This window comes from Bos taurus, chromosome 3 (genome assembly GCF_002263795.3).
Source record: "Bos taurus isolate L1 Dominette 01449 registration number 42190680 breed Hereford chromosome 3, ARS-UCD2.0, whole genome shotgun sequence".
In the NCBI taxonomy this organism is placed as follows: Eukaryota; Metazoa; Chordata; class Mammalia; order Artiodactyla; family Bovidae; genus Bos; species Bos taurus.
In genome coordinates this window covers 6542961-6664856 of record NC_037330.1, presented here as the reverse complement: position 1 = coordinate 6664856, position 121896 = coordinate 6542961, and the positions used below count along the sequence as shown (strand labels likewise).

The 121896-nt window shown below is 40.7% G+C and overlaps 2 protein-coding genes and 1 long non-coding RNA gene across 8 annotated transcripts; 1 reads left to right on the top strand and 2 right to left on the bottom strand.

The window, feature by feature from the left end:
- Positions 1-368: 368 nt before the first annotated feature.
- Positions 369-30213, top strand: HSD17B7 (hydroxysteroid 17-beta dehydrogenase 7). Of its 4 annotated transcripts, NM_001083375.1 has the most exons (9): positions 392-439; positions 2489-2692; positions 3869-3961; positions 7657-7771; positions 13539-13733; positions 17353-17457; positions 18192-18248; positions 23615-23713; positions 28894-30213. In NM_001083375.1, the coding sequence occupies exons 1-9, from the start codon at positions 405-407 to the stop codon at positions 28993-28995; spliced, it is 1005 nt and encodes a 334-aa protein (NP_001076844.1). In that variant the 5' UTR covers positions 392-404; the 3' UTR covers positions 28996-30213. The 4 variants fall into 4 exon arrangements, 3 of the variants coding, with proteins under 3 accessions (XP_059738400.1, XP_015316754.1, NP_001076844.1); XR_009493214.1 differs by lacking the exons at positions 18192-18248; positions 23615-23713; positions 28894-30213 and adding an exon at positions 15497-16000 and having other exon boundaries at positions 369-439; positions 17353-17440; XM_059882417.1 differs by lacking the exons at positions 7657-7771; positions 17353-17457; positions 18192-18248; positions 23615-23713; positions 28894-30213 and having other exon boundaries at positions 369-439; positions 13539-13644.
- LOC101907096 (uncharacterized) lies at positions 18037-71098 on the bottom strand. Of its 2 annotated transcripts, XR_009493822.1 has the most exons (4): positions 71020-71098; positions 62694-62850; positions 61915-62002; positions 18037-18660 (listed from the first exon to the last, which is right to left on the bottom strand). It is a non-coding gene; the product is annotated as an uncharacterized lncRNA (long non-coding RNA). The 2 variants fall into 2 exon arrangements; XR_001495588.3 differs by lacking the exon at positions 71020-71098 and having other exon boundaries at positions 62694-68729.
- Positions 71099-88388: 17290 nt separating this feature from the next.
- On the bottom strand, positions 88389-97238 carry CCDC190 (coiled-coil domain containing 190). 2 transcript variants are annotated; one of them, XM_005203550.5, is made up of 4 exons: positions 97078-97238; positions 95099-95297; positions 90204-90330; positions 88389-89701 (listed from the first exon to the last, which is right to left on the bottom strand). In XM_005203550.5, exons 2-4 carry the CDS (start codon positions 95292-95294, stop codon positions 89122-89124), a joined length of 903 nt encoding a protein of 300 aa, XP_005203607.1. In that variant the 5' UTR covers positions 95295-95297; positions 97078-97238; the 3' UTR covers positions 88389-89121. The 2 variants fall into 2 exon arrangements, with proteins under 2 accessions (XP_005203607.1, NP_001069930.2); NM_001076462.2 differs by having other exon boundaries at positions 90204-90327; positions 97078-97218.
- Between the last annotated feature and the right edge of the window lie 24658 nt (positions 97239-121896).

Below are 121896 nucleotides of genomic sequence, written 5' to 3'. Positions count from 1 at the left end.
GGGTATTCACCCTTCGTGAGCCGCGACTCCTCTACCAGCGCGCACCGCTAGGAGATCGCCCCAACCACTACAAAAGCCGGACGTCAGCGGGGCGGACCCGGGGCGGGACACCTTCCGAGGCCCAGGAGCAGGGACAGCTCGGATTGGCTCGGGCCTTGCGCGACAACGCGGCTCCGCCCCTCGGCCTATCTCACTCCATCCGGGCTCCTGAGCCGCGAGCGGCTGGCAGGCAGCGATGGAAGAGCCGCCCAGCGAGAAATCCGTGATGAAAAAGGGAGGCGGGGCCCCGCCGGGCCCTGATTGACGGCCCGGGGGCGTGGCCGAGGCGGGGCTATGGGTCCAAGTACGGGTGAGAAGCCTTGCTGGGCCCTTCTTTGGGGCGCCTGGTCATAGGGTGCGCAAGCATGCGGAAAGTGGTTTTGATCACCGGGGCGAGCAGGTGAGACCTCCTTCAAGATAGTGGAGGCGGCGGGGCTGGGGTCCAAGGGAGCAGGAAGTAACGAGCCAGGTGGACCAGCCACCGATCGACCGCAGGAGCTCCTGTAGCTGACCCTGCCTCGGTGGGGACAGGGCCGAGATCCTGTCCGGCTTTTCCCTGGGTTCCCCTGTGCGCGAAGGTACCAGGCCTGTCGGCGTCGTGAGCAGCACAGTAACGTGCTTTCAATTAAACATGACAGGGAAAAAAAAAAGTAGAGCGTCACTAAGAGATGTGTCTCAGTGACGATCCTGTCGGTATGCAGAGAAAGGGCTCTACCAACTCAGACCTCGCCCCCTTTCCTCTTTTGACTCTCTCATCACTGGTACATTAGACCAGATCACCATACATTTTGTACTCTCCCGGTTTTTTTCTGTGCTAGACTTCCGCCCCTAGAAAAATTTAAGCGTCCAAGAATGTTAGAATACGGGGGGCAAATATCTCACGTAACACAGTGCTAGACACCTAGTGTAAGTACTCTTCAGAGACTCAGAGAAAAGTAACTTTTTTCTGTTAAGGCGTGGAAGGAGTGCAAGTAACCATACTGCCGATGAGTAATTTACTCCGGGGGTTGGGTATTTGGATTCAGCCTCTGTTTTACTTTTCGTTTGTAGTTCAGTGAACAGTGTGTGGAGGATGAAACTAACCAAATCAGTTTTCTAATTGAGGCGTTTGGGGGTCGGGGCGGGGGCGGTGCGCGGGTGGATTAAGACTGAGGTTATGTTAAACGACATTTAAAATTAGTTCAGCTTTCAGTTATTTAGGCATGTCCTTGTTAACTAAGACAAACCTGGCAGGTGTCCTGTAATGGGCAGAATTTTAGTATACCCTCACCTGAATAACTTTAACAGCCAGTGTGGTGCTTTCTATGTTGATATGCTTAAATATCAGCATGCTTAATATTGCAAACATGCAAATATCAAATATGCTTAAATAAATCAAGCTTGATTTTGTGTTTGTTTCTTTTACAAATATTGTGATATGTGCAATTGTATATTTATAGTAAAGGCCTATTCTCAAGTGGGGATGAATAAACAAAACTATGGTTTATTCATGGTGCTAGACTCTTTGCCTGGAATCAGCTTTCAAGTCTTGGAAAAAGCCCACTTACCTAGGGTTTCACTGTTATCAGCCAACCTGATCCGACCTTTCTCCCCATCTACTGTGTGGTTTCACAATGCTCTTTCTGAAGGAGGTCATTGACACATGTACTCATCCCTAGGTGGGGAAGATCCCCTGGAGGAGGAAATGGCAACCCTCTCCAGTATTCTTGCCTGGAAAATTCCATGGACAGAGGAGCCTAGTGGGCAACAATCCATAGGGTCGCCAAGAGTCAGACACGACTGAGTGACTAAGCATGCAGCATGCATTCATGCCCACATCTCTTTCCTTGTAGCCATCTTATATTTCCTTTTCCTATCTTCTACTTAATCATCTTCCTGTTGGTTATTCAGTCCTAATAGTTGAGAGGGACTTGTCTCTTTTGCCATTTGCTTATACCTTACCCTAAAAGAGTCACCCATTACTTAAATTAGGAATTTCTGGTGCTGTTGATAATGGCCATGATATCAACTGATAGAAGAGCCCTTGCCCTTGAGAAACCTAGACAGTAGAGTAAAACATGCACACTGCTAACTGCTGAGATGCTCTTTTTAGCACTTGCTGGTGATGTATTGAATCACTTTCATGAGTGTCATGATCAGCATAAAATGAAAACCACTGACAGGATAAACTCTGTCTTAAATGCTAAAGGGCAATTCTGATTTGCAGTCATTCGGGTCATTGAGCTTTTGCAAAATGAAAGAACCACAAGCTGGACAACATCCTGAGCCAGTGACTATGAGAGTTGGAGGGTTCCCCACTTCTTTACATAGTTTTGGAGTGCTTTCTGTCTACCTGGGCTCCTGTCTGGGGCTCAAGTTGACAAAATCAGTCTTCTGAGCCAGAGAGAAGTTGCTTCTATTTGGCACCATCTCATTTAATGCATATTCGATATCTGAATTGTCCTCTCAGTGGCGTGGGCCTAGCCCTCTGCAGGCGGTTGCTGGAAGAAGATGATGCACTTCACCTGTGCTTGGCGTGCAGGAACATGAGCAAAGCAGAAGCTGTCCGCACCTCTCTACTGGCCTCCCACCCTGCTGCTGAGGTCTCCATCGTGCAGGTGGATGTCAGCAGCCTGCCGTCGGTGTTCCAGGCCACCAAGGAGCTCAAGCAAAGGTCTGCGTCTTATTGATGGCTTTTTTCTCATGTGATTGTGCAGTGCAACAGCTAATAGAATAAGAAGGGATGGGAAAATCTATAAAAGAAACAGGTGCAGTGTAAAAAGAAGTTACACTGAGGAAATCTGCAGAGTGACATATTATGCCTCAGTATACCATATTTTCATTCTTAATCACAATCATGACCATTCCATGAAGATTAATTTATGAGCATTTTTTGACATGCAGTCAGTTGTAGTCTTAGGTTAGTGTAACTCCTTTGATGTTTAAATACATTTTTTGCATCTTTGCTTTACATAATAAAATTCCATTAAGTATGTGAGGCAGGTGTTGACAAGTGAAGAAATTTCCCCAGGCCACTCACTAAAAATTTGTTCATATTGACTAATTGGCAGACAATAAACATTTGATAAATGTTTAGTATCTGAAGGGCTAGAGTCCTTAGATATGTAAGTTCTCAAAAAATGTACAATAAATTGCATATAGCTACACAGTGCATTTTTCTGGAGAGACAGGGCATGTTTTTTTCTTCTAAGAGGAATGAATAATAATTAGTTTAATTAATAAACTATTAATTACATTTTTGTAATTCAGGCCCTTAATAAGCAAGAGCTTCTTTATTTCCATGGACAGTAAAATGAACTTCAGTATATATAAGGAAAGCCTTCTTGGTAAAAGAATTGGCTGAAGAATAATATATTGTATTTCGTTTATGCTCGATAGCCATTTGCATTACTGTGTTCCCTGCTCTAATGGATATCTTGGTGTTCAGATTCCAGCATTGATGGATCAGATTATACAAATTTTACTTGTCAAAAAGGAAAGATGTGAATTTTTTTTTTCTAAAAAAGCAAAAACCTTTCTAAGACCAGAGGGAGTGTGGGTTTAATAGAGTTGCTGTGGTACCTTATTGGGAGGACTAAGCTGGAAGGAGTATTGATCAGAGAATATTTGATTTCAAGACCCAGTACAGCTCTCCAAATTCTGTTTGAAGCCACCATCAAAAAAAGAATACTCAAATATTTACTGGGCTAATTAAAAATGTTGAGAAGGTAGTACTGATGCCTTAGCTTGCTACAGCCATCTTTTTGTACTTTCTGTCCTTCGTGGACCTTCTGTATTCTAACTGCTCTAAGAGACAGCTAACAATCTTCTTTCTTGATTTTACTTGCAGGTTTCAGAGATTAGACTATGTATATCTAAATGCTGGGATCATGCCTAATCCACAGCTAAATATCAAAGCACTTTTCCGTGGTCTCTTTTCAAGGTAATTTCTATCTTCTAGATTAACTGATTGGAAGGAAGGTGTTTATTTATATATTTTTGCCTAGCTTTGCTGTCAGTCCATAAGTTGAGGGGGTGAGGGGGTGTGGAGAAGAATGAAGATAGAAAGTACATGTTGCAGCCATGTGGTGAAACGTGCTTTCGTCTTTGTGAGCAAAGTCATGATTCTGTGTTCTTGGTCCCCAGATATTCCAAGAATGTTACATGTTTTGGCAGGTCAGTTTTGGTCTGCCTCACTGTGTCCATTAGAACATTTCAGAACTAGGCAGAGTTGTCAGTGAGACTCTAATATCCAGGAAGGCAACTTGAGAAGCATTTCTCAGCCATGTGTCAGGCACTCTGACTAGTAGGCTGAGGAAATGTACAGGGCTAAATACCTTCCTGGGAGATTCTCAACACACATTCAGTCCAGTTCAGTCGCTCAGTCGTGTCCGACTCTTTGCGACCCCATGAATCACAGCACGCCAGGCCTCCCTGTCCATCACCAACTCCCGGAGTTCACTCAGACTCACACCAGTGATGCCATCCAGCCATCTCATCCTCTGTCGTCCCCTTCTCCTCCTGCCCCCAATCCCTCCCAGCATCAGAGTCTTTTCCAATGAGTCAACTCTTTGCGTGAGGTGGCCAAAGTACTGGAGTTTCAGCTTTAGCATCATTCCTTCCAAAGAAATCCCAGGGCTGATCTCCTTCAGAATGGACTGGTTGGATCTCCTTGCAGTCCAAGGGACTCTCAAGAGTCTTCTCCAACACCACAGTTCAAAAGCATCAATTCTTCGGTGCTCAGCTTTCTTCACAGTCCAACTTTCACATCCATACGTGACTACTGGGAAAACCATAGCCTTGACTAGACAGACCTTTGTTGGCAAACTAATGTCTCTGCTTTTCAATATGCTATCTAGGTTGGTCATAACTTTCCTTCCAAGGAGTAAGCGTCTTTTAATTTCATGGCTGCAGTCATCATCTGCAGTGATTTTGGAGCCCCAAAAAATAAAGTCTGACACTGTTTCCACTGTCTCCCCATCTATTTGCCATGAAGTAATGGGACCAGATGCCATGATCTTCGTTTTCTGAATGTTGAGCTTTAAGCCAACTTTTTCACTCTCCACTTTCATTTTCATCAAGAGGCTTTTTAGTTCCTCTTCACTTTCTGCCATAAGGGTGGTGTCATCTGCATATCCGAGGTTATTAATATTTCTCCTGGCAATCTTGATTCCAGCTTGTGTTTCTTCCAGCCCAGCGTTTCTCATGATGTACTCTGTATATAAGTTAAATGAGCAGGGTGACAATATACAGCCTTGACGTACTCCTTTTCCTATTTGGAACCAGTCTGTTCCACGTCCAGTTCTAACTGTTGCTTCCTGACCTGCATATAGGTTTCTCAAGAGGCAGGTCAGGTGCTCTGGTATTCCCATCTCTTTCAGAATTTTCCACAGTTTATTGTGATCCACACAGTCAATACACATTAGTGGCTTCCAAAAATGTTTAACTACAACCTACAGTACTACTACTATTAGTAGTAGTACAGTAAGAAATAAATCTTTTTTGTGACCCAGTGTACTTATTCATGGATTTCCCAGGTGGCACAGTGGTAAAGAACCTGCCTTCCAGGCGACGTGGGTTCGATCCCTGGGTCAGGGAGTCCCTGGAGAAGGAAATGGCAACCAATCCATTCCCGTATTCTTGCCTGGAAAATTCAATGGACAGAGGAACCTGGCATGCTATAATCCACGGGGTGGCAAAGAGCCAGACACAACTGAGCAACTGAGCACATCCATACTTATTCATAAATAGATGTTACTCTTACTTCATGCTACTTCCTATACTGCTACTTTTGTTTTACTTTTCTGCCATTCAACACACACACACTCCTACACACAAAATCACATGCTGGTCTTGACCTATTACATTGATCTCACAGCAAATCACTGTCTTCCTGTATTCAATGCCTCAGGAATTCCCTATGATAAAAAAGCCTGCTTCACTTTGTTACTTTGTTCAGCAGTTAGACATCAGTGTGCAGGGGAAGACTTTTTCTTCTTGGCATGACTCTTATTCCCCCAGGGCAGTTGATTTGTATTAGGTTGGTGCAAAAGTATTGTGGTTTTGCATGGTTGAAATTTGCTATCTGATATTGGAATACATTCTTAAATAAATGTGGTTATGTTATACATTGTTTTAATGCACATTTCTCACTTTGTTTTTTGCTAATGACTTATTACTTCCTATGTATTTTATATTTTTTTTAGACTAGGAAATGATGTTAGACAAAAAGAAAATTCAAGTGATTTTCCTATTTGAGTTCAAAATTGTTCATAAGGCAGTGGAGACAACTTAGACCAACAACACATTTGGCCCAGGAACTGCTAACAAACATACAGTGCAGTGCTTGTTTGAGAAGTTTTGCAAAGAAGACGAGATCCTTGAAGATGGGGAACTCAGTGGCCAATGGTCAGATGACAGTGACCAACTGAGAACAATCACTGAAGCTGATCCTCTTACAACTGCATGAGAAGTTGCTGAAGAACTCAGTGTTGACCATTCTATGGTAGTTTGGCATTTGAAGCAGATCGGAAAGGTGAAAAAGCTTGATAAGTGGGAGCCTCATGAGCTGACTGCAAATAAAAAAAATCGTCATTTTGAAGTGTCATCTTCTCTTATTCTATGCAAAAACAATGAACCACTTCTCAGTCAGATTGTAATGTGCACTAAAAAGTGAACTGTGTATGACAACTGACAACAACCAGCTCGAAGTGTTTGGACCAAGAAGAAGTAACTGGTGACAACCAGCTCAGTGTTTGGACCAAGAAGAAGCTCCAAAGCACTCCCTAAGCCAAACTTGCACCCCAAAAAGTGTCGTGGTCACTGTTTGGTGGTGTGCTGCCATTCTGATCCACTACAGCTTTCTGAGTCCTGGCGAAACCATTACATCTGAGAAGTAGGTTCACCAAATCAATGAGATGCATCGAAAACTGCAATGCCTGTAACTGCTTTAGTCAAGAGAGGGAGCCCAGTTCTTCTCCACGACCACACATTGCACATCCAGTGCTTCAAAAGTTGAATGAATCGGGCTATATAAAGTTTTGCCTTATCCACCATATTCACCTGATCTCTTGCCATCTGACTATGATTTCTTCAAGCATCTTGACAACTTGTTGCAGAGAAAATGCTTCCACAACCTGCAGGAAGCAGAAAAATGCCTTCCAAGAGTTTGTGGAATCCTGAAGCATGTATTTTTATGCTACAGGAATAAACAAACTTACTTCTCATTGGCAAAAATGTGTTGATTGTAATGGTTCCTATTTTGGTTAATAAAGCTGTGTTTGAGCCTAATTATAATGATTTAAAATTCACAGTCTGAAACCACAATTACTTTTTCACCAACCTAATAGCTTGATTTGGAATGAAGGGAAGAGAGTTTTTGCAGCAGGGTTTTGAGAGGCTCAGGTTCCTGTTGGTTGTATGGACTATAAGTATATAGGTTGAACTGGGTGCAAGAAAGCATTTTTGCATTTGATTTAGTGCCCAAAATAACCCGCTCTGAGAAATAAGTATTTCTGTTCCTGTTATTACAGAAGCAAGGAGAAGTTGGGGGGTCAGGGAAGGCAGGAGGGGTATCTCTTTACTATCTTCAGTTAAAGAAGCTTTAAAATGTCATACCATTGTCTTCTGCTGTTTCAGAAAAGTGATTCATATGTTCTCCACAGCTGAAGGACTGCTGACCCAGAATGACAAGATAACCCCTGATGGGCTCCAGGAGGTGTTTGAAACCAATGTCTTTGGCCACTTTATCCTGGTAAAAAGGTTTTAGGCTTCGTAAGCAACACTTAGTGCTGCGATCCTAAACACGTGTGCAGATATGTCCAGTGCTGTGTTGTTAAGCTCATTAGTTTATGGATGGCATTGCATCTTTGAGTGTTTAAATGGGGTGATGACTCTTTGAAAACATTGCTTCCCTGAAGCAGCCTGCTGGTGTATTTTTTCCTTTGGACATCAACTTCAGAGAGCGGAAAGTAAAATATGAACACACAAGCGCTTTTAGAAACAATGAACAGAACTGAGGAAGTGCACAAGTCCTGTTCTACATGGTCTTTGAAACTGGGCTTGTCATTAGATAGGATGGGGTAACAGACAAGACACTATTAGATGGTACTTTAATCTTTTACTGTCTTGATGTGATTTCTTAAGCCTCCAAACTGATGTGTTACAATTCCAGGCATGCATATAAAGCTAAGCAAGGGATGTGCAAATTGCCTAAGTTGTTCTGTGTTCTTGCCTCACATTTAGTCTCATAAGACAGCTTTACTACCTAGATTAAGTAATGCCCAGCTCTGTTGCCAGTTGCTTTTAATTCTTTGGTATTAGAAGAACTCTTTCTGATGCATAGAATTTGTATCTCTGACACTTTTAGATTTATGATCATTTTTTTTTCACCTTAAATATAATTTCCCTCATAATTGGACCTTCTTGAGGGCTAGCTGTAAATATAAATATAATAACTTAAGATGTACATAAACATTGGAATATTGTGAAACCACTAAAAGAAAAGATCTTTTGCACTTAGATGGGATAGCCATTAGTATTTTATTATTGAGAAGAAACAGCTGGTTGTGCTATGTATAGTGTGGCCTCATTTGTATAAACAAATACACAAATGATACAAATGAAATTGGGAACCCCTTTGAACTGGGGTACCAGAATATCAGAAGTGAGTGTGAGATTCATGTACATTCTAGATCCTTTAGCACTTAAAAAACAATGTGGTATTGCTTTTTCAATGATAAAAGTTAAAATATAGTCAGGATAGGATTGAATTCATATTTGATCATGTTTTATAACTCTTCAGAGATTCATCTAATGTATCTTATGTTTTTATAATCCTCTCATTCTTTGCCCTCTTTTTGAGTTATTAAATTAGTTGGCAATGATAGAGGGTAAGTTAATGTTAGTATTAATAGTCTGTCAACTTTTTGATGAATCTACTGTTTAAAACATCAAGTTGTTAAGGAAATCTAGTATTTTGGGGTAATCCAGTTTGGGGGAATGGCAGAGGAGAGTTGTGACCAAAGGCACAATTATCACAGGTATCCTGGTGACAGGACTTAACATTGTGTATCCTTATGTAGGTAGGCCTAACAGCAGGGGTTTGGGGATTGATTTATCAAATAAAATAACAGGAAGGCTTATGATGCCTTCTACTCTCTCCAAATCACTTTTAGGAATCTTACCACTTTGTGGAACACAAACTTGGATTCTAGGTCCAGGTATAAATGTGTTATGTGAATGGTTCCATCCCCAGTTTGATTATAAATGATCAAAATTTTGTTAGATCATTAGAAGAAGACTAGAGATAGTTAGAAGACTAGAGATAATTTCTGTAAAGTTCCAGGTACAGTGCAGTATACATTGTGGAACCAGATAACTGAGTTAATCTCATGTTCATGGATTCTCTCGATTTGATGTAAATATTCATTGCAGATCTGCAAGCATTCCTAGATATTTCTTTAATAAAATTCTAATTTTAGGATAGCTCTAGATTTACAGAATTATTGCAGAGAGATTTTCTGCATACTCTAGGCCTAGTTTCCTCTATTATTATTATCTTTTGGCTGCATCATGCTGCGTGTGAGATTTTAGTTCCCCCACCTGGGCTTGAGCCTGCACCCCCTTGCGTTAGAAGCTTGGAGTATTAACCACTGGACCACCAGGGAAGTCCCAGTTTCCTCTACTATTAACATCCTACATAGTTTGGTAGATTGTCACAGTTAGTGAACCAATGTTGATATATTTCTATTAACGAAACTCCATACTTTATTCAGATTTCTTCAATTTTGTGTGATATCCTTTTTCAGTTCTAGCATCCCATTTAGTAGTTAAATCTCACATTACATTTAGAAGTCAAATCTCCTTAAGCTCTTCTTGGTCGTGATAATTTCTCACACTTTCCTTGTTTTTGATGACCCTGGCAGTTTGGGGATTACTGCTCAGGTGTTCTGTACCTGGTTCCTTATTGGGATGTGTCTGTTTTCCTCATGACTAGATTTGAGAAAATGTGTTTTTGAAAGGAAGGCCACAGAGATAGAGTGCCAGTGTCGTCACGTCCTGTCAGTGTGTCTTATCAGTGTTGACGTTCTCTTTGACCCGCTGACCTGAAGTAGTAGTTGTCAGGTTTTTCCTTTGTCAAGTTGCTTCTTTCTCCCGTAGTAGTCTTGTGGAAGAGAGTTACTTTGTGCAGCCCACACTTGGTGGTGCTTGGCCTTCTTAACCATGGAGTAGCTATTTGAATTATTTGGAGTTTTTCTGCAAGGGAGATATGTCTGTTCTCCTCCACTTAATTCTTTATTCAGCCACTTATTTATTGGCCTATTATTCCTTAGTAAAGCTGAATAAAGGCATTTGTGACATCCATGCAGATTCATGGATATGCATTTTCTCCTTTGAATTATAAACATTATTTTCTTACTCGAATGATTTTAGCTTGGGCCATTGGACCTCTTTCAGTTGGAACTTTTATATCTTTTTCAAAAACTTTTATGGAAGTATAGTTGATTTACAATGTTTTGTTAATTTCAGGGGTACAGAAAAATGATTAAGTTATATATACGTGCATATGTATATCTATATACATACATATCTTCTTTTTCAGATTGTTTTCCTGTGTAGGTTATTACAAAATATTGAGTATACTTCTCTGTGCTATACAGTCCTTGTTGGTTATCTTATTTTATATATAGTAGTAGGTCCCGCCCACCTTTACCCTTGGGTAACTGCAAATTTGTTTTCTATGTCTGTGAGTCTACTTCTATTTTGTAAGTAAATCCTTTTGTGTCACTTTTTTCTAGATTTCACATATAAGTGATATCATGTATTTGTGTTTCTCTGACTTCACTTAGTATGATAATCTCTAGGTTCATCCACGTTGCTGCAGATGGCGTTATTTTGTTCATTTTATGGCTGAGTGATATGTGTTCTTGTGTGTATGCACGCACCACATCTTTATCCATTCATCTATCGGTGGGCATTTAGGTGGTTTCCATGTCTTGGCTATTGGAAATGGTGCAGCAATGTGCATCATGGTGAACGTGTCTTTTTGAAGTATGTTTTGATAGCTCTGTTTTTAATAGAGCTCTGTCATACTGTTCTCCATAGTGTCTGTACCAATTTATATTCCCATCAGCAGTTTAAGAGGTTTCCTTTTTCTCTGTACCCATTCCAGCATTTGTTATTTGTAGACTGGTGTGAGGTGATACCTCATTGTATTAATAGTTTTGATTAGCATTTCTCTAATAATGACTGATGTTAAAAATCTTTTCATGTGCCTTTTGGCCATGTGTGTATCTTCTTTGGAGAAATGTCTAGATCGTCTACCCATATTTTGATGGGGTTGTTTGTTTTTGGATATTGAGCTGAATAAGCTGTTTGTGTATTTTGGAATTAATCCCTTATGGGTTGCATTGTTTGTAAGTATTTTCTCCCATTCTGTAGGTTGTATTTTTTTATATTTATTTTTTCAATTTATTGTTTTACTTATAGTTTCCTTTGCTGTGCAGATGCTTTTAAGTTTAACTAGATCCCATTTGTTTAGCTTTGTTTTTATTTTCATTACTCTAGGAGGCATATCCAAAAAGATATTGTTGTGATTTATGTCAAAGAGTGTTCTGCCTACGTTTTCCTACAGGAGTTTTATAGTATCTGGTCTTACATTTAGATCTTTCATCCATTTTGAGTTTATTTTTGAATGTGGTATTAGAGGATGTTTTCATTTCATTCACTTGCATGTAGCTGTCCAGTCTTCCCCATGCCAGCTATTGAAGAGACCTTTTCATGCTATGTGCTTCCCTCCCTTGTAGATCATTTGACCGTAGGTGCGTGGGTTTACTTCTAGGCTTTCTATCCTGTGGCACTTCTATATCTTTGACATAGCCTCATCACTGTGGCTTTCGGGTTTTGTTTTGTGCATGTCCTTCCTGACACCACATGATGCTTAAGACTCACGTTATATATTTCCTATCCCAGTCTCAGAATCAGACATTTCTCTGAGGAGATCTGTTTCCTTTTATTGGAGGATGGTATTAGAAACCAAGATCTGGTGCTCCTTGCTGTTGAGATAGCATGTGCTTGTAGGCCCTCTCAGCTCACAGAGCAAGGACATATCTTGGTTTTGTTCAGTCTCCCAGTCATGTCTGACTCTCTGTGGCCCCATGGAACTGTAGCACACCAGGCCTCCCTGTCCCTCACCATCTCCCAAAGCTTGCCCAAGTTCATGTCCATTTTATCTGTGATGCCATCCAGCCATCTCATCCTCTGATGCCCTCTTCTCTTTCTGCCCTCCATCTTTGCCAGCATTAGGGACTATTCCAGTGAGTTGGCTGTTTACATCAGAGGACAAAAATGCTGGAGCTTCAGCTTCAGCATCAGTCCTTCCAATGAATATTCAGGGTTGACTTTCCTTAGGATTGGACTAGTATAATCTTCTTGCCGTCCAAGGGATTCTCAGGAGTCTTCTCCAGCACCACAGTTTGAAGGCATCAATTCTTTGGCATTCTGCGTTCTTTATGGTCCAGTTCTCACAACCATATGTGACTACTGGGAAGACCATCACCTTGACTACACAGACCTTTTTGGCGAGTAATGTCTCTGCTTTTCAATGTACTGTCTAGCTTTGTCATAGCTTTCCTGCCAAGAAGCAACCGTCTTCTGATTTCATGGTTGCAGTCACCTTCCACAGTGATTTTAGAGCCCAGGAAGAGGATATCTGTCACCGCTTCCACCATTTCCCCTTCAGTTTGCCATGAAGTAATGGGGCTGGATGCCATGATCTTAGTGTTTTTAATATTGAGTTTTAAGCCGGCTCTTTCACTCTCCTCCTTCACCCTCATCAAGAGTCTCTTTAGTTCTGCTTTGCTTTCTGCCATTAGAGTGGTATCATCCGCATATCTGAAGTTGTTGCTGTTTCTCCCTCCTATCTTGATTCCAGCTTGTAACTCATCCAGCCTGACATTTCTCATGATATGCCCAGCACATACGTTAAACAAACAGGGTGACAGCAGACAGCCCTGTCGTACTCCTTTCTCAAACTTGAACTAATCGGTTGTTCCATACAGGGTTCTAACTGTTGCTTCTTGACCCACATACAGATTTCTCAGGAGATAGGTAAGATGGTCTGGTGTTCCCTTCTCTTTAAGAGCTTTCCACAGTTTGTTATGATTCTCACAGTCAAAGGCTATAACGTAATTGACGAAACAGATGTAGATGTTTTTCTGGAATTCAAGGAAATATCTATGTGCATGCTAACCCATTTATATATAAATATCTATAAATATTTTGTATGTAACATCTGAATCTTTATTAAGCTAAACATGAGTTCACACTGATGTCTCTGACTCTAATCCCTTACCACATGGATCAGTCTAAACTCCTTCTCTTGCTTACTTGTGGCCCACTCTACCAATGACACACCTGTTCAATTCTAGTGTACATTTATATTGGTTTCAAAATTGTTATCTTGTAATCCCTTAGTATATTTTGATACTTTTTTTTTGTTTCTTTTATTCCTCATTCAGATTCAGGAACTAGAATCTCTCCTGTGTCACAGTGAGAGTCCATCTCAGCTCATTTGGACATCATCTCGCAATGCAAAGAAATCTAATTTCAGCTTTGAGGATGTCCAGCACAGCAAAGGCCAGGAGCCCTACAGCTCTTCCAAATACGCGATTGACCTTCTGAGTGTGGCTTTGAACAGACACTTCAACCATCAGGTAGCCTGTCTCAGCAATATGGAGATGGCAGGGCAGTGTTTGCTGAACCAGCACTGATTGCTTAGTAAAATGGCTGGCTCCCTATTGTAGTGTGAAGATGAAATATTGTTTCTTGAGCAGGATTGCTGTGAGGACAAGGTAAGACATGACAAAGAGTGGCAGTTGATGTATAGGAAGTTTTAGAGCAGAGATAATGAGCTCCAGACTTGTAGGTATATGGGGGTTCATTTACCAGTCTGTAGCTCCTCTGGAGCTATAATTTATATAACAGAATGACACTACTAACGATATCAGTAGCTCCTGTTAAGCATTTGCCGTGTGTGTCACTTAATACCTTTCCCGTCACAGTGAGGTGGGTCTGAGTATTCCTATTTTCATACGAGGACACTAAAGTTTGGAGTCCTTATTAAAGTCATTTACCCAGAAGTCACACAGTCAGTAAAGGGTAGAGCTCAGAGCTGAGCTCAAGGCTGTCTAACTTCAAGCTTGGACTTTTCCCATCAAGCCGTGCTGCCTCCAGTGTTATATCCAGTGTTACAGGACAGCTGGCAGTTAGAAAGCCCTTGGAGAGTGAGGATCTCTGGTGAGGCTGCAGAGGTTTGTCTTTTGAGGACTGGATTTAGAGAGCAACCCTTGTCAGACATGCTGGCTTCTGTGGCCTCTGTGGTCTGGAACTTAGTGCTTTTTTGTATGTTTCTCTTGCCCAGGTCCAAAATTTTAACTGGAAATCTCCAGTCTCTCCTGTGGGCATTTTCCTTTGCTTGCTTTGACTGTGTTTTTTGAATATGGAACTGGGGAGAAATTTAACTCTGACAATATTTACAAAAGCTGACCATTTTTAGGGTACTGACCCAGGCTGAAAATTGAGGAGGAAGGAGAAATAAAAGGCAGTGCAGAAACTATTTGCCCTTAAGGGGCTGTTTTTGATCATCCATTAGATACAGCAGTCTAAACCTTATGTAATGGTTTAGATCTGGTTGATTCTGGAATGGAGACCTTCATCAGCTGGAATTCTCACTTCTGAGAACTGGCTCTTAGGATTAAACCTCTTAGTGAAGAGGATGGTATAAAAGTAGAAGCTATGAGCACATTCTCTAGAACTGCTTTTGAATTCTGGCTCTGTCACCTCGGACAGATTATTTAATGTCTTTGCACTTCCAGTTTCCTCATCTGAGAAACAGGGTTAATAATAGTGTTTGCCTCATAGATTTGCTGGGAGGATTGAGTGATTGGAGTGGTATGAAGCATTGACAACAATGCTTTGTGTTAGAATGTGCCTGTGTATGTGTATGTATCTGTACATATGTGTACTATGTGCATGCATACATGCATGAGTATGCCTAGCCATGTGCACATGTGTGGGTTTTGTATGTTTGTGAACATGTGTATGAAGGTGACTATGTGTGGTTATGTGCTCATGGCTGTAGGTGTCTGGTCATGTGGTCTGCATCTGTTCATGTGTGTGCTTATGTGTTTGTTTGTTGGCTGTTGTTATTATTGTTATTATTCAGGCTCAGTGTGTTGGTCCACATGTGAGCCTCCTCCTGAGATTTCTTGGGATGTTTAAAAACTGTCACAACTGCTTGTCCTCTGGAAACTCCCTTTTAGGGATAAGGTCAGAGTGGATTTAGCTTCTTTTTTCATAAAAAGCTCTGAAATTTTGCTTGTCTCAATTGTCAAGTTTTGGGATTTCATCTTTAAAGAAAAAAAAAAAATTAGCTAATGCTGCCAGCTCCTTTAAAATCTGTGTGATTGGTTTGTAGCTCATGATCGTTCTACCTTGGCTTTTATGAAGAAAGAAGTAGCTAAGAAAGAACTACCTCCCTTTGAAGACTTGTATGACTGGAAATGTTGGATCCCTACAGGCTGCCTGGGAGAAGGCAATGGCGCCCCACTCCAGTACTTTTGCCTAGAAAATCCCATGGACGCAGGAGCCTGGTAGGCTGCGGTCCATGGGGTCGCGAAGAGTCGGACACGACTGAGCGACTTCACTTTCACTTTTCACTTTCATGCATTGGAGAAGGAAATGGCAACCCACTCCAGTGTTCTTGCCTGGAGAATCCCAGGTACGGGGAGCCTGGTGGGCTGCCGTCTATGGGGTCGCACAGAGTTGGACACGACTGAAGCGACTCAGCATCAGCAGCATAGGCTGCCTGATAGACTTTACCTGTCCATGAATGACTCCTCCTGTCACACAGCCTTGAGAAATACTCAGGGTCGTCACGCTCATTCCTTCAGATGAAATGTGTGAAGGGACTTCAGTTTAGGTAAGATGGCCTCCTTGCTTGTTTCTTTTGTTGCTCAATGTCAGAAAGTCGTGTGTGTTGAAAGCCCTGGATTTTAGTTCACAGATGTCTTCATTTAGGGCTGAATAGGTCCTAACTGTCCCTGGCTAGTTCCCAGATTAAGAAATTCTCCTTAGCTATCTTTGGGGCAAAATATTTGGGAAGAATTTTTGGTCTGTAAAGTTCCTGACTTTTTTCAGAGGACTGCTGGTCAATCAAGGGGATTCTCAGGTCTAAATTATCCACATCAGGCACCACCAGGCCCTGCAGCAGTGAATAAAGGAAGCCAGCCTTCTAGCTTCTGATACTCAGGGTGCTTTCTGTCCCCTGAACTGACTGTGGTATCCTGGTACTTTCTATTTTTGTTTAAAAGGAAAAAAAAAGTTAAAAGTAATAAAAATATGAATTAAAGTGAAAGTGAAAGTAAAAGTCAGTCGTGTCCAACTGACTTCATGTTTGCGACTCCATGGACTATACAGTCCATGGCATCCTCCAGGCTGAAATCCTGGAGTGGGTAGCCTTTCCCTTCTCCAGGGGATCTTCCCAACCCAGGGATAGAACCCAGGTCTCCCACATTGCAGGCAGATTCTTTACCAGCTGAGCCAGAAGGGAAGCCCATGAATTAAAATAGTCAATATCAAAATAAGGTGAAATGTGGTGAAAATTAAACCAAGTAAACTAGTAAAACAAATCCCAGTGTTCTAAGGATTACTACAGACCTTTCTATTATTAATATGTGCCATGTGTTAACTGGGGCTCTTTTTATAAAACAGGTCTTTCTAAAATGATGAGTGCAGGGCTAAGAACCTGATTTAGAGATCCTCAGTTAGAGGAGGTCTTTGTGGAATCATACCCACCTCTCCAGTGCCTCGAGCTAGAGCCCTAGGCCTTGTGTTCCTGCAGGAAACAGAGACACACTTGAGGTTTAGCTGTCTGTATTTACTAGAGTAGAAACTTCTTTCAGGCAAAGACTTTCTTTGTATGGCTCTCTTATCTCTCACTGCTCATTTTGATTGGTCAACTGATCTTCAGTTAAGCCATGGAAAACACAGATAACCAGTCCTGCTTTTCTCATCCAGCTTCAAGCTTGGTTACTCTTTGTTCTCTGAGTTACTTGAGAATAAAAGACATTATCAAGTGCCTCTCATAGTGAGTTTTCAGTACGTGATTCTTAAATTAAAATGGTCTACCCAGCTACAAGGACAGCTTAGAGCATCAAGCCTTGGCGCCCTGGCTTCCTGGCTCATTTGTGTTTCTCCTTTATTAACTGACATAGAGGCAGGCTCAATGTGTATTGAATTAAAATGAACTGCTACCCCTCTCTGTGCCCCCAGGGTCTGTATTCCAGTGTAGTGTGCCCAGGTACGATGCTGACCAATTTGACATATGGAATTCTACCTCCCTTTGTGTGGATGTTAATCATGCCAATCATATGGCTGGTAAGTGATACATGCTTCTTCTCTTGATTTACTTAAGCTGTTCAAGTTGGAACCAAAAAGATGTGATTAAGGGTTGGGAAGTGCTTTAAGTAATTGAACTTGAAGGTGGCAGAATTCCATTTCACTCAAAAGTTTTGATGTTACCACGTAATCTCTGCTTCATACTGCCTGATACTCCCACTGTACCTCCATCTTAGTGAGCACTGTTTGTTAAGGGAATGTTTCTTTGATCACGCACCATATAGCCCAGGAGTTCTATGATTATATAATTTTGAGAAACCTGTGTTAAGTGATATCAAACTGGATTTCTCTGAGCTTTTAATATAGTCACTTGCATTAAAATTTCCCAAGGAGGGTATGATTGTGCATTGTATGATCACAGTGTCATGTTTTTGCTTGTTTGTTTTGTTTGTATTTTGAGCATCCCTCCAGCACTCATTAGAAAATGCTGCTTTCAGGAAATGTCCTTCCCTTGTAGAGCTCAGGAAGAAGTATCCTATTTATGGCAGGCATGGGAAAAAGATGAGAAGGACATATGCCTTCATGTTAAAAGTGGTTGACTTGGAGTAATGGGGATTAAATGATGGAAATTATTTCTTGTTTCAATTTATTTTCTGAAACTGAAAAAATACTCTATAATAAGAAATGCAGTGTGTCTTTTTTTAACATTTAAATGGATAATGCTTTTGTGACTCTAGACCACCACAGAATGACTACTGTTTTCTTTTTCTCAGTTACGCTTTTTTGCAAACGCTTTCACGTTGACACCTCACAATGGAACAGAAGCACTGGTATGTTACTAGAGTTTTAACATGTTGTATTCACTTCACAGATGTAGACTGTAAGTTCACTGGATTAGAAACAATCTTAACAGAAAAGATGAGAACAGACTCTGTATAAGCAAGGTCCTGTTTAGGACTAAGGTGAATCATAAGGTGAAATGCTGGTCGTTAGGAGTGAACTTTGAAAGTTCAGTATGTTTTCTGGCACTGAGTACCATGGTTCTGGGCTCAGTGCTTCTGTAGAAGCAAGAGACATGAGCAGCCAGAGGAGAGCGGAGCATGGAGTACTGTCGGGGCAGGCAAAGCAAGATGTTGGCTGGGCAGTCAGTGTGAGATTTCCCATGGCGAAGGTGTGTTTCATGGGTCAAGAATAGAGGCGACAAAGCCCAACTCCATTTCCCGATATGAAGATTCTCTTTTCCTGTATGAATAATAGAGAATTGAGTTATTAGCTTGATTAGAAAACCAGTTTGTTTCCTTAAGTCACTCATGCAGATGGACTGCATGTGTTTCTTCATCAATGGCAGACATTACTAATGGATCATAATACTCTGTTCTATTGTACATAAATGATGTCTCTGAATATTTTTCAACTGAAGGCCCCAAAGACATTCCCTACCAGTGGATGAGAATTGTCATACAAGATGAAATGTATTTGTCCTCTGTGCTTTATACCATCTGGTTGAAATTCCACTGTATTAAAAGTCAGTTCTGTGTGTGTGTTTCCCTCACTCCACTTAGCTCCTTCAGGATTTTTGCTTTGTATTTTGGAAACCTGAGAGCCTATCACTATTACTTATTTCTTAATATATTTGTCCAGCCATTTAGAATAATGAATGATCATTTAGGGGTTACTCCTTCCATACATTTACGACACTGAAAGGCAAATCTAGAGGTCAAGTATATATTGTGTCAGAGGAGTAGGAATAGTTAAAATTCAGAATCTCCAGTTGCTAAGGAGCTTAGAGTCATGTTTAAAAAAAAGAGTGAATTGAGAAAATAGACCAGAAAATAAGACATTCTATCATCTAGTGGCAAGTACTCTAGGAATGATCAGAAAGGAGGATCACCATGGGGCTGGACCAGTTGGAGCAGGCTCTACTTACTGAGTCAGGCTTATTTGGGCTCTGAAGAATAGGTTGAATTTAATAAGATGAGCGGCATGCTCCCAGAGTCATGTTCAAAAAGTTTGTGACCTGGTGTAATTTCCTTCAGCGTGGATGAGTAGGATGTCATTACCACTTAGTGATGATTGTATATGCTGCAGATACAGACGAGGGTTTGAGCACATCACATGTGTAGCAAGAATCTCTTCAACCTTTGGTTGAATAAATTTTATCTCCTTAAATGGGCTGAGCTTGAGTGGCCTAGAATACAGTAGTTAGGAATGTGGACTGTAGAATTATAGTAATTCTGTTCAAATTCCAGTTCTCCTGTTTCTGACTGTGAACTCTTGGGCACATTTTTTACTTGCCTAAGCCTTTTATTATTAGCTGTAAAATAGGAATTACAGGAGTAAATGAGAGAAGGCTTATTGTAAAGGATTTTGTGTATTTCAGCATGTAAGATTTTAAAGAAAACGATCTTAATGAAAATAATGTAGTGTTGGCATGTGAACTGACAGCTCAATGGAATAAAATAGAAAGTTTAGGATAGGCCCAAAGCATATAGGTGTTTGATATATTATAATGATGCAGAAAATCAGTGAGGATAAAGATGGTTTATTCAACAAATGCTGCCAAAAAATAGAATAGGATCTTTTCTACATACTTTATAGTCAAATAAAATTCTAGGTAAACTATAAGATTTATGTATAAAAGTAAGAATGTATAGTTACTTGGAAAAAATATGGGGACATTTTAAAATAATTTAAGAGTGCAGAGGCTTAACTATTCCCAGGAACTCTAGAAAACTGAAAAATTTGATTAAATAAATTAAAAAAAAATACATGACTAAAATTCTCACTATATAGATACTCAAAAGATTTGCCACAAAATGGAAGAAAAATACCTGCTACCCATAACATAGATAAAGGTTAAATTTTCTTTTCTTTTTATGCATTGGTCATTCCCATAAAATGCTTGGCTCACATTATAAAATCCTGTTAAAAACAAAACAGTACAAAAAAGTTTTTGGAGTTTAACTAAAGCATTAGAACTTGATAAGCATATAGCTGATTAACTTCTCACTTCATTGTACAGCAGAAACTAACACACTATTTTAAAGCCATTATGTTTCAATAAAAAATACAATAAAATATGGGAAAAAAAAGATTTTGAGGCCTCGTGTAAGCAAAGAACAAAATCTGTGGCCCTCTTTCACCTACGCTTACAAAGCACTTGCTTTTTAAAAAGTTTTTTTTATTGAAGGATAATTGCTTTACAGAATTTTGTTGTTTTTTGTCAAGCATGAATCAGCAATAGGTATACATATATCCCCTCCCTTTTGAACCTGCCTCCCATCTTCCTCCCCATCCCACCCCTCTAGGTTGATACAGAGCCCCTGTTTGAGTTTCCTGAGCCATACAGCAAATCCCCATTGGCTATCTATTTTACATATGGTAATATAAGTTTCCATGTAACTCTTTCCATACATCAAACCCTCTCCTTCCCTCTGTGTCCATAAATCTATTCTCTATGTCTGTTTCTTTATTGCTGCCCTGTAAATAAATTCTTCAGAACCATTTTTCTAGATTCTGTATATGTGCATTAGAATATGATATTTATCTTTCTCTTTCTGACTCACTTCAGTGTGTATAATAGTTTCTAGGTTCATCCACCTCATCAGAACTGACTCAAATGCATTCCTTTTTATGTCTGAGTAATATTCCATGTGTATATGTACTACAGCTTCTTTATCCATTCATTTGTTGATGAGCAGCTAGGTTGCTTCCATGTTCTAGCTATTGCAAATAGTGCTGCAGTGAACAATGGGATACATGTGTCTTTTTCCTCCTCAGGGTTTCCTCAGGGTAAATGCTGAGGAGTGGGATTGCTGAGTCATATGGTGGTTTTATTCTTAGTTTTTTAAGGAACCTCCATACCGATCAATTTACATTCTCACCAACAGTGCAAGAGCATTCCCTTTTCTCCACACCCTCTCCAACATTTATTGTCTGTAGACTTTTTTGATGATGGCCATTCTAGCTGGTGAAAATCATAAGATACTGATGAAAGAAATCAAAAATGACATAAACAGATGAAGAGATATTCCATGTTCCTGGGTAGGAAGAAGCAATATTGTGAAAATGACTATACTACCAAATGCGACCTACAGATTCAATGTGATCCCTATCAAATTACCAATGGCATTTTTCACAGAACTAGAACAAAAAATTTCACAACTCATATGGAAACACAGAAGACCCTGAATAGCCAAAGCAGTCTTGAGAAAGAAAAATGGAGCTGGAGGAATCAACCTTCCTGACTTCATATTATACTACAAAGCTACAGTCATCAAGACAGTATGGTACTGGCACAAAAACAGAAATATAGACCAACGGAACAAGATAGAAAGCCCAGAAATAAACCCAGTGGGTACCTTATTTTTGACAAAGGAGGCAAGAATATACAAGAGGGCAAAGACAGCCTCTTCAGTACATGGTGCTGGGAAGACTGGACAGCTACATGTCAAAGAATGAAATTAGAACACTTCCTAACACCATACACAAAGATAATCTCAAAATGGATTAAAGACCTAAATGTAGGACCAGAAACTATAAAACCCATAGAGGAAAACAGGCAGAACACTCGATGACATAAATCAAAGCAAGATCCTCTATGACCTGCCTCCTAGAGTAATGGAAATAAAAACAAAAGCAAACAAGTGGGACCTGATTAAACTTAAAAGCTTTTGCACAGCAAAGGAAACTGTAAGCAAGGTGAAAATACACCCCTCAGAGTGGGAGAAAATAATAGCAAATGAAACAACTGGCAAAGGGTTAATTTCCAAAATATACAAGCAGCTCATACAACTCAATACTAGGAAAACAATCAAAAAGTGGGAAAAAGACCTAAATAGACATTTCTCCAAAGGAGACATACAGATGGCTAACAAACACATGAAAAGATGCTCAACATCGCTCATTATCAGAGAAATGCAAATCAAAACTACAATTTTGATTAACTGGAAATTATTTACCAAATTTTACTAAAATTTACTAAATTTACTAGTAATTTACTAAAATTACTAAATTTTCTTAATTGTTAAAGGAATGTCAACAAATCAAGGAAAACAACCTATTGGAACAATGGGCAGAGGACATGAACAGAGTTTTGAAACTTGTAATCATATGAAGAAATGCCTAATCTTATATGAAGAGAAATGCAAATTAAAACTATAATGAAAAACTTTCACCTCTGATTAGCAAAGATTAGAAAGTTTAATATATTGATGCTATATTGGCAGGGGCGTAGGGAAATGAGCACTCTGCCACACTGCTGGAGAGAGTAGACTGATACAGCCTCTGTCAAGGGCTCTTTGGCAATATTATGCAATATGATAAATACACATACCTTTAAACCTAGCAATGCCATCTTTGGTATTAAATAAGATAAATATCTTATCTTAGATAAGATAAATAAGATATCTTCAAACTTACATAGAATAATTTAGTCATCATTCATCACAGTGATGTTTGTAATAGCAAAACCTGGCAAAAACCTCTGTATCAGTTGGAAACTTTATGTAAATTATGGCACATCCATAGCAGGTTGCGACTTTGAAAGAGACTGAAATTTTCACGTACTGGTTTGAAAGTATCTACAAGGCCTGTTGTTCAAGTGAAAAATGTAAAGCGTGGAATAGTGTATATTTTGCTTCCATTTGCCTAAGAGAAATGGATGTATTTGTTTTTTTAACCAAATACATTTTCTTTGGAAGAATATACAGAATACTAACAGAATACTAACATGAGTGCTTGCTTCCAGAGAGAACTGGGTGGCTAGAAAACTGAAAGGGAGGAAGAGTTTTGACTACCATGTACATCTTTTGATTGTTGTACATGTACATAGTCATCTATTAATAAAACTAAATATTACATCAGTGACCTGTACTTTGCTGTGGTGTCAGCTGAGTATCCTCTCGGAGTGAGCTCCAGTTCACATGTCCTGAGCTTTAATTTGAAGATTAAGGGAAAAGTCAGTTAAATATGGGAACTTTATAAAAATTTTCAAAGGATACTATTAAGCGGGCTGTTCTACTTTCTTCCTATAAATTATAGTTGTGGTTCATGCCAGCATCACAATTAGCTGATGCTATTCAGGAGGGTTGTCAGAATTTGTTTGGGGCTCTCTGAAGTGCTGATTAAAAATCCCCTCCAGCCTCACTCACTTTGGGCAGAAGAGAAGAGTCATTGACACCCTCTTCCTTTCCAGGTCTGGCTTTTCCACCAAAAGCCCGAGTCTCTCAATCCTCTGGTGAAATATCTGAGTGCCACCACTGGCTTTGGAAGCAATTATGTGACGTCCAAAAAGGTGACTCTCTTTGCTTTGTTTCATTGAAGAGGTTGATGGTGGGCTGGTCCCTGGGTTCCCAACTATGCTGCCAGCTGTCCAGCTTCTGTTCTGTGGGTCTCCCCTCTCTGCCATCACACTGGCCTATTTTCATTTCTTTCTGCTTTTTCCTGCCTTTCAGCTTGACACACCTTTTCTACACCTCAACTGCTCTTATCTGTCTTTTTTCTGATTCATTACTACGATTTACTCTTAAGATCTCAGCTTTTATGTGACCTTTTACATCGAGTCAGGTGCTTCCATGCTAGATTTTTTTGACCTCCTATGCAGGTCAGGAAGCAAGTTAGAACTGGACATGGAACAACAGACTGGTTCCAAATAGGAAAAGGAGTACGTCAAGGCTGCATATTGTCACCCTGCTTATTTAACTTATATGCAGAGTACATCATGAGAAATGCTGGGCTGGAAGAAGCACAAGCTGGAATCAAGACTGCAGGGAGAAATATCAATAACCTCAGATACGCAGATGACACCACCCTTATGGCAGAAAGTGAAGAGGAACTAAAAAGCCTCTTGATGAAAGTGAAAGAGGAAAATGAAAAGGTTGGCTTAAAGCTCAACATTCAGAAAACTAAGATCATGGCATCCGGTCCCATCACTTCATGGGAAATAGATGGGGAAACAGTGGAGACAGTGTCAGACTTTATTTTTTGGGGCTCCAAAATCACTGTAGATGGTGATTGCAGCCATGAAATTAAAAGATGCTTACTCTTTGGAAGGAAAGTTTTGACCGACCTAGATAGCATATAAAAAGGCAGAGACATTACTTTGCCAACAAAGGTCCATCTAGTCAAGGCTGTGGTTTTTCCAGCAGTCATGTATGAATGTGAGAGTTGGACTGTGAAGAAAGCCGAGCGCCGAAGAATTGATGCTTTTGAATTGTGGTGTTGGAGAAGACTCTTGAGAGTCCCTTGGACTGCAAGGAGATCCAGCCAGTCCATTCTGAAGGAGATCAGCCCTGGGATTTCTTTGGAAGGAATGATGCTAAAGCTGAAACTCCAGTACTTTGGCCACCTCATGCCAAGAGTTGACTCATTGGAAAAGACTGATGCCAGGAGGGATTGGGGGCAGGAGGAGAAGGGGACGCCAGAGGATGAGATGGCTGGATGGCATCACCGAATTGATGAGTTTGAGTGAGCTCCTGGAGTTGGTGATGGACAGGGAAGCCTGGTGTGCTATGATTCATGGAGTCGCAAAGAGTCGGACACTACTGAGTGACTGAACTGAACTGAACTGAATGCCAGTTCTGGGTAGAACTCATACAGCAGTGGGCTCTTTGCTCCAAGGGTAACCTCTGTGAAGAGGGGGATCACACCCGCCTTCCTTGCAAGTTCCCTTGCACATGGCACGCACTCAAGAAATGTGATACAAGTTGAATGAAATATAAAGCATCTTACTAAGTGAAGTTAGCTTCCCTTTGTGTTCCACTTACGACAATTATTAGCTTTAATAGTTCGGTATTTGAAGAGGCAGGGGACCTAGTTTGGAAAAATAGGTGCTGTGTTTTGTAGACCCTGTTATCCAAAATGAAATTAAACATATTTACATAGTAGAAAATGAAAAAAATTATTGTGACCCCATAAGGATCAATTTTGTTATATTTTTGTCATGAGTAAGGTTTATTTCAGCCTCCCATTTTTCGCTGCCTAGCTTATTGTGAGGAGGCAATGGCATAAAATAAAATTCAGTTCAGTTCAGTCACTCAGTCATGTCCAGCTCTTTGCAACCCCATGGACTGCAGTATGCCAGGCTTCCCTGTCCATCATCAACTTCCAGAGCTTACTCAAACTCATGTCCATTGAGTTGGTGATGCTATCCAACCATCTCATCCTCTGTCATTCCCTTCTCCTCCTGCCTTCAATCATTCTCAGCATCAGAATCTTTTCAAATGTGTCAGTTCTTCACATCAGGTGGTCAAAGTATCGGAATTTCAGCTTTAGAATCAGTCTTTCCAATGAATATTCAGCACTGATTTCCTTTAGGATGGATGGTTTGATCTCCTTGCAGTCCAAGGGACTCTCAAGAGTCTTCTCCAATACCACAGTTCAAAGGCATCAGTTCTTTGGTGCTCAGCTTTCTTTATAGTCCAACTCTCACATCCATACATGACTATTGGAAAAACCAAAGCTTTGACTAGATGGACCTTTGTTGGCAAAGTAATGTCTCTGCTTTTTAATATGCTGTCTATGTTGGTCATACCTTTTCTTTCAAGGAGCAAGTGTCTTTTAATTTCATGGCTGCAATCACCATCTGCAGTGATTTTGGAACCCAAGAAAATAAAGTCTGTCACTGTTTCCATTGTTTCTCCATCTATTTGACACAAAGTGATGGGACCAGATGCCATGATCTAATTTTCTCAATGTTGAGTTTTTTTAATATAAATTTATTTATTTTAATTGGAGGCTAATTACTTTACAATATTGTATTTGTTTTGCCATACATCAACATGAATCCACCACGGGTATACATGTGTTCCCCATCCTGAACCCCCTTCCCACCTCCCTCCCCATACCATCCTTCTGAGCCGTCTCAGCGCACCAGTCCCAAGCATTCAGTATTGTGCATCGAACCTGGACTGGCGATTCATTTCATACATGATATTATACATGTTTCAATGCCATTCTCCCAAATCATCCCACTCTCTCCCTCTCCCACAGAGTCCAAAAGACTGTTCTATACATCTGTGTCTCTTTTGCTCTCTCACATACAGGGTTATCGTTACCATCCTTCTAAATTCCATATATACGTGTTAGTATACTGTATTGGTGTTTTTCTTTCTGGCTTACTTCCAATGTTGAGTTTTAAGCCAACTTTTTCACTCCTCTTTCACTTTCATCAAGAGGCTTTTTAGTTCTTCTTCGCTTTCTGCCATAAGGGTGGTATCATCTGCATATCTGAGGTTACTTATATTTCTCCTGGCAATTTTGATTCCGGTTTGTGCTTCATCCAGTCCAGCATTTCTCATGATGTACTCTGCATATAAGTTAAATAAGCATGGTGACAATATACAGCCTTGATATACTCCTTTTTCTATTTGGAACCAATCTATTGTTCCATGTCCAGTTCCAACTGTTGCTTCTTGACCTGCATACAGATTTCTCAGGAGGCAGGTCAGGTTGTCTGGTATTTCCATCTCTTTAAGAATTTTCCACAGTTTGTTGTGATCCACACAGTCAAAGCCTTTGTTTGGCATAGTCAATAAAGCAGAAATAGATGTTTTTCTGGAACTCACTTGCTTTTTCGATGATCCAGTGGATGTTGACAATTTGATCTCTGCTTCCTCTGCCTTTTCTAAAACCAGCTTGAACATCTGAAAATTCACATTTCACACACTGTTGAAACCTGGCTTGGAGAATTTTGAGCATTACTTTGCTAGTGTGTAAGATGAGTGCAATTGTGCGCAATTTGAACATTCTTTGGCATTGCCTTTCTTTGGGATTGGGATGAAAACTGACCTTTTCCAGTCCTGTGGCCACAGTTGAGTTTTCCAAATTTGCTGGAAAATTGGATTGAAGCAAATAAGTTAGCTAAGGCAGAGTCATAATTGACAGTGACCTTGTCTATATGTCAGTAGCTTGAGTTCTAAAGGGAACCATGCTCTCCACTTCCCATAGTGTATGTTTACTGAAAATGAACCTAAGAACCTCCAGTGTTTTCCAAACTATATTCTGTGAGATACTAGTTCCTTAAGATTTGCAAAAAGCAATTTGTCATCCGAGTAAGTCTGAGAAATGCTTCATATTATATCCCCCCTCTTTCAGAGACCCACACTATGCACATTATGCTAGCAAAGGCTTTGAGAAGTTGATGCAGTTAGGAAATATGCCTGACATGTTTCATCCTGCTGTTTCTAAGTTGCTCTTGACTGTATGATGTTTTCGTTTCCTTTTAAAATTTAAGAATGCATAACAACATCCCAAGAAATTCTTTGGGAACTCTGTGCTATGTGCTGTGTTGCTTCAGTCATGTCCAACTCTTTGAGACCCCATGGACTGTAGCCTGCCAGGCTCCTCTGCCCATGGGATTCTCCAGGCAGGAATACTGGAGTGGGTTGCCATTTCCTTTTCCAGGGGATCTTCCTGACCCAGGGATCGAACCAGCGTCTCTTGCGTCTTCTGCATTGGCAGGCATGTTCTTTACCACTAGTACCACCTGGGAAGCCGTCTTGGGAACTCAATTGTAAACAAATAAGCTTACTTCAGGTCCTCAGAATTTGTTTGAATTTATATCTATTGATGTCAAAGGAATGGCTGATTTACCAAGGGGATAAAATGTTTAATTCCATAAACCAAAGGACTGTATTAGCATTTCTTGGAAATGCATCGCAGACTGTTTTTAACCTTCGATTAATTTTAGTAAGTCAGCTTTCTGCTGTTTAAAGACTGGGTTGAATTAAAGAGAGCTGTAATTCCTCTTCCAGTTACAACATGAAAAAAATGCTAACATGATTGAATATAAATTTTTTCCAAAAGGTTTTAAAGTTTTCTTTAATTTGTAGCCTTTTAGCTTTGGGGGCTGAAAGTTTGCTTTGTATACAATGTGTCAGTTAAAATTAATTTTCTACATAAAACAGAAGAATGTAAAGTAAAGTGGATAAAACAAGATAAAAGCTAATATTTCTTGCATGTAAAGCAGTTTGGAGAATGGCAGCTTTGGGCTGGCCTGGCAGCTTGGCAGATTGTCAGGTATCCAGGTTCCCTCTGCCATCCCTGAGGTATGGTCCTCATCCTTATGGTTCAGGAGAGCAGTGTGAAGAAGGGAGAAAGAAAGGGGTGCCTCATTACCTTTAAAGAGAGTCCTGGGTAGTACCGCACACTTCCACTTATATCTCATTGGCCAGAATTTAGTCCATGGTACCATTAGCTTCAGTGAAGGCTGGAGACTTAGTCTTTCATCTGCAGGGCAGTGAGTTCAGCTAAGATCAGAGCTCTTGTATTGAAGAAGTTACTTACTAGGAGGTAAGTATCAGTTGTACTTAAAGACAAAATGTTGAGATTCCTAACATTCCCCACATGGCTTCCACCACAGCTTTCCTACTGGGCCTTTTTTGGATTCTCTTACCTGTTATTTAAATGGAATCCTTTTATTCAAATACTGTTTATTTTTCCTTTCTAGTCACGCCTATCTCGCTTCTTTTCCAGATGGACCTAGATGAAGACACTGCTGAAAAATTTTACCAAAAGCTACTGAAACTTGAAAAGGAGATTAGGGTCACCATTCAAAAAACCAATAACCAGAACTGAAAATGATGCTCTCTGAAACATACTGTGCCTTTTGTGGGTTCTGGAGTGTGTGGGTTTCTCCTGAGTTGGACCATGTGCATTTGTGGTAAAAAGTGATTTCTGCTGGTCTCTTCATTGCAGAATCACCTCTACGATTATGTTTGTGTGTGCATGTGAGAAAAGAATGTCTGTTATTTTATCAGTCTTTAAGAATGATGTCACATCAGAGTCGAGCTAGAGTCACCCAACTGAGTACCTGTTTGCTCTGCTAACAAGAGCACAAGCTCTATTTCATGGGATGAGGTATTGACTTGAATAATTATGACACAGACACATACTGATTCTCCTTTGCACCTGCCCCAGAAGGAGGACGTACTACTCATTCTCTGAGTAGCAGTCTTAGCCTTGTTCTTCACAGGTAGTTTTCCTAGGTCTTGTACCTTATTTCTTCCTCCACATGCCGCATTTAAAAATCCTAATACAGATGCCCATGTAATTAATCATCATAGTAACAAAAGTATATGTATTTGGGCCACTTGAATTATTTTCCCTGTATTTTCAAAGTATCTTTTATTGATATTGAGATAGTCCATGTTAATAGTGGGCCTGACCGTCACCACAGTTTACAAATTTATTACTGACCAACTTGTTTTCATGACATATTTTAGCAGATGTAATCCTGCACCAAAAATGATTTACTCAAATTGTTTCAATGAATTTACTCAGATTTTTCAATTGAATAATTACTGGTGGAATGTCTCTTAGTATTAGTAGTTGTCGAAAGTGGTTAGGACTAGTTTGCATGATGTCAAGACAAAATGCTAAAATGCCTAGGTGTTTCAACCAACATCTGGAATATTAGAGTAATATTTTTAACGAGTTAATATGAAAAATTACATGTAAATATAATGTCTATATGTTTTAAAGTGTGGAATTTTGGTTATTCTTTCTCTAAGTTTGTTGCTAAAGATATTTTTAATAACTTTAAACATATATGAAGATGAGAGCTGACCACTCTCCATTCTCTTTGAAAAAGAAGGGTGAAGTTAGAGAGCTGAAAGCACAGAGCTGGTTTTCATTCTTCTGTTTACTCACTGTTAATTGGGAAGAAGTACTTTACTGTGGATCTCAAGCTTTTTGTCTGTGAAGTGGAATCTTCCTGTATTCTCTGTTCATGGATATGAAGTGAGAATGAAATGCAGTAATATATGTGAATGAATAAAGAGCATTTTTTGAGAACAATGACTACACAATATTTTTTAGAGATTAATAAGCCAGGGTGTCATGATTGAAATATTACTATGTGAGGCACTGAGTGAGCACATGCCATCTGACTGAGAGTGGTCTCTGTTTCTGGAATTTTTTTAAAAAAATTAAAGTATAGTTGATTTACAGTGTTTCCAGGTGTACAGCAAAGTGATTCAGTTATATTCAGTTTTTCAGATTCTTTTCCACCATAGATAGTTACAAGTTACTGAATATAGTTCCCTGTACTATATAGTAGATCCTTGTTTTATTTATTTGTAGTTTGTATCTGTTACTCTCAAACTGCTCATTTAAATCCGCCTCCCCCACTATCCCCTTACTTAACCCTGTTTGTTTTCTATCTCTGTGAATCTATTTATATGTTTTAAATAAGTTCATTGCATCAAATTGTTAGATTACACATATAAGTGCTATCATGCGATATTTGTCTTTCTCTCTCTGACTTATTTCACTCATGACAATCTCTAGCTCCATCCATGTTGCTGCAAATGGCATTATTTCATTCTTTTTAATGGCTGAGTAGTAGTCAGCTGAGCTCAGGAGTAGCTGAGCATTTTTATATACCACATCTTTATCCATTCACCTGTCAGGGGACGTTGGGTGCCTTTGATGTCTTGGCTAATGGTGCTGCTGTGAGTATAGGGGTGCATGTATCTTTTCCAGTTAGTTCTCATCCTCCAGATATATGCCTAGGAGTGGGATTGCTGGTGTTGTGTTTAGTCTCTCAGTCATGTCCAACTCTTTGCAACCCTGTGGACTGGACCCACCAGCTCCTCTGTGGGGTTTTTCAGGTGAGAATATTGGAGTTGGTTGCCGTTCCCTCCTCCAGGGGATCTTTCAAACCCAGAAATCAAACCATGTCTCCTGCATTGCAGGTGGATTCTGTACCCACTGAGCTATCAGGGAAGCCTAGGATTGCTGGATCATATGGTAACTATTTTTAGTTTTTTAAGTAACCTGCATACTCTTCTCCATAGTGGCTGTCCCTGTTTACATTCCCACTAATAGCATAGGAGGATTCCATTTTTTCCACACCTTCTCCAGGATTTACTATTTGTACAATTTTTGAAGATGGCTACTCTGACTGCTGTGAGGTTATACTTCAGTGTAGTTTTGATTTGCCAACAAAGGTCCGTCTAGTCAAGGCTATGGTTTTTCCTGTGGTCGTGTATGGATGTGAGAGTTGGACTGTGAAGAAGGCTGAGCGCCAAAGAATTGATGCTTTTGAACTGTGGTGTTGGAGAAGACTCTTGAGAGTCCCTTGGACTGCAAGGAGATCAGCCCTGGGATTTCTTTGGAAGGAATGATGCTAAAGCTGAAACTCCAGTACTTTGGCCACCTCATGCGAAGAGTTGACTCATTGGAAAAGACTCTGATGCTGGGAGGAATTGGGAGCAGGAGGAGAAGGGGACGGCAGAGGATGAGATGGCTGGATGGCATCACTGACTCAATGGATGTGAGTCTGAGTGAACTCCGGGAGTTGGTGATGGACAGGGAGGCCTGGCATGCTGCGATTCATGGGGTGGCAAAGAGTCGGACACGACTGAGCAACTGAACTGAACTGAATAAGTAGCCATGTTGAGTTTTTTTTTTTTCATATTTATTTTGGCCATCAATATGTCTTCTTTGGAGAAATGCCTATTTGGGTTTTCTGTCCATTTTTTGATTGGGGTGTTTGATTTTGTTTTACTATTGAACTGTATAAGCTATTTGTATATATTGGAAATTAACCCCTTGTCAATCACGATTTTTAAATATTTTCTATAGGGTGGTTCATGGTTTCCTTTGCTTTTAAGCTTTTAGGTTTTAAGTTTAATTAGGCCAAACTTCTTTATTTTTGCATTGATTTATTTCCTTTACTTTAGGGCTTCCCTCATGACTCAGATGGTAAAGAATCTGTCTACAGTGTGCAGGAGACCTGGGTTCAATCCCTGGGTCAGGTAGATTTCCTGGAGTATTAAATGGCTACCCATTCCAGTACTCTGGCCTGGAGAACTCCATGAACTTAAGAGCCTGGAGGACTACAGTCAAAAGTGAAAGTGAAATTCACTCAGTCATGTCTGACTCTTTGCGACCCCGTTGATGTGGAATTCTCCAGGCCAGAATACTGGAATGGGTAGCCTTTCCCTTCTCCAGGGGATCCTCCCAACCCAGGGATCGAACCCAGGTCTCCCGCATTACAGGTGGATTCTTTACCAGCTGAGCCACCACAGTCAATGGGATCTCAAAGAATCAGCCATAACTGAGCTACTAACACTTTCAGGAGATGGATCCAAAAAAAAAAAAAATGTTGCTGTGTTCTGCCTATGCTTTCCTCTGGGAGTTTTATAGTATCCAGTCTTACATTTAGGTCTTTAATCCATTTGAGACTTTTTTTTTTTGTATAGGGCATTATAATTTCATTATTTTACATATAGCTGTCCAGGTTTTACAGCAATAGTTATTGAAGAAACTGTCTTTTCTCCATTATATAGTCTATCCTCCTTTGTCATAGATTAATTGACCATAAGCATGTGGGCTTATTTCTGGGCTTTCTATCCTCTTCCTTGAGCTAAATGTCTGCTTTTGTGCCAGTAACATACTGTTTTGATGACTGTAGCTTTGAAATTTAGTTTGAGGTCAGGAAACATGATTTATCCAGCTCTGCTCTTCTTTCTTAAACTTGTTTTGACTAGTCAGGCCTTTAGTGTTTCCACACAAATTAAATTTTTTGTTGTTGCTGTTCTATGAAAACACTGTTGATAATTTGATGGATGTTGCATTGAATCTGTAGATTGCCTTGAGAGGTATGGTCATTTTAACAATATTGATTCCTCAATCCAAGAACATGGTATATCTTTCCATCTCTCTCAATTTCTTTCATTAGCATCTTAGAGTTTTTGAAGTACAGGTTTTTTGCCCCTTGGGGTAGGATTATTCCCAGGCATTTTATTCTTTTGATACAATGGTAAATGGGATTTTTTTCCCTTAATTACTGTTTCTGATAATTCATTGGTAGTGTATACCAATGCAACAGATTTCTGTGTATTAACTTTGTATCCTGCAACTTTAACATTGTTTGTATTGAGTTGTAGTAGTTCTCTCACAGCATCTTTAGGATTTTCTATGTGTGGTATCATGTCATTGGCAAATACTTCCAAAGCTATTTTGAATAAAAGTGGTGAGAGTCAGCATACTTGTCTTATTCCTGATTTTAGAGGGAATGCATTCACTTTTGAACATTAGTTAGCCATGGGTTTGTCATATATGGCCTTTACTATGTTGAAGTATGTTTCTTTTATGCTCACTTCCTGGAGATTTCTTATTCAAAGTGGATGTTTCATTTTGTCAAAAACTTTTTATACATCCATTGAGATAATTATATGGTTTTTATTCAGTTTATTAATATGGTATATCATATTAATAATGTTGATTGACTTACAGATATTGAAAAATCCTTGCATCCCTGGGATAAATCCCAGTTGAGTGTGGTATATGATCCTTTTAATGTGTTGTTGAATTGAGTTCATTTATATTTTGTTTAGGATTTTTACATTTATGTTCTTCAGTGATATTGGTCTGTGATTTTCTGTTTTGTGATATTTTTATCTGGTCTTGTCATCAGGGTGATGGTGGCCTCATAGAATGAGTTTGGAAGTGTTTCCCTGCAATTTTCTGGAATAATTTCAGAGGGACAGGAGCTAACCTCTTCTCTAAATAACTGGAAGAATTCACTTGTGACACTGTCTGGTCTTAGGCTTTTGTTTGTTGGGAGTTTAATTACTGATTCAGTTTCATTACCGGTAGTTAATCTCTTCATATTTTCTATTTCTTCCTGGTTGAGTCTTGGGAGAGTATACCTTTTGAAGACTGTCCATTTCTTCTAGGCTGTACATTTATTGGCATATAGTTGCTTATAGTAAGCTCTTATGGCCAATTGTATTCTGTGTTGTTGATTGTAATGTCTCCTTTTTAATTCCAGTTTTATTGATTTGGGCCTTCTCTTTTTCTCTTGAAGACTCTGGATAACAGTTTATCAGTTTTGCCTTTTCAAAGAACCAGCTTTTAGTTTCACTCGTTGTTAACTATTGCTTTTTAGTCTCTATTTCATATATTTCTGCTCTGATCTTTATGATTTTTTTCCTTCTACTTACTTTGGGTTTTACTTATTATTCTTTCTCTGGTTGCTTTAGGTGTAAGATTAGGTTGTTTGAGATTTTTCTTATTTCTTGAGGCAAGATTATCTCACTGTAAACTTCCTCCTAAAACTTCTTTTGCTGCATGCCATAGGTTTTGGATTGTACTATTTTCATTTATCTCTAAGTATTTTTGATTTCCTGTTTGATTTCTTCAGTGACCTATTGGTTGTTTGGTAGCACATTGTTAAGCCACCATGTGGTCTGGGTTTTTTTGTAGGTTTTTTTTTTCCTCTTGTTGTTCATTTCTAGCATCATAGTGTTGTGGTTAGAAAAAATGCTTGATATTTCAATTGTTTTAAAATTTACCAAGGATTGCTTTGTGGCCTAGTGTGATCTATGCTGGAGAAAGTGCCATGTGCACTTGAAAAGAAAGTGTATTCTGCTGCTTTCTGTTGGAATGCTCTATAAATATCAATTAAGTTCTTTGGCCTAATATATCATTTAAGGCCTATATTTCTTTATTGATTTTCTGTCTGGATGGTCTGTCTATTGATGCAAGTGACATGTTAAAGGCCCCTATTTTGTCTTACTGTAAATTTCTCTTTTCATATATAATATTTGATTTATATATTAAGGTGCATTACCACTGAACAGAAAAAGAATGAAAAGAAATGAGAACAGTTTAAGAGCCTTCTGAAACAACATCAAGTGCATTAATATTCACATTAGAGAGTCCTAGAAGGACCTATATATATACACACACATATATATATGTGTATATATATATAAATAAAAAGAAACCTATATGTAAATATATATATTTTTTACAGAATTCGCCTGTAATGCAGGAGACCTAGATTCTATCCCTGGGTTGGAAAGATCCCCTGGAGAAGGGAAAGGCTACCCACTCCAGTATTCTGGCCTGGAGAATTCCATGGACTGTATAGTCCATGGGGTTGCAAGAATCGGACACAACTGAGTGATTTTCACTTTTTTATGTGAGGGAGTGTGTGTATATGTGTGTGTGTATGTGTGTGTGTGTATGATGCATCAGTTCAGTTCAGTTGCTCAGTCGTGTCCGACTCTTTGTGACCCCATGAATCGCAGCATGCCAGGCCTCCCTGTCCACCACCAACTTCCGGAGTTCACTCAAACTCAGATCCATCAAGTCAGTGATGCCATCCAGCCATCTCATCCTCTGTCGTCCCCTTCTCCTCCTGCCCCAAATCCGTCCCAGCATCAGAGTCTTTTCCACTGAGTCAACTCTTTGTATGAGGTGGCCAAAGTACTGGAGTTTCAGCCTTAACATCATTCCTTCCAAAGCACACCCAGGACTGATCTCCTTCAGAATGGACTGGTTGGATCTCCTTGCAGTCCAAGGGACTCTCAAGAGTCTTCTCCAACACCGCAGTTCAAAAGCATCAATTCTTTGGCACTCAGCCTTCTTCACAGTCCAACTCTCACATCCATGCATGACGACTGGAAAAACCATAGCCTTGACTAGACAGACCTTTGTTGGCAAAGTAATGTCTCTGCTTTTGAATATGCTAATATGCTGCATATATATTTATAATTGTTATGTCTTCTTGGATTGATCCCTTGATGATTATGTAATGTCCATCTATGTCTAACAATCTTCATGTTAAAATCTATTTTGTCTGATATGAGTATTGCTACTCCAGCTTTCCTTTGATTTACATTTGCATGGAATAGCTTTTCCCATCCCATCACTTTGAGTCTCTAGATTTGAAGTGAGTCTCTTGTAGGCAGTATATCTACGATCTTGGTTTTGTATGCATTCAGCCAGTTTGTGTCTTTTTGGAACATTTAGTCTATTTACATTTAAGGTGATTATCAATATCAATGTTCTTATTTCCATTTTGTTCATTGGTTTGGGTTTGTTTTGTAGATCTTTTTTCCTTTTGTGTTTGTATTATATTTAGATTCGTTTTTTTGACTTGTATATATATTATAGATTTTAGGTTTCTAGTTATGAGGAGGTTTTAGTTAGCAGTTTCTCTCTATATGATTGTTTAAGTTGCTGATATGTTAATTTCAAAGGCATTTTAAATACCTTGCATTTGTATTCTCCTTCCCTCATGATTACTGTTTTTGATATATATTTACACCTGATTTTTGCTGTGGGCTCTTTAGCCTTTACACAGCCTGTCTCCTAATGGGTGGGACTGTGTCCCTGCCCATTTAAGTTCTTTTGTCTGAGGTGTCCCAGCACTGGAATCTACAGGCTATTGGATGGGGGCCAGCTCTTGGCATTAATGGTCCAAGATGCCAGGATTGTTAATGTGGCTGCATGGTCCTCAGTATGGCTTCCACCAGTGTCTTTTCCTAGGGTGAACTGCAGCTGCCCCCTGCCTCACCAGAACTCTCCAAGACCAGCAGGCAAGTCTGGCTCAGGCTCCTATTAAGTTACTGCTTTTGTCCTAGGCCCCAGTGTACACTGGATTTTGTGTGTGCCCTCTAAAAGTGATGTGTGTATTTCCCCCAGTCCCATGGGGCTTCTGCAGTTAAACCCTGGTGGCCTACAAAGCCAAATGCTCTGGGAGCTCATCTTGCCAGTGCCAGAATCCTGGGCTGGAGAGCCTGACATGGGTCTCAGAACTCTTACTCCTGTGGGAGAACCTCTGCAATATAATCCTCCAACTTGTGGGTCATCCACCCAGGTGTCACATGTGATTTCAATATATTGTAAATCCACCTCTGCTACCTCTCTCATTGTGATTCCTTCTCTGTGTCTTTAATTGCAGAAGACCATTTCTGGTAGGTCCTATCTTTGTCACTGATGGTTGTTCTGCTGATAGTTGTAATTTTGGTGTGCTCATGAGAGGAGGTGAGCTCAGGGTCTTTTCTATTGTGCCATCGTGGCCACTTTTCCTACTCTGTTTTCTAAATTGTTGAGTCATCACACTGGAGCAACATCAGGCTAAGTGGGAGGGTTTGGAGGGAGGAGCATGGCTCTGGGACTAGGCAGACATTGAGTCAAACTCATGACTTTGGGTAAGTTGCTTCAATTTATACCTCAATTTAATTTTAAGAAATATTGATGCTTACCTTGCAGAATTGTGAGATTATATCCTAATATATGTGTGCACACATCATAATGTATGTGCTATCAATATGACCTATTATTTAATTCTGTTCCACACTAAGTACCCAAAAGGAGATTTTAAACATGAACTAAATTCTGATTTCAAGTCATTTATGATATGTCAGTAGGTTAGTTCTACATATTTTGAGTCATTTCATCCAATTTCCCTAAAATGGAAAACAAATCATAGTCCCTTTAGACATTAACTATCTGATGTACTTACTGCATTTTTAATGGTAATGTTGCTATAGAGAAATAAAATATACAATTTCCATACCAACAGAGGTATAAAGAAAAAAGAATACCCAAGCCATCCGAAAATATAATAAATTAGAAAGGGGAAGAAGCTGATTATGGTACTAAGAAAAAATAGATGAATGAAAATCCCCAAATTAGGTTTAATATATTCTCAAATGCTCTCAAAAATCTAATGATACAGGATTTCTATTCCTTAGTAAATATCTAAAAAATAAACCCGTAACACTAATTCAAAAAGATACATTCACCCCTCATGTTCATAGCTGCATTATTTACAGCTGCCAAAATACTGAAGTAACCTAAGTGTCCATCAATAGATGAATGGATAAAGAAGATGTGGTTATATATACAATGGAATACTATTGTCTTCAAAAAATGAAATTCTGTCTCTGTAACAACATGGATGGACTCTGAGGGTATTTTGCTAAGTCATAAAGACAAATACTATATGATATCACTATTATGTGGACTCAAAATAAATAGTGACTATACTGAAAGAGGCTCACAGATAGAGAACAAGCTAGAGGTTACCAATCAGGAGAAACAATGGTAGGGTCAGGGGATTAAGAGAGTCAATTTACTATGTATAAAATAAGGTACAGGACAATATCACAATATTTAATAATAGCTATAAATAAAAGCTATAAAATAAAACCTCTAAAGGTTATGAATCACTATGTTGTGCACCAGAAACAATACTATACATCTATAACCTCAACTTTAAAAAAAAAAGAATATTAAAAAAATGCATATGTTCAGATAGATCAAGATTAATACAAATGGAATAAATAAGCTAGTTAAATAAGCAATTACTAGAGCTGGTTAAATATTTTTTTAACATGGCCAACTACTATAACATGATGATTTATGTAAAGGTCAAAAGTAAAAGGATGAGAAAATATATGCTTGGCAAATATTAATAAAAGTTAATAAGCTTGTTTAGTTATGTTAATACCAGATAAAATACAAAAGCATTTTTAAGGACTAAATGACAAGGTTAAAACACTGTGAGGGTATTATTTAATGTGTATATTTAATGCTTAAAATATAAAAAGCAGTTTACAGAATTATAAATTTCATGGAGAAATTGATAAATTCCACAAGTTTAATAGATAATTTTAATAGATATCACTTATTGCTTTATTAATCATGCAAAAAATAGTACATATATGGAGGATAAGAATAGTTAATAAGCTTGATCTGATGAATATGTATCTATAACTCACTAGTTGGATAACCACATATATTCAAATTCATATATAACAATTCATGAACTTATAGAAAACTAGACCTCAAAGTAAGTCTCAACAAGTATTAAAGAATGTGTATTATTCAAACGATGGCCATAGATCATTTACAAGAAGGTAACCAAAACAAAGGGGAAAAAAACCTAACAAACCTCTTTTAGCACTTTTAAACTCCTTGGTCAGGGAATATTGAAAATTAGAAAATATTTGCAACTAAATGACAAATTTCTACATATTAATGAATGAAACTCACTTACTGCCCTGTGGACGCTGTGTGTGTAAGATATCATAACACTATAAAACTCCTAGAAGAGAATGTAGACAAAACAGTTTCTGACATAAATCGTAGCAGTTATTTTCTTCAGCTCATCTCCCAAAGTAGTGGAAAGCAAAAATTGACACATGGGACTTGTAAGACATAACCTTTTGCACAAAAAAGGAAACCGTAAGAAAATATTTGTAAATGATGCATCTGACAAGGGCTTAATTTCCAAAATATAAAAAGCTCAGACAACTCAGTTACAACAAGAAAAAGCAAACAACCTAATTTTAAAAAAAAAAAGGGAAGAAGACCTAAGTAGATATTTCTCCAAAGAAAACATACAGATGATGAATTTGTTGTTTAGTTGCTCAGTCCTGTCCAACTCCTTGAGACCCCATGGACTGTAGCCTGCCAGGTTCCTCTATCCATGGGATTTTCCAGGCAAGAATACTGGAGTGGGTTGCAATTTCCTTCTCCAGGGGATCTTCCAGACCCAGGGATCAAACCTTCATCTCTTGTATTGGCAGGCAGGTTCTTTACCACTGAACCACTAGGGAAGAATAGGCACGTGAAAAGATGATCAACATTGGTAATTATTATAGAAATGAAAATAAAAACTACAATGATGTACCAATTCCCACTAGTCAGAATGTGTGCTTAGTTATGTCCGACTCTGCGACCCCATGGACTATAGCCCACCAGGCTCTTCTCTCCATGGGGATTCTCCAGGCAAGAACACTGGAGTGGGTTGCCATGCCCTCCTCCAGGGGATCTTCCCAACCTAGGGATCAAACCAGGTCCCCTGCATTACAGGCAAATTCTTTACCAGCTGAGCTACCAGGGAAGCCCTAGTCAGAATGGCCATCATTAAAAGTCTACAAACTATAATTGCTGTGGAGGGTATGAAGAAAAGGGAACCCTCCTACACTGTTGGTGAAAATTTATCAATAAACTGGTAAATTTATCAATAAATTGGCAGCCACTATGGAAAACAATATGGAGGTTCCTTAAAGAGCTAACGATAGAATTAGCATATGATTCAGCAAACCCATGCCTGGGTATGTATCTGGAAAAGACAAAAAATCTCATTCAAAAAGATACATGTACCCCAATGTTCACTGCAGTACTATTTACAATAGCCAGGATATGGAAACCACCTAAATGTCCATTGTTAAATGAATGGATAAAGGTACAGTATACACACAAATATACATACAGACATATACACACATGGCATACTATTCACGCATTAAAACAAGAATGAAGTAATGACATTTGCAGTAACATATATGCACCTAGTGGAGAAGGCAATGGCACCCCACTCCAGTACTCTTGCCTGGAAAATCCCATGGATGGAGGAGCCTGGTGGGCTGCAGTCCATGGGGTTGCTACAAGTCGGACACGACTGACCGACTTCACTTTCAATTTTCACTTTCATGCATTGGAGAAGGAAATGGCAACCCACTCCAGTGTTCTTGCCTGGAGAATCCCAGGGACGGAGGAGCCTGGTGGGCTGCCATCTATGGGGTCGCACAGAGTTGGACACGACTGAAGCGACTTAGCAGCAGCAGCAGCAGCATATGGACCTAGAGATTATCATATAAGTCAGAAAAAGACAAATATCATATAATATCACTTATATGTGCAATATAAAATATGATACTGAAAGGTTACTGCCATGAGCTGTGAATGGATCTGGGACTCTTGGCCTCCAGAGGAGAGGATTTTGATTGGGACCAGAGATAATGCTTGATCACTCAGACTTGAGTAGTAGTATGCTACACATAAAACTTTTGTGTAGCAAACTTTTACTAAAGTGTAAAGGGATAGAGAAATCTTCTGACATAGACATCAGAAGGGGACAGAAAGAGTGCCCCCTTGCTAGTTTTTAGTAAAGCATTATATACTTGTTAGCAAGCTGCTGCTGCTGCTAAGTCGCTTCAGTCGTGTCTGACTCTGTGCGACCCCATAGACGGCAGCCCACCAGGCTCCCCCATCCCTGGGATTCTCTAGGCAAGAACACTGGAGTGGGTTGCCATTTCCTTCTCCAAAGCGTGAAAGTGAAAACTGAAAGTGAAGTCGCTCCGTCATGTCTGACTAGTAGCGACCCCATGGACTGCAGCCTACCAGGCTCCTCCGTCCATGGGATTCTCCAGGCAAGAATACTGGAGTGGAGTGTCATTGCCTTCTCCATAGCAAGCTGCTAATCATAGATAAAAGAAACCCCTCAAAACTAATCAATGAATATAGTAAAGTTGCAGGATATAAAATCAACACACAGAAATCTCTTGCATTCCTATACACTAATAATGAGAAAATAGAAAGAGAAATTAAGGAAACAATTCCATTCACCATTGCAACGAAAAGAATAAAATACTTAGGAATATATCTACCTAAAGAAACTAAAGACCTATATATAGAAAACTATAAAACACTGGTGAAAGAAATCAAAGAGGACACTAATAGATGGAGAAATATACCATGTTCATGGATTGGAAGAATCAATATAGTGAAAATGAGTATACTACCCAAAGCAATTTATAGATTCAATACAATCCCTATCAAGCTACCAACGGTATTCTTCACAGAGCAAGAACAAATAATTTCACAATTTGTATGGAAATACAAAAAACCTCGAATAGCCAAAGCTATCTTGAGAAAGAAGAATGGAACTGGAGGAATCAACCTGCCTGACTTCAGGCTCTACTACAAAGCCACAGTCATCAAGACAGTATGGTACTGTCACAAAGACAGAAATACAGATCAATGGAACAAAATAGAAAGCCCAGAGATAAATCCACGCACATATGGACACCTTATCTTTGACAAAGGAGGCAAGAATATACAATGGATTAAAGACAATCTCTTTAACAAGTGGTGCTGGGAAATCTGGTCAACCACTTGTAAAAGAATGAAACTAGAACACTTTCTAACACCATACACAAAAATAAACTCAAAATGGATTAAAGATCTAAATGTAAGACCAGAAACTATAAAACTCCTAGAGGAGAACATAGGCAAAACACTCTCCGACATACATCACAGCAGGATCTTCTATGACCCACCTCCCAGAATATTGGAAATAAAAGCAAAAATAAACAAATGGGACCTAATTAAACTTAAAAGCTTCTGCACAACAAAGGAAACTATAAGCAAGGTGAAAAGACAGCCTTCAGAATAGGAGAAAATAATAGCAAAATGAAGCAACAGACAAACAACTAATCTCAAAAATATACAAGCAACTCCTACAGCTCAATTCCAGAAAAATAAAGGACCCAATCAAAAAATGGGCCAAAGAACTAAACAGACATTTCTCCAAAGAAGACATACAGATGGCTAACAAACACATGAAAAGATGCTCAACATCACTCATTATCAGAGAAATGCAAATCAAAACCACTATGAGGTACCGTTTCACACCAGTCAGAATGGTTGCAATCCAAAAGTCTACAGGCAATAAATGTTGGAGAGGGTGTGGAGAAAAGGGAACCCTCTTACACTGTTGGTGGGAATGCAAACTAGTACAGCCACTATGGAGAACAGTGTGGAGATTCCTTAAAAAACTGGAAATAAAACTGCCTTATGACCCAGCAATCCCACTGCTGGGCATACACACTGAGGAAACCAGAAGGGAAAGAGACACGTGTACCCCAATGTTCATCGCAGCACTGTTTATAATAGCCAGGACATGGAAGCAACCTAGATGTCCATCAGCAGATGAATGGATAAGAAAGCAGTGGTACATATACACAATGGAGTATTACGCAGCCATGAAAAAGAATACATTTGAATCAGTTCTAATGAGGTGGATGAAACTGGAGCCTATTATACAGAGTGAAGTAAGCCAGAAAGAAAAACACCAATACAGTATACTAATGCATATATGTGGAATTTAGAAAGATGGTAACAATAACCCTGTATATGAGACAGCAAAAGAGACACTGATGTATAGAACAGTCTTTTGGACTCTGTAGGAAAAGGGTGGGATGATTTGGGAGAATGGCACTGAAATATGTATAATATCATATATGAAACGAGTCGCCAGTCCAGGTTCGATGCACGATACTGGATGCTTGGGGCTGGTGCACTGGGATGACCCGGAGGGATGGTATGGGGAGGGAGGAGGGTTCAGGATGGGGAACACATGTATACCTGTGGCAGATTCATTTTGACATATGGCAAAACCAATACAATATTGTAAAGTTAAATAAAATAAAATTAAAATTAAAAAAAAAAATAAAAAAGAAACCCCTCAAGACTGAGAGTTGCACCAGGCTCCTGTCCTACCACATGCATTCTGAGATAGAATTGGCAGAAGGGGAGTCAACTCTGGCCATAAACAATTGACATGAGTCTTGAAGAAAGGCAGATTTCCAAGCTAATGCATAACTTTATTAACGTAGCTTAAGAACATTTTCCTGAGTAAGATGTATTGTTTGCCGAGCCATTAGCAACTCAAGGTTTGAGAAATAGTTTCAGGTGAACCCAACTGTTTTCATGGCAACACAGGATCAAAGGAGCCTCCTTTAATCCTGTGTAGAGAAGAGAAAAAAACAAACAAACAAAAAAAACAAGAGTCTGGCACTTGCAGCTTATTTCCTCCTCCTGCTTGGGGGACCCTGGCCTCCCTAATCATTAGCTCTCTCAATACAAATGAATTTATTTATGAAACAAACAGCCACACAGACATAGAAGACAAACTTCTGGTTACCAAAGGGAAAGGGCCAGGAAAGGATAAGTTAGGAGATTTGGATTAGCTAATACAAACTGTTACTGTTGTTTATTCATTCAGGGATGTCTGACTCTTTGCAAACCCATGGACTGTAGCCTGCCAGTCTGCTCAGTCCATAGTATTTCTCAGGCAAGAATACTGGAGTGGGTTGTCATTTCCTTTTCCAGGAGATCTTCCCGACCCAGAGATACAAACTACTATGTATGAAATAAACATATAAAAAGGTCCTACTAGATAGCATGGGAAACTATATTCAATACATGGTAATATAATGGAAAAGAATAGAAAAAAGAATGTATATAGTTATATAATTTATATTTAACTGCCTCACTTTGCTATACCTTAGAAACTAACACAGCATTGTAAATCAATTATACTTCAATAAAGTATGAAGGAAATGAGGTCCCGGTTTGCCATTTTTATTTGGAGTTTAAAGAACATTGTGTCCATACAGTATTAAATAAAAAACCTCTTTTTCTAGGAATGTACTATTTACCAGTAACAAACCAGGACTGGATAAACTGTGTTCAGCGGCCTCAGGGTTGCAGTTCCCTAATGTGACAGGTACGTGTTCCTACTTACTGTACCAGCCTAGGGTCCAGATGAGCCTCAGTCTTAACAGGAGATTTTCCCAATCACTGCTCAGGGTGTACCAGATGGCCGAGGAAGTCCTCAGCCCAGAGTGGAAAATCCAGTTAACACAGCATTCTCTTCAAACCCAAATGACTAAGTTCTACACCTTTCACTCCAAAAAGGAAAATCTCCAATTGTGGTATTCTAGAAGGAAGATATACCCTTGTATCACCACACTCAAGGTTTTACCATTTACCAGAGATATCTTACAGATGAGACCAGACCAAGACCAGGACCTCATTTCCTTTACCACAGAACTGAACATGCCATGGGCCAATGATGCCCAGTCAGTGGCCAGCACTCAGGACATTTCCTAAGACAAAAACTCTGGACAGAATCAGAAAGCTGCCACCAGCTGGGGGCTGATGTGTCACATGTGAAGTGCTCCCTTGGGACAGAGGTCCCTTCATGATCACCAAAAATTACTCAACCAAACTCGGGTCCAACCATCTATGTGCAGTAAAGCCAATCTACTGACACCACGTTGTGGTGAAGGACGGTACAACATTTATTGCAGGGCACCAAGCAACTAGAATGGACAACTCATGCTGAAAACATCCAGACTCCCAGAAGGCTTTCAGGAAAGGAGTCTTAAAGGCAGTATGAGGGAGGTGGCTGCAGTGTATACATAATCAGCTTGTGCATAATTCTTGGATTGGTTGGTAAAAAGATGAATTTTCAAGCACCATCAACTTTCTGGTTTCAACTGGTCTAAAGTCACAATTATGTGCCTACAGTCAGCAGTTTTCATCTGGTGGGGCTCTACTTCCCATAAAGCAACTTAGGAATGTATGTCAGGACTTCATGTCTTTGAGGGAACTGGGAGTTCAGTGATTCTGCTATGTGGCTGGTTTATAGTCTAAACTGTTACCAGTTTGCCAGCCTAACAGCTGTCCTTATTTCTACCTTTTCACATTTCCTACTCATTAACTCTTGAGCCAGCCTTTTGAGACTCAGAGGGAGCCCGCGAAACTCAAATCAAAGCCTTTTTCTTCAAAAGACAGGGACACAGAGGCTTATATATGATTTCAAGATGTGGAAGCTCTCTTTTATAAAGGGCTGATGAGGTGGCCAAGTGGTTAAGGTGACACACTGCTAACCCATCGTGCTCTGCACATGCGAGTTTGAATTCCATCCTCATCGAGCTTTCCAGTGGTAGACTGTAACTTTGGGTTTTGCCAGGTGACTCAGTGGTAAAAAATTCACCTGCTAACACAGGAGATAAAGGTTTGACCCCTGGATTGACAAGATCCCATGGAGAAGGAAATGGCAACTCACTCCAGTATTCTTGCCTGGAAAATCCCACGGACAGAGGAACCTGGTGAGCTAGCTACAGTCCATAGAGTCACAAAGATTTGAACACATTTTAGTGACAAAACACAACGTTAACTCACTTTATTTTTGGCCATCTACAACATAGTTCAGTCACATGAAAGGCATCAAAACTAGATTTTAAACTTCAGGGTAGAAATTGATGAGAAAATGTCAAGTGACCAGTCAGAGATGGTGGTGGTGGTTTAGTTGCTAAGTTATGTCCAACTATTGTGACCCCATGGTAGCCCACCAGGCTTCTCTGTCCATGGGATTTCCCAGGCCAGAATACTGGAGTGGGTTGTCATTTCCTTCTCCAGTGGATCTTCCTGACCCAGCAATCGAACCTGTGTCTCTTGTGTCTCCTGCATTGCAGGTGGGCAAGCTCAACCAGTCAGAGATTGCTGGTAGATTATTATTAGAATGGATCAATGATTGTATGTATAGGGATAGAAGTATGATGCCCAGATTGTTCTCCTGGGTGTTCAGACATGAAAATATCTACATAAACAAAAATCAAGATGAAAACATTGTAGTTAATGAAAGCATAGAAATCTGAATAAAACAGTAGTATTATAACAACCATCCTATACATAACAATTTAACAGCTTAAATAAATGACTTCTTTAGATATCTCAATTTCTATTCTTCTGACTTCTCTTTCACTTTCAACAGTTCAGCCAGTTGTTCAAAGGTTGCAGCAGCTTGGAATTAACTTATCTAGTTAAAACGTGCCAAGTCTCTGCAAGTATTAACAACTAGGGGTTTCTTACTTGGTTTGGTTGGAAGTATGATGGGAGGGAGAGAGAACTGACCTTGATCCAAAGCCTTCAGGCCTTCTTGGAGCTCTTGGTTTTTCTCTAGCTGTCATAGTCAGGTTATAAAGAACCTGCATCTATAAGATCAAGACCTTTCCCTTGTCTCCATAGAGATGAGCTCTATATGAAACAGCCATGCACCTAAGCTTCCACTCACTTTCTTTCCTTGGAAAATACCCTTTAATATTGAGCCTATGGGACTGGCCCCAGAATGGGATGATTATTATTTCCAGGAATTTTAGGTCTGTCAAATGCCAGTCTCTCTCATCCTTAAAGGAATTGGAGTAGGAGAAAGTAGGGGCTGAGTTCCATTCAAAAAATCCACATCTGAATTATCCAAAAATTCATATTTCAAACAACTAAACAAATCACTGATTTATTCAAAATAATAACCTTGGGACAACTGGCTAGTACTCTGGAAGAAAAAAGTTGTAGCCTTACTTCATTGCTGTAGCAGGAAGACTTTAAATGTGGGCATGATCTATGCTTATGTGGCAGAGTTGACCTAAAAGGATTATTCTGGATTATTCAAATGAGCCCAATGTAATCACATGAGACTTTAAGAGAACAAGAGAAGCAGCAAGTCATGGAGGTCAAGTCATGGAGGTATGAAGCTGCAGTAGATGCTCTCCTGTGGACTCTGAAGGAGGAAGTTACAATATTGTAGAAAGGGCCACGTGACAAGAGATGATGGGTGGCCTTTAGCAGCCAAGGTTAGCCCCCTACCTGACAACTAGGAATCCGAGACTTTGGATCCACCATGCAAGGAGCTAAATTATGCCAAGGGCCTAAGTGAATTTGGATTTGAATTCTACCCAGAGCCTCCAGAGAAAGACTTATCCAGATAATGTCTCGATTTTAGTCCTGTGATCAAGCAGAGAATCCACTTGAGCTATGCTGGACTTCTGACCTACAAAACTGGGAGATACTGCATTTGTATTGTTTTATATTGTTAATTTTGTGACAGTTTGTTACAAATCATTCCTTACACCAAATCCCAGATGGATCAATGATGAAGAACATAATTACAAAAGAATTAACACTTTCTGTACAATTATCATAAATAAAATCAAAGCACAAACAATTTGGAAAAGTATTTATAACACATATGGAGAGCCAGTGGGGTAACTAACCTAACTGCTAAAGAATGCAGTATGCAAACCAATAGTAAATTTTAAAGATGCTTAATCTCACCTGTATAAATGAACTTGAGCTTTAATTGAAAGAATATGAGTTGTCGTCTTTCACTGATCATATTAGCAAACATAAATAGGTTTTTTTCAGCATGTGAAAGAACAGGTGTTTTCATGTAATATTATCTGTGATATACATTATGTACGCCTTTGAAGAACTGACAATATCTATCAAAATTAAAAATGCACATATCTTTAGCAATTGCACCTTTGAATATTTATCTTAAAGATACAACTCAAAAATATGTACAGAGTTATCCATGCAGGGCCACCATAACTTATCTAAAACCTTAGGGCTGAATGTGCTTCAGAATGTAAAATTGCTTGGGTTTCAGAAATAAATAAGTACACCTGTGGCAGATTCACATAAATGTATGGCAAAACCAATATAATATTGTAAAGTAATTAGCCTCCAATTAAAATAAATTTATATAAAAAAAGAAATAAGTGTACACAATACAAGATTTTTGTAACAACTCTAGTGGGAGCTGAAATATCTACCTGTAATCAAACCTAGTAATGTGTTTGAAAAAGATTATGAAGTCACATTAAGTAGTTTAAAGACTATAGATAGCCTCATGTTAATTTAGCTGCCAAATGAATGTGCTAGGAATTTGAAGACTCAGTAAAAAAACTGAGCTATCTGGGCTTTGGGATTGCAGATAAGGGATTTTAGACAAGAACATTCATTGCAGCATGTTTCTTTCCCTGTAATAGCAAAAGAGAAGAAAAAACTTAAACTCGGCTCAACTTTATTTAGTCTCCAGGGTCCTAGATAATTGTATCACATCCATAAAATGTAGTAAATATTTAATGTAATAAAAGTATTGAAAAGAATGAAGTAAAAAGAATATAAGTAGGTACCGGGGTCCTGCCCCGGTGGATCCAGGGAATTCGAAGGGGAGACGGCTTCGGTGATCAGGATACGATAGAATTAAAGATATAAAGAGTGGTTAAATAAGGATAGCTCAGTGAGAAAATTCAGTGGAGAAAAGAGGCTGAATAACTTGGTTTACGTGGAAAGCCAATAAAATTCCAAGACAAGGAATTTGCATCACCTACGTAGGCCACAGGTGTCCTCCCGTTCTCCAGAAGGAGAGGAGACACTAAGGCCTCCCCAGTCAGATCTTAGAATCCCAGGCAAAATTAGTAGGCTTGATGAGCCTCCACGATCCAGATGGGAATTCAGCCAGAAGGTGATAGAAAGAACATGGGGAGACCAAGCTTTGGTGAACAAGGCCCGCACTTTATTTTCCAAAGTGGTTTTTATACCTTAAGTTGTGCATAGAGGATAATGGGGGAAGGGGTAGAGTCATGCAAGGACAGCAGTCCTTGATCCCTATCGAAGCCAGGCTTTCAAACTTATCATATGCCAAAGTTTAGGTGATTTACATCATCCTCTGGCCAGGAGGCCTGTTAACATTTTATGACCCTTTCTTCAGAAAACTTATTTTTCTCTAAAGGTGATTATTCTAAAGTCAGGCGCCACCCTCCAAAAGTATTAGATAAAGTTGCATTCCTATAGGGCAAAGGTGTGGTGGGCCATAACAAGAAAAGAATTAACTCAAGGGTCCGAGGTTACAAACATTAAAGCTACTACTTACATTCCTATACACCAACTATATTAATCAATACACTCCCAGGGACACAGTAGGTAAGGGATATGGAAACTTAGCAGCAAACATTGGCCCAACAAGTGAAAAACCCTTCACCAATACAATTTCTAATCAATCTTTTAACTGCTCAAAGGAATCTGTATTTAGACAGTTTAGAACATCTCATGCCTCTCACGGTTGGGAGGCTCTGAACAATCACATGTGGCCAGAAGAACCTGTTCAGGCAGGCTAGAGAGCTCCCAAAGGAGTTTGTGAACTAAAACACTCTTGTCATGCCCAGGAACTTTATTAACTGGAGCTGTAAGTTAACTCTTTTTCAGAGAGAGAGATGGTGGTGGGGGACAGCCCCCCATAAAGTCAGAGGTGTAGGTGAGAGCACAAAGCAATAAAGTAGGCAGACTCTGGTTTTGGGGGTAGATGCTCGAGAATTTCCAGGGGGACTCCTGAGGCTCGATCCTGCCTTTGCGTATGCCGAGCCTCCTTCCTCATGACTTTGCCACGAGTGGAGTTCCTCACGCTGGCTCCCGGCAAGTAGGTATTTATGGATTGATGTTATTAAAGTGAATAAAAACAGATGCTGTGAAATATGTATATTTTGCTTTCATTTGCTCACACTCACACACACACACACACACACACACACACACACACACACAATCTCTGGAAGGATCTACAGGAAAGCTGGGTTTTGTGGTAATAACTGACTGTTCTCGGAAGAAGAGTGGTACATAGGATTTTGAATGCATTCCCCTTGTACTGAATTTGTAGTTTATATATTTTGTTTTATTTGCCAGTATGTATGGGCTGGCAGAGAAGGCAATGGCACCCCACTCCAGTACTTTTGCCTGGAAAATCCCATGGACTGAGGAGCCTGGTAGGCTGCAGTCCATGGGGTTGTTAAGAGTTGGACACGACTGAACGACTTCACTTTCACTTTTCACTTTCATGCATTGGAGAAGGAAATGGCAACCCACTCTTACCTGGAGAATCCCAGGGATGGGGGAGCCTGGTGGGCTGCCGTCTATGGGGTCGCACAGAGTCGGACATGACTGAAGTGACTTAGCAGTAGCTGTAGTATGTATGGGATGGAAGAAGCACAAGCTGGAATCAAGATTGCTGGGAGAAATATCAATAACCTCAGATATGCGGATGACACTACCCTTATGGCAGAAAGTGAAGAGGAACTAAAAAGCCTCTTGATGAAAGTGAAAGTGGAGAGTGAAAGTTGGCTTAAAGCTCAACATTCAGAAAACGAAGATCATGGCATCTGGTCCCATCACGTCATGGGAAATAGATGGGGAAACAGTGGAAACAGTGTCAGACTTTATTTTTGGGGGCTCCAAAATCACTGCAGATGGTGACTGCAGCCATGAAATTAAAAGACACTTACTCCTTGGAAGGAAAGTTATGACCAACCTGGATAGCATATTGAAAAGCAGAGACATTACTTTGCCAACAAAGATCCATCTAGTCAAGGATATGGTTTTTCCAGTGGTCATGTATGGATGTGAGAGTTGGACTGTGAAGAAAGCCGAGTGCCAAAGAATTGATGCTTTTGAACTGTGGTGTTGGAGAAGACTCTTGAGAGTCCCTTGGACTGCAAGGAGATCCAACCAGTCCATTCTGAAGGAGATCAGCCCTGGGATTTCTTTGGAAGGAATGATACTGAAGCTGAAACTCCAGTACTTTGGCTACCTCATGGGAAGAGTTGACTCATTGGAAAAGACTCTGATGCTGTGAGGGATTGGGGGCAGGAGGAGAAGGGGACACCAGACGATGAGATGGCTGGATGGCATCACTGGCTCGATGGACGTGAGTCTAGGTGAACTCTGGGAGTTGGTGATGGACAGGGAGGCCTGGTGTGCTGCGATTCATGGGGTCACAAAGAGTCGGACACAACTGAGCGACTGAACTGAACTGATTGTTCCAGAAGAAAAAATCTCTAGGATATTAAATGATTGGTTTATATTTAGTTTTTTCTCCAGGCCTCTACATTGAAGATGTCACTTTCCCTGATGGTGGATATTTGGCCAAATGACCCAGAGAAGCAGATAAAAAGAGAAATCAGCTGAAATGTTTTATGGAGGTTCAATTTTAAATGTAGGCAGTTGAAGTGGATGACCTCTTCCACACCCTAGTAGTACATACAATTCCTTATCAAAATACAGATTTTCTGCTTTTGCCTATAAATAAAGAAATCAAGACAAGTAAAGAGTATTCTCTAAGATGATGTGACTAGGAGTGTAATGGCAACAGAGGGAAAGAAGATGAAGAACTGGAATGTGAACTCAAATGACAGAGTGCCTTGATCTTTATGTTTGAGTTCAGTTCAGTTGCTCAGTCGTGTCCGACTCTTTGAGACTTCATGATTCATAGCACGCCAGGCCTCCCTGTCCATCACCAACTCCCAGAATTTACCCAAATTCATGTCCATCAAGTCCATCAATGGTGATGCCATTCAGCCATCTCATCCTCTGTCGTCCCCTTCTCCTCTGGCCCCCAATCCCTCCCAGCATCAGCATCTTTTCCAATGAGTCAACCTTTTGCATGAGGTGGCCAAAGTATTGGAGTTTCAGCTTCAGCATCAGTCCTTTCAATCAACACCTAGGACTGATCTCCTTTAGGATGGACTGGTTGGATCTCCTTGCAGTCCAAGTGACTCTCAAGAGTCTTCTCCAACACCACAGTTCAAAAGCATCAATTCTTCGGTGCTCAGCTTTCTTCATAGTCCAAGTCTCACATCCATACATGACCACTGGAAAAACCATAGCCTTGACTAGATGGACCTTTGCTGGCAAAGTGATGTCTCTGATTTTTAATATGCTATCTAGGTTGGTGATAACTTTCCTTCCAAGGAGTCAGCGTCTTTTAATTTCATGGCTGCAATCACCATCTGCAGTGATTTTGGAGCCCCCCAAAATAAAGTCTGACACTGTTTCCCCATCTATTTCCCATGAAGTGATGGGACCAGATGGCATGATCTTTATGTTTAAAGTGAACTAAAAGAACAAGTGGAACAATGATTCAACATTAGGGAAAAGCTTTAGAAGTAGGTTCATCCTGTGGTAGAGGATGTGTGTGGAAGTGACAGGGGAGATATGTGGAACCACGTGGAGTCCAGGATGAAAAATGGCAGGTCCTGGGCTCTGCCCTGCCCCACAGCCAGCTGGGGTCTCTCTCCTAGAGCAGTCACTGGGCCAGGGGTTGCATAGTAAGCATGGGGATGAAGTGATGCAACCAACAGCAGGAGAGTAGAGCAGCCTGCAGACCATGTTACCTGCCCTGTAGGTTCAGGTGTGACAAGGACTAAGGGCTGAGCTGTAGGCAGGGCCACTGAGTCAGGGAGAAGAAATAAGTCCTACTTAGTAAACTGTGGTCTGTGGTCCTGCTGCTGGGTGCTCAGTTTTCACAACCACCACACTAATGAGGAAGGTGTTTGTGGCCATTAGGGAGGAGGTGAGCACCTTCTTTGATGCTTTTGAACTGTGGTGTTGGAGAAGACTCTTGAAAGTCCCTTGGACGGCAAGGAGATCCAACCAGTCCATTCTAAAGATCAGTCCTAGGTGTTCTTTGGAAGGACTGAGGCTAAAGCTGAAACTCCAGTACTTTGGCCACCTCATGCGAAGAGTTGACTCATTGGAAAAGACTCTGATTCTGGGAGGGATTGGGGGCAGGAGGAGAAGGGGACGACAGAGGATGAGATGGCTGGATGGCATCACTGACTCACTGGACGTGAGTCTGAGTGAACTCTGGGAGTTGGTGATGGACAGGGAGGCCTCAGATCAGATCAGTCGCTCAGTCGTGTCCGACTCTTTGTGACCCCATGAATCGCAGCACATGGCCTGGTGCACTGCTATTCATGGGGTCGCAAAGAGTTGGACACGACTGAGCGACTGAACTGAACTGAACTGAGCATCTTCTGGACCCCGAAGCGTGCATCAGTGAAGCTGGGGGATCCCGTGCCCAGTGGTTACCTCACCTGGTTGGGCTGAGATCCCACCATGTTCAACTCAGCTTCCCTCACTGTGCCTAGCCCTGGGGAGCTCAAAGAATGTGAATGTGCATCAAACTGAACTCTAGGAACTGGATCCTATCGATAGATCACATAGATCCAAGTGTGATTGGATCCAAGAGCAACCAACTGGCTCTGACTCCACTCAGAGTTGTGGTCCTGATGCATGTAGTCATGGTTTCTAGTCGTTTGATGTATGTAGAGCTTTTCTCCCAAGCATTTGATAAAATTCAATATCCATTCATGATACAAAAAAAAAACAAAACCCAAAAACCTCTTACCAAAGTGGATATAGAGGGAACATATCTCAATATAATAAGCTATTTATGACAAACCCACAGCCAGCATTATACTTGATGGTGAAAAGTTGAAAGCCTTTCCCCTAAAATCTAAAGCACAAGGACACCCACTCCCACCACTTCTATTCAATATAGTTGATAGGGAAAAGGTAAATCTGTCATTATATGCAAACGGCATACCATGTAGAGAACATTCTAAAGACTCCACACAAAACTTACTAGAATTGATAAACATATTCAGCAAGGTAGCAGGATGGTGGGTTAGCTGGTAAAGAATCTGCCTGTAATACAAGAGACCTAGGTTTGATCCCTGGGTTGATCCTCTGGAGCAGGGCATGGCAACCCATTCCAGTATTCTTGCCTGGAGAATTTCATGGAGTATATCCATGGGGTCACAGAGTCGGACAGGAATGAGCGACTTTCAGTGTCACTTTTCAGCAGGATACAAGATTACCATACAGAAATCGGTTGCATTTCTTTATATTAACAATAGAGAGGGAAAGCAAAACGATCCCTTTTAAAATTGTATCAAAAATACTTAGGAATAAACCTGAATATGCAAGTGAAAGACTTATATGCTGCAAACTATAAAATATTAATAGAGGAAATTGAAGATATGTCAAAGAAATAGAAAGATAGCCCGCACTCTTGGACTGGAAGAATATTGTTGAAATGGCCATACTACCCAAAGCAGTCTATAGATTTAATGCAATCCGTACCAAATTACCCATGGTATCTCTCACAGAACAAAAACAAATAATTGTAACATTTATATGGAACTATAGAAGACCCAGAATTGCCAAAGAATTCCTGAGGACAAAGAACAAAGCTGGGAGGTATGACTCTCCCAGATTTCAGACAATATTACAAAGCTACAGTAATCAAAACAGCATGGTATTGTCACAGAAATGGAAAAGAATAGAGAATTCAGAAATGGATCCCAGACACTTATGGTCAATTAATCTTTGACAAAGGAGGCAAGAATATACAATGGAGAAGAGGTGGTTTTTCAACAAGTATTGTTGGGAAAGCAGGACAGCCATAGTAAATCAATGAAGTTAGAATACTCCTTCTTACCATACACAAAAATGAACTCAAAATGGCTTAAAGACTTAATTATAAAATATACGATATCATAAACTCCTAGAAGACAACATAGGCAAAACATTCTGTGACATAAATCACAGTAATGTTTTCTTAGGTCAGTCTCTTAAGGCAATAGAAGTAAAGCAAAAATAGACAAATAGAACCTAATCAAATTTATAAGCTTTTACACAGCAATGGAAACCATAAACAAAGCGTAAAACTGACCTATGGATTGGAAGAAAATATTTGCAAATGATGTGACCAGCAAGGGGTTAATTTCCAAAATATACACACAGCTCATACAACTCAGTAACAACAAAAAAAGCCAAACTAATTTTAAAAATGGGCAGAAGAGCTCAACAGATATTTCTCCAAAGCCATACAGATGGCCAATAGGCACTTGAAAAGATGTTCACTATCACTGATTACTAGAGAAATGTAAATTAAAACTACAATGAAGTATCACCTCACACTGATCAGAATAGCAATCATTAAAACTCTACAGATAAATGCTGGAGAAGGTGTGGAGGAAAGGGAACCCCCACCCCCCACATTGTTGTTGGGAATGTAAATCAGTGCCACCACTATGGAAAACAGTATTTTGTTGTTCAGTTGCCCAGTCATATCCAACTCTTTGTGACCCCTTGGACTGTAGCATGCCAGGTCTCCCTGTCCCTCACCATCTCCTGGAATTTGCCCAAGTTCATATTCATTGCATTGGTGATGCTGTCCAGTCATCCCATCCTCTGACACCCTCTTCTCCTTCTGCCCTCAATCTTTCCCAGCATCAGGGACTTTTCCAATGAGTCATCTGTTTACATCAGATAACCAAAATACTGGAGCTTAATAGGCTTCCCTGGTGGCTGAGATAGTAAATAATCTGTCTGCATGCAAAAGACCCAGGTTCTATCTCCTAGATCCTTTGGAGAAGGGAATGGCAATGCACTCCAGTATGGAAAACAGTATGGAGGTTCCTTAGAAAACTAAATATGGATTTAACATACAATCCAGCAAGCCCACTCCCTGACATAAATCCAGAAAAAATCACTAATTTCAAAAGTTCCATGCGTCCCCATTTTTATAGTTGCACTATTTACAGTAGCCAAGACATTGAAGCAACCTGAATGTCCATTGAAAAATGAACGGATAAAAAAGATGTGGTATATATACACAATATTATTCAGCTCTAAAATATGAAATAATGCATTTGTAGCAACATGGGTAGTCCTAGATATTATATACGAAGTCAGACGCAGAAAGACAAACATCTTATGATATTATTCACGTGTGGAATCTCAGTTCAGTTCAGTTGCTCAGTTGTGTCTGATTCTTTGCCACACCATGGACTGCAGCACACCAGGCCTCCTTGTCCATCAACAACTCCCGGAGTCCACCCAGACCCATGTCTATTGAGTCAGTGATGCCATCCAATCATCACATCCTCTGTTGTCCCCTTCTCCTGCCCTCAATCTTTCCCAGAATCAGGGTCTTTTCCAGTCAGTTCTTCACATCAGGTGGCCCAATTATTGGAGCTTCAGCTTCAACATCAGTCCTTCCAAAGGACATTCAGGACTGATTTCCTTTAGGAAGGACTGATTGGATCTCCTTGCAGTCCAAGAGACTCTCAAGAGTCTTCTCCAACAGCACAGTTCAAAAGCATCAATTACTCGGTGCTCAGCTTTTTTTATAGTACAACTCTCACATCCATACATGACTACCGGAAAAACCATAGGCTTGACTAGAAGGACCTTTGTTGGCAGCTGTCTAGGTTGGTCATAACTTTTCTTCCAAGGTACAAGCGTCTTTTTATTTCATGGCTGCAGTCACCATCTGCAGTGATTTTCGAACCCAAGAAAATAAATTCTGCCACTGTTTCCACTGTTTGTTGTCACAGCAAACACCCTCTTCCAACAACACAAGAGAAGACCATACACATGGACATCACCAGATGGTCAACACTGAAATCAGATTGATTATATTCTTTGCAGCCAAAAATGGAGAAGCTCTATACAGTCAGCAAAAACAAGACCAGGAGCTGACTGTGGCTCAGCTCATGTGGCTCAGCTCATGAACTCCTTATTGCCAAATTCAGATTTAAATTGAATAAAGTAGGGAAAACCACTAGACCATTCAGGTATGACCTAAATCAAATCCCTTATGACTATACAGTGGAAGTAAGAAATAGATACAAGGGACTAGATCTGATAGACAGAGTGCCTGATGAACTATGGACAGAGGTTTGTGACACTGTACAGGAGACAGGGAGCAAGATCATCCCCAAGAAAAAGAAATGCAAAAAAGCAAAAAGGCTGTCTGTGAAAAGAAGAAAAGCCAAAAGCAAAGGAGAAAAGGAAAGATAGATCCATTTGAATGCAGAGTTCCACAGAATAGCAAGTAGAGATAGGAAAGCTTTCCTCAGTGATCAGTGCAAAGAAATAGAGGAAAACAATAGAGTGTGAAAGACTAGAGATCTTGTCAAGAAAACTAGAGATACCAAGGGAATATTTTACGCAAAGATGGGCTCAATAAAGGACAGATATGGTATGGATCTAACAGAAGCAGAAGATATTAAGAAGAGGTGGCAAGAATACATAGAACTATACAAAAAAGATCTTCATGACCCAGATAATCACGATGGTGTGATCATTCACCTAGAGCCAGACATCCTGGAATGTGAAGTCAAGTAGGCCTTAGGAAGCATCGCTACGAACAAAGCTAGTGGAGGTGATGGAATTCCAGTTGAGCTATTTCAAATCCCAAAAGATGATGCTGTGAAAGTGCTGCACTCAATATGCCAGCAAATTGGGAAAACTTAGCAGTGGCCACAGGACTGGAAAAGGTCAGTTTTCATTCCAATCCCAAAGAAAGGCAATGCCAAAGAATGCTCAAACTACCGCACAATTGCACTCATCTCACATGCTAGTAAAGTAATGCTCAAAATTCTCCAAGCCAGGCTTCAACAATATGTGATCTGTGAACTTTCAGATGTTTAAGCTGGTTTTAGAAATGCCAGAGGAACCAGAGATCAAATTGCCAACATCCATTGGATCATCAAAAAAGCAAGAGAGTTCCAGAAAAACATCTATTTCTGCTTTATTGAGTAGGCCAAAGCCTTTGACTGTGTGGATCACAATAAGCTGTGGAAAATTCTGAAAGATATGGGAATAGCAGACCACCTGACCTGCCTCTTGAGAAATTTGTATGCAGGTCAGGAAGCTACAGTTAGAACTGGATATGGAACAACAGACTGGTTCCAAATAGGAAAAGGAGTAGGTCAAGGCTGTATATTGTCACCCTGCTTATTTAACTGATATGTGGAGTACATCATGAGAAACGCTGGGCTGGAAGAAACACAAGCTGGAATAAAGATTGCTGGAAGAAATATCAATAACATCAGATATGCAGATGACACCACCCTTACGGCACAAAGTGAAGAAGAACTAAAGAGCTTCTTAATCAAAGTGAAAGAGGAGAGTGAAAAAGTTGGCTTAAAGCTCAACATTCAGAAACCTAAGATCATAGCATCCAGTCCTATCACTTCATGGGAAATAGATGGAGAAACAGTGGAAACAGTGGAATCTCAAATAGGATACAAATAAACTTATTTACAAGACAGAAACAGACTCTCAAACATAGAAAACCAATTTGTAGTTACCAAAGGGGAAAATGTGGGGATAAACTAGGAATTTGAGATTAACTGTTACATACTGTTGCTGCTGCTAAGTCACTTCAGTCGTATCCAACTCTGTGCGACCCCATAGATGGCCTCCTACCAGGCTCCCCCGTCCCTGGGATTCTCCAGGCAAGAACATTGGAGTGGGTTGCCATTTCCTTCTCCAATGCATGAAAGTGAAAAGTGAAAGTGAAGTCGCTCAGTCATGTCCGACTCTTAGCGACCTCATGGACTGTAGCCCACCAGGCTCCTCCGTCCATGGGATTTTCCAGGCAAGAGTACTGGAGTGGGGTGCCATTGCCTTCTCCGACTGTTACATACTACTATATATAAGATAGACAAACAACAAAGATATACTGTATAGCCCAGGGAACCATATTCAATATCTTGTAATAAATTCTAGTGGGAAAATTTATGTATATAACTAAATCACTTTGCCGTACACCAGAATCTAACATAGTGTTGTAAATCAACTATATTTCAATAAAAAAATGAATGAAGTTCTGATTCATGCTGTTAATGTGGATGAGCCTTGAAAAGGCCACATATTTATGATTCCATTTATATGGAATGCTCCAAATAGGCAAATCTATTGAGACAGAAAGTAGAATACTGGTTTCCAGGGCTTGTTGGGATGGAGGAACAGAAGATGACTGCTAATGGGTATAGGTTTTCAACAAAAATTTTCTAAATTTAAATAGTGACTTTTATGAATACACTAAAAAGCCTTGAATTATACAGTTTAAAAAGGAAAAATTTATGGTACGTGAATTATATCTCAATTAAAAATTTTAAAAAAGAGTGAGACCCTACTCTTTGGTCCTCTTTAAGAACAAACAATTTTGTATAATCCTCCTCCAGAGGTTCTCATGACAGAGATGGATTGAGACGTTTTCTGTGCCACTGTGGTTTTTAACATGGAGCATGCAGCACCCATGTCCATCAGTCCCATCAGCTCAATTCCCACTGTTAGTTTTACCTGGGGCTCCTGTTGGGAATTTGGAATTGGGTGCCTTAAGTCCGAGGGAGCCTCCGGGCTTCTGCACTCATCATCAGCACATTCCTCTTTTTCTACCGTCTGAGAGGCTCCCATCATTCTTCTGTTTTCTTTCTTATGAAGTCTTGGGAATTATTTTTTCCAATGCCCTTCCTCCTCACAGTAAGTACATCATTCCCTCCTCAACAGTGGCTTACCTTTTCATGTAACTTGCCTTCCAGCAACCTAATGCCACCCCCAGGAAAATGGCAATCCCAATGGGTGGTTTGTTGTGTATGGAGATAGCAAGCACATCATCTACCTGGCAACTACGCTGAGGCACACGAGCTTTGGGTCTGCCTAGGAGTTCGCCTGGGCCCACGATTCTTCAGAGCAGGTTTTGGCTGTGTCGTATCCAGCTGGCCCTGATTGCCAGTGGGGGTTCTGTGTGTAGCTGTATCAAGGAGGTTTGCAAGGCTCAGTGTTGGCTGGGCTTCTCCATGTTGAAGACCAGTTCTCACCAGACTTATATTGGAAGATTAGTCAGTGGCAGCTGTGCAGCATGAGCTGCCTTTGACTTTTCTAAATTCAGTATTGAGCTGGCTCACTCAGTCTGACCCAATAATCTCATTAAACTGGGGATCCAGCACCTACTTCCTTGGTGGAGCTCGATGCTTATGGGCTGAAGGCAGAGTAGGCCCTCAGATAAGGACCTTGGCAGGCCTTGTGATCTTTCCAACTAAATAAGTCTGAGGTGGAGAAAGAAGTATGGATTGATAGAATCCAGCTGGCTGGCCACTTACATTTAGCCTTCCTATAGGACAATGGCATCAGGGAGATTGCCCTGTTCCAGGAGTGGCTCCTGGCCCCAATGGGGTGCCCTGTTTGGTCTTATATAGTGATACCAGATCAAGTCTCTGTGCCCCAGGATCTAACAGGATAGTCTCATTGATCCTTACAAGGAGGGTGAGTCGGACCACTTCCTGAGCCCCAGTGTTGGGACTGTGGGCTGTTGTCTATGGGGTCACACAGAGTCGGACATGACTGAAGCAACTTAGCAGCAGCAGCAGCAGGAACTGGAGGTGGTGGAAGGGGTGAATATACTGGCGTAACAGCCAGAGCAGCTGGGACAGCCAGCTCAGCGTTAAGAGTTAAGGTTTGAAGCAACCTGTCTTCACCCTTGTTCCCTTCCTTTTCTTAAGCCCCTGATGTAACAGCACGAATGCTTCCACATAGTGGATTTTTATCAGTCTTATCTGCTTTCATTTTTTTTTTTTTTTTTACAAAATAGCTCTAACTTCAGGATTGTAGAGAGTTGTTCAAAAGCCACCATTCCTCCTAAGTAGAAACTGATTTCCTCTAATCATCTGTCTTGGCATCAACCGTGCTGAATTCCGGGCTGGGCTTTTGGTCCCTTTAGGAACTAAGTGGGACTTTTCTCCCTGGGAAAGTCCCACTCTCAGACAAAAACAATTTTTTTTTTCTGTTCCTTCCATCCATTTGACATCAATAAAAGTTTCAAAAATCACAAAACTGACTTGGCTATAACTGGAGAAATGGTACCAAAACAAAATGAAATGAAATACCCAAAGGATAAAACAGAAAACCGTAAATGAACCCTCAAGTTTGGTCTTGGAGTTTTACATATACCCAAAACTCAGGAGACCACAATGTAATTAACACAGCAACATGGTATATGGGGGTCCCAGAATACCCCTGCCTAAACCCTTTGTGGAGACCAAACACTTTGTTCACCTTCCTCTCAGTCATGTGTTCAAAGCTGGGTCATCAGGGCACTTATCTCAAATGCACCGCAGAGGGATTTCTTTTGGGGTAGTTGAAACCTTCGTTTTTCAAAGACAGAAATGCAAGACAAAACACAAATGGCACGCACAAATGCTAGTGTCCAAAGTAACAAGTTGGGTCACAAATCAGGTAAAAGTACAGCGATTATTTCCTCTCCCAACAGGGAAAGTATTAGTATTAGTTGCTCAGTCGTGTCTGACTTTTTGCGACCCCATGGACTGTAGCCCGCCAGGCTCCTCTGTCCATGGGATTCTCTAGGCAAAAATACTGGAGTGGGTTGCCATTTCCTCCTCCAGGGGACCTTCCCAACTGTACATAAAGGAGACTTCATTAATGTGCATTAGAGGATACCCCAGGTTAACTGTCATAGAAAACTGTCTCTTGAGCCTTAAATTCTATACCAATTCTACACCTCTGGTTGGCTGAGGGTACCTCACTCAAATTCAAAACGAACCGGCTCATTCTAAAGAAAAAAGCCCCAAACAGAGAGAAGTAAAGTTTCTGGCTCTACATACCAGAATGACTTACCCTCTTATATGGAGCTGGTCAACTCCCAAACGTTAATTCTTTGCTCCAGCTCCAAGAGCTGGCGCAGCCAGTGCTGCTTCAGGGAACTCTGAAAGAAAAATCATCAAGAAAGTGGTCCCAACAGCTGCTAGGGCCTTACCTGAAAATTCCCCTATGGGGGCTAGCTAGCCATGAACTGCGATTCCTTTGGCTGACTTCACCAAATTCGTTACAGAGTCCAAGATCATACTGCTCTCTGCTCAACAGGCTAATAAACTGAGAGATGAACTACTGGGGCAAATAAGAGCGATTTTATTTGGAAAACCTGCAGACTGAGAGAATGTTAGTGTCACAAAACTACCTTCCCTTTAAGTTAGAAGTCAGGCTTCATTTGTACTCAAAGGCTAAAGTCCTGGCTCCAGCCAGGAGGGGAATGTGTTAATTTTGTCCTTCCTGCAACCTTTCACAGGTGGGCCTGGCCAGGAGGCTTTCTGTGAGATAAACAAAACTATTTTAGCTTAATGCTCATTACCTGGGAGGCAAGGTTCCCAGAGATGGGCCATTATGTATAATTTAAGTTTATAGGCAACATCCCTTTAGTGATTAACTTGTAATAGAACTCAAAGTTTCTTCCGTACTACAATCTGATGATATTGTATTCAATTCCCTTGGCTATCTTGCTTTGAAATGTGCAATGCTGCTCCCCCCCCCACCCCCCCCACCCCCCGTTGCTGTTGTTGTCATAACCTTGTATGACTTTCTAGCAATAGCTAACAATATTATGTTTATGTTTCACTTACAGTTTTCGGAGGTTAGACTGTGCGTTAAATGCCAGAATCATATTTAATCCTCAGATGAACATGAAAGCATTTTACTCTGACCTCTTTTCAGGATAACTTCTGTATTCTAGACATATTCACTGGAGGGAAAGTCTTCATTTTTCAGCATAGTTTTGTCCTTGATTTATGAAATAGTGGTGATAAATGTGTGGGGATGTTGAAGAGGGTAAAAGAGTAGGAATAAGTATTGCCATAATATCATAAAAGGACAATTTCTATTATGAGAAATGCTGTTAGGAATGGTTGTTTTAATGGGTTTCAAAGTCTCAAGGACACTACAAAAATTGGATTATTTTTCAGGCTGGAATAGGAAATTAGGAATCCCTGGAATGAATTTCATTTTCTCCTTTCTTTATACAAAAAATCTATCAGACAAAAAAATTTGTTACCTCATTTCCCCAAGTGACTTACTATTCCATTTGTTTGCTTTTCTTTGTAGCAGAACTTAGACCTGTCTTTAGTCTCTGTCTCCAGTACCTCACCTCTCTTCCTCTCTTAAATCCACTCCAGGCAGACTTTCACCTTCACCCCTCTACCAAAACAGTTCTTATCACTGACAACCATGATCTTCATGGCTGCTTGTAATGATCCACCTCTTGCTTGACCCAACAGTAGCAGTTTCAACATGGTTGATCATTTCCATCCTTTTGAAACACTTTACCCCACTCCAGTACTCTTGCCTGGAAAATCCCATGGACAGAGGAGCCTGGTAGGCTGTAGTCCATGGGGTCGCTAAGAGTTGGACACGACTGAGCGACTTCACTTTCACTTTTCACTTTCATGCATTGGAGAAGGAAACGGCAACCCACTCCAGTGTTTTTGCCTGGAGAATCCCAGGGATGGAGAGGCTGGTGGGCTGCCGTCTATGGGGTCGCACAGAGTCAGACACAACTGAAGTGACTTAGCAGCAGCAGCAGAAACTACAAACAAACCCTGAGTCCCTGTAGCAGCCCTCCTAAGCCAATGTGAGGACCCACATTGCTCTTCCCACCAAAGATGTAGCAGAGGACTTGATGGTAAGTGGGGAGAAGAGGAGAGACAGTAAAAAAATGAAAGTAAAGAGAAAATCTGGTTTGCAACTTCACCAGATGCTGGGCTTTCTTTCAGCTATCTGGAGCTTAAACTACGGAAGAAATTGCCTGTCATGAAGTTCATTAAAGACATTTGACCATTTTTGGACAAAAGTGCACCTAAACATTTTGTCAGAGGAAAATCCCATGGACGGAGGAGCCTGGTGGGCTGCAGTCCATGGGGTCGCTAAAAGTCGGACACGACTGAGCAACTTCACTTTCACTTTTCACTATCGTGCATTGGAGAAGGAAATGGCACCCACTCCAGTGTTCTTGCCTGGAGAATCCCAGGGACAGGGGAGCCTGGTGGGCTGCCGTCTATGGGGTCGCACAGAGTTGGACACAACTGAAGCGACTTAGCAGCAGCAGCAGCAGCATTCGAAGCATTTCTACTTGCAAATTAGAAAGTTTATGACAGTGGCCAGGCACCTACTGGTCTTTGTTTGAAAGTCCCTCTTTTCCTTCTCTGCTTATGTAAGACCTTTTCACTTCTTTTTCCCTTTAAGTGCTGTGTCCCCTGGTAGGGCCCACATGGGGTCTCATTGATAAGATGGCTCCTTATGTCAGCCTTGCAAAGGAAGAATAAAATCACAGTGATCTGTGAGACAGATCAAATTGCCCAGATGGCATCCTGTTATCTCATTGGTACCTGTCTCCTCAAAGCTGTGAGACCACCAGATTCCAGACCTTCGGCTACGTGACCATCCCTTCAGAGAATTTTTCATTGGTAGGGCATAAGAAGGACTCTGTCAGAAAGGGAGGACGCTGGTTCTCCTTAAGGGCCAGTCACCCTCTCTTTTCCCTCTAATACATTTCCCTTTTCTTGCCTGACTGCCCAGTTAACTTTCTTTTTCTCTGCACTCACCTCACATCCCCATTGTCACACTGGGCTCTGTCTACTGACATATTTGTGGCAGGTGTATCCTGAGCGCACAACTTATAGTCTGGCTGTCTCCAAGTCCCGATCTCTTGCTCTTTCTTTGGGTTTCTCCACCTCAAAAAGGCTGCAGATATTTTTAGCCTGATGCCACTGGGGCCTTTGACTTTGTCTCTCACTCGGGAATTTCTTTAGGTCTGTGTAAGTGTTCCAGTTGGCACAATAGTTAACAATCCGTCTGCCAATGCAGGAGACTCAAAAGACTCAGGTTCGATCCCTGGGTTGGGAAGATGCCCTAGAGTAAGAAATGGCAACCCACTCCAGTATTCTTGCCTGCAAAATTCCATAGACAGAGAAACTTGGCGGGCTACAGTGCATGGGATCTCAAAGAGTTGGACATGGCTGAGCACACCACACACATGTAAATGTCATCCTATGTAGAGTCTCCCCCTTGTCAGAGATTTATGTCAGCTAGAAAATCATCCTTGACGTATACCTGAACTGAAACTGCTCTTAGTACTTTCAGATTCTGGTTTCAGGGAACCCAATGAAAGCCAATACTTGTTCTGCCAAGCAGTTCTCAAACTTTACCCTTTCTCATTGTTTGCATGTTATACGCTCTGAATTACTTATGATAGTAGTGTTATATTTATTTTGAGGTTTTATTGTTCTTAGGCAGCTCTACTGAGCTTTTAACATTTTAGCCCATTTCCTGATTTTGTCCCTTTCCATCACCACTTGTAGAATTAACACTCTTTGTAGGATCTTAGTGCTCTATTTTCTGTTTGCTCTCAGGCCCAGATATTTGTTTTCCTAACATGCTTGTCTAGATTTTATCTCATGATGTTCCTTCCAGTAAGAGATACAAAAGCAGTGAGTACTAGCTCTGCCACAAGCTACTTACCTATTCCAACTAATCTTTCCACCCTCATGTCTCTGAGCTGGGCCTTTCCAGCACCTCACCGGTCCTGGACCAGTCTGTTGGCTTCCTCTTTATTGCATTTCACCCTTTGGGTACTTTCCTAGGCATATTTCTTCAAGGTACACACTGTAAAAATACCCCCACCTACAGTTATTGTCACCTTAAAATTTGCCTATTGCTGCTTTAATTTTTTTATGCCTATCTTCCTTTCAGATCTATCTCCATACTATGTATTACTAATTATCTAGCACAGCTACTCCACAGTCTTTAAGGTTTCGTTCTCCTAAAAGCATGCACAATAGACTGTAGCTTGAAGGGAGGTTGGGTGGTGGTGCTGTCATTTTCATTTCAGTTTTTCTCTCTTCCTCGGTCAGTTTTTTATTTTACAATCATGCCCTGTGCAAACTGTGCTGGTGCTGGGCAAGATCAGAGTATGTTATCTATTCTCTGTTTTGGAGGGGATCTGGACTATTACTTAAGCCACAATTGCCCAGAGGGGTTTGAGATTCAGTGGTCTATAAGGGGGGGGGGATACTTTTTTTTTTTTTAACAATCTTGTATTAGTTTCTGCTATACAACAACATGAATCAGCTTTCAGTTCAGTTCAGTTCAGTCACTCAGTCAAGTCCTACTCTGCAACTCCATGGACTGCAGCATGTCAGACTTCCCTGTCCGTCACCAGCTCCAGGAGCTTACTCAAATTTATGTCCATAGAGTCGGTGATGCCATCCAGCCATCTCATCCTCTGTCATCCCCTTCTTCTCCTGCCTTCAATCTTTCCCAGCATCAAGGTCTTTTCCAATGAGTCAGTTCTTTGCATCAGGTGGCCAAAATATTGGCCAAAATATTGCTGGCAAAGTAATGTCTGCTTTTTAATATGCTGTCTAGGTTGGTCATACCATTTCTTTCAAGGAGTCATCATCTTTTAATTTCATGGCTGCAGTCACCATCTGCAGTGATTTTGGAGCCCCCCCAAATAAAATCTCTCACTGTTTCCATTGTTTCCCCATCTATTTGCCATGAAGTGATGGGACAAGATGCCATGATCTTAGTTTTCTGAATGTTGAACTTTAAGCCAGTTTTTTCACTCTCCTCTTTCACTTTCATCAAGAGGCTCTTTAGTTCTTCTTTACTTTCTGCCATAAGGGTGGTGCCATCTACATATCTGAGGTTACTGATATTTCTCCCAGCAATCTTGATTCCAGCTGTGCTTCATCCAGCCTGGCGTTTCTTATAATGTACTCTGCATATAAGTTAAATAATCAGGGTGACAATATACAGCCTTGATGTACTCCCTTCCCTATTTGGAACCAGTCTGTTGTTCCATTTCTAAGGGTTCAGTTCTAACGGTTGCTTCTTGACCTGCTTACAGGTTTATGTATACATATATCCCATCCCTCTTGAGTCTCCCTCCCTCCCCTCTGGGTCATCACAGAGCACCGAGCTAAGCTCCCTGTGCTTTCCAGCAGCTTCCCACTAGTGATCCATTTTACACATGGGAGGGTATATATGTCAATGCTCCTCTCTCAGTTTGTCTCATCCTCCCCTTCCCCCTCTGGGCCCACATGTAAAGTGAGAGTAAGTTAATGATAGAATATGCCTTTCTGAAGAGTCTGTTGGCTTTCTTGATGAGGAAGGACCTGGGAAAGAACTAAACTAGAGAATTTCTTTTTTTAAAAAACTGAATTCTAGTTGACATACAATATTATAATTCCTTCTGAAGAATTATGCTATTGCTAGTTGTCAGGCTTCCTAGGGAGTCACAGATTTTAAAAGTTCACATACCTCTTACCGAAAATCTCAAGATCATCTGCCTTTTTTCTTGAATTAAACCCATGGTGGGTTTGAAACCACTAGGCTGTGACTTCTTGGCTACTCTTTTCTTGTCTAATATTAATTCATATGTTAGAGTCTCTGAGTTTTAGCTCATAAAGTTCCTCAACTAAGCATACAATGTTAGTTCTAAAAATAAGATAGAAACACAGCTCTCTCAGCTCTCCTTGGGATAGGACTCATTACTCTTTGTGGGGAAAGTTCTGGGTCAATATGTAAAATGCTTAGAATGGGATATAGTAGCTACTTCTGTATTAGATCACATCAGTCACTCAGTCGTGTCCGACTCTTTGCGACCCCATGAATCGCAGCATGCCAGGCCTCCCTGTCCATCACCAACTCCTGCAGTTCACTGAGACTCACATCCATCGAGTCAATGATGCCATCCAGCCATCTCATCCTCTGTCGTCTTTTTCTCCTCTTGCCCCCAATCCCTCCCAGCATCAGAGTCTTTTCCAATGAGTCAACTCTTCACATGAGGTGGCCAAAGTACTGGAGTTTCAGCTTTAGCATCATTCCTTCCAAAGAAATCCCAGGGCTGATCTCCTTCAGAAAGGACTGGTTGGATCTCCTTGCAGTCCAAGGGACTCTCAAGAATCTTCTCCAACACCACAGTTCAAAAGCATCAAGTCTTTGGCGCTCAGCCTTCTTCATAGTCCAACTCTCACATCCATACATGACCACAGGAAAAACCATAGCCTTGACTAAACGGACCTTTTTTGGCAAAGTAAGGTCTCTGCCTTTGAATATGCTATCTAGGTGGTCATTTCTTTCCAAGGAGTAAGCATCTTTTAAATTCATGTCTGCAGTCACCATCTGTAGTGATTTTGGAGCCCAGAAAAATAAAGTCTGACACTGTTTCCACTGTTTCCCCATCTATTTCCCATGAAGTGACGGGACCGGATGCCGTGATCTTCGTTTTCTGAATGTTGAGCTTTAAGCCAACTTTTTCACTCTCCACTTTCACTTTCATCAAGAGGCTTTTGAGTTCCTCTTCACTTTCTGCCATAAGGGTGGTGTCATCTGCATATCTGAGGTTATTGATATTTCTCCCGGCAATCTTGATTCCAGCTTGTGTTTCTTCCAGTCCAGTGTTTCTCATGATGTACTCTGCATATAAGTTAAATAAGCAGTGTGACAATATACAGCCTTGACGTACTCCTTTTCCTATTTGGAACCAGTCTGTTGTTCCATGTCCAGTTCTAACTGTTGCTTCCTGACCTGCATACAGATTTCTCAAGAGGCAAATCAGGTGGTCTGGTATTCCCATCTCTTTCAGAATTTTCCACAGTTTATTGTGATCCACACAGTCAAAGGCTTTGGCATAGTCAATAAAGCAGAAATAGATGTTTTTCTGGAACTCTCTTGCTTTTTCCATGATCCAGCAGATGTTGGCAATTTGATCTCTGGTTCCTCTGCCTTTTCTAAAACCAGCTTGAACATCAGGAAGTTCATGGTTCACATATTGCTGAAGCCTGGCTTGGAGAATTTTGAGCATTACTTTACTAGCATGTGAGATGAGTGCAATTGTGCAGTAGTTTGAGCATTCTTTGACATTGCCTTTCTTTGGGATTGGAATGAAAACTGACCTTTTCCAGTCCTGTGGCCACTGCTGAGTTTTCCAAATTTGCTGGCATATTGAGTTTAGCACTTTCACAGCCTCATCTTTCAGGATTTGAAATAGCTCAACTGGAATTCCATTACCTCCACTAGCTTTGTTTGTAGTGGTGCTTTCTAAGGCCCACTTGACTTCACATTCCAGGATGTCTGGCTCTAGGTCAGTGATCACACCATCGTGATTATCTGGGTCATGAAGATCTTTTTTGTATAGTTCTTCTGTGTATTCTTGCCATCTCTTCTTAATATCTTCTGCTTCTGTTAGGTCCATACCATTCTGTCCTTTATGGAGCCCATCTTTGCATGAAATGTTCCTTTGGTATCTCTGATTTTCTTGAAGAGATCCCTAGTCTTTCCCATTCTGTTGTTTTCCTCTATTTCTTGCACTGATCACTGAAGAAGGCTTTCTTATCTCTTCTTGCTATTCTTTGGAACTCTGCATTCAGATGTTTATATCTTTCCTTTTCTCCTTTGCTTTTTGCTTCTCTTCTTTTCACAGCTATTTGTAAGGCCTCCTCAGACAGCCATTTTGCTTTTTTGCATTTCTTTTCCATGGGGATGGTCTTGATGCCTGTCTCCTGTACAATGTCATGAACCTCATTCCATAGTTCATCAGGCACTCTATCAGATCTAGGCCCTTAAATCTATTTCTCACTTCCACTGTATAATCATAAGGGATTTGATTTAGGTCATACCTGAATGGTCTAGTGGTTTTCCCTACTTTCTTCAATTTAAGTCTGAATTTGGCAATGAGGAGTTCATGGTCTGAGCCACAGTCAGCTCCCAGTCTTGTTTTTGCTAACTGTATAGAGCTTCTCCATCTTTGACTACAAAGAATATAATCAATCTGATTTCGGTGTTGACCATCTGGTGATGTCCATGTATAGAGTCTTCTCTTGTGTTGTTGGTAGAGGGTGTTTATTATGACCAGTGCATTTTCTTGGCAAAACTCTATTAGTCTTTGCCCCTGCTTCATTCTGTATTCCAAGGCCAAATTTGCATGTTACTCCAGGTGTTTCTTGACTTCCTACTTTTGCATTCCAGTCCTCTATAATGAAAAGGACATCTTTTTTGGGTGTTAGTTCTAAAAGGTCTTTTAGGTCTTCATAGAACCGTTCAACTTCAGCTTCTTCAGTGTTACTGGTTGGGGCATAGACTTGGATTACTGTGATATTGAATGGTTTGCCTTGGAAACGAACAGAGATCATTCTGTCATTGTTGAGATTGCATCCAAGTACTGCATTTTGGACTCTTTTGTTGACCATGATGGCCACTCCATTTCTTCTGAGGGATTCCTGCCTGCAGTAGTAAATATATTGGTCATCTGAGTTAAATTCACCCATTCCAGTCCATTTCAGTTTGCTGATTCCTAGAATGTTGACATTCGCTCTTGCCATCTCTTGTTTGACCACTTCCAATTTGCCTTGATTAATGGACCTGACATTCCAGGTTCCTATGCAATATTGTTCTTTACACCATCAGACCTTGCTTCTATCACCAGTCACATCCACAGCTGGGTATTCTTTTTGCTTTGGCTCCATCTCTTCATTCTTTCTGGAGTTATTTCTCCACTGATCTCCAGTAGCATATTGGGCACCTACTGACCTGGGGAGTTCCTCCTTCAGTATCCTATCATTTTGCCTATTCATACTGTTCATGGTGTTCTCAAGGCAAGAATACTGAAGTGGTTTGCCATTCCCTTCTCCAGTGGACCACATTCTGTCAGATCTCTCCACCATGATCCGCCCATCTTGGGTTGCCCCACGGGCATGGCTTAGTTTCATTGAGTTAGACAAGGCTGTGGTCCTAGTGTGATTAGATTGACTAGTTTTCTGTGAGTGTGGTTTCAGTGTGTTTGCCTTCTGATGCCCTCTTGCAACACCTACCATCTTACTTGGGTTTCTCTTACCTTGGGCGTGGGGTATCTCTTCACAGCTGCTCCAACAAAGCGCAGCCATTGGTCCTTACCTTCGATGAGGGGTATCTCCTCACCGCCGCCCTTCCTGACCTTCAACGTGGGACAGCTCCTCTAGGCCCTCCTGCACCTGCACAAAAATTAAAAATAAATAAATAGTGAGTTGCCCAGAGGCTGTGATATTGAGTCTAAGGCTATTCACCTGACTTTCTCTGGTGGATATTATGAGCTTCTTACTTAACCACATAAGAAATTCAATAGAAGATCTGCTTTAGGGGCGAGCTGACTTCTATACTGCCGACCTGGGGGGAAGGCCTGCATAGATGTTTTTTATTTGGGACAAAAGCTGAACATGGACCATCTTACTCACATTGGCATTTTCTATTCCTCATTTAAATTGATAAAAATTAGATTAAGTTTAAAATAATTTGTTATTAAAAATAATTATTATACCTGAAAATTATAAACATATCACTATAAGAATTATATCACATTAATTATATAACAGTGATATATAATTGCTAAAACTATTATTAAATTAAAATATGATAATCTAAATAATTAAGATTACAAATAATAGGTTCAGTTCAGTTCAGTTCAGTTGCTCAGTCATATCCGACTCTTTGTGACCCCATGATTCATAGCATGCCAGGCCTCCCTGTCCATCACCAACTCCTGGAGTTTACCCAAACTCATGTCCATTGAGTTGGTGATGCCATCCAGTCATCTCATCCTCTGTTGTCCCCTTCTCCTCCTGCCTCCAATGCCTCCCAGCATCAGGGTCTTTTCCAATGAGTCAACTCCTCACATGAGGTGGCCAAAGTATTGGAGTTTCAGCTTCAGCATCAGTCCTTTCAATCAACACCTAGGACTGATCTCCTTTAGGATGGACTGGCTGGATCTCCTTGCAGTCCAAGGGACTCTCAAGAGTCTTCTCCAACACCACAGTTCAAAAGCATCAATTCTTTGGTGCTCAGCTTTCTTTGTAGTCCAACTCTCACATCCATACATGACTACTGGAAAAATCATAGCCTTGACTAGACGGACATTTGTTGGCAAAGTGATGTCTCTGCTTTTTAATATGCTATCTAGGTTGGTCATAACTTTCCTTCCAAGGAGTCAACATCTTTTAATTTCATGGCTGCAGTCACCATCTGCAGTGATTTTGGAGCCCCCCCCCCCCCCCCCAATAAAGTCTGACACTGTTTCCAATGTTTCCTCATCTGTTTCCCATGAAGTGATGGGACCAGGTGCCATGATCTTCGTTTTCTGAATATTGAGTTTTAAGCCAACTTTTTCACTCCCCTCTTTCACTTTCATCAAGAGGCTTTTTAGTTCCTCTTTACTTTCTGCCATAAGGGTGGTGTCATCTGCGTATCTGAGGTTATTGATATTTCTCCCAGCAATCTTGATTCCAGCTTGTGCTTCTTCCAGTCCAGCGTTTCTCATGATGTACTCTGCATATAAGTTAAATAAGCAGGGTGATAATATACAGCCTTCACGTACTCCTTTTCCTATTTGGAACCAGTCTGTTGTTCCATGTCCAGTTCTAACTGTTGCTTCCTGACCTGCATACAGATTTCTCAAGAGGCGGTTCAGGTGGTCTGGTATTCCCATCTCTTTCAGAATTTTCCACAGCTTATTGTTATCGACACAGGCAAAGGCTTTGGCATAGTCAATAAAGCAGAAATAGATGTTTTTCTGGAACTCTCTTGTTTTTTCCACGAGCCAGTGGATGTTGGCAATTTGATCTCTGGTTCCTCTGCCTTTTCTAAAACCAGCTTGAATATCTGGAAGTTCACGGTTCATGTATTGCTGAAGTCTGGCTTGGAGAATTTTGAACATTACTTTACTAGTGTGTGAGATGAGTGCAATTGTGCAGTAGTTTGAGAATTCTTTGGCATTGCCTTTCTTTGGGATTGGAATGAAAACTGACCTTTTCCAGTCCTGTGGCCACTGCTGAGTTTTCCAAATTTGCTGGCATATTGAGTGCAGCACTTTCACAGCATCATCTTTTAGGATTTGAAATAGCTCAACTGGAATTCCATCACCTCCACTAGCTTTGCTCAGCGGCTGTGATGGACCGTGCAGAAGCGCGGCAGCTGTGACGGACTGTGCAGAAGTGCGGCCTAGAGGAGCTATCCCATGCTCAAGGTCAGCAGTGGTGGCCGAGAGGCGCTACCCCATGCCTGAGGTTGGGGCGGAGGCCGAGAGGAGCAACCCCACGTCCAAGGAGTGGCAGCTGCATGGGCGCAGGAGGCCCGAGAGGAGCTACTCCATGTTCAAGGTCAGGAGGGGCCACCTCATCCAAGGTAAGGAGCAGCAGCTGTGCTTTGCTGGAGCAGCCGTGAAGAGATACCCCACGTCCAATGTAAGAGAAACCCAAATAAGATGGTAGGTGTTGCAAGAGGACATCAGAAGGCAGACACAGTGAAACCATAATCACAAAATCTAGCCAACCTGATCACACGGATCACAGCCTTGTCTAACTCAATGAAACTGAGCCATGCTGTATGGGGCCATCCAAGACAGACGGGTCATGGTGGAGAGGTCTGACAGAATGAGGTCCACTGGAGAAGGAATGGCAAACCACATCAGTGCTTGCCTTGAGAACCCCATGAACAGTATGAGAAGGCAAAATGATAGGATACTGAAAGAGAAACTCCCCAGGTTGGTAGCTGCTGAATATGCTACAGGAGATGAGTGGAGAAATAACTCCACAAAGAATGAAGGGATGGAGCCAAAACAAAAACAATACCCAGTTGTGGATATGACTGGTGATAGAAGCAAGTTTGATGCTGTAAAGAACAATACTGCATAGGAACCTGGAATGTTAGGTCCATGAATCAAGGCAAATTGGAAGTGGTCAAACAGGAGTTGGCAAGAGTGAACATTGACATTCTAGGAATCAGCAAACTGAAATGGACTGGAATGGGTGAATTTAACTCAGATGACCATTATATCTACTACTGCGGGCAGGAATCCCTTAGAAGAAATGGAGTAGCCATCATGGTCAACAAAAGAGTTCAAAATGCAGTACTTGGATGCAATCTCAAAAATAACAGAATGATCTCTGTTCATTTCCAAGGCAAACCATTCAATATCACGGTGATCCAAGCCTATGCCCCAACCAGTAACACTGAAGAAGCTGCAGTTGAATGGTTCTATGAAGACCTACAAGTCTTTCTAGAACCAACATCCAAAAAAGATGTCCTTTTCATTACAGGAGACTGGAATGCAAAAGTAGAAAGTCAAGAAACACCCGGAGAAACAGGCAAATTTGGCCTTGAAATACAGAATGAAGTAGGGCAAAGGCTAATAGAATTTTGCCAAAAGAACACACTGGTCATAGCAAACACCCTCTCCCAACAACACAAGACAAGACTCTACACATGGACATCACCAGATGGTCAACACTGAAATCAGATTGATTATATTATTTGCAGCCAAAGATGGAGAAGCTCTAATACAGTCAGCAAAAACAAGACTGGGTGCTGACTGTGGCTCAGATCATGAATTCCTTATTGCCAAATTCAGACTTAAATTGAAGAAAGTAGTGAAAATCACTAGACCATTCAGGTATGACCTAAATCAAATCCCTTATGATTTTACAGTGGAAGTGAGACATAGATACAAGGGACTAGATCTGATAGACAGAGTGCCTGATGAACTATGGACTGAGGTTCATGACATTGTACAGGAGACAGGGATCAAGACCATCCCCATGGAAAAGAAATGCAAAAAAGCTCAATGGCTGTCTGCGTAGGTCTTACAAATAGTTGTGAAAAGACGAGAAGCGAAAAGCAAAGGAGAAAAGGAAAGACATAAGCATCTGAATGCAGAGAGGGTATGGACTAACAGAAGCAGAAGATGTTAAGAAGAGGTGGTAGGAATACACAGAAGAACTGTACAAAAAAGATCTTCATGACCAAGATAATCACAATGGAGTGATCACTCACCTAGAGCCAGACATCCTGGAATGTGAACTCAAGTGGGCCTTAGGAAGCATCACTATGAACATCATCATAGCTGTGATTAAAAATTAATAGAATAATTACTTTCTTGGTGTTTGGATCCCCTGCCAGACTAAATGCTCCAAGAAGGAATGTTTTATATGTACATTTTCCATGTTCCCAACACCTGGGACAGGGACTTTGGATAGAATACACTATAAATATGCATTGAATGAATGACCAAACAAAGGTAAGCTCTGTGTTAACCGAAAGTCATTTTCCCTTAAGAGATTAACCACTTTTTAAGAATTAAATGCTTCTCATCCTAAAGCCATTCACTTAGATCAAAGCTCTAAGTGTGTAATAAATACTGCTGTTTTGAAGGCACTGAGGATGGAGCACAGAAAAAAAAATCTAATACTGAGGACAATCTTCTGCAAAAAAATGCTTATAACAAGAAAAAACTCATTTTTAACCTACAGAAACTATTGTTATTTTAACTTGGTCACAGAGCTTGTTTCAGGTAAGCTTTCTCATTTTTTGCTCTTTTGGCTCTTGTAGAGGTATATGATGAAGTCGTCAAGGGCAAGTGGGAGGGTAGAGAGTGGCTGTGTTTTCTTGACAAATTAGACTATCAGATGTCCTTAATTAGATTCAATTCACAGGCATGAATACAGAGCCAGGAAGTTGGCCATCCATGCACTGATCATGCCTTGCTTTCTGTTCTCTGGAACAAAAGGACAACACCTGTCACTTAATTGTGGTCAATTAAGATATTTGTTGGATGAATGAATGAATTCACAAACAATGGACAGTGGATGTTTTATTCCTTGGCTTGCAACCACCACATCACAAATATTATCTTAGCTGTGTAATTGGAATGTTTAATAAAAATAATTCCCCTTAATTATATTAAAACTGATAAAGTATTAGTAAGGTGATAAAATGAGGGAGAGAGAGAGAAACGATTGGGAGAAAGGGAATGATGTGACTAGAGCTACAGCATAGCTGTGATCTAGAACCTAGGCATGGAGGGGCTCCCACTGATAAGGGTGAGATTTTGCCTCTTAACAGGTTCTGTGCTCAGACACGATATTATATGTGGCCCTCAGTTTCTTTTTGTTGACAGACAATCTCTACTGGACCTGTGTCCACTAACTGATTCTTCTCCCTCAAATTTTTCTCTTATTCTTAATCTTTACTAGAGATTGAGAGGGGAGCTAACAATCTCCCGCACCTCCAACTTACCATGATTCCCATCAAGACAGCATCTCGTGCACAAGCCTGCTCAGCAGGTTCAGGTGAGCTTAGCCTCCCCCAGCCTTAGATTTTCAGTGGCCTAGGTGTTCCCAGGATGAGGTGAAGACTATGCTTTCTGTGTATCCCCAGTCTTGGGAAATGGCATCATCTTTCTGACAGACATGCAACCTGGGAACCTGAATCCCTCTCAGATCTCACCTTACCTTCTCCCTTCAGACCTAATCAGTCACCAGGTCCTCTTAAAATTCTTTACCACTTTAACAGTTTTCAAATCTACCCCTTTACTTTATCTTCACTCAGTCAGTCAGTCAGTTAGGTCACTCAGTCATGTCCAACTCTTTGTGACCCCATGCACTGCAGCATGCCAATCCTCCCTGTCCATCACCAACTCCCAGAGTTTACTCAAACTCATGTCCATTGAGTCAGTGATGCCATCTGACCATCTCATCCTCTTTTGTCCCCTTCTCCTCCTGCCTTCAATCTTTCCCAGCATCAGGGTCTTTTCCAGTAAGTCAGCTCTTCACATCAGGTGGCCAAAGTACTGGAGTTTTAGCTTCAACATCAGTCCTTCCAATGAACATTCAGGACTGATTTCGTTTAGGATGGACTTGTTTGATCTCCTTGTAGTCCAAGGGACTCTCAAGAGTCTTCTCCAACACCACAGTTCAAAAGCATCAATTCTTTGGCTTTCTTTATAGTTCAATTCTCACATCCATACATGACTATTGGAAAAACCATAGCCTTGACTAGATGGACTTTTGCTGGCAAAGTAATATCCCTGCTTTTTAATATACTGTCTAGGTTGGTCTTAACTTTTCTTCCAAGGAGTAAGTGTCTTTTTATTTCATGGCTGCAGTCACCATCTGCAGTGATTTTGGAGCCCCCCAAAATAAAGTCTGTCACTGTTTCCACTGTTTCCCTATCTATTTGCCATGAAGTGATGGGACCAGATGCCATGATCTTAGTTTTCTGAATGTTGGATTTTAAGCCAACTTTTTCACTTTCCTTTTTCACTTTCATTAAGAGACTCTTTAGTTCTTCTTCACTTTCTGCCATAAGGGTGGTGTCATCTGCATATCTTCATTATCTTCCCTTATTTAATCCCTCAAATTGACCATGCCATCTGTTTTTATCCAGTGATCCTAGTCCTGTCCCCACGAATTCCTTCTCTCCATTGTGGCCAGAAAGATGTATCTAAAATAAAGATGGCTACAATTTTTCTTTAAAACTCACAAAGTAGCCAGACCCAGAAAAAGCCACACTCCTTAGCATGATATGTAAGTAGATTTGTTCATTTTATGCCTGTTATCCTGGCTTATTTATGAGTAACATCCCTTTTTACTCTCAAAAGTATTCCAACTTGGATGGTTAATTATATAGTCACCCTAACTATAAAGCCCTTTGTGAAAATCCGATTGCTATGTACTTCTCCAGCTCCATCTCCTGCTCACGTCTCCCTCTGCGTGCAGCAAGATTATGGCAAGCAATTCAAGGAATCACATCCAGCTATGACAGTGCATAGAGGGTGAAAGTAACCCTTTTCTCTGTGTTGATTTCTTGAGAATAAGAATACTTTTCCCAGAAGCCATGATTGACTTCTCTTCATGTGTAATTGACAAGCATTGAGTCACATGCCCTTTCCTGAATGAGTCATTGGCAAGCAGAATAAAATTGCCGTTATTGGTTTTGTTTGATTTGTGGTGGTAGAACAGGTGTTAAGGAATAGATAACAGTTGTGACTGCAACATCAATTTTAATTGAATTTGTCTTTGGGTCTATTTAATTTCACTAGATAAAAACTCCTTGAGATCAGGGACTGTACTGGAGCTCCTCGAATTGTGCTTTGCATTAGTAATTCTTATTACTGTCGTTGTTATTGGACTTTTGGATGGAAGTGGAGAAGGCAATGGCAACCCACTCCAGTACTCTTGCCTGGAAAATCCCATGGGTGGAGGAACCTGGTGGGCTGCAGTCCATAGGGTCGTGAAGAGTCGGACACGACTGAGCGACTTCACTTTCACTTTTCACTTTCATGCATTGGAAAAGGAAATGGCAACCCACTCCAGTGTTCTTGCCTGGAGAATCCAAGGGACGGCAGAGACTGGTGGGCTGCCGTCTATGGGGTCACACAGAGTCGGACACGACTGAAGCGACTTAGCAGCAGCAGCAACAAGGAAGGTACTATAATGCAGTGGGGAAAACAGGGGCTTTGGAGCTTGATAGTAGTAGCCTCAGTCTCCCACTTCGCACTTTTCCATGCAGGATCCAGACGCATTCAGATCTCTAAACTTCAGATTTCTCCTGTGTTAAATGAAGCAAATATTACCCTTTAATAACACATATAATACATATAAAGCAACTGAACAACCACAAATCTTTCCTCACTTCTTATTATGTCTGTCATTTTACCCCATGAATTTTTGTAAGGCTGTTGCCACATTTGTGTGTTTATGTATACACATGTGTGGGTGTGTGTATATGAGTAGTTTGGCAACTTGTGAGGAAAACACCCTCTAAGTAAAATGACATTTCTGATATTGCCTTCTGGACTTTGTAAGATTTTAGCTGACTACTTGAACTTTATGAGATAAAAAGTTCATCTTATTCTAATTTCTATTCCAAGAGACTGTCTCTGAGAGGTGCTTAGTGAATCATCATATTCCCTGAAGATGATTATGGACAAAGTTTTCATGATCATCTCATTTAGGGAAGTTCAGCATGACAATTTCCCTGTAGACATTCTTTATAACCTTAGCATTGAAAGACATAGAGAGGTCCCATAGTAGAGAAATTTATTTTAATTTTCAACCCAAATTTATCCAAACTTGTTTTTAGCTCACTCAGATTTTTTTTTCCCTATAGTACCTTAGCAACATCTCTTGGAATACCCTTTGGGAAATAAGCACATAACTAATGTCTTTGCTCTCAAGGTGACTTGATAGGACCTGCTATCTTGGCCACTAGGGAGGGTCATTGGTTTACAACAGGGTGAACAAGCTTTCAACTCTAAACCAGCATCAATGGTGGGAAGTCATTGAAAACGAGTGCAGTCATTTTCTCATGATTTGAAGAACTCTGGCTAAGGTTGAACTGGTTAACCCCTAAAGCCTTTACATCTCCAATATCCTACAGAAAAACTCCAAGATGACTAAGATAAACAAGATAACCAGGCTTTTTTATTTTTTAGAGATATTTAGGATGAAATGGTAAAGAAGGAGTGCACTATAGAACCCTTCAACCTAGAGATTCTGAATACTCTGAACCAGATTTCAGAGAGGAAATTCTCCTGAATGTGAATTACTCCTGAATATGAATAAGGTTCAGATCAGATCAGTCGCTCAGTCGTGTCCAACTCTTTGCGACCCCATGAATCGCAGCACGTGTTAGGTATGGATAAATAATCATTCTTTGTTTTCTATAATGAAGGAATATCTGTAGGGAATTGGTTGTTACAACAAGAGAAAAAAGCCACTCGTTTTATTGCTGCTCAAATAATTACAAGTCTTAATTTTAGAACTGAGTTTCCTGGACTTCCCGGGCAGTCCAATAGTTAAGACTCCACACTTTCATTACAAGGGTCAAAGGTTCCATACCTGGGCGGGGAACTAAGATCCCATATGTGGCACAGTGCAGCCAAAAAGAAAAAGAATTGAGGTCTGTGTTCTGTTTTTAATGCAGATCTGTCTTATTTGTGAGAGCTGGACCATAAAGAAGGCAGAGCACTGAAGAACTGATGCTTTCCAACTGTGGTGCTGAAGAAGACTCTTAGTCCCTTGGACAGCAAGGATTGACACCAGTCAATCTTAAAGGAAATAAACCCTAAACACTCATTGGAAGGACTGAGGCTGCAGCCACAGCTACAATCCTTTGGCCACATGATGTGAAGAGCAGACTTATTGGAAAAGACCCTGAGGTTGGGAAAGATTGAAGGCTGAAGGCAGAGGATGAAGTGGTTGGATGGCATCACTGATTCAATGGACATGAACTTGGGCAAATTCTGGAAGATGGTGAGGGATAGGGAAGCCTGGCATGCTGTAGTCCATGGGGCTGCAAAGAGTCAGACACTATCTTGCTAGTCTCTTTTCTTCATGAACTTTTTGTCTTCTTCTATATGTTGCTGCTGCTGCTATTGCTGCTAAGTCACTTCAGTCATGTCTGACTCTGTGTGACCCCATAGACAGCAGTCCACCAGGCTCCCCCATCCCTGGGATTCTCCTGACAAGAACACTGGAGTGGGTTGCCATTTCCTTCTCCAATGCATGAAAGTGAAAAGTGAAAAGTGAAAGTGAAGTCACTCAGTCGTGTCCGACTCTTCTCGACCTCATGGACTACAGCCTACCAGGCTCCTCCGCCCATGTTAAATGCCTCTTAATCCATCTTTTAAAAATCTAATATTCCTTTAATTTTAAGACCCAAATTATATTTAGTTTTGCTTTTATTTTCAGATGGACCTGAATGAATACACTGCTGAAAAATTGTACCAAATTTGCTGGAACTTGAAAAACGTATTACAGCAACTGTTCAAATCTAGGCTGGAAATGGAGTTCCCTGAAACATGATCATCTCCCACTCACATCCTGGGAGTTGCTACATTATGGATGTGAGCACTGGCGGTGAGCCACCATCAGAGACCATGAGGGCACCTTCCTTTCATAGCTAGTTTTTGAGGAAACTACTCAAAAACTGTGTGAGTTTGGACTCTCTAAAGAAAAGGAGGGAAACCCTTTAAGAAAAATATCATTCCTATATGAATGCTTATACATATTTTACAAAAGTCTACTGCAATTCTACTCCTGGGCATATATCCAGAGAAAATTCTACTTTAAAAAGATACACGCAATGCTCATAGCAGCAGCTACTTACAGTAGCCAAGACATGGAAGCAACCTAAGTGTTCAGTGACAGGTGAATAGATAAAGAAGATGTGGTTTATATACACAGTGGGATATTATTCGGCCATTAAAAAAGAATGAAATATCCATGTTTTTTTTTGAAGTATCTTTTTGAAGTAACGTTTTCTCTGGGTATATGCCCAAGATTGGAATTGCAGGATGATATTATTTTAATATTATTAAATAAAAGATCAGATAGACTTTTGTAAAATATGTATAAGTATTCATATAGGAGTGATATTTTTCTTAAAGGGTTTCCCTCCTTTTCTTTAGAGAGTACAAACTCACACAGTTTTTGAGTAGTTTCCATATGTAAAATAGAAAACCAATGGGAATTTACTCAGGGAACACAAACAGAGGCTCTGTGACAGGTTGAAAGGTGGGGTGGGGAGGGAGATGGGAAGAGGGTTTGGGAGGGAGGGGGCACGGGTATGCCTATGGCTGATTCTTACTGATGGATGACAGAAAATCACAAAATTCTGTAAAGCAATTATCCTTCAATTCAAAAATTTTAAAGAAACGAAAAGAATGAAATAATGCCACTTGCAGCAACACAGATGGGCTTAGAGATTATCATACTAAGTGAAATAAATCAGAGTAAGACAAATATCATATGATAGCATTTGTTTGTGGAATCTAAAAATAAAATGGTACAAAGGAACTTATTTATTGGGTTGGCCCAGAAGTTTGTTTGAGGTTTTCAGTACCATCTTACAAGAAAACGATGAACTTTTTGGCCAACCCAATACAAACTAGAAATAGATTCCCATAGAAAACAAATTTATGATTACCAAAGGGAAAAGTGGGGGATAAAATAGGAGTTTGGAATTAACATAAACTTACTACTACAAATAAAATAGGTAAATAACAAAGACCTACTATATAGCACAGAGAAGTACACTCAATATTTTGTAATCTATGATGGCAAAAAATCTGAAAAAGACTATATATATATATATGTGTGTGTGTGTGTGTGTGTGTGTATAAATGAATCACTTTGTTGCACACTTCAAACTAACACATTATACATTAACTGTACTTCAATTAGAAAAAATTATCTATGTGAAAAGATAAAAATAATTATTGGAATCATTAATCATTCTGTTTATACTATCCTGTTTGCTGGAGATCAAGCTAAGAAGGAGCTAGGCTGGGGTCTCAGTGGCGGCTCTGCAGGCACATATTTGTCCGCTTCTGCTGCTCTCACCCACCACTGTGAGACATTTCAGTCAGCTTGGCAGTTCTAGTTTTTGTGCTTTGCTTTTGAACACATTGTCCATGACCTTAGTCTCGCTCCTTGTGCCTTGATATGAACAAATAGCCCTGAGCAAAAGTGTTCAAAAATCTCCCAGTCATGAATTACATAATTAAATAGGCTTCCCTGGTGGCTCAGACGGTAAAGAATCCATCTGCAGTGTGAGACCTGGGTTTGATCCCTGGGTTGGGAAGATCCCCAGAGAAGGCAATGGCAATCCACTCCAGTGTTGTTGCCTGGAGAATCCCATGGACAGAGGAGCCTGACAGGCTACAGTCCACGGGGTTGCAAAGAATTGGACATGATTGACTTTTACTTATATAGTTTGCATACATTTTCTCCTTATCACACCCTTTTGGAATAATATTTTACTACTAATAATTTTGAGTTGAGCAAGTTCATGCTGGTATTGGTTTTGACTCCAAACAACATGTATTAAATTGTTTGAAGTCTGTGTAAATTTACTATGTATTTTTCCTTTAGCAAAAATGTTTCTTTATTACCAGTTTCATGGTACATTTTTAATGGAATTAAGCTTGAACAGTTCAAAGTAATTGACCTGATTGAATATTTCAAACAATCATTTACAGTTTCTAATTGATTAATGCCTACTATTAGGACACAGAGCAGCAACACATGGACAACAACAAACGATGGGAAGTTGGGAAAACTGGGGAATAGTTCATATTACATATAATTAGGTAAAATCTTTCCTTCTGTAAATCTCAAGTGGGCCATATCTCAAGCCACATTTGAGATGAGGACCATGTGATAAATACCTGTGTTACTTATACAGCCTTATTTTATTGCACTTCACTTTACCATGCTTTACAGACATTGCATTTTTACAAATTGAAGTTTGTGTCAACCCTATGTTGAGCAAGTTTATTATTCCCTGTTAAGCAAGTCATTTGCTTACTTCCTGTCTGTGACAAATTTTGTCAATTCTCATAATATTTCAAACTTTTTCATTATTATTGTACAGGTTATGGTAGTCTGTTGTGATCTTTGATGTTGCTATTGCAATAGTCTTGACATTTTTTAGCAATAAAATATTTTAAGATTAAGGCATGTACTTTTTTTAAAGACAAAATGCTACTGTACAGTTAATAGACTGTAAATAGTATAAACGTAACTTTTATGTGTACTAGGGACTCACTTTATCTTGATATTTGATTTATTGTGGTAGCTTGGAACCAAAACTGAAATATTTCTGAAGTGTGGCTCTAGTACAGTAAGTCCCCTACACGCAAATGAGAGCACATTCTGAGAGCACATTCCTAAGTCTAATTTATTTGTAGGCCTAACATAGTTAGTCTGCTGCTGCTAAGTTGCTTCAGTCGTGTCTGACTCTGTGTGACCCCATAAATGGCAGCCCACCAGGCTCCCCCGTCCCTGGGATTCTCCAGGCAAGAACACTGGAGTGGGTTGCCATTTCCTTCTCCAATGCATGAAAGTGAAAGTGAAGTTGTTCAGTCGTGTCCGACTCTTCGTGACCCCATGGACTGCAGCCTACTAGGCTCCTCCATCCATGGGATTTTCCAGGCAAAAGTTCTAGAATGGGGTGCCATTGCCTTCTTTGATAGTTAGCCTGCTGCTGCTGCTAAGTCGCTTCAGTTGTGTCCGACTCTGTGCGACCCCATAGATGGCAGCCCACCAGGCTCCCCCATCCCTGGGATTCTCCAGGCAAGAATACTGGAGTGTGTTGCCATTTCCTTCTCCAATGTATGTAAGTGAAAAGTGAAAGTGAAGTTGCTCAGTCGTGTCCGATCCTTAGCAACCGCATGGACTGCAGCCTACCAGGCTCCTTCATCCATGGGATTTTCCAGGCAAGAGTACTGGAGTGGGGTGCCATTGCCTTCTCCGGATAGTTAGCCTAGATACCCATATAATACATCAGCTATATAGTGCTATCCTGTAATAGGCTTATAATACTTTTCACAGAAATAATATATAAACACACACACACACACACACACACACAACAAACGTTTTTAATCTTACAGCCCAATACCCCGAAAAGTGCAGTAGTACAGTACAACACCTGGCATACAGGGGCTGGCATTGAGTGAACAGGCAAGAAGAGTTACTGGTTGGAGGAGGAAGAAGAGGTGGGAGATGGTAGAGCTGAAGGATCGTCAGCAGTAGGAGACAGAGGGCAAGCTGTAATGTCAATCACGCCTGACGTTGATGGCAGAGGTTCTGGTTCCTTGCTGGAATGAGATGCACATTCACACCTACATCTTTGAAAGCTTGCAACTTCAAAGTTTGTGTGTAAGGGCTTACTGTAAATGTTTCATAGTGCAATGCCTCTCCATGCAGATAAAACTGAGAAATCTCCAGCCTGGTGAGGAATAAAACATGGGGTGGGTATTATTTTTCTCTCAGTAACTGCTACCAACTTTGTTTAATACCATCTCAATCTGTTCCAATAACATCCAGTCCTTTCAGTTTTAAAAGTTTTATTTCTGGTAGATATACTTTCTGCCACATTCAGGTACTAATATTTATAAGCTTTTCCTGGTTGAAAGTCTTCCTTCTCCACCCCCGTGGAGCTCCTGCTCTGCTGCAGCTTGCCTCAGGCTCCCCAGTCTCAATTCTTTCGGGGAGCAAGCTCCGCCCCTGACAAAGGTCTTGAGGAAGGAGGCTTGGCGTAAGCAAAGGCGGGATCAAGCCTCAGGAGTCTCCTTGGAAATTCTTGAGCATCTACCCCCAAAACCAGAGTCTGCCTACTTTCTGCTTTGTGCTTTCACCTACACCTCTGACTTTACGGGGGGCTGTCCCCCACTACCTCTCTCTGAAAAAAGAGTTAGCTTACAGCTCCAGTTAATAATTCCTGGGTGTGACAGTGTTTCAACCTACAAACTCCTTTGGAAATCCTCTAGCCTGCCTGAATAGGTTTTTCCGGCCACATGTGATTGCTCAGAGCCTCCAAACTGTGAGAGGCATGAGATGTTCTAAACTGTCTAAATACAGATTCCTTTGAGCAGTTAAAAGTTTGATTAGAAATTGTATTGGTGAAGGGATTTTCACTTGTCAGGCCAATGTTTGCTGCTAAGTTTCCATATCCCTTACCTGCTGTGTCCCTGGCAGTGTATTGATTAATATAATTGGTGTAAGTAGTAGCTTTAATGTTTGTAACCTGGGACCCTTGAGTTAATTCTTTTTCTTGTCAGAGCCCACCACACCTTTGCTCTGTAGGAATGCAACTTTATCTAATGCTTTTTGGAGGCTGGCGCCTGACTTTAGAATAATCACCTTTAGAGAAAAATAAGTTTCTTAAAATGTTAACAGACCTCCGGGCCAGAAGATGATGCAAATCACCTAAACTTTTGCATATGATAAGTTTGCAGGAAGAAAGCCTGGCTTACTGCATGACTCTACCCCTTCCCCCATTATCCTCTATGCATAACTTAAGGTATAAAAACTACTTTGGAAAATAAAGTGCGGGCCTTGTTCACCGAAACTTGGTCTCACCGTGTCGTTCTTTCTCTTACCTTCTGGCTGAATTATTCAGCCTCTTTTCTCCACTGAATTTCCTCACTGAGCTATCCTTATTCCATTACTCTTTATATCCTTAATTAAAGTTTAATTAAGCAGTTGTTTCCTGATCCTCGCCGACGCCGTCCCCGCTTCGAATTCCCTGGATCCACCGGGGCTGGACCCCGGCAAGTTCTTCTGCCCTAGTCCCTCAGGGATGAGGATGCGGTGAGGGAAGGCAACGGTGGACACATCAGGGACTCCCCTCTTGAGGGCAGTGGTTCCTTGCTGTGCTGGCTGTTGTTGGTGAAGTGGGGTTTTTGACCTCTGTTTAGACTGGACCCAGGCTTCCATTGCCCCAGTGCTTTTGGTGCTGAGGCAAAACACTCTCATATATGATTCCCTGGGCTTTGCCTTCAGGGCTGTCTCACCTTCAGAGGAGCTAGTCTCTCCAGTGTTACTGGTAGCAACTTACCCTGTTGTACCCGACACTGAGGATTGTGGGAACCTTCAGAGTCCCTTCCCATCAGCTATCTTCAGAACCTTGGGACCCTGGATAAGAGGCTGAGACACCACGTCTGAGAGTTCCTGGATGCCTCAGCTCCTAGGCGAACAGTGAATTCCCTGTCCACTGGATGGATTCAGGTAATGATGTGAAAGCCCACTTTATAAACATTTTTAGACTTCCTTGGGCTTCCTAGGTGGTGACAGTGGCAAACAGCCTGGGTGTCAACGCAGGAGACGTAAGACTCAGGTTCGACCCCTGGGTTGGGAAGATCCCCTGGAGGAGGGCGTGGCAACCCACTCCAGTATTCTCACCCGGATAATCCCATGGACAGAAAAGCCTGGCAGGCTGTAGTCCTTGGGGTCACAAAGAGTTGGACACGATTGAAGCGACTTAGCAGCAATAGATAGACTTCCTCATGAGGCAGTAAATGGAGAAGACATTATCTCTCCTCAATACATCTCTGAATAAATGAATGTATGTTAAAAAAAATGTCATGTTCCCTTAAAATGGAAACATGAATTTTCTTTTTACCATTTCTTTCTAATTTTTATTGTTAAACATTGTAATTTATAGGTTTGAGACGTATTTTGTAGCTGAAAATGAGGGCATAAGCCTTTGGGTGTTGTGTTTGTGCCCGCTTCTCTTTGAGAGAGAAGGACAGTACAGGAGAGCAGTATTCTGGTCTTTGTTCCTCATTCACATTCTGGTATAGAGATAGTCATTTTAGTTATTGTGAGCCTCAGTTTTTCTGTCTGTAAAATGGGAGAAATTATCTCATTGACTTCCTACCTGAGAGGGTTTTACGAAGATTTAATGCAATGGTATATAGGTTGGTGTCTTTGAACACCCGCTCATTTGGATTGTGACAATCCCCAAAGTATCTCTAGGCATTTTCAGATGTCTTTTGGGAGCACACCTATCACTAGGTGAGACCTCTGGAATGAATGATTGAATGACTTTAAGCTGATTGGGTGAGAGCCATCCTGGGTCTCAGAGTGGTTTGAAAAGATTAAGGATTTACGCTATTCTGTAGAATTTAATGGGTCAGACAACAAGGTCCTCTGCAGCTGCTTTCCCTGTGGTTGTGTTGAGTTTTATCAATAAAAGTATTGTATCCTTCATACTGAAGAAGGAAAATACATTAGGCTGGTAAAATGATAAGAATAAAATCAATGTATGTAGAAGATTTGATGGCGCTAGTGGTAGAGTCCGCCTGCAATACAGGAGACACAGAAGATGTGGGTTTGATCCCTGGGTTGGGAAAATCCCTTGGAAAAGGAAATGGCGACCCACTCCAGTATTCTTGCCTGGGAAATCCCTGCAAGGAGGAGCCTGCAGGCCATGGGGTCACAAAGAGCTGGATACGACCAAAGCAACTGAGCAGAAGATTTGTAAATGCACAATTTTGTTGCAATTCATGAAATCTAAATTGAAATAGAATGTAAAAAATTTTGGAGGTAGAGCTACCAGCAAATCTAGGTCCATCAGATATATGAAGATATACAAGCAGGGTAACAAGGAGGAACATGCAAAATGCTTATTTCTCAAGTTCATGAGACTGAGGTTTACTTGGAACAGGGGTAGTTAATCAAGTGGAGGAGAGGGCTGGGCTCTGGCTAAGTCCTTGATGCCTTGGTAATAGCTCTGTCCTGAAGTTATGGTCAGCACAGAGAAAAGAGCCTTTCAGAAGTGGGATAAATCATTTTGAGAACTCCACCCCTGTGGAGGGTGCTTGTAATGGAGATAGACAAGGAGAAAGAGCACAATAAAGGGCTTGGAAGTTTGCACAGGAGGTTCTCCACATCTGGTGTTCCTAACCCTGTCAGCCCGGTCATGGCCAGTGTAAATAAATCAGGTATTCATCAGTCAATTCTGTTGCTCCTGTCCTGCCTTCTCCCATTGTTTTGGAAGAAAATGTTAGAGGGGGCACATTTCTTATAAACTGTTAATTATTTTTTTTATTAGGATCCAAAAAGGTTGATAAGAGCAGGTTGAAACTGGGAATGAGAAAACCAAAATGGAACTATTTGGAAATAAAAGAAGTAAGGAAAGGGCTTCAAAAAATAACATAGAACTGTATGGGAGAGAAAGTTTTATTTATAGACTGTATTATGTACATATTTTCAACTGACCTCCTAGCCTTACCTTTACATGTAAAACTGAAACAAACAGAAGAGCCACACCATTTTGCCAGCAGGTGGCACCGTAAGAACCTCCTATAAGATTTAGGAGACTGGCATTGAAACAGGTATAATATCATATGTGAAACGAATTACCAGTCCAGGTTCGATGCAGGATACAGGATGCTTGGGGCTGGTGCACTGGGATGACCCAGAGGCATGGTACGGGGACGGCGGTGGGAGGGGGATTCAGGGTGGGGAACACGTGTACACCTGTGGCGGATTCATGTTGATGTATGGCAAATCAATACAATATTGTAAAGTAATTAGCCTCCAATTAAAATAAATACATTTATAATAAAAAAAAAAAGAAAAGGGTGGCATATGTAAGCAGGTCCCTTAATATTTTACCTTTCAGGAAAAGTCTAGGGATCAATGTAGATTCATATTCTTGGTAACGTTAACAATATGCGTATATTGCTTTGAATGGCTTCAGAAGATTCATCTCTCCGTTTTTCATCCTAGCATTGCTCATTTAGTGAAACATTATACTCCCATAAAAGGCAAAAAAGACTAAGGTTTAAAATAAAATCTATATCTATGTATTTGTATTGTTTGCTTCAGTTGCTAAAGTAATTATGACACATGATACTATGGGGATAGAGTGGACGATTAAAGATGAAGTAACTTAGATGGTCACCCTGTTCTCACATCCCTTTTCTGCCCTGGACTGTGAGGATTCCTTGTGCCCGAAGATCTCCGCAATGCTGAGCAATCTCTCAGACTCAGGGGGGACCCGGTGCCGGAGGTAATGAGCTTTTCTGGCCTTTTCAAACAACTCCAAGTAGGTTGATGTTTGGGGCTTATCTTTGAAGTCTCCTCCACCTTCCACGGGATCCAGGGGCGTTTGTTTTGCAGGGTTGTGGTCTGGTCTTGTGCTGGCATCATTTGATCTGGTCTCATCACTGTGCCCTGGTTCACTGTCACCAGCTGGGCCGGAACCGGGGCCTCCATCTACAGTGTGGGTGGAGACGTCTTGATTGTGACAGAGAAGAGAGATGCTCTCGTTGGAGCCTTTTCCTTTTGGTGGGTTTATGGACTCTTTCTCTTGGGCTTGCAGCTTCTCTTCTATGAAGTGGGAAGTTCTGTTATTTTGAGATAGTGCCTGCTGTTTGCTTTTCATGGGGTCCTTGGGACCAATGTGATGGAAAGGAGGCATCTGGGACTTGGTTTTGGATCTTCCTTGGGTCGTATTTGTTGTCAGTGCGCTGGGAAAGGAGATAAGAAAAAAGTTCTCTCAAAACTGATGAAGAGCTAATATTTAGCATTTTCAAATTTTTAGACCCTGGCTCCTTTTTGTGTGATATTAACTGAGGTAATAACGTGGGTGAACAGAGGATGAAGGGTGAGAATGGATGGAAACAATGTGGGGAAATGATTTTTCTTTTTCTTGTAAACTTTTTATATTGGAGATTGGAGTATAGCCCTTTAACAGTGTTGTGATGGCTTCAGGTGTGCAGCAAAGCCACACAGCCATACATACACATGTGTCCATGCTCCCCCAGACTCCACTCCCTTCCAGCCTGCCACATAACACTGAGCAGAGTTCCCTGTGCTATACAGGAGTTCTTTGTTGGTTATCTATTTTAAATGCAGCATTTTCCTTAAGAAGGAAAGGGCAGCACTTTCTCAGGGGGAGGATGATTTAAAGAGGTCAGTTGAAAGAAGGACTCAATGGCATATGCATTAGTTTAATAAGCATCGTCTTACCTAGCTTTGTTAGCCTGCAGAGCTCTGTGCTTCTGCCCTCCCTGTGATGAAAGCGTGAGAACATCTTCTGGTCTCTTCTGACTTCTATTCCCAAAGTAAGAGCAGAGCTTTTTCTTGATGATATCTGCTTTGAGTTAATTAATAGGTGCTATGAGTTGAAATGTGGGTTTCCCATGTGGCGCTAGTGGTAAAGAACTTGCCTGCCAATGCAGGAGACGTAAGAGACACAGATTTGATCCCTGGGTCAGGAAGATCTCCTGGAGAAGGGCATGGCAACCCACTCCAGTATTCCTGCCTGGAGAATCCCATGGACGGAGGAGCCTGGCCGGCTACAGTCCATAGGGTCGCAAACAGTCGGGCATGACTGAAGTGACTTGGCACACACATACACAGGTTGAACTCTTTCCTCCCCAAATGTCACGTGTAGAAGTCCTAATCTTCAGCACTTCAGAATGTTACCTTATTTGGAGACAGGGCCTTTACAGAGATAATTAAGATAAGGCCATACAGGTGAGCTGTTGACCAGTATGACTGGTGTCATTATAATACGGAGAAATTAGGATATAGACACAGGTTGAGGGAAGGTGAAGCGGAGAGACATGGGGAGAAGGTGACCACATAGAAACCAAAGAGAGAGGCCTGGAACAGAGCCTTCTTTTCCAGCCTCAGAAGGCACCATTCTGTCAGTACCTTAGTTTTGGACTGTAGACCTCCAGAACTCTGAGAACACAGGTCTGTTGTTTAAGCCACCTAGTTAATGGCAACTTGGTAGGGTAGCCCTAAAAAACTAACACAGTAAGAGAAGAAGGAAAAGAATGCCTGGACCTGGTTCTCTGGGCAGAGAAACCGTATATGAATACCACTGGATCACATTACCCAACAGGCTGATCTAGCATGAGGAATGGAAACAGGCAAACCTAAGGCAGTTCTCCAGTGTTTACCTAGAATATGTTATAGAGGATTTAGAAACACTGAGGTCAGAGGTTTAAACTGGCTGGGACCATGGAGGTTTTGTCTGAATGTTTTACTTGGCAAGCATGATGTTCTCAAATCAAAATGACTGGGTGTGAGCCGTACACAAAGCTGGTGTCCTGCTGTTACATCCGCCTCGACTGTGTGACCTCCTACCCACCTGAGCCAAGAGTTGCAACTGCTGGCCGTGAGTAAGTGGGTTTTTCTCTCTTTGAGTTAGTGTTTCAGAATCTTGTAGTCATAGCTGCTGTAGAGGACCTGGTTTGTTTTCAAGACATCTCATGAGCTGGTCACTTGGAGTTGAAAGTCTTGCACTCGTTTGCTGTAAGGAAAGTGAGTTCCCTAAACCAACACTGGCGTTGGTAGGCACCAGGCAAAGGAAATGTGACCAGATAAAGGGCCTCTAAATTATATTAAACTCCTAATATTCTTTCATCTGATAACTTCTTGGTGAGGTAGTCAAGGCAAGAGGGGTCCTTTTGGGGTCCCTCTTCTGTTGTCTTGAGTGTGTGTGTCTGTGTGTGTGTGTCCCCATCTAGTTATCCAATTTAACAGGAATGTTTGGGTGCCTACTTTGTGCCAGAGAGTATATTCTTGACTCTGGTTTTCTTTACGCTGGACATGTAATTAATCATAAAGCTCTGACAATTCTGCATTCTAAATATCTCAAAATGCCAGCCCCCTTAAGATGCTATCTCACTTTCCAAATATCTTAATATACTCACTTTTTTTTCCTACGTGACGAATGCCTAGTTTAGGCTTTTAAACCCTGGTCTGAATTCTGGAATCCTTCTATCTGGTCTACCTTAAAGTTTGCTGCCAGAGTGATCCTTATCTCATTTGGACATGTAATCTCCCCATTTCCAAACCCCATAGGGTGAAATCTAAACTCTTCTGTAAGATCTGTAGAGCTATTCATGATTGGAGACCCTGCCTGCTCTGCTTTGCCTCTAAATATCACACCTGTCCCTTCTAGTCACCCCTTACACCCCTCCAGTACTGAGCGACTTGTAGCATGTCATCCTCATGTATGCACATTCGTACATACTGTTCTTACAGTGTGTAGAAACATTCCATGTCTTCTCATGACAAACTGCCCACCACCCCTCCTCCACTCATCTTCATCCTCTTACCCCTCTGAGATTCTGTTCATACCCTGCGTCTTTTGGGACATCTTGCCTGAGCCCCTTTAATAGACATGGGAACCTTCCCATGCTTCTGTTCTACTTTGTAAACAAATTTAGCAATTAGTATTTTCTGATATAATTTTTTGTGAGCATAGTTACCTTCTAGTCCACATGTGAGCATCTTGAGGGCACAGACCATGCTTTTCATATTTGTATTCTTGCCTCTATTGGGGTTGCTGTAACAGTGTTTTGTAAAGTTTGGCCCATGAATCACCTGTCCCTGAGTAATCTGCCTTAGTGTCAACTCAGTTAAAAATGTGGACTTTGAGCCTGATTCCTAGCCTACTGATGCAAATCTCTCTAGATGAGGACTTGGAATATGTATTTGAAGCAATCCACCAACTAGCATATAGTTGAAACTCAGTAACAAGGTCATTTGGAGAAGGCAATGGCACCCCACTCCAGTACTCTTGCCTGGAAAATCCCATGGACGGAGGAGCCTGGTAGGCTGCAGTCCATGGGGTCGCTAAGGGTTGGACACGACTGAGTGACTTCAGTTTCACTTTTCACTTTCATGCATTGGAGAAGGAAATGGCAACCCACTCCAGTGTTCTTGCCTGGAGAATCCCAGGGACGGGGAAGCCTGGTGGGCTGCCATCTATGGGGTCGCACAGAGTTGGACATGACTGAAGCGACTTAGCAGCAGCAGCAGCAACAACAAGGTCATTAAATGAATCATGGGAATTTATTGTCTAATACAGTGCCTGATAAATACTGAGACTTAATTCATATTGCTTTCTTCCTTCTTCTCTAGTCTTATGCTCAAGGAATCTGAGGCACAGAGAGGATGTGACTTTCTAAAGTACACAGAGACAGAGACCCCTGAATCAAAGCTTTCTGCCTTCTGCCCAGACTCTTTTCACACCCCCTGTCTATCAGGCAAACTCTCTAGTCACCAAAGACAGCCACCTCTCTCAAACATGATCTTTGAAACACCACTTTGAGAATAAGTATCTGGTCTTCAATAACCTTTTTGAGAAATGAAGTGGGATTCGACCAAATGGTTTCTGAGATTCCTTTCCATCCTGTGAGCTCTCATCCTTAGTTTGGTTTAACCATTTATTACAGACAGGGAGGTTTAAACCAGAGGAGTTCAGTCACTTGCTCAGTTACTCCTCTTTAAAACCCAAAGCTGGAGGTTAGAAATAAATCATAGGCTAGACCTCTGGATATTACTCTTGGCCCTTGTGTCCATATATCAGCTATGGAGATCTAAATGATTTTATATTGAATTGTGATACCTGACTTTCTTCTAGAACATGCTATATCATTTTCAGGGCTCCTGCCCCTGCCTTAAGTAAGAAGGGATTATAGTGTGAAGAGCTGAGATAGATCCATTCTATGCTGTATATTAAAATATGATTATTTTATTATGGGAAAAATAAAAACAGTTTCTATAAATTGTATAACTATGGCAACTTTCAACAAAACTGTGGAAGAGTTTTAATCCTGTAACAATCTTTTACTGATTGACTGATAACAGCAAACAGTTACATGGCACTTATTTTGTATTTAGGTACTGTTTCAAATGCTCACTGTATCCTCAAATGACTCCATGAGGTAAGAAACATCAATTACATTTTATGTTGGAGAAAACCGAGGCAGAGGCAGGTCCAGTAAGCTGCTCAAGGTCTCACTGCTGGTAAGTGATAGAGTCAGGATTTCAACCCTGACAGTGTGGGTCCAAAGTCTGTATTCTCAGCCACCACAGTTTAATGGACAAAGATACAATCACTGAGCAGCCAGTTTTATTTCCTTATTTTTTTACTGAATGGTGTAGACAGCTTTGGAAAGTCTGAGATTCTGGATATCATTGTGTAGCCCTTCCCTCTGTGAAGATCAATAGCGTACTAACCAGAAATTGGTGTTTGAAGTTAGTAGCATTAATTTTGTTATAATTACTAAACTGTATAGTCTATGTTCATTGGATAGTCTTCTAAGTAATGTGTACATTTGGAAAAGATTATTCATTGGCAACAGAAGGTTTTATGGGAGGGAATTATTATAAAGAATGTGAACTCGCAGCTTCTGGGTAAAGACACCTCTTTGGGGAAATGACAGAAATCCTTGCTCTTTGGCTTAAGAAGACAATGAAATCATAGTACCAATACACAGCAATTGCTTTTGCAAAATTTTCTTATCTAAGCAAAATCTGCAAGCTCTCGTGTCAATACACTTTGGAATACAAGAAGGATAAGTTGAGAAATTCACTTTCTGCAGAAGAAGGGAAGATCTGACTCTCAGTCTGGTGTGTTGGAAATAGCCAAGTGCTCTGTGCTCAGCCATAGCAGAGGTAAGCCACTGTTAAACATGCTCTCTGGTTACTAATCCCGGGGAATTTTTTTGTTTTTACTTCCTTTTCATAAGATGACTTGCACATTAATAGTTACTCAGAGAGTGTTTGCTGACCAGGCATAAAAAAGAAATGAAACCAAATCAACCCAGATATAAGAAAGTAGAACACTAAAGCTTTAAGTCAGAGAGAGCTCATTTGAAAGACTGGGAGCCTGAGAAGTGTTAGCTGAGGAAGGTTTGCATGCGCACTGCTCCAGGGAGCTGTATCATTGAGGGAGAGAAAGGTGGGAAGCCTAAAATCCAAGTTGAGATCAAAAGTCCTCTTACTGAGTGTCCAGTCTCTGAAAGGGCCCTCATCACCAAGTAGGGGGTATTACTCTCGCCCCAGCCAAGCGATGGCTAGCTGTCCTGCTCTGCCTCTCCCCATCCTGGAAGCCTTACCTTGCTGCAGCCTCTGCAGTTCTTTCTGGAGCTGTCTCTGCTCCCTGGTCAGTGACTTCACGTGGTACAGGCATATATCCTCTAGTCTCTGCAGTCTTTGGCTGAGTCTGGCTTCAGCCTGCTTTGCACTTTTCCTCTCCAGATCGAAGTGCTTATGCAGTGGTCCCCTGACCATATGCCTCTCCATTCTCTTCATGATCTAGAGGCAATAAAACAAGATTCTCTCAGGTGCTGTGTCAGACCTGATAAAGCAGAATGGGGACCCTGACCCTGGCTTTTATCGGAAATCAGTGTTTGAATCCTGAGTATTTCTGAATACATAGCTGCCCAGTCAGATTAAGTTACACTGTTAGAAAACTTTTCCCTGTCAACTAAAAAATTATTCACAGCCTTAAAGTTGAGAGTTATATTTTATTCAGTGGGAATTTTTAGAACTTCAAGCCTGGGAGGCAGCCTTTCAAGTAACCCTGAGAAAGCTGCTTCGAAGAGGAGGTGCTATATAACTACATATATATCCTAATATATCGCTAAGGTACATAGGAGTCTGCAACAAAGGGCAGGTAGTGGGAACAAAAGATGACTGTTAATAAAAGAAAACCAGATATCTCAAGCTAAAGAATTTAGCTCTTTTCTTTGTATGGGAAGATTCAAGAGCCTGGACTCACTGAAATCATTCCTTTACTCTGCACCTCAGCTATCTGGGGCTAGTATCCTGTGTTTTCATGTTCTGAGTTTCCCCAGGGCTCACTGTGTGGCGTGACTGCAATCTGATAGCTGCTAGATAGCAGATATTTTTTCCTTCCTGAGTTCCCTCAGGGCTAACCAGCTCAGTAGTGGTGCTGACTGCAATTTCTGATAACTGTGGCAATCTTTGTTTACTGATATAGCAGATAATATTTTATTTATCAGACCTACAGTAATGTGATTTTCTAGTGTGACATGGAAGTATCTAGGTCAAAGTCATTTCTCTGAGCCTCAGTCTCCTTGTCAATAAAAGAGTGATAGATAGGCTCTGTATACAACCCCCAATCAGGTTGCTATAAAGATCAAGAGAAAAGTACATGAATAAATTTTAGGGCAAAAATTAAACACCTTACAGATATAAGCCATTATTCACCCTATGAGATAAGTTCCTTCTACTGTTCTTTAAAGACTCCCCAGAAGCCTTCTCAGGGCCCTGGGGAGGATCTGGGGACTTAGGACAGAGCCATTCTGGAGCCCCTTCAATTCATTAATTTATGTACATGAGGGTCCATGCAGCCTGTAATCCTACCATGTGCCAAGTGCTATGCTGAGGGCCGAGGGTAGTGGTGAATGAGACACAGTTCCTGCTTTCAAAGAACTTTCAGATTTACAACTCTGGAGTCTAATGTTGTTGTATAGCCGGTAAGTCATGTTCGACTCTGTGACACCACGGACTGTAACTTGCTAGGCTCGTCTGTCCATGGGATTCTCCAGGCAAGAATACTGGAGTGGGTTGCCGTTTCCTTATTTCAGGGGATCTTCCTGACTCAGGGATCAAACCTACATCTCTTGTGTCTCCTGCATTGGCAGGCAGATTCATCACTGAGTCATTTGGAGTCAAATGGTACATGCCAAATGTGAACAATCACTATTTCAAAAAGTGGGGAAAGTGGGATCTGTTGGTTACAAAACAGTACAAGCATCCAACAAGTAGTCTGCATAGCTGAAAGGAGCTCATCTTCCTCCTCGGACTGTGCTGTGCTAAGAGGCAGGGACACATCTTTCCTCCTCTTTGCTTCCTTCTCAATATGCATCTCAGACTAGATGCACAATATGTGCCCAGGATACAAATAGATTACTCTTAATAAAGCTTTGTTGATAATAACAGAGGAAAAATCTTAGCATTACAAGGGAGGATAAAGTCAGGACACAGGAGAGAAATTTTTAAGACAGCTAGCTTTTAGTCTAAAATGTAGACTAAAGTTTTATTAAAGAACATAGTGAGTAGCACTTACCTACAAATCCAGGGTTCTCACTGTGAGAATGCTGCCTGCTTCTTTTGCTATGCCCGGCTGAACTTTGAAAATGAGCTTGTTTTTCTTCAATAAATTTAGGAGCTTGGTGTTAGGGAGGTGGGGAGGTTAGAGGGAACTTTGGAGAGGGCTGTGGGGAGAATGTTGAACACACTTGAAAGCACTCTTCCATGCCACCTCCCTCATCAGGAATGCTAAGTTCCTGAATGTGGGCACTGATCCCAGAGCTTGAAATAGCTCCGTGAGCTAAGGAAGCCTGCCAGCCTCCAGCCCTCCCCTTGACGGGCCCACAGTGCTCCTTCTCGGCTGTATCCATGGGAGCCAAGAATGGAACCAAGGAGTGTCTTACTGTGTTCTCAGAATCTCTCTCTCTCTCCCCACCCCCTTCCACTCTTTTCCTTCTTCTTTGGCCATATTATTCCCCACCTCCCTCACAGTGTCCAGTCCTTACTTCTTGGAAACAAGATCAGGTTCTAAAAGAAGGCACTCTGTTTTTTTTTTTTTTTTTTTGGTCAGATTGTACACATTTTGTGCAGGAGACTAATTTGTTTATTTTGTATGATCACATTCTGTACTGACTTTCTCCAGCCTTCTAACCATGCGTGTTCTTCAGTGCTTATTTTAGGTTTTCAGAGTTGTCACAACAGACAAGCAAACTGAAACTTAAATCAACTTTTGTTATCATAGATTGGACTCTGTGATAGAAGGCAAGCTGAACTATTGATTGTGGAACAAGATATTAAATGGGATTCTCACTGTTGCCTTAAGGCTTCGTCTGAAAACAAGAGGCATTAATGTGCCACAGTCTAAAGAGAACTGCCAACACTGGGACCTATTAATTCCCCCAGAGCTTACTGAGAGGCAGCTAAACAGACCCTATTTCCCACAGTCATCACCTAGCAAACAAGCTGTTATAAGGAGATTACTGGCAAAATGGAGAGGAAATCTATTATTCTCTCTGTAGGAGGTAATGCCTTTCCCATTTCTTCCCATGAGGTAATTCTCTCACCTCCAGAATTTAAATGAATGGAATGGGGTTCCAGAAAATGTCACGCCTACACTTCATGGCAAATAGATGGGGAAATAGTGGAAATAGTGACAGATTTTATTTTGGGGGGCTTCAAAATCACTGCAGATGGTAACTGCAGCCATGAAGTTAAAAGACGCTTGCTCCTTGGAAGAAAAGTTATGACCTACCTAGACAGCTTATTAAAAAGCAGAGACATTACTTTGCCAACAAAGGTCTGTCTAATCAAAGCTATGGTTTTTCCAGTAGTAATGTATGGATGTGAGAGTTGAACTATAAAGAAAGCTGAATGCCAAAGAATTGATGCTTTTGAACTGTGGTGTTGGAGAAGACTCTTGAGAGTCACTTGGACTGCAAGGAGATCCAACAAGTCCATCCTAAAGGAAATCAGTCCTGAATATTCATTGGAAGGACTGATGCTGAAGCTGAAACTCCAATACTTTGGCCACCTGAAGTGAAGAACTGACTCAGTTGAAAAGACCCTGATGCTGGGAAAGATTGAAGGCAGGAGGAGAAGGGGACAACAGAGGATGAGATGGCTGGATGGCATCATTGACTCAATGGACATGAGTTTGAGTAAACTCCAGGATTTGGTGATGGACAGGGAGGCCTGACGTGCTGCAGACCATGGGGTTGCAAAAAGTTGGACATGTCTGAGTGACTGAACTGAACTGAACACAAGAAGAGACAGACACCTCCTTCCCCAGCTGGAGACTTGGTGAATTGCAGAACCACAGATCAGCCCCCACCCCAACCATCTGTTGCCACCAAAGCTGATAGTGAGGGATTCTTAGAAAACCTTGGTTACTTCATGTCATCTTGAGAGAAAGAGCTGAGAAGGGAAGGCATGCAGAAATAATTCAAGAACGAACATTAGTGTGTGAGCCTGCGAAAGGAATGGTAGCCAAACCCATCTTAGTTCCTGTTGGCCCTTAGTGTGTCAAAGAGGACACTAGCATTTCCTTGCTTCATGTGAAGGAGCACAGAGGTTATGTAGGGAGCAGAAACCATGGCATTGCCCTTGGAAGACTCTAGGTCAGATAAGGTAGTTCTTTACTCAGAGCAGGCATAGAACCACAGGCAGGGCAAGGGAGAGTAGTGACAGAAGGAATCCATTTAAAGGTGATTTTTTGCTCATAAAAATATCAATAAATATGGATGTCACGGTCATCAGTGACAGCAGCTCTCCAGTGTGGGCTAGTGAGCTCTTCGGGCTCTTGGAAAGGAGAAAAATAGCTGCAATCTCACAACCATCAGACTGCAGCCAGTCCCTACAGTGAGCCCCAAGGGAGCTCAGGATGTGAAAGAACACAGGACCCTGAACCAGGAGCACTGAGAAGGAATGATTTCAGTGAGCCCAGACTCTTGCATCTTCCAATACATAGGAAAGTGCTAAATTCCTTAACTTGGGATATCTGGTTTTCTTTCATTAACAATAATCTTTTGATGTTCAGATCACCTGCCCTTTGTTAAAAAACATCTCTGTAACCTTGTTCTTCCCCTTGCCTCCTCAGAGCAGATCTCTCAGGCTCACTTGAGATGCTGTCTCCTGGGTTTGAAGTCCTAAAAATTCTCATTGAATAAAACATAACTGTCAACTTTTAGGTTGTGAATATTTTTTAAGTTGACAAAAGCAACATATCTTAAGAGCAGAGCACAGCAGGAGCACATGGATTATGACTGATCGAGGAAAGACCGGTAATACCTCAGCACTGCAAAAGTATTAGCTATACAAAAACTATATTGTTCCCCGTCTCCAAGTCCCTTGGAGTCCACTGAGCAAAGGCTTTAAACTTTATTTGAGATTGGAACTTCAAAGTGGACTGGAATGTTTTTTTTACAGCCAACGTGGCCAGAAAAGTGTAGAATCTGTCTCTGCTATCATTAAGGGACAAGAACAAATGAAAAAGATAATGATTTGAATCATAAAGCTCTAATTCCTATATCATGGACCTGCTGTCATCACTAGGGAAAAGAAGTTTAAATTGCCCATTAAAATGAATTTTACAGAATGGATGTTATTTATTCACATTCATATACTTTTCTGTCTCTGTATTATATGGAAGTAGCATTCTTTTGTAGTCAAATACATCTGAGATCAAATAATCATTCTGTCATTTAATAAGTTATATGACTTTTTTTCATTAATGCTGCCATATCCCCTAGTCTCCTTATCTATGAAAAGGGTTAATAATATCTTCATCATAGGGATTCTGGTAGAATTTAATGAAAGAATGAATGCAAAGTGTTTGGTACATAGTAGATGTTCAATAAGCATTAGTCCAAGTTTCTAGCAAAGATGGAGTAACAGGGAGTAGATTCACTCTTCCATATGAAACAATTTGAAAAACCAGACAAAATTTATGAAATAATGTGGTCTATTTTTAACACAGGATGTGAAGCAGTGGAATGATGCTCCCTGAGAAAGTAGAAAGAAACCAAGGGACCTTTATTATTGCCCCAGCTTACTGCTTAGAAAGAATTTCCAGGTCACATCATGGAGAGGGGACAGCCAAGCAATGGATTTCCTAAGAAGACCAGAAATGGAAGTCCAGAAAGACCAAGGCAGCTAGGAGCAGGGGAGAGTACCAGATCAAAGAAGCACAATGGAATCAAAGTAGAAGAAACATGAATAAAACTACCCCAAGGCATATAAAATCAAATTTCTAGAAAAGTAATAAAGAAATATGTTTAGAAACAACAAGAGAGAAAAAAGGCACATTATACAAGAACATAGGTAAGAATTATAGCAGACTTTCTGTCAGAAACAATTCAAGCCAGAAGCTAGTGGAACAAGATTTTTAAAGCTCTTGGGTGGGGGGAACCTTAGAATTCTGTACTCTACAAAAATATCTTTAATATCAATGGCAGATTGAAGAATTTTTCAGTCATATAAAAGCATCAATAATTCTTAATCAACAAATGTACAGTCCAAGAAATGTTAAAGCAGTCCTTGAACAGAAAGAGAATTACACTAGATGGAAATTCAAATCTACACAAAGGGATGAAGAGTCCAGGAAAGGCAAATTACTTGGGTAAATATAAAGATGGTTTCTCTTATCACTTAAGTCTCTGTAAAATACAGTTGATGGCTTCAGTCCAGTTCAGTCACTCAGTCCTGTCCGATTTTTTGCGACCCCATGAACCGCAGCACGCCAGGCCTCCTTGTCCATCACCAACTCCTGGAGTTTATCCAAACTCATGTCCATTGAGTTGGTGATGCCATCCAGCCATCTCATCCTTTGTTGTGCCCTTCTCCTTCTGCCCTCAATCTTTCCCAGCATCAGGGTCTTTTCAAATGAGTCAGCTCTTCACATCAGGTGGCCAAAGTATTGGAGTTTCAACTTCAGCATCAGTCCTTCCAATGAACACCCAGGACTGATCTCTTTTAGGATGGACTGGTTGGATCTCCTTACAGTCCAAGGGACTCTCAAGAGTCTTCTCCAACACCACAGTTCAAAAGCATCAATTCTTCGGCACTCAGCTTTCTTTATAGTTCAAATCTCACATCCATACATGACTACTGGCAAAATCATAGCCTTGACTAGACGGATCTTTGTTGACAAAGTAATATCTCTGCTTTTCAATATGCTGTCTAGGTTGATCATAACTTTCCTTCCAAGGAGTAAGCATCTTTTAACTTCTTGGCTGCAATCACCATCTACAGTGATTTTGGAGCCCCCCAAAATAAATTCAGCCACTGTTTCCACTGTTTCCCCATCTCTTTGCTGTGAAGTGATGGGACCGCATGCCATGATGTTAGTTTTCTGAATGTTGAGCTTTAAGCCAACTTTTTCACTCTCCACTTTCACTTTCTCAAGAGGCTCTTCAGTTCTTCTCCACTTTCTGCCATAAGGGTGGTGTCATCTGCATATCTGAGGTTATTGATATTTCTCCCAGCAATCTTGATTCCAGCTTGTGCTTCTTCCAGCCCAGCATTTCTCATGATGTACTCTGCATATAAGTTAAATAAGCAGGGTGACAATACACAGCCTTGATGTACTCCTTTTCTTATTTGGAGCCAGTGTGTTGTTCCATGTCCAGTTCTAACTGTTGCTTCCTGACCTGCCTACAGGTTTCTCAAGAGGCAGGTCAGATGGTCTGGTATTTCTATCTCTTTCAGAATTTTCCATAGTTTATTGTGATACACACAGTCAAAGGCTTTGGCGTAGTCAATCTTGGAGTAAATGGCAACCCTCTCCAGTATTCTTACCTGGGAAATCCTATGAACAGAGGAGTCTGGTGGGCTACAGTCCATGGGGTTGCAGAGTCAGAAACAACAGAGTGACTAACACACAGGTGGAGAATGGTAACTTCAGGCTGATCACAAGGTTCCTGGAACATGGCCTTTTCCCTTCACTACCAACCAATCAGAAGACAGTCACATACCCTGCAGCTCGCACCCCAAATTTTCTCTATAAAAACTACCCCCAGGACTTCTCTGGTGGTGCAGTGGATAAGAATCTGCCTGCCAATGCAGGGGACACGGCTTCGATCTCTGGTCCAGGAAGATTCTATCTGCCACAGAGCAACTAATCCCGTATGCCATAGTTCCGGCCTGAGCTCCAGAGTCCACAAGCCGCAACTACTGAGGCCGTGTGCCTTGACTACTGAAGCCTGTGCACCTACAGCCTATGCTCTGCAACAAGAGAAGCCACCAGAATCCACCCATTCACCACAGTTGGTGAGTACCCATCCTCTCTGCACTAGAACAATAAGGAAAGACCCAACACAACTGAAAAAAAAAAGACTTCTCTTCCCAAACAATCAGGAAGTTTGGGTTTTTCTAGCATGAGCTACCTGTCCTCCCTGCTTGACCCTGCAATAAACCTTCCTTTGCTCTAAGCTCTGACACTGGTTAGTTTGGCCTCACTGAACGTTGGGCAAATGACCTGAACTTGTGTTTCATAACACTCTCATAACATAGATGGACCTAGAGATTATTGTACTAAGGGAAGTAAGCCAGACAGAGAAAAACAAATATATATTGTTATATATGGGATCTAAAAGGGGGAAAAAAAGGTACAAAAGAAAATGTGCAAGTAAACTTATTTACAAAACAGAAATAGACCCACAGACACAGAAAACAAACTTATGATTACCAAAGGTGAAGAAGGGGGGGAATACATTAGAAGGCTGGGATTAAACAAATATTATTGATGGTTCAAAGCAAAATGCAATAATGTATTGTGAGATTTATAGTATGTAAGGAAGTAGAACACATGACAACAATAGTATACATTTCAAATGGGAAGAAATGGAAGTATACTGTTATAAGATTCTTACCCTATGTATGAAACAGTATAAAATCTCTTCAAGGCAGACTGTAATAAGTCATAGCTGTATACTCTAAACTCTAAAGCAGCCTCTAAAATAATATATCAAAGAATTGTAACTAATTAATTAACAAATGTGATAAATGGAATCATAAGAAATATTGGATCTAAAATAAGTCAGAAAAAGAATGAGAAAATAAGGAAGAGTGTAGATAAAAAGGAAAAAGCAAGATGGCAGATTTAAACTTAATTTTATTAAGAATCACAATAAATATAAACACTTGATAAAAACCAGAAATTGTCAGACCAAATTAAAGAACAAGAGCCACAATATATAATGCTGAGAACACGTCAAAACAAAACAAAATTTCAGTATAAAGATGCAAATAGATGAAGAATAGAAGTGGGAAAAGATATACCAGGTTAACACTAATATAAAGAAATTAGGGTTGCTGTTGCTGCTGCTGCTGCTAAGTCGCTTCAGTCATGTCCGACTCTGTGAAACCCCATAGACGGCAGCCCACCAGGCGCCTCCGTCCATGGGATCCTGCAGGCAAGAGTACCAGAGCGGGGTGCCATTGCCTTCTCCAAAGACATTAGGGTTAGCTATACTAATACACAGGCTCCCCAGGTAGCTCAGTGGTAAAGAATCCACTTGCCAATATAGGAGAGGCAGAAGATGTGGGTTTGATCCCTGGATCAGGAAGATCCCTGGAGAAAGGAATGGCAATCCCCTCCAGTATCCTTGGCTGGAAGATCCCACAGAAAGAGGAGCCTGGCAGGCTACAGTTCATGGGGTTGCAAAGAGTCCAACACGACTGAGTGGCTGAGTGCACACACACACTAATACATAAAAAGATGATCTTCAGAACAAAGAATATAAACAATGATCAACAGAGTCATTTCTCAATGATGATGAATCTCAGTGATGCACCATGAAATATTGAAAATCCATAATATTTTTGCTTCTAATAGCACAACTCCCAAATACATAACACAAAACAGATAGGACTGTGTGGAAATATCTACACATCCACAGTTATAATCAGTGATTTCAACACTTCTTTCTCAGTAGTTGGTAGAATTTGCATAAAGAAAATTAGTAAGGATTAAAGAAACAAACAACACTACTAACTAACTTGGCCAAATTGACATTTATAGAATATTCCACCTGGAAACCACAGAATTCTCATTCTTTTCCAGTGCACAGGAATGTTTATTTAGATAGATCATATTCTGGGTCATAAAATGTTTTAATAAAAGTATTGAAATAACAAAGTTTATTCTTTGACCACAGTGAAACAAAATTATAAATCAAAATAGAATGATATCTTGAAAATTCCCCTAATACTTGGAAATAAAATAATATACTTCTAAATAACCCATAGACCAGCCATGGCGCTGATCTGTGTGTGGGGAATCTGGCTGGTGCCACTCTTAGGGTGGGCACCTGCCCTGGAAGGCCTCCCCCAGAGAACTGAATGGAGAGCACTGGAGGCCCTGCTGGTCCCACCTTCTCATACATAAAAGAGACAAGCACTAAGGATTTCCTGTATAGAACAGGGAACCCTATTCAATGGGAAATAATATGAAAAATTTTCACTGGATCATTTTGCTGTACACCTGAAACTAACACAGTATTTTAAATCAACTATACTCCAGTAAAATAAGTAAATAACCCATATATTAAAAATTAAATCAAACAGGAAATTAGAATACTTTGATATGAGTGAGTTATAACAAGCAAATGAAAATTGTGAGATGAAATAAAGCAGTACTTGGGAGGAAATTTCTGGCACAAAAGTGCTTATATTTTAAAGAAGAAAGCTCTCAGGTCAATTAGCTTAGTTAATACTTTGTAGGATTACAAAAAGAAGAGAGAATTAAGCACAAAGTAGAAGAACCAATGAAATAATAAAGAATATCAAGCAATGAAATTAAAAGAAAAACAATAGAAAAAATCAATGAAATAAAAAGCTGATTCTTTGAGAAGATCAATAAAACTTTTAAATTTTGGTTCTAATTCTATGAAAAATGCCATCGGTGGTTTGACAGAGATTGCTTTGAATCTGTAGATTGCTTTGGATCGTGCAGTCGTTTTGACAACATTGACTTTTCAATCCAAGAGGATGCTATATCTTTACATCTGTTTATGTCATCTTTGATTTATTTTATTAGCATCTTATATAATAGTTTTTGGAGTATAAGTGTTTTGTCTCCTTAGGTAGGTTTATTCCTAGGTATTTTATTCTTTTTGATGTGGTGGTAAATGGGATTGCTTCTTTATCTTTCTGATCTTTCATTAGTCGTGCACAGACAAGCAACAGATTTCTGTGTATTAATTTCATATCTTGCAACTTTACAGAATTCATTGATGAGCTCTAATAGTTTTCTAGTAGTATCTTTAGGATTTTTTATATATAGTATCACATCATCTGCAAACAGTGACACTTTTACTTCTTTCCCAATTTGTGTTCTCTTTATTATTTTTTTTTAATCTCTGATTGATATGATTAGGACTTCCAAACTATGCTGAATAAAAGTGGTGAGAGTGGACGTTCTTGTGTTGTTCCTGATCTTAAAATAAATGCTGTCAGCTTTCCACCAATGAGTATGATGTTAAATGTGAATTTGTCATATACTGCCCTTTGAATGGAGACACAGAGACCCCGAATAGCCAAAGCAATCTTGAGAAAGAAAAATGGAGCTGTAGAAATCAGGCTCCCTGATGTCAGACTATACTACAAAGCTATAGTCATCAAAACAGTGTGGTACTGATACAAAAACAGAATTACAGATTAATTGAACAGGATAGAAAAAAATAAACCCACACATCTATGGTCAATTAATCTATGACAAAGGAGGCAATGTTATACAATGAGAAAAAGATGACTTTTCCAATGAATGATATTGGGAAAACTGGGCAGCTACATGTAAAAGAAAATAAATTAGAATATTCTTTAATACCATACACAAAAATAAACACAAATGGATTAAAAACCTGAATGTAAAACCAGATACTATAGAACTCTTAGAGGAAAACATAAGCAGAACACTCTTTGATATAAATCACAGCAATATCTTTTTCAAGCCATCTCCTAGAGTAATGGAAATGAAAACAAAAATAAACAAATGAGACTTAATTAAACAAAAAAGCTTTTGCACAGCAAAGGAAACCATAGACAAACTGAAAAGACCACCTACAGAATGGGAGAAAATATTTGCAAACTATATGACTGATGTGGATTACTCCTGAAAATTTACAAACAGCTCATGTGGCTCAATATAAAAACAAACGAACAACATAATCAAAAATTGGACAGAAAACGTATATAGACATTTCTCCAAAGAAGATGTACAAATGGCCAAGAGGCACATGAAAAGATGCTCGACTTTGATATTAGAGAAATCCATTCAAGACTACAATGAGATAACATCTCACACTGCTCAGAATGGCCATCATCAAAAAAATCTACAAACAATAAATGTGGGAGAGGGTGTGGAGAAGAGAGAACCCTCCTACAGTGTTGGTGGGAGTGTACATCATGACAGTCACTATGGAGAGCAATATCATTTCCTAAAAAACTAAACATAGAACTACAATATGATCCTGCAATCCTACTCCTGGGCATTTGTTATTGTTCAGTTGCTAAGTCTTGCTGATCCCCATGAACTACAGCATTCCAGGCTTCCCTGTCCTTCACTATCTCCTGGAGTTTGCCCAAACTCATGTCCATTGAGCTGGTGATGCCATCCAGCCATCTCACCCTCAGTCACTCCCTTCTCCTCCTGTCCTCAATCTTTCCCATCATCAAGGCCTTTTCCAATGAGTTGGCTCTTTGCATCAGGTGGCCAAAGGATTGGAGCTTCAGCTTCAGCATCAGTCCTTCCAATGAACATTCAGGACTGATTTCCTTTAGGATTAACTGATTTGGTCTCCTTGCTCTCCAAGGGACTCTCAAGAGTCTTCTCCAGCACCATGGTTCAAAAGCATCAATTCTTCAGGGCTCAGCAATTTTTATTGTTCAGCTCTCACCTCTGTACATGACTACTGAAAAAACCAAAGCTTTGACTATACGGACCTTTTTCAGCAAAGTGATGTCTCTGCTATTGAATACACTGTCTAGGTTTGTCATAGCTTTTCTTCCAGGAGCAAGTGTCTTTTAATTTAATGGCTGCAGTCACCATCTGTGGTGATCTTGGAGCCCAAGAAAATAAAATCTGACACTGTTTCCATTTTTTTCCCCCCATCTATTTGCCATGAAGTGTTGGGACAGATGCCATGATCTCAGTTTTTTGAATGCTGAGTCTTAATCCAGCTTTTTCGCTCTCCTCTTTCACCTTCTTCAAGAGGCTCTTTAGTTCCTCTTCACTTTCTGCCATTAGGGTGGTGTGATCTGCGTATCTGAGGTTGTTGATATTTCTCCTGGCAATCTTGATTCCAACTGGTGAGTCATTCACACTGACATTTTGCATGATGTACTCTGCATAAAGTTAAATAAGCAAGGTGACAATACATAGCCTTGACATACTCCTTTCCCAGTTTGGAATCATCTGTTGTTCTATGTCCAGTTCTAACTGTTGCTTCTTGACCTGCATACAGACTTCTTAGAAGATAGGTAAGGTGATCTGATATTCTAATCTCCTTAAGAATTTTCCGCAGCTTGTTGTGATCCACACAGTCAAAGGCTTTAGCACAGTCAGTGAAACAGAAGTTTTTCTGGAATTTCCTGGCTTATTCAGTGATCCAACAGATGATGGAAATTCAATCTCTGGTCCCTCTGCCTTTTCTAAATCCAGCTTGTACATCAGGAAGTTCTGAATTCTCATACTGCTGAAGCCTGACTTGAAGAATCTTGAGCATAATCTTGCTCTTGGGCATATATCTGGAGAAAAAAATGGTTTGAAAAGATACATGCATCCCAATGTTCACTACAGAGCCATTTACAATAGGCAAGACAGGAACACAGGTGAATGCCCATTGACAGGTGAATGGATAAAGAAGGTGTGTTTAATATATACAATGGAATATTACTCGGCCTTTAAAAAGAATGAAATCATGCCATTTGCACCAATATTGATGGACCTGGAGACTATCATACTAAAGTGAAGTATGTCAGAGAAAGATAAATATCACATGATATTGCTTATCTGATACATATCATATTGTTAAAATGATACAAATGAATCTATTCACAAAACAGAAACAGACTCATAGACTTAGAGAATGAACTTATGATTAGCAGGGTGGAAGAATGAAGGTGAGGGATAGATTCAGAGTTTAGGACTGACATGTACACTCTACTACATTTAAAATAGATAACCAATAAAGAACTACTGTATAACACAGGGAAATCAGCTCAACCTAAATGAGAAAAATAACCTAAGTGAGAAAAAACTGAAAATGTATATGTATAACTGAAGCACTTTGCTGTACACCTGAAACTAACATAACACTAATATAACAAAGTTAATCAATTTTGCTCTAATATAAAAGAAAAATTTAAAAAGTTTTAAACTTCTATCTAGACTGATCAGGAAAAAAAAAAAGAGAGAAAACAAAAATTAGGAATTTCAGGAATGAGAGAGGGAACATCACTACAGATTCTACAGATATTAAAAGCTAATATGGGAATATTATAAACAAGTTTATACCAATAAATTTGACATATTAGATGAAAAAAATGTATTAGGTCAAAGTTCATTCAAGAAAAAATAGATCATGTAAATGTCCTTATACAGATGAAAGAAACCTTCCCACGAAGAAAACTGGGCTATTCCACCGTATATTTAAGGAAGAAATAATACCAGTTTTATGGAAAATCTCTCAGAAAATTGAAGAGCAGAAAATACTTCCCAATTATTTTTACACAGAGGTCAGCATTACCTTGCTACCAAAACCAGAAAATGACATTACAAGAAATGAATACTATAGAACCTTTTTCATAATCATGAATGCAAAGATGCAAAGATTTTAATCTATCAAATCAAATACAAAAATATATAAAAAGAATAATTCATTCATTCACATTATGAACAAATATGACCTTTCCAAGAATGCAAGGGTAATTTAACACTGAAAAAAAATTAATGTGGGTCATAGTAACAGACTGAAAAAATAAGTACATGATTATCTCAATAAGTTTAATAAAAGGATTTAACAAAGTCCAAAATCCATTTTTGACAAAATCTCTCAGCAACTTAGGACTAGAAGAGAATTTTCTCATTCTCATAAAGGGTATATATGAAAAGTTGAAATGTAACATCATGCTTAATGGTGAAAGACTGAATTGTTTCTGGTAAGATGAGGGGCAAGGCAAGGATGTCTGCTCTTACCACTTCCATTCAACATTGCCCCTGTAGTCTAGCCAGTGCAATAAAACAAAATTAAAAAGAAACAAAATGAATCCAGATTGAAAATGAAATCAGTAATTGGTGAAACTGTTTTTAAAAAGTTCTAAATTTTAATTTTGGTGTGTTAAGAACATTTAATATGTGATTTACCCAAAAAGCAGAGACATTACTTTGCCTACAAAGGTCTGTATAGTCAAAGCTATGGTTTTTCCAGTAGTCACGTATGGATGTGAGAGCTGGAGAATAAAAAAGGGCGAGTGCCGAAGAATTGATGCCTTTGAACTGTGGTGTTGGAGAAGACTCTTGCTAATCCCTTGGACAGCAAGGAGATCAAACCAGTCAATCCTAAAGGAAATCAACCCTGAATATTCACTGAAAGGACTGATGGTGAAGCTGAGCTCCAATCCTTTGGCCACCTGATGTGAAGAGCTGACTCATTGGAAAAGACCCTGATGCTGTGAAAGATTGAAGGCAGGAGGAGAAGGGGATGACAGAGGATGAGATGGCTGGATGGCATCAGTGACTTAATGGACACGAGTTTGAACAAACTCCAGGAGATGGCAAAGGTCGGGGAAGCCTGGCATGCGGCTGTCTGTGGGTCACAAAGAGTCGGACATTACTAAGCGACTGAACAACAACAACTACACTCTGTGAATACTACTGCAATGAACATTAGAGTGCTAATATTATTTCAGGATTCTGATTTCAATTCTTTTAAATAAATACCCAGAAGTGGGATTCCAAGAAAAAGTTTCTCAGAATATATTGAGAACATATATCTCACAAAGAACCTGTATCCATACTGTACAAATGACTTTATAACTTAGTAAGGACACAAACACGGAGAAGGCAATGGCACCCCAGTCCAGTACTCTTGCCTGGAAAATCCCATGGACGGAGGAGCCTGGTAGGCTGCAGTCCATGGGGTCGCTAAGGGTCGGACACGACTGAGCGACTTCAGTTTCACTTTTCACTTTCATGCATTGGAGAAGGAAATGGCAACCCACTCCAGTGTTCTTGCCTGGAGAATCCCAGGGACGGGGAAGCCTGGTGGGCTGCCGTCCATTGGGTCGCACAGAGTCGGACACGACTGAAGCGACTTAGCAGCAGCAGCAGCAGCAAGGACACAAACAACCTTGTTTTAAAAAGGGCAGAACACTAAAATAGACAATCCAAAAGAATACAAATGGGCAATTAGCAAATGAATATATGTTCAGTGTAGTCATCAGGAACCCGAAATGAAAATCACAACAAAATATATCTTTCTGCTGACTGGCATAAATTAAATTAAAAAGAATGACAAAACTATTCCTGGTGTTGGTGATAATGTAGAGCAACTAGAATTTTCATACATTACCATTAGAAATGTAAAATGATGCAGTCACTTGGAAAAGAGTTTGGAAATTTTGTTTTTTTATAAAATTCAACATATATCAATACTTACACATGACTGAATATTCCACTGCTAGATATTTAATCAAGAGAACTGAAAACATGTACTCATAAAAAGACTTGTATTGGAATGTTCATAGCAGCTTTATTCATAATAGTCCCAAACTGAGTACTCTCCAAATGATCGTCAACAAATCAATTGATAAACAAACTAGTTCATCCATACAATTGACTACAACTCAGCAACAAAAAAGAAGTACACATTGACACATGCAAGGGTATCAATGAACATTATAAACATTATACTACTGAAAGAAGTCAGACACAAAGCAAAACTGATCCCATATGCTTGAAATATTACAACAGATGCAATTAATCTATATTGACAGAGATTGGATGCTTAGTTGCTCAGATTGAGAGAGGTGAATGAAGCCTGATTGCAAAAAGAATTGAGGAAACTCCCTGAGGGAAATAGAGGTGGTGATTATATGTTGCATACATTTGTCAAAACCAGCAATCTATAGATTTAAACTGTGAATTTTAAAGTATATAAATTATACTTCAGAAAGTTGATTGGAAAAAAACCTAATTTTATCTTATGATAAAGATTCGGGAAACTCTGCTTCCATTATGAAGGACTGACTTCTATGGGAATTGCCCTCCTGTCTTATAAAACTAGAAAGCTAAAAAATAAATATTTTTAAAACACTTCTTTTCAGACACTGGAACATAGACAGTGCAGGTTTGTGATCACTTTGAGATAAGAAACAAAAAAGGTGAACTCTATGATTGCCCCAGGTTAGTACCTGGAAGCAGTTTTCAGTCTGTGGTGCAGGAAGGGGGAACTAAAGCAGAGCCCATCCGTCTCTTTGAGTTGACCATTTGAAGAATGGAGTTTTAGTGGGAGGAGGTGGCTGGATCTGGTAGAACAGAGTGTCAAGTAGAAGGTAAACACACACACACAAACACATATACACAGAGGGGGTGGGGGAGGGGGAGGAATGACCTCCAAAGATCTACAGAGCAATCCTTTCCGCTTAGTACTGATCCACATTTCAGGGATGAAATGTCCAATAAAATTGTGAATCGATGAATAAAATGTGATACATTCATATGATCTAAAACTACTCCACACTGAAAAGAACTGCTGATACATGAAACAACTTGGATTAATCTCAAAAACATTATGCTAAGAGAAAGGTGCCCATACAAAAGACTAAATCCATATTATTTCATTTATAGGAAATTATAGAAAAAAATTTTGTAAATGATAGCAGTTGCTTAGGACTGGAGTGAAGAGAATGAACTGACTTTAAAGTATGGAAAAAAAGTTTTCTGGGGTCCTGCAGATGTCCTATTTCTTGACTGTGGTTATGTTTACATGAATGTTTTCATTTGTCAAAACCTTTCAAACTGTGTAGTTAATATGGACGAATTTTACTGAATGTAAATTATATCTCAAAAAAACTGATTTTTAAAAGGGACACATATACACAATGCAGTATTACTCAGCCATTGAAAAGAATACATTTGAATCAGTTCTAATGAGGTGGATGAAACTGGAGCCTATTATACAGAGTGAAGTAAGCCAGAAAGAAAAACACCAATGCAGTATACTAACGCATATATATGGAATTTAGAAAGATGGTAACAACAACCCTGTATGCGAGACAGCAAAAGAGACACAGATGTATAGAACAGTCTTTTGGACTCTGTGGGAGAGGGAGGGGGTGATGATTTGGGAGAATGGCATTAAAACATGTATAATATCATATAAGAAAAAAAATAATAAAAGGGACACAAAAAACATTATGAAAGGCTCCAGAGGCCAACTATTTTTGGAAGTGGCTTAGACAACAACTCACTATCCTAAAAGTTAATCAAGAGAAAGAATCAAGCATCTATTCTGTCTTTCTGATTAAAGAGTAGATGAAGGAAAGATTTCTGTAAAACTTGCAGTTAATAGAAGCAGAAGTATAGAAGTAAGGCAAACATCATTTTCTCAACCTCTAATGGTGGCTGCATGGTGCTTGAGCGACTGTGAGGAAATATCCCACGTCTGCTGCTTGGCACTGGAATGGCAGCTGTGTGGCACTGGAGTGACTTTGAGGAGATATCCCATGTCCAAGGGCGAAGGAGAAGCCCCAGCAAGATGGTGAAAGTGAAGTCGCTTAGTCGTGTCCGACTCTTTGCAACCCCATGGACAGTAGCCTGCATCAGGCTCTTTCATCCATAGGATTTTCTAGGCAAGAGTACTGGAGTGGGTTGCCATTTCCTTCTCCAGAGAATCTTCCTGACCCAGGGATCAAACCCAGGTCTCCCGCATTGTAGACAGACGCTTTACCATCTGAACCACCAGGGAAGTAGTAGTCAGTCGTGTCCGACTCTTTGCAACCCCATGGACTTTACAGACAATGGAATTCTCCAGGCAAGAATACTGGAGTGGGTAGCCTTTCCCTTCTCCAGGGGATTTTCCCAACCCAGGGATTGAACCCATGTCTCCTGCATTGCAGGCGGATTCTTTACCAGCTGAGCCACAAGGGAAGCCCAGGAATACTGGAATGGTTAGCCTATCCCTTCTCCAGCGAATCTTCCTGACCCAGGGATCTAACCCAGGTCTCCCGCATTGCAGGTGGATTCTTTACCAACTGAGCTATTAGTGAATCTCAGCAAGATGGTAGGAGGGGCAAAATCGCATTTAGAATCAAACCCCATACCTGCTAGAGATGCCCAGAGGGCTCAAACATACTTTGTGTGCACCAGGACCCAGAGACCCACAGAGACTGAGACGGAACTGTGTTTGGGTGTCTCCAGAGGAAGTAAGGGTCAGCAGTAGGCTGACGCAGGGGCAGGGGCTCTGGGTGCAGCAGACCTGGGTATGGCATAAGCCCTCTTGGAGGAGGTCGCCATTAACCCCACCACAGAACTGCCAGAACTTCCACAGGATTGGGAAACAGACTCTGGGAGGGCACAAACAAACCTTGTGCACGCCAGAACCCAGGAGAAACGAGCAGTGACCCCACAAGAGACTGACCCAGACTTGCCCTAAGTGTTCAGGAGTCTCTGGCGGAGGGGTGGGTCGGCTGTGGCCTGCTGCAGGGTTGGGCGCACTGAGTGTTGCAGGAGGTCTCCATTATCTTCATCACCTGCACCATAGTTTGGCCTCAGATCAAATAACAGGGAGGGAACACAGCCCCACCCTCCAACAGAAAATTGGATTAAAGATTTACTGAGCATGGCCCCACTCACCAGAACAAGACCGGATTCCCTAATAGCTCAGTTGGTAAAGAATCTGCCTGCAACTCAGGGGACTTGGGTTCAATCCCTGGGTTGGGAAAATCCCCTGGAGAAGGGAAAAGCTACCCACTCCAGTTTTCTTGCCTGGAGAATTCCATTGTCTGTAAAGTCCGTGGGATTGCAAAGAGTCGGAAAAGACTGAGCGACTTACACTTTCACTTTCAGTCTCTCCCATCAGGAAGCTTCCATAAGCCTCTTATCCTCCATCAGAGGGCAGAGAGACTGCCTCTTGAGAAATCTGAGTGCAGGTCAGGAAGCAACAGTTAGAACTGGACGTGGAACAACAGACTGCTTCCAAATAGGAAAAGGAGTACATCAAGGCTGTATATTGTCACCCTGCTTATTTAACTTCTATGCAGAGTACATCATGAGACATGCTGGGCTGGAAGAAGCACAAGCTGGAATCAAGATTGCCAGGAGAAATATCAATAACCTCAGACATGCAGATGACACCACCCTTATGGCAGAAAGTGAAGAAGAACTAAAAAGCCTTTTGATGAAAGTGAGAGTGGAGAGTGAAAAAGTTGGCTTAAAGCTCAACATTCAGAAAATGAAGATCATGGCATCCAGTCCCATCACTTCATGGGAAATAGATGAGGAAACAGTGGAAACAGTGTCAGACTTTGTTTTGGGGGGGCTCCAAAATCACTGCAGATGGTGATTTTGAAAACTAATCAATCTGATCACATGGACCACAGTTCAGTTCAGTTCAGTCGCTCAGTCATGTCCAACTCTTCACGACCCCACTAATCGCAGCACGCCAGGCCTCCCTGTCCATCACCAACTTCTGGACTTCACTCAGACTCACGTCCATCGAGTCGGTGATGCCATCCAGCCATCTCATCCTCTGTCGTCCCCTTCTCCTCCTGCCCCCAATCCCTCCCAGCATCAGAGTCTTTTCCAATGAGTCAACTCTTCGCATGAGGTGGCCAAAGTACTGGAGTTTCAGCCTCAGCATCATTCCCTCCAAAGAAATCCCAGGGCTGATCTCCTTCAGAATGGACTGGTTGGATCTCCTTGCAGTCCAAGGGACTCTCAAGAGTCTTCTCCAACACCACAGTTCAAAAGCATCAATTCTTTGGCTCTCAGCCTTCTTCACAGTCCAACTCTCACATCAATACATGACCACAGGAAAAAGCATATCCTTGACTAGATGGACCTTTGTAGGCAAAGTAATGTCTCTGCTTTTCAATATGCTATCCAGGTTTGTCATTACTTTCCTTCCAAGGAGTAAGCGTCTTTTAATTTCATGGCTGTAGTCACCATCTGCAATGATTTTGGAGACCCCCAGAAATAAAGTCTGACACTGTTTCCACTGTTTCCCCATCTATTTGCCATGAAGTGATGGGACCGGATGCCGTGATCTTCGTTTTCTGAATGTTGAGCTTTAAGCCAACTTTTTCACTCTCCACTTTCACATCAAGGGGCTTTTGAGTTCCTCTTCACTTTCTGCCATAAGGGTGGTGTCATCTGCATGTCTGAGGTTATTGATATTTCTCCTGGCAATCTTGATTCCAGCTTGTGCTTCTTCCAGCCCAGCATGTCTCATGATGTACTCTGCATAGAAGTTAAATAAGCAGGGTGACAATATACAGCCTTGATGTACTCCTTTTCCTATTTGGAAGCAGTCTGTTGTTCCATGTCCAGTTCTAACTGTTGCTTCCTGACCTGCATACAGATTTCTCAAGAGGCAGGTCAGGTGGTATGGTATTCCCATCTCTTTCAGAAGTTTCCACAGTTTATTGTGATCCACACAGTCAAAGGCTTTGGCATAGTCAATAAAGCAGAAATAGATGTTTTTCTGGAACTCTCTTGCTTTTTCCATGATCCAGCGGATGTTGGCAATTTGATCTCTGGTTCCTCTGCCTTTTCTAAAACCAGCTTGAATATCAGGAAGTTCATGGTTCACATATTGCTGAAGCCTGGCTTAGAGAATTTTGAGCATTAATTTATTAGCCTGTGAGATGAGTGCAATTGTGCGGTAGTTTGAGCATTCTTTGGCATTGCCTTTCTTTGGGATTGGAATGAAAACTGACCTTTTCCAGTCCTGTGGCCACTGCTGAGTTTTCCAAATTTGCTGGCATATTGAGTGCAGCACTTTCACAGCCTCATCTTTCAGGATTTGAAATAGCTCAACTGGAATTCCAGCACCTCCACTAGCTTTGTTCGTAGTGATGCTTTCTAAGGCCCACTTGACTTCACATTCCAGGATGTCTAGCTCTAGGTCAGTGGTCACACAATCGTGATTATCTGGGTCATGAAGATCTTTTTTGTACAGTTCTTCTGTGTATTCTTGCCATCTCTTCTTAATATCTTCTGCTTCTGTTAGGTCCATACCATTTCTGTCCTTTATTGTGCCCATCTTTGCATGAAATGTCCCTTTGGTATCTCTAATTTTCTTGAAGAGATCTCTAGTCTTTCCCATTCTATTGTTTTCCTCTATTTCTTTGCATTGATTGCTGAGGAAGGCTTTCTTATCTCTCCTTGCTATTCTTTGGAACTCTGCATTCAGATGCCTGTATCTTTCCTTTTCTCCTTTGCTTTTTGTTTCTCTTCTTTTCACAGCTATTTGTAAGGCCTCCCCAGACAGCCATTTTGCTTTTTTGCATTTCTTTTCCATGGGGATGGTCTTGATCCCTGTCTCCTTTACAATGTCACGAAACTCATTCCATAGTTCATCAGGCACTCTCTCTATCAGATCTAGGTCCTTAAATCTATTTCTCACTTCCACTGTATAATCATAAGGGATTTGATTTAGGTCATACCTGAATGGTCTAGTGGTTTTCCCCACTTTCTTCAATTTAAGTCTGAATTTGGCAATAAGGAGTTCCTGGTCTGAGCCACAGTCAGCTCCTGGTCTTGTTTTTGCTGACTCTATAGAGCTTCTCCATATTTGGCTACAAAGAATATAATCGATCTGATTTCAGTGTTCACCATCTGGTGATGTCCATGTGTAGAGTCTTCTCTTGTGTTGTTGGAAGCAGGTGTTTGCTATGACCAGTGCATTTTCTTGGCAAAACTCTATTAGTCTTTGCCCTGCTTCATGCCATATTCCAAGGCCAAATTTGCCTGTTACTCCAGGTGTTTCTTGACTTCCTACTTTGGCATTCCAGCCCCCTATAATGAAAAGGACATCTTTTTTGGGTGTTAGTTCTAAAAGGTCTTGTAGGTCTTCATAGAACCGTTCAACTTCAGCTTCTTCAGCGTTACTGGTTGGGGCATAGACTTGGATTACTGTGATATTGAATGGTTTGCCTTGGAAACAAACAGAGATCATTCTGTCATTTTTGAGATTGCATCCAAGTACTGCATTTAGGACTCTTGTTGACCATGATGGCTACTCCATTTCTTCTGAGGGATTCCTGCCCACAGTAGTAGATACAATGGTCATCTGAGTTAAATTCACCCATTCCAGTCCATTTCAGTTCGCTGATTCCTAGAATGTCGACATTCACTCTTGCCATCTCTTGTTTGACCACTTCCAATTTGCCTTGATTCATGGACCTGACATTCCAGGTTCCTATGCAATATTGCTCTTTACAGCCTCAGACTTTGCTTCTATCACCAGTCACATCCACAGCTGGGTATTCTTTTTGCTTTGGCTCCATCCCTTCATTCTTTCTGGAGTTATTTTTCCACTGATCTCCAGTAGCATATTGGGCCCCTACTGACCTGGGGAGTTCCTCTTTCAGTATCCTATCATTTTGCCTTTTCATACTGCTCATGGGGTTCTCGAGGCAAGAATACTGAAGTGGTTTGCCATTCCTTTCTCCAGTGGACCACATTCTGTCAGATCTCTCCACCATGACCCACCCGTCTTGGGTTGCCCCAAGGGCATGGCTAGCCTTCTCTAACTCAATGAAACTATGAGGCATGCCGTGTAGGGGTACCCAAGACGGACGGGTCATGATGGAGAGTTCTGACAAAACATGGTTCACTGGAGAAGGGAATGGCAAACCACTTCAGTATTCTTGCCTTGAGAACCCCATGCTACTGCTGCTAAGTCACTTCAGTCATGTCTGACTCTGTGTGACCCCATAGACATCAGCCCACCAGGGTCTCTTGTCCCTGGGATTCTCCAGGCAAGAACACTGGAGTGGGTTGCCATTTCCTTCTCCAATGCATGAAAGTGAAAAAGTGAAAGTGAAGCCGCTCAGTCGTGTCCGACTCTTCGCGACCCCATGGACTGCAGCCTACCAGGCTCCACCATCCATGGGATTTTCCAGGCAAGAGTACTGGAGTTGGGTGCCATTGCCTTCTCTGTGAGAACCCCATGAACAGTATGAAAAGGCAAAAAGATAGAACACTGAAAGATGAACTCCCCAGGATGGTAGGTGCCCAATATGTTACTGGAGATCAGTGGAGAAATAACTCCAGAAAGAAGGAAGAGATGGAGCCAAAGAAAAAACAACACCCAGTTGTGGATGTAACTGGTGATAGAAGCAAAGTCTGATGCTGTAAAGAGCAATATTGCATAGGAACCTGGCCCATGAATCATGGCATATTGAAAGTGGTCAAACAGGAGATGGCAAGAGTGAACGTTGACATTTTAAGAATCAGAGACTTAAAATGGACTGAAATGGGTGAATTTAATTCAGATGACCATTGTATCTACTACTGTGGGCAATAATCCCTTAGAAGAAATGGAGTAGCCATCATGGTCAACAAGAGTCCTAAATGCAGTACTTGGATGCAATCTCAAAAATGACAGAATGATCCCTGTTTCCAAGGCAAACCACTCAATATTGCAGTAATCCAAGTCTATGCCCAGACCAATAATGCTGAAGAAGCTGAAGTTGAACAGTTCTAGGAAGACCTATAAGACCTTCTAGAACTAACACCCCCCAAAAGATGTCCTTTTCATTTTAGGGGACTGGAATGCCAAAGTAGGAAGTCAAGAAACACCTGGAGTAACAGGCAAGTTTGGCCTTGGAGTACAGAATAAAGCAGAGCAAAGGCTATAGAATTTTGCCAAGAGAATGCACTGGTCATAGCAAACATCCTCTTCCAACAACAAAAGAGACAACTCTACCCATGAACATCACCAGATGGTCAATACCCAAACCAGATTGATTATATTCTTTGTAGCCAAAGACGGAGAAGCTGTATAGAGGCAGCAAGAAGAAGACTGGGAGCTGACTGTGGCTCAGATCATGAACTCCTCATTGCCAAATTCAATTAAATTGAAGAGAGTGGGTAAAACCACTAGCCCATTCAGGTATGACCTAAATCAAATCCGTTATGATTATACAGTGGAAGTGAGACATAGATACAAGGGACTAGATCTGATAGATAGACTGCCTGAAGAACTATGGATGGAGGTTTGTGACATTGTACAGGAGGCAGGGATCAAGACCATCCCCAAGATAAAGAAATACAAAAAGACAAAATGGTTGTCTGAGGGGGGCCTTACAAGCAGCTTTGAAAAGAAGAGAAGTGAAAGGCAAAGGAGAAAAAGAAAGATATACCCATTTGAATGCAGAGTTCCAAAGAATAGCAAGGAGAGATAAGAAAGCCTTTCTCAGTGATCAATGCAAAGAAATAGAGGAAAACAATAGAATGGGAAAGACTAGAGATCTCTTCAAAAAATTAGAGATACCAAGGGAACTTGTCATGCAAAGATGGGCACAATAAAGGACAGAAATGGTATGGACCTAACAGAAGCAGAAGATATTAAGAAGAGGTGGCAAGAATACACAGAACTGTACAAAAAAGATCTTCATGACCCAGATAATCACGATGGTGTGATCACTGACCTAGAGCCAGACATCCTGGAATATGAAGTCAAGTGGTTCCTAGGAAGCATCATTATGAACAAAGCTAGTGGAGGTGATGGAATTCCAATTGAGCTATTTCAAATCCTGAAAGATGATGCTGTGAAAGTGCTGCACTCAATATGCCAGCAAATTTGGAAAACTCAGCAGTAGCCACAGGACTGGAAAAGGTCAGTTTTCATTCCAATCCCAAAGAAAGGCAATGCCAAAGAATGCTCAGACTACTGCACAATTGCACTCATCTCACATGCTAGCAAAGTTATGCTCAAAATTCTCTAAGCCAGGCTTCAACAGTACATGAACAATGAACTTCCAAATGTTCAAGCTTGATTTAGAAAAGGCAGAGGAGCCAGAGATCAAATTGCCAACATCCATTGGATCATTGAAAATGTGAGAGAGTTCCAGAAAAATATCTACTTCTGCTTTATTGACTATGCCAAAGCCTTTGACTGTGTGGATCACAACAAACTGTGTAAAATCTGAAAGACATGGGAATACCAGACCACTTGACCTGCCTCCTAAGAAATCTGTGTGCAGGTCAAGAATCACAGTTGGAACATGGAATAACAGACTGGTTCCAACTAGGGAAAGGAGTATGTCATGGCTGTATATTGTTACTATGCTTATTTAACTTGTATGCAGAGTACATCATGAGAAATGCTGGGCTAGATGAAGCACAAGCTGAAATCAAGATTGCCAGGAGAAATATCAATAACGTCAGATATGCAGATGACACCACCCTTATGGCAGAAAGTGAAGAACTAAAGAGTCTCTTGATGAAAGTGAAATAGGAGAGTGAAAAAGTTGGCTTAAAACTCAACATTGCAAAAACTAAGATCATGGTATCTGGTCCCATCACTTCATGGCAAATAGATGGGGAAACAATGGAAACAGTGATAGACTTTATTTTGGGGGGCTCCAAAATCACTGCAGATGGCTACTGCTGTCATGAAGTTAAAAGATGCTTGCTCCTTGGAAGGAAAGTTATGACCAACCTAGACAGCATATTAAAAAGCAGAGACATTAATTTGCCAACAAAGGTCCATCTAATCAAAGGTATGGTTTTTCCAGTGGTCATATATAGATGTGAGAGTTGGATTATAAAGAAAACTGAGCACCAAAGAACTGATGCTTTTGAACTGTGGTGTTGGAGAAGACTCTTGAGAGTCCCTTGGACTGCAAGGAGATCCAACCAGCTCACCCTAAAGGAAATCAGTCCTGAATATTCATTGGCAGGACTGATGCTGAAGCTGAAACTCCAATACTTTGGCCACCTGATGCAAAGAACTGACTCATTTGAAAAGACCATGATGCTGGGAAAGATTGAAGGCAGGAGGAGAAGGGGATGACAGAGGATGAGATGGTTGGATGGCATCACCAACTCAATGGACATGAGTTTGAGTAAACTCCAGGAGTTGGTGAAGGACAGGGAAGTCTAGCATGCTGCAGTCCATGGGATCACATAGAGTCAGACATGACTGAGTGACTGAGCTGAACTGAACTGAACTGAATTGAGTCATGAATCTAGACAAGAGTCCTCAGTGCTGTTAAGATCTTAGGTGGAAGGTTGAGGAAAATTTCATAATGGAGGTGGCAGCTGACACCAACTGAACTCATTGATCAATCCTGGAGTCATTGAAAGCAGTAAAACCAAATATTTTATTCATAATTAATACACTCA

Excerpts from the sequence above, each read along its gene's own strand:
- HSD17B7 (NM_001083375.1), top strand. The coding sequence starts at position 405 with ATGCGGAAAGTGGTTTTGATCACCGGGGCGAGCAG. Across the intron at positions 17,458-18,191 it reads TCATGCCAATCATATGGCTG|TTACGCTTTTTTGCAAACGC; the intron begins GTAAGTGATACA and ends TCTTTTTCTCAG. Across the intron at positions 18,249-23,614 it reads ACAATGGAACAGAAGCACTG|GTCTGGCTTTTCCACCAAAA; the intron begins GTATGTTACTAG and ends CTTCCTTTCCAG.
- CCDC190 (XM_005203550.5), bottom strand. The coding sequence starts at position 95,294 with ATGAAGAGAATGGAGAGGCATATGGTCAGGGGACCACTGCATAAGCAC. Across the intron at positions 90,331-95,098 it reads ACTGCAGAGGCTGCAGCAAG|CAGATATCATCAAGAAAAAG; the intron begins GTAAGGCTTCCA and ends ATTAACTCAAAG. Across the intron at positions 89,702-90,203 it reads CTGCAGGCTAACAAAGCTAG|CGCACTGACAACAAATACGA; the intron begins GTAAGACGATGC and ends CTCCTTTCCCAG.